The sequence below is a fragment of the Rhinoderma darwinii genome, chromosome 11 (assembly GCF_050947455.1).
Source record: "Rhinoderma darwinii isolate aRhiDar2 chromosome 11, aRhiDar2.hap1, whole genome shotgun sequence".
Classification (NCBI taxonomy): domain Eukaryota; kingdom Metazoa; phylum Chordata; class Amphibia; order Anura; family Rhinodermatidae; genus Rhinoderma; species Rhinoderma darwinii.
In genome coordinates this window covers 26152922-26297100 of record NC_134697.1, presented here as the reverse complement: position 1 = coordinate 26297100, position 144179 = coordinate 26152922, and the positions used below count along the sequence as shown (strand labels likewise).

Sequence of the window (144179 nt, the reverse complement as noted above, 5' to 3'; positions counted from 1 at the left end):
TCCATGTTTTTAGCAGTAAAGGATCTCTGTACCCGTACCTATAAAGTTCTTTAAGATCACATGGGACATAAGACCGCGGTAGCGATCGTTCAAAGAGCATCATTTGTTATACATGGATATAAAGAACTTTTAACAGTTTATATGGTCACAATATTACTTACATTTTGGCCATAGAAACAAATACAATAACCCCATAGGACAAATAAGTGTAAGGGAAGATAACGGAAACAAACCTTTTCCCCGGTCGAGGGCCACAGGAAGAGGGTGGTAGTTGTGTGCTCCATATTTTGATTCTCTTTCAAACACATAATCGGAGGATAAAGCTTCTTCCACAGTGCTCTCTGTAGCAGCTGGTCCAGCAGAACTCAGTGAAGCCCTTAGATTAAGGTACAGTGCACCCAGGGAGCGTCTATGTACTAGCTTGGAAAACATTGTGGAAAATCTGAGATACTAGGAGTCCTGTGAAGCAGAATTGAAAGTCAGAATAGATATGTAAAGGGCAGGTGCATGAAAAAGCAAGCTTAGCTCCAGTATGAGAGCCTATAAAGGTCTGCGAGAATGACCAGAATTAACCCAATCACTATTTGGCTTCACATAGTACTCCCATGACAAATAGCCAGTTTCCAGTAGAGTGCAAAAGTGACCATGAACACACCCAAGACCATGTACTAGTTGGGTCAACAGTCTGGCTCTGGCAGTACAAAGACCTTGCAAAAAGGAATTTTGCTAATTCGTTCTGTTTTGCAATGGGAAAGCAGGATTGTTTGTCCCCAATGAGAAAGTTTCAACAATTTAAGGTAGATTATGCAAAGTTCAGCTCAGTCATTTTGATATATGGCACTGTAAACTGGAAAAAAAAAGTCCCCAGATGTAGCAGAATTGAAGCAGTCAATTTGGCCTAGAGTTGTTCATGAAATATAAAATTTGCATTATATCTACACATAGTGACCGATAACATTATGTTGTCAAAAAGTGGTGTCAAATGCAGTTTGGACTCTAAAAGCAGATACCTTGTAGTTGTGGCAAGATCTCCAATCTGCAGTCAAGACTTCTGCATTCAGCATCAAGGATAGTCCCCACCCGGTTAGTCATTTCCTTTTAAAGGATTAAGAGCATTGTGATAACCTCTGCTCGTCCCACTACATAGTTCAGACTCCTGACAATTATAACAGATGCCAACTAGGAGACCCTGAGCCAGCCTATAAATTACATTACTCTGCCACATGTGATGCCAACTAGGAGACCTTGAGCCAGCCTATAAATTACTTTACTCTGCAACATCTGATAACACGACCCAAGTCTCTGGGGAATAAAAAAAAAAAAAAGTTGCACTTTGAAGTCCGATGCCACCATTTTTCCTGCATTTGCACTGAGAAAGGACACAGATTTCTATTTAAAGCTTTGTACACACAAAACCCGGCTACTGGATCCACATTGTGCAGCTTATTACAATCCTCGGCAAGTAGACAACACAAGCACAACTCTGCTGTTTGGTTCAGAGATGTTATTGGACGAAAACCTCCCCAACCCACACCACACCTAGTAAACACAACGTAAGGTCATGTACAACTTCTACAGAATAATCGCACCGCAAATTCTAATCTAAGCAAGTTTTGTTTCAGTGATGGGCATGTGCTCTAAAGCAAATAGAGTAAACCATTGTATCAAGACCCCAGAGCAACAAAAACACTACATAAAGACGCCAACAGAAATATTACAAGATCATACATAGCCACCTTTTTTTTTTTTTTTAAGGAAATACCACCCAAAGTAATTTCTCAGAATTTGGCCAGATTTAGGAACAGACTGGCAGTGCCATACAGTCCTCAGGTAAGTACCATGAAACCCCCATTTACAAGGTCATGGGCTGTAACTAATCAAGGGGGCAAATGCAGACAGCTGGCATATTTATAAAGTATTCCGGTTTCTTCAACACAAAAACAAAAAAATGTAAAACAATTCTCTTATAACATGAGCCCCAGAGAACCGAGATAGAATAACTTCGAGACAGATTTATGCATTCGCATCGTGTACAGGGCCATGTACCATGTCAGTGCAAAGTAAATAAGTACCTAGAAAACGGCACCTAGAAAACGCCAAGTTATATTTACCTATTGGCAACAATGTGGAAGCAAATATGCAAAAAGATTCTATTTCATAAGCAAATGACGTGCCTACTTAGGTGGTAAGGTAGATAAAGGCCAACCATAGATGATTCCTTGGTCATATTTCCGTCAGCTTCCCTACCAGGAAGCAATGTTAAATGACATTTCCACCAGGTACCAAAACAATCTTCAGGTGGAGTGGAAGAACAAAACGCGTCAACCGTCCACCTACATTAACCCCCAAGCAAAAGAACCCCCCCCCCTCCAAAGACAGATTCCAGTGATAAGCGTCACCAATTGCAGCTGCAAGGGAGAAGGCTGGCAATACATAACCATAATGCATCAATGTGTAATATTGACTTGTAGATTTCTCAGAGTTTTGAAATATATGGTTTATTTTGTGGTCTTGCTTTTTGTGTTATCTGCTCTGTTTATTTGCATTGCTCTTTATTACATATGTGCACTACACATTGCAAAACCAGCCTGAGTGACGGGGAAGCAGGAGTTTCCTACATGTGCCACCTCCTGCCAGGTTATTGGCCAGCGGCAGCCCTCTCCCCCATACACTCCTCTGCACAGTAGCCAGTTATCACACAGACCTCCACACACCCAGTTCACGCCGCTCTACCTTGAACTTCCCAACGAGAACGTCATAATAAAATAATCTCCTGAAGTTCACCGAGTTGCTGCCAAAACTCCCAAAGCTTCAGGCCAGCCAAACAGTTATACAGCACGTGGCAGACGTGGTACAAGAGATTGCATTGTGGACGTCAGCTGGCTGCTGAAACAGCCAGCGTGGCACAGAGAGGTGGCAGTGTCTGTCACAACAGGTTAAGTTTAAACTGCATTAGATTTTAATGAATGTGCAACCTGACACATCCACTCCATTGTATGAAGTATTCCATGACTCAGACAGATGTGCAAACACATCCAGCCCTGGCGTCAGACGCTCAGTAAAAAGTTTTAAAAATGAACAAGGCCACAACATGGCAGTGCCCATGGCATTATAAGTTTTAACTGTTGACCGTAGAGAGTGTTGAGCCATTTTCCATCAGTTTCTGAGAAAGCGGAGCAGCGATCAATAGCCATATTACAACTCACAAAGAAACGGTGACCCAACTTTTCTAAAATCCTGAATGGCATACCTGATTAATTAGAACATAGAGTAGTGGGATTTTTCAATAAAAGGGTATTACCATCTAATAAGGTTATGGCACACCTTAAGAAGTTACCATGACACCATGATTGGTGGGGTTCTGACCTAAGGGACCCCTGCCTCTAAAGAACAAAAGACTGGAGTCCCTTCAGCCCAATTCCTTCAGATCGGCGCCTCCGGCGGCTTGCTGTGCAGGTTCTGTAAAACAGCCACATTAGGCTGTGGCACCGGGGGGTCACATCTCTACAAAGAGATAGCCCATCCTAGCAATACACCGCCACACAGTACAGCAAAAACCCCTTTAAGGAACCTGGGAAAGCTGGGTGACAACCGCTGTAGGAGCTTTAAAAGCAGCCGTGTTGGTGGTCACCAATCCATAATAATTCTGTAGTTCATCTCCGGAAGTAAACTGTAAAAATAAATATTCACCTATGCTTTAGGGTGCAGTCCGAAAGCTGAAATAGTTAAAGCAGTCGGATACTTTTGGCACTTACAGGTTCTGCCGCCAAAGTAAACAACCTCCGTGGGATGCGTGCCGTGCAGTACATGCGTAATACCTTCTTAGGCTGGGTTCACACGACCTATTTTCAGACGTAAACGAGGCGTATTATGCCTCGTTTTACGTCTGAAAATAAGGCTACAATACGTTGGCAAACATCTGCCCATTCATTTGAATGGGTTTGCCGACGTACTGTGCAGACAACCAGTCATTTACGCGTCGTCGTTTGACAGCTGTCAAACGACGACGCGTAAAAATACAGCCTCATCAAAAGAAGTGCGGGACACTTCTATACATTACATGCGGGACACTTCTATACATTACATGCGGGACACTTCTATACATTACATGCGGGACACTTCTATAGAAGTGTCCCGCATGTAATGTATAGAAGTGTCCCGCATATAATGTATAGAAGTGTCCCGCATATAATGTATAGAAGTGTCCCGCATATAATGTATAGAAGTGTCCCGCATATAATGTATAGAAGTGTCCCGCATATAATGTATAGAAGTGTCCCGCATATAATGTATAGAAGTGTCCTGCATATAATGTATATAAGTGTCCTGCATATAATGTATATAATTGTCCTGCATATAATGTATATAAGTGTCCTGCATATAATGTATATAAGTGTCCTGCATATAATGTATATAAGTTTCCTGCATATAATGTATATAAGTGTCCTGCATATAATGTATATAAGTGTCCCGCATATAATGTATAGAAGTGTCCCGCATATAATGTATAGAAGTGTCCCGCATATAATGTATAGAAGTGTCCCGCATATAATGTATAGAAGTGTCCCGCATATAATGTATAGAAGTGTCCCGCATATAATGTATAGAAGTGTCCCGCATATAATGTATAGAAGTGTCCCGCATATAATGTATAGAAGTGTCCCGCATATAATGTATATAAGTGTCCCGCATATAATGTATATAAGTGTCCCGCATATAATGTATATAAGTGTCCCGCATATAATGTATATAAGTGTCCCGCATATAATGTATATAAGTGTCCCGCATATAATGTATATAAGTGTCCTGCACTTCTTTTGAAGAGGCTGTATTTTTACGCGTCGTCGTTTGACAGCTGTCAAACGACGACGCGTAAATGACAGGTCGTCTGCACAGTACGTCGGCAAACCCATTCAAATAAATGGGCAGATGTTTGCCGACGTATTGTAGCCCTATTTTCAGGCGTAAATCGAGGCATAATACGCCTCGTTTACGGCTGAAAATAGGTTGTGTGAACCCAGCCTCAGAGAAAAACACAACCCTCCTATAGCTTCATAAGGTAACAGATTCTGTAGTAGCATCAAGACATCCCAGGTTGTTTACTTTAGCGGCTTCCATCCTTTGGGCTTCACGGAAACATCACAGCCGAAAAATGCACGAGCGGGTTCCGGTTAGATTATAGGAGGTATCGCACTGCGTTCTAATTGAGCCCTGGCCTTACAGGGAGTGTTTGGCTCAGGTGTTCTATGTGCAGGACCCTTCCAGCTCCACCCAAACAAGTTTTGCAGTCCCCACATAGTTAGAAGTGGGCACCACATCTTTATCCCAGCCTCACAAGCGCCATTACAGCACAGAAGCTTCTTACAGTACTATAACGAGCAGTACACCTGTGTATCCATCACACGACCATGTAACGATCCCTCATCTGTGTATCCATCACACGACCATGTAACGATCCCAGCATCTGTGTATCCATCAGATGACCATGGACAAAATGTTAACCACTGGAATAACCCATGAGTGTTCCTACTAAACAGCAACAAGCAGAGATCTTGAAAACCTTGAGGAATATCAAATGTATATTGGAAAACTAACAAATTAATGTTTTTTTTTTGTAGATTTAACTTCTGAGAGTGGACGACCCCTTTACGGCATCCACAACAGTAGCGGTCAGAAGTTGCAGCTGATCAAGCATTAGAGGAGCCAAATCACGTACACCACATTTTGGGACAATTCCTATGGACTCCAAAGAATAGAATCTACATCCCCCCAGTCATAAATAAGGCAACCCACATAATTCAAGACTCTGCCACTGAGTATTATATGCCATCAATTGCAATGAAGCCATACAGTGGTCACTAACCTGTGGCTCTCCAGCTTTTACAGATCTACATCTGATTTTTTACTATGCCCTGAAGTCCCATTGAATACATTGGGTGGCACGCAATCTTACGGACTGCAGCGGTCGCTAAAAAGTTAAAGGGGTTATCCAGGTTCGGAAATTGTTGTCTTGCAATGACTGCAAATAAGTTAAAAAGCAGTATGTACCTATCCAGCGGCATTCCAGGTGATGGTTTACATTCACGTACCATGTGACCGCTACAGCCAATCGGAGGGCTCAGCAGTCATGTGTTGTATTTCCGGCATTATGCCAGAAATAAGAGGTCAGCAATGAGCCCTTTGATTGGCCGCAGCGGTCACATGGTACGTGAATGTAAACAATCACCAGGAGAGCTGCTGAAGCGTCAGCACTGGATCACCCATTGGAAGGATAGGCAAGTGCTGCTTCTATTTATCTTGTTTGCTGACATGGAGATCGAGAGATACATATATAATCAGTAGCATTACAAAAAGTCCCAATACAGCCTTAGCCTGATCTGACAGCCACCAGGGCATGCTGGGGATTGTAGTCTAGCAACAGCTGGAGACAAGCACTATAGGGATCGCCCAAGCATCAATCACAACTGAGCCCCAACACCTCATTTACCCATAGTCCACCCAGCAAGATAGGAAAGCAGGAATATAAAGCAGCCACACGGTGCAGGGACTCATACTGGATGGAGCTATCATTAGACAAGTCTCTTCTGTACATAGATCTTATGCAATATGTCAGTAACTCACTGGATAAGAAGAAGTCATTGCTGCTTAGCTGAAAGACCCCATAGAGATTTCACACTGGGGACCTACAACTCTACAACTAGATCTGGATCTATTTAACCCGTGCCAGACAAGGATTTTGCATGCTCCACATCCATAGAAATACAAGAGAAACCAAAAACCAGCAAGAGTCCTAAGACTAAGCTAAAAGAAGGCCAAAATTAGATTGTGCGACTACATACAACCAAATCGCCCAGCACAAGTCTTACATTAAACCACGAAAAAAAAAGTCTCAGGACCCTTTAAGAAAAAAAAAATGCAATGACACGAAGCCGCCAACTGCACAAACACATTGAGACTTCTGCAGGATGATGTAATACTACGCCAGCAGCCCAGGGGAACATCACCCCTCCCCATCAGTACCACATAGCGCCCCCCGCCCATCATAGGGTCTTCATCTAACAAGATAACATAAAACGACCGCTACAAGGACTTTAAATCCCCCGTCCCCAGCGCCGAGAATCCCAGGTCACCCACCTGCTACAATCACCCAGCTGAGAGCGAGACCGCACCCCCTGCCGGCCCCTATATGTATAATCTCTGCCGTGTGACGTCCGGCCAGATTTTATCTGATTGGTCGCACCGCTTACCTATTGACCAATCGCGTTCTCCTTTTGAGCCATCTCCCTCCACCCGCCCTCCATATGAAGGGAGGGGCGGGGTCAGAATGTGCAGAGTTTGGCGTTCTAGATTCACACCACGTGACTGCCTGCACTGTTACATTTGTATATGGATGGGTTCTGCTGCCCCATCGGTACAGTCCAAATGATGTACGGAAATACAGCCTACATTTCTTACTGTAATGTGGGTGTCTGCCTAGTGCCAACTCACAAATTTTGCACATTTCTCACATATACAGTTTTCAAGATCTGTGCTTGCTGTCAGTGGATGAAGACCTTCTTGTTTGCCCTAATCATATCATTGATTTTCAGAGTAAACATGAACTTAAAGTGACACTGTCAGCTGCATTTCTCACTAAGGCTACATGTACACGTGGAATATGATTGCGGAAAAATGCAGACAAGTGCAGGTTATTCGGCAGCTAAAATCCGCTCTTAATATTGCAGGTTTTTTTATGAATTTTTAAGTGCGGTTTTCACATCTTGATGCAGAAACAAGTGGGTATCAATGCTGCGGATTTTGATGCCCCTGGTAATTGTCTGATACTGCGTCTCCCCCTATCGACTGCGAATATCAGGAGGAGTTGCAGGTAATAGATTGTGACAGCATTACTTTAAGGCCAAATGCACATGATGCGCGTATTATGTGCGGAGTTGCCGCGTGTATTTTCCTGCAGGTATTCCGCAGCGTGATACAGTACCAGCAAAGTAAGGCCTTATTCATAGGAACGTGTCCGTTTTGCGTGCGTAAAAAACGCAGCGTTTTTCCTGCGTTCCGTGTGACATCAGTGTATGGTGCGTGTCTGCGTTTTTTACGCGCGTATGTCATCTGTATGTCACGCGTTTCACGTCAGCAAAATAAACTGAAGGAGATGGTTTTCTTTTTCAAAATAATTTTTTTTAGCAACTGTTACGTGAATCACATCACAGTTTCACGCAGCACTGAATGTCTGAATGGCCCCATTGACTTACATAGGTCCGTGTGACGTGCGTTATTTTCACGCGCATAACACGGACGTGAAATACACTTGTGTGAATTAGGCCTAAATGAGATTTCAAGTAATCATATCTACAGATATCTGATGAAAAAAACACGTGACATACGGATGACATACGCACGTAAAAAACGCAGACGTGCACCGTACACGGATGTCACACGGAACTGCAAAGCAAACAAAACGTTGTTTTTTATGCGCGCAAAACGGACACGCTCGTGTGAATAAGGCCTAAGGGTACGTTCACACGCTGTGTTTTCAGATGTATTTCAGGGCGTAAACCCCCCGAAATACAGCTGAAAAAGTGGTAGCTGAACACCTACCATTGAATTCAATGGGAAGAACGGCGTTTCGTTCAGACGGAGAGTTTTTTTATGAGCTGTATATTTAGAGACAAATCATTACATTTGAGGATCTTATCTCGATCTTTCATCCTTCGTGATAACTTTTGTGTATTTTATATAGTTTATCGGCCGACGTCCCATGCCGGGCTCCAATCCCATTCTGCCTCTGCTCAAAGAAACTGTGATCCTTGATATTTTCAATGGTCCTTGATCCATTACCTGTATCCAATAAAATGATATCACACATATAAGAATGATACTCTTTTTATGTATGAGCCCTCAATTTTATGAATTTTTACAGAAATGTGACCATTGTTACGAATAGTTATTTTATACTGAGCTGTGTCTCATAATCTCTCTGTTACTAGCTCAGGTCACGTTGTCTTACTATATTACCCGGTGGCATCATGGACTCAGCAAATAACATGAGAGATAAGATAAGATTAGGAATATTGCGGATATGTTGGTAAAAATGCTGCCGACATGTCAATTTCAGCATATACTGTGCGCCATATGTACAGTCCCCAAAATAAATCCAGAGACCAGACCCCAAATTATACCAGATCCTAGGTCAGAATCCTTCTCATACAGACCAGATCCCAAAATAAATTTAGACCCCAGAGCGTAGACCATAACCTTTCATTGTACAAATATTAGTATTTATTTTAAAATCGGCCCTACAGCTAGTTAACCTCAAGATATATAAACTCTAATAATTGTAATATGTATACAAATAATAATAATGTTCATAACAGCGATATCGTGAGATTTGGAAATAAAATTATTATCTGGAAGGAGTTTCAATGCTTCTCAATCCCCTCCATAGACAGAAGGTAGAAGCGGGGATAGGTAAAAGGCACCACCATGTCCTGTTATCACAGCATTTCTCCGTTTCTATCACAGCAGGACTTTCACTTTTCAAACTATCCCAAAAACGAAATTCAGATTTTCTCAGATTTTAATATGTATATAATATTTTTTAGCATTTTTGGCTCTTTATATATATATATATAACTACCTACATGTCAATACCAGTGACTCTTTTCTAGTCATTTCATATATAGGATACAGTCTCGGGTTCTGTCGGTAAACGGTTTGTATCCCCATTTACTGTATGTAATGTAATAGATCTCCAGAATTCTCCATTTGGGAAGTAAAGGGGGTGGTGAGACACTCGCCCTTCATTCTGCTCGCTTGGGTAAGGGGCCCGTCTGGACACATTTCAGCTTGAAAGTTTATGGACTTGAAAGGTAATGCGCCGCAATCTGCTGCCGGCAGGTGACATTGTAATCTGTCTGAAGGAGAACTGCTCACATTTCTGTGCTTATTCCAGGCTGAGCAAGGGACAATTTTATTTTGTAATGAGAAGTTTCAAGGCATATTCCAATGTTAACATAAAGGGTTAAAGTGGAGGGGCATTTGGTGTGATTCCACTTTGCGATGTATTCTCTGTTTGGGTATGTGAACACGTAGTGTTTTCAGGCGTATTTTGGGGCGTTTACGCCTCGAAAAACGTCTGAAAAAAACGGAAGCAGAACGCCTACAAACATCTGCCCATTGATTTCAATGGTAAATACGGCACTCTGTTCCGATGGGGCGTTTTTTTACGCCTCATTGTAAAAAGACGTCCGGAAAAAAGAAGTGCATGTCACTCATTGAGCCGTTTTTCATTGACTCTATAGTAAAACTGCTCCAAAAATGACCGTAAAAAACGCAGCGAAAAACGCGAGTGGCTTAAAAAATGTCTAAAAATCAGGAGCTGTTTTCCCTTGCCAACAGCTCTGTATTTTCATACGTTTTTGATTTTGTTTGTGCACATACCATTAAAGATACGCTCCAGTCATTGCACTTATTTACATTGATGAAGCCATGACAGATAGACAGCAAAGCAGTGCATGGGCTCAGCTCAGCTCTAACATGAAGCTGTGTTCACACGTTGTGTTTTTTTTGCCATAATTTTTGAAAAAATATTTTGACCGCAACAAGTGTACCCATCCGTGTGACACCAGTCTGACACCTGTCTAAAGAAAGATACTGAAAGGAGACCTACTAGAGTAAAATTAGGGTAAGGCCCCATGGAGTGGCTTTGATGCAGCCACAATGTGTTTCCAACAGCCGCGTCGGCACCCAAGATGCTGATAGGTGTCACTGCCTCGATGCGGGAAAACTGTCCCGTACTGTAATCATGTTTTTAGTATGGGACAGTTGTCCCACAGCGATGCAGGGACTCCTAGCATAATATATAACTATGACGCTAGGAGCCCGGCTCCCTGCAGTGTGTTCGGTCCGGGAAATGCGGCCGACGTACGGACCGTATATCACGCACCAAACACGCTCATGTGTGGGGCTCCTAACTCGACACTTGTCACTATAGGGCTGCTCAATTTATTGTTCAGGCACTTTCACTTTGATGTAATTACTCATGTATTTTTTTCTATAGGTTTTTAGTATTTATGTGTGGGGATCCTTGTATCATGGGTTTGTCGTTCCATTCTATATTCTGTATCTTATCTTATATCTAATAAAGATGTTGTATTAGTCGACTACGCTATTGCTTCTCTATTGCTGCCGGCAAAACGATGGGTCCGGTGCACAACAGACACAAACGGAAACCACGGGCACCAGCTCCATCACCATCGAAATCAATGGTGATGGAAACGGAAACCTCTGGTTTCCGTCGGTGTCAGTTTGTTTCTGCTCAGGGTCCCGTTCTGATGGAAACCTAAGACGGAACATCAGAACGGGACCCCCAACGCAGATGGGAACGAAGCCTAATACTGCCTGTATTTTGTGATAAGAGTATATGATTTGCTATTCAGGTGGGATCATTTATTGGTGATTTTTTAGTCCTCTTTTGGAGGAATTAGGATATGTTCACACGTCCGTAAACGCCCGAAAAATAGCCAAAAAATCGGAAGCAGAACGCTTTCAAACATCAGCCCATTGATTTCAATGGGAAAAACAGCATTCTGCTCCGACAGTCCGCTTTTTAAGCGGCCGTTTTGAAAAACGGCTGCGTTAAAAAAACGCCTCGAAAAAGAAGTGTAGTCACTTCTTGGGACATTTTTGGAGCCGTTTTTCATAGACTCTATAGAAAACAGCTCCAAAAACGGCCGTAAAAAACGCTGCGAAAATCGTGAGTGGCTTAAAAAACTTCTGAAAATGAGGAGCTGTTTTCCCTTGAAAACAGCTCCGTATTTTCAGACGTTTTTGACTCAGCGTGTGAACATACCCTTACTATCATAGATTTCTATCCAGTGCAGTGTTGTGATGGAGACTATGGGGGAAATGTATCAAGACTGGTGTTTCATACGCGTTAATCTGAAGTACGCTGGAATAAAATGTGCTAAATTTATTACCTTTTTAATAAATTTGGCGCATCTTGGACTGTGCTAAAGCCAGGAAATGAAATTAAACTTGTTCCGCTTTTTGTGTCATTTTCTAGAGGACAACTGTTGTCCATGCTCTCAAAAATAAACCTCGCCGACATTACTTGCCACTTTTCAAAAGCAACAAGAGTAGAGAAAAGTCGCAAATTATAGCGCAAATATGGCGCGCAACATAATTTGCTTTTTATCTGCAACAAACAGGGACATCAGTGGATTTGATGATTTGGATCCACACAGGGTCTTTATGACAACACTGCACCGGACAGGAAACAGAACTAGAAATGTTGTCATCAGAATCTCTCGGTAGTGCAGCCTCATGCTTTGGGCCTGTAACTTCAAGCAATCACATCTAAGAAATATATGTTTTTTTAAGTTTTTTTGGTAGACCTCCTATGGATCCCACAAGTATTTCTAGCCAAGACTATGCGCCAAGTTCTGCAATGCAGGAAAAAAATTGTGTCCTTACATGTACCAGGGCTTCAATGTGTGTGTGTGTGTGTGTGTGTGTGTGTGTGTGTGTGTGTGTGTGTGTGTGTGTGTGTGTGTGTGTGTGTGTGTGTGTGTGTGTGTGTGTGTGTATACTTTCACCTTTTAATGTATAACCTCACTAACAGCATCTAGAGCACTTACACAGGTTTTACACTTTAATATTAAGAAATGGATATTTACAAAGGCCATTCAATATCTACAATTTTAGAATTAAGGCTTCAAAATAAAAATTAGTTCAAAAGAGGTTGTCCGGGAAAATAAAAACATGACTGCTTGCTTCCAGAAACAGCGCCACACCTCTCCATGGATTGTGTCTGGTATTGCAGCTCCATTGAAGTGAATGGGGTAGAGCTGCAATACCACACACAAACAGTAGACAGATGTGGCGCTGTTTTATGAAAAAAACGTAGCCATGTTTTTCTTTACCCTGGACAACCTCTTTAATATGATGCAACTATGGTAACACCATGAAAGTGCAAAAAACGAGTCCTTCTCACATGACAAGGAAGCATATTGCGTATCAACTCTGAAGGAAGATATGGATGGATTGCTTGTCCATCAAACACATATCAGTGTCTATTAGAAGTACGATGGAAACTGTCCTTTCACTCCTATTAACTATAGTTGGCAGCCTCAAATTTTGAAAGTACAACTTCCAACATGATTGATCAGGGAGACAAGATGGTAGTTGTAGTATAAGCCATGGTTTGCCTATTACGCCCCTGTAAGAAGAGGACAACAGGTTGTATGGGCTTATATGGCTGGAGTGATCAGCGGGCAGGGCCATAGAAAGATGCAATGCCAACTGAGTTTACAAGCTGTGGAAATGGGCATGATGACGTAAGTGAGAGATTGTTGGAGGAAGCAGAGAGGAAAAGTCTTGGGAATGGGGATAAATGGTGGTTTGCAGTAGGACTTATGTGAGGAAGTTGTGCAGGATAGGAGTAGGATGGGAATGGTGGAAAGAACTGTTGGCCAGGACTACTGGGACAATTATGAGTGCCACATCCTTTCCCCTCTGAACTTCCCAGTGGTTGCTGCTTCTTCCACTTAGTTCTTCTGTTTTGGAACCAGATCTTGACTTGGGTCTCTGTTAGGTGAAGGGTCAATGCCAGGCTCAACCTCTCACACACCGACAAGTAGCGGCTACTGCGGAACCGGCTCTCCAGTGCCACCAGCTGTTCATAACTGAAAGCAGTACGCGCCCGCCTGGGCTTACAACTGGCCAATGAAGGTGTGACGTCTTCCTGAGCCGCCCCATTTACTGACTTTTCTTCTTCTGACATCTTTATCCTGTGCACAGATGTCCCGGCTTCATCTGCTGGTCCAGGAACAATGTCACCGGAGGAGATCACATCTGTGAATTGGGTAAAAAAAAAAAAGAACAATTTTAGGTAAAGCTATAGAAGCACAAATTGAATTATTTATGTTAATCTATACTATGTAGAATTATAGAAACATATGCATATTTACTTTTAAGTAATGACAATTTGGACCATTATATAGTATTGAAAAAATATATGTATTAAGTAAAAAGAAATCTGTAAGCATAAATCTTTCCGAAATCTCCGCAAAAATAAAATAAAAATTGCTTTATATATACCTACTACTATAAAGCAGTGGTTTACAACCTGTGGCTGAAAGTTTCTGCATATTATGAAAGCAACAGATATGGTGGGCCATACAACAAGTTGAAGACCACTGCCCTAGGCTACAGCCTGCTGATCTTCATTGCATGAGGTTTGATGTTTTGGTGTACACCTACGACCATGCCTTGCACAATTACACCACTAGGTGGCCCTCGTGCACAGTTATGTACATAGCAATGCTGCTCTATATAACACGTGGCATTTAATTTAAGGGGGTTTCCGTTTTTACTTTATATTTCAATTCCTCATCATTTTCAAGATATTTGTTTGCGGTAAGTGAATGAGAAAACTCTGATTTACATTCACAGCCTGCAAACCAGTACATACCTAGTCCAGGATACAATTATACACAGACTAGGCAATGCTCTGTGAGCTAAATACATCAGCAACCGTCTCACAAGTGATAACAAATTGACATCTGTTTCTATGTGTTCTTCTAGACATCACCCATAGAAATTTATGATTAAAAGCGGGTCATGATCATATGACGTAACTCGGCAAGAGAAAAATGATCACAACGCAGCTGGTGAGAACTGTTGCGCTAATTCAAAGGATCCGTCAACAGATCTTAATCATGATCCTTTTAAAAAAAAAATAACAAAAAAAAAACACAGGAGTCAACTTAAAGTGTAGCTAAACGTTTGACAAACTTCTGATATGTCATAGTGACATGTCAGAAGTTTGGATTGGTGGGGGTCCGAGCACTGAGACCCCCACCAATCTCTAGAACCAAGCAGCTGAAGTGTTCGTGTGAGCGCTCAGCCGCTTCGTGTCTGTCATGACACTATGACAACGTTTAGCTACACTTTAAAGGGGTTCTCCACTTCAATCCCTACTTCTTAGAATAGTTCCTTGACAATAAACAACACAAAAAGTGTCACCCTGCCGGGACCCCCAGCGATCTTCTTTAATTTGTGGGAAATCCCGGCAGTAAGTGTAGAATTTCCCAGCAGCGCCACCACATGGGAAATTAAGCATTACACAGTGCTCATTCATATCAATGGGTTGTCTGTATAATACAGGACAGGACTGGTCCTCCAGAGCGAGAGACACTCTTTGTAACTGCTCTCCACCCTGACCAAGAGATGAGGATCCTGTACAGAGGCATTACCATTGTATATGACAATGGGTTTTCTAAACTGGACAAGCCCTTTAACCCCTTAGTGACCACTAATACGCCTTTTTACGTGATTCACTACTGGGCTTTAGGCTAGGCTGACGCCTTTTCACGTCAGCCTAGTCTAAGTCCTGCACGGGTCTCCCGTGCAGGCAGGAGCCCTGGACATATGCCTGTTAGGACGCGCCGGAGGCACGTCCTAACAGATTGCCTGTCAGATTTACACTGACAGGCAATAATGCTCTGGTATACGAAGTATACCAGAGCATTATAGCAGCGATCTGAATATCGCACAGTAAAGTCCCCTAGTGGGACTAATAAAATCAGTCATCAAAGTGAAATAAAGATTATTAATAAAAAGTACAGTAAAAAAATAAATAAAACCATTTTTTTCCATAAAAAGTGGTTTTATTTAGTAAAAGTGTAAAAAAAAAAAAAAAGTACACATATGTGGTATCGCCGCGACCGTAATGACTCCATTAATAAAGTTAATATGTAATTTAAACCGCAAAGTGAACACCGTAAAAAAAAACGCAAAAAACAATGGCGAAATTGCAATTTTTTTCCATTGCCCCCCAAAAAAGTCATAATAAAAATGAATCAATAAGTCCCATGTACCCCAAAACAGTACCATTCAAAACTACGTCTTGTCCCGCAGAAAACAAGCCCAAAAAATCACTACATTGATGGAAAAATAAAAAAATTACGGCTCTTGGAAAGCGACGATGCAAAAACAAATCATTTTAGTTCAAAAGTGTTTTTATTGTGCAAAAGTCGTAAAACATAAAAAAACCTCCACATATGTGGTATCGCCGTAATCGTACCGACCCATAGAATAAAGGTCATGTGTTATTTACATCGCACAGTGAACGGCGTCAATTTAAAAACGCATAGAACAATGGCGGAATTTCAGTTTTTTTTTATAATCCCCCCCAAAAAGGTTAATAAAAGTTAATATAAAAATTATATGTAACCAAAAATGGTGCCATTAAAAAGCACAACTAATCCCGCAAAAAACAAGTCCTCATACAGCTGTGTAGACGAAAAAAAAAAACGTTATAGCTCTTTGAATGCGACTATAGAAAAACGAATAAAATAGCTTGGTCATTAGGGCCTAAAATAGGCTGGTCACTAAGGGGTTAATGCATAATGCAATAATCTTTTCTATCAGAACAAACAACTATACAATGATCCTTTCATAACTACTGAGGGTCGATTTGCTCTTCAGTTGTCTGGGAAAGTGGGGTGACAATGTATTTGGTAGTCATCCATCCAATGAACTGAAATTAAACTGAAGCTCCACCATTAATTTATATACTCTATGCAGTTGGCAAATGTTTCGTCTGGGATCTAAAACATCCTAACACATACATATTGTTCAGATCATTTTTACTAATGCAATGTAGAAAAACTCTGTGGCTATTTGGAAACCATCAATAAGCAGGCTTGTTACTACAGATAGATTTGATTATGTCATTTAAGATACGTTAGACCATATCCATGGTATATGCCATCAATGCCTGAAAGATGTGGGTCATAGAGAGGGCCGGGCACACGCGCAGCCACCGTTCCAGCTGGCCGGGTGACCCCCATTATCGCGATAGATGTAGGTCCCAGAGCTATGGTGTGAATAATCCTTTAATTTAATTTTAGTTCACCACTGTTTTACATACAGCTTGTGCTAACTTATGCCCCCCTCCCGTTCAAGGAGTCAATAAGTGGGTACTAGCACTACGAGGTCTCCTTCTCACAGGGTTTTTTGCCAGGTGTTTTAGACCGGGTTCACATGTCACGCTTAATATGTATTTTTTGCTGTGATTTTGCAAAAATTGTGGCTAAAAAAAACGGGTTTTGACTGTAACGTGTGAACTCACGGAAAACTGCTGGAAAAACTTTTATAAAAACGTCAGTCTTGTTTTTAAATGTAACATGTGCTTCTATAGAAAAGCCTATTAAAAAACTGCAGAAAAAAAAGCCAAACCCAGAGCATTATGTTGGGTTCATGACATTATGTTGGGTTCATGACATTATGTTGGGTTCATGACATTATGTTGGGTTCATGCTGCCACTGAACCCAAGAACGCCACCAATGTGTACGTGTTGTGCATGTAGACATTTCAATATTTTACTATAGACTTTAAAGTAACATCCAACCGCAGCGTTTTTGATCTAATAAAACAAAACAGTAAAAGCGCCAACGATAACGTCACAAAAAATGCAGCAAATCACTGTGTGCATCCAACCTAAGGACATCTCAGATCTTATTCGATTTATGCCTCTTCCATGTCTCCGTAGGAACGCATGCACATTGAATTCCGCTGTTTTTAGTTTTATATATTTTTAGCAAAAGTCAGGGTGTCAAACAAAATAGTTTCTGTTAGGATTTGTTAGGGCAAGGCCCCACGTGGCGGAATTACTCTGGAATTCCGCTGCGGACACTCCGCAGCGTTAATCCGCAGCGTACACGTTTCTCCATTGCCTTCCACTTCTTTTTAGTAGGGTTCGTTTAGATGATGCGGAAAATTCCGCTGCGGAGCATAGGCTGCGGTGCGGAATTTGTTGTCCGCAGCATACAATGGATGTTGCGGACCTGTGGCGGACTGGTTGGGGACTCATTGCGGAAGTTCTCCATTGACTTTAATGGAGATTCAAAATTCCGCAATGAAGTCCGCAGATGTAATGTACATGTTATGTGTGCTGCGGAGCGTATTGGTTTTTTAACATGACATTTCTTCATTCTGGCTGAACCTATGTATTTCTAGGTCTACAGCCATACTGAGGAATTCAATGGGGCTCCCGTAATTACGGGTGACTACGTGTGTGCACCTGTAATTACGGGAGAGTTGCTAGGCGACGTCAGTAAACAGTCACTGTCCAGGGTGCTGAAAGAGTTAAGCGATCGGCAGTAACTGTTTCTGCACCCTGGACAGTGACTACCGATCACAATATACAGCAACCTGTAAAAAAAATAGAAGTTCATACTTACCGAGAACTCCCTGCTTCTTCCTCCAGTCCGGCTTCCCAGGATGACGTTTCAGTCTAAGTGACGGCTGCAGCCAATCACAGGCTGCAGCGGTCACATGGACTGCCGCGTCATCCAGGGAGGTCGGGCTGGATGCCGAAAGAGGGACGCGTCACCAAGACAACGGCCGGTAACTATGAATTTATTTTACTTTCACTAGGGAAAGTGCTGTCCCTTCTCTCTATCCTGCACTGATAATAGAGAGAAGGGAAGCACTTTCACCTCAATACGCAACGGCCAGTCCGCATCAATTTACTGCACATTTGGGCAGAGCCGCAACAGAATCTGCAACGCAGATTCTGTGCGGCATTGATGCAGACAGTGGCGGAAGAAATACGCCACGTGGGGCCATGCCCTTATTCAGCTTTTGCAGGCAGATCCAGTCATGCAGTAATCCCCCTCGCTCTCCAGAGAGGTAGCATTATTAAACAGATTTGCTGTTCCGGATTGTGGAAAAGTTCTTCAATCCACTAAACTTCCGCAGCAGAGTCCTGAACCAGTGCTGTGACACAGGTTAGTAGGTGGGTTTAAAGGCCATGCCAACCTTTGAAAGTGATTTTTAATTTTTTTATAAAAATGTCAGTCAGTGTGTTTGGTGTAACTTTGACATTAGTTTTTATTAAAATTATTTTTACTTTTTGAGATACAGCTATTCTGTATCCTGCATACAGAGCAGCTGTATCGTTCACTGAATCCTGTACCAGTCAGGGCCGCGGGACTTCCGGATTAAGTGAAAGCGGGTCCTGCGTGTTATCCATCACATCTAAGTTCAAAGCACGCAGAGACATGCAGGAGCCGCTGACACTGAACCCGTCAGGTCCGTAGGACTGACGGATTTAGGTCTTAGAGAAAGATACAGCTGCTTTGTATGCAGAATACTAAGCAGCAGTATCTCAAAAAGTTATTTTTTTTTAATAAAAACTTATTTCATAGTTGCACCAAACACACTGACTGACCTTTGTGTGTGTGTGTATATATATATATATATATATATATATATATAAAATCACTTTCAAAGGTTTACATAGCCTTTAAGAGAGTAGATGGGGACCCACTGTGACTGTTGCCTGAGGGCTCCCATTGACCTAGAGGTGACCCCATAAGGGTCTGTGTAAATGTATTTTTTTTTCTTTAGGATTTTTTTTTACAATTTGGCTTTATTACCCCCCTGATTTTTTTTAGACCAGGATCACACACGCATTTTTTTATGCCGTTTTTGTGGTAGTTTTTGGCTTTCATTTTTGAGCCAAACACAGGAGTGGACATAAAATAAAAAGTTGCATCAGTCTTTTTTTAAACCTTTCCTTCCATTTGGATCCACTTCTGGCTTTGGCTAAAAAAACTGAGCCAAAAACTGCATCAAAACAACATGTGTGATCGTGGCCTAAACCACTCGTAGACCATCTCCTTGTACTTAAATGCTGACAGGACATGCTGAGACATAATACCATAGAGCCACATGTGTATCTCCCTATCATAGGTTATGTCCTATTGCACATGTGTTACAACAGTGACCTGTGGCTTTGACATTTTGTAGACATGGCGAGCACAGACTGGCGGGTTTTATTAGCCAGCGTTATTAAGAAGAAATTGCTGGCTTCCGTGCCCTGATGAAGTGACCGGCCAGTGATTAGATCGATAGCTGTCATCTCTCTAATACAGGGTCCGCTCATCATACAGGAAGCCTGTGCTCAGAGATAGGCAGCCACCAGTAATGGGATATTGATCCCTGCCAGGGACAAGCAGTCTTACAACTAAACCTACTTGCCCCTTCTTCCCATAGGAGCCAGAACAATTACTGGGGCCCCGGGCTCTGAGTAATCAGCATGTCTTATTAATCTCCTTTTTACCTTATGCCCAGTGACGTCACCCAGGTGAGGGGTTACATTACAAGTGCTTTGACTATAGGAAATTATATAGGTAACCGAACGGCTGTGCTAATTCTTCTTGTCAAAAGACTACAAATATTAAGTGTAAAATAATGGAAATGTAGACAGTATTTATTATACTAAACAGAAGTAAATAAAGTTATACAGAAAGAGAAAAAGATACATCTATACATTAGTATCTGTCTACTCACACTTGTGCCAACACAGCAAGATATTGAGCCTATGTGGCTATATGGCTATATACTGTATGGATACAAGGAAAGCCCATTAAAGTGTTTCTACATGTTCCTAAAAGTGAGTGCCATAGGTAGCGATTGGGATGAGGTGCAACTTACTTATACGCCTTGTCCAGATTTTGCCTTCCAGTTCGGGCATTTCACTTTTCAATACAGTTCAGGGAAGGTATCCAGATGGGGATGCCTATAGGCATGTTAAACTTATAATTTCCGTAGCCTTATACATTATAACAGGCTAGACTTAGAATTTCTAAACCCCTCTTATGAGTACTCGCTCCTACTGATAGAGTAGAACTAAGTTTGCAGTCCTTATAAGTTCAGGTGCACAAAGACTTGACCACAATCCCACAATGTGATCTATTGCACAGTCCGAATTAAAGAGGTAGTCCAAGTTTTGCAAATTAATGTTATTTTATTTGTACAATTGAAAGTTATACAATTATCCAAAATATGTTCTGTATCAATGTCTTACATTTCAAGATCTCTGCTTGTTGTTGTTTCAAGATCTCTGCTTGTTGTCTCTCTGTCCATGGTCATGTGATGGACACATAGGTGCTGGGATCGTTAGGAGACAACTTTGATACACATACTGTAACTGTAACTGTAACGAGCCGTGCACCTGTGTGTCCATCACATGACCATGGACAGAATTTTATCCACTGGAAGTAAACAATAAATGTTTCTACTAAATAACAACAAGCAGAGATCTTTAAAACTGTGAGGAATAAATACAGAAAGTATATTGGATAATTGTATAACTTTTAATTATACAAAATAAAAATAACATGAATTTGCTGAATCCGGAAAATCCCCTGCGGCTATCTTTAACAATGCGATCATTTTTTAAGATCATTATAAAGCGATCAGCAAAATCAATGTTTGGCATAAGCGATCACTGCTGATCAATGAAATAGTCAAATAGGCAACCCTTGGTTCTGCAGTTTCGGGGAAAGTAAAGACCCGAGCAGTACCAGTTTTTGTCTGGCAAAGGATGCAGGGACTTACAGTCCCACATGTTTTTGAGCCACAGGTTGTCTGATCTTTTTGAAAAGATGTAAACTTTCTGTTATTAATGTAAGAAAGATGTTATCAGATATCACTGTTAAGGTGAAACATGACAATATCATCTTCTCCACATCATCCAACCTCACCTGCAACGTCCTCTCCTGTCTTACTCTCCTCAGAAGTCTCACTTGGTATCTTGCTCTGAGCTTGACTCAAGATGTCCACAATGGAGAAAGGTGTATGGAGATGTTTTGGAGCAGAGTTAATTTTTTCGTCGTCCCCACTGTCACAGTTTAACATCCCCATAATGTTCCAGGATATATCTGACGTGTCCTATAATTCTCCAGCAGTCTCAAGTGCCCAGATCAGATAATGTCCCTTCAGTAGACTGAGGCAATGCTATGGGTTGTAGTCAAGATGATCTGAGCAGCCCCTCAGTGTCTCCGCTGTATGATGACTACTCTTTATGTGAGATATTAGCCTCTGGCTTAGTGGGCTTCCCATAGAGGAGGAGACATAGCAGCCACAAGAAACCGAGGGGAGGAGAAGACACTAAACTGGAATGACAACAAGCAACAAGACAAGGGGAGGAGAAGAGAAGTCTATTTCTCTTTGGTACCCAGTCCATTTATTTGTCCTTGGTGTCCTACTATTGTGCTCTTTCATAGCTACAATTACCGCGCACTTACACTACCCCATCCTGTAATTCTGCTCTTTCATCTCCCATCTGCCCATCATCTCAGTCGCCTATATAATTCCTCATCCATTTGGACTCTCATCAAATTAGTATTGGTTGGTTAGTTATAATGTGAATTTCAAGGTAAAGATTAAAACAGACATTAACTCATCATTGTTCTCCGGTTAGAGATTGATGTGAATTTTAAAGAATTTCCAAAGAAAAGAAAACCCAGGAGTATTCGTGTTCACACCACGTCAAGGTATTCATTAATACTTCATTCATCTTTCCAATGAGTTTCATGGATGGATCAGTGTCATATGCAAATGGGATTTTATGGAAATTTTCATTTTGACGCTTCTTGTATAGAGAAAAATGTGACATTTTCTCTCAATTTTAAAGAACATGTTCACAAAATGTGAAAAGTTCTCCAACTTGCAGCTTGTGAGTTCATTTGTGAATTTTTCAGCCTTTACTAGAGATAGGTGAATTGATTTGACAATTTTAAGGGCTTGTCCACACGTAGCGGAATTGCTGCGTATTTTTCGTCCGGAATTGTGGATGTAAATACGCAACACAATACAGTAGCAGCAAAGTGGGTGAGTTTTAACAAATTCATCCACACGCTGCGTAAAAATTCCAACCACAAATTGATCTGCGGTGCGTATTTTTCATACCGCACCATGTCAATTCCTGCTGCGGACACTGGACTGAATTGCTGCGTTTTTCAGAGGAGATGTCAGCATCTCCCAACATTGAGAAAAACGCAGCAAAGTCTGCACCATTTTCTTCAGTAAAAAAAAGCAGGAAATGGTGCGGTTTTTCAGCAAGGGGATTGTCTGCTAGTCTCAACGAAATTGCTGCAGAAATTTTCTGCAGCAATTCCGTTACGTGTAGACAAGCCCTAAGGCTAAATACACATGGTGCGCAATTTGGTGCAGAAAATCTGCATCAAAAGCGCAGGTAGTTCCACAGGTAAAATCTGCACCTAATAGTGCGTTTGTTTTAATGCGTTTTTAGGTGCGGTTTTTACATTTTGATGCTGTAATAAGTGTGATTTTATACTGCAGATTTTGGTGTATCTTTTTTAAAACTAGTCAAATACAATGTGCAAGCGGAAATGCAAGATAAATTGACATGCTGCGGATATTAAATTACGCACCACAGGTCAATTTACATGCAGAAAAAAAGCAACATGCAGATGAGATTTCTTGTGGTGTCATTACTTTGCTGGTACTGTACTACGCTGCGGATTTGCCGCACGAAAATACACGCAGCAAATTCGCACGTAATACGTATCGTGAGCATTTGGGCTAAGGGTACATCCACACACAGTATAAATACTGCAGAATTTTTGTCCAGGAATTTCAGTGTGGAAATTCTGCAGCGTGTTACAGTAGTAACGTGGATGAGATTTTAAAATATTTCGTCCACACGCTGCGTATAAAAAAAACCTTAGAAAACACGTGCAGAAATTGACAGCGGTGTGGACACTCAATCTGCAGCATGTCAATATCTCTTGCTAAAACGCTATGGTAATTTCACACGACAAATGCGGGTGGAAATTCTGCAGTGTGTGAATGTACCCTAAAGTTGGTAAATCAAATCACAAAATCCGTCATCCACAGTAATGGGGTTGTCCAGTATTAGAAAAAATATATATTTTTTTTTAGAAACAGCGCCACTCTTGTTTATGGGCTGAGTCTGGTATTGCAATTCATCCTCATTCACATAAATGAGGCTGAGCTATGATAGCAGACATAGCCCCTAGCGCTGTTTCTGAGGGGGGGATATATATTTTTTTTATCCTAGACAACCACTTTAAATCTCAATAACTCGGTTTGTGGACTGAAAACTCTAAACTTTGTAGATAGATTTTGTCATCTCTATGAACAATTTATGGTAAAATGACCAGAGGGCTTTCTGTGGATTTATATGAACAGCAATTAGAGGGTTATTCCCATCTAAAATCTTTATGGCATATCCATGGTATATAACAAAAATGTCTGATAGATACAGGTCCCAGCTCGGAGAACCGCACCTGTCTCTAGAACAGAGGTCATCCGACCACTGCACTGTCCTGTCATGTAAGGCGGCTGCGGGCACCGTATGAAGGCGGAGAATTAACCCCTTAATGTTACAGCACATTTTTTTTCTTTTTTCATCCCCCCCCCTGCCTTCTAAAAGCCACAGCTTTTTATTTTATCATTGTCATATCCGTATGAAGGCTTGTTTTTTCTGGGACAGTTTGTAATTTTTCATGGCACCATTTCATGTACCATATAATGTGCTGGCAAACTGAATTTTTATTATTTGCGGGGTGAAATGGGCAAAAAAACAGATTGCACCATTGTTTTTTGGTTTTCGTTTTTACGGCATTTATCGAGCGGTAAAAACGACATGTTCACTTTATTCTAACCTGAGGCAGGGCTTAACAGGAGCAGAAAGAAGGCAGACCTGGGGGCCATCATTATACCCCTAGGCTACCGTGACAACCATCGGCACCCCTCAATCATGATACGGGGGGGACAAGGAGGTGTCGCCTTAGATGCTGCGGTTGAGGTTGACCGCGGCAGCAAAGTGCTCATTGATTCCGTCCGATGCAGTGACGTGTTGGCTGTATTAGCCAAGCAACACCTTCTAGGTATAGAGCGCGCTCAGGCCGTGAGCCTACTCCATGCTATCCCTTAATGGCTACCACGTACATATATGTGGCATGTCGTTAAGGGCTTAATGTAGAGGTGGACATGAATGTGCACAGCTCTCTGCATTCACTTCTATGGGAGTTACGGAAACATTGTTTAACTGTTGGGTGGGGGTCTAACTGCTGGCAGCGCTCTGGCAGGGGATTCCGCTTCTGGGGTAGCCCCTGGCGTCACTGTCTATATATGGACAGTGACATCAGGGGTTCCCTTTAGGAGCAGAATCCCCGGCCAAAGCGTCAGCAACGTTCTGGCAGGGGATTTCATTCCTGTAGGAGCCACTGACTTCACTCACCATATATAGACAGTGACGTCAAGGGCTTCCCTGGGGTCAGCGTTTAAAGTAGCGCTGTGCCCGGGGAGTCCTCTGTACTTATGCTGAAGCAGGGAGCTGATGGTTGCCTGCTTCAGCATGGGTTCAAGTGTATCTGCGTCCCGAGGATGCAGATACAGTTAACACCGGGACATATCACCCGCCGACACAGCCCGGAATCCAAGACTGTCCCGCTGAATCTGGGACGGTTGGGAGGTATGCTGGTTTGTTGTTTTTTTAGGCCAGGTTATAGGCTTGTCAGGAGAGGAAAGTTTTCAGTGACCATTTGAAGGTTTGGAGAGTTGGAATATGCAGGGAAGGTTGTCATTAGCAGAGCAGTGGTTGCAGGTGGAGTGGTATCAGTCAATCAGAGAAGAAATGTAGGACTGGGCAGAATTGGGTACAGCTTTGTGAAAATGTTTAATATTTTTGGTGTGATGAACAGCCAGTGGAGGGACTGACGAAGGAGGGGGGCATTAGAGGAATGGGAGGATTGAAGAGATGTTACAGTAGTGTAAAAGATATCTTAATATCTTATACAAGTGTCTGTACTAAAATTTTGGTCTTTTCCTGTGTGGGCTGGGTGCGGATATGGGAAATATTTTTGAGTTGGAGATGGCAGCAGGTAGTGGGTGTTTGGATGTAAGGCTTAAATATGAGGACTGAGTCAAATGTTACCACCAGCCAACACATTTATGTAGAGGGTGTAAGTGGGGTGTTGTTAACAGATCAGGATATTTTCGTTGTGGGAGGAGATTGTGATGGGGGAAAAAATGACGCGCTCAGTCTTCTCCATGTTACGTTACCGGAAGCAGGAGGACATTATATGTGTTATCCAGCCACATAAAATAGCTGAAAATGATATAAAATAACAAAACAAGTTATAATCACCTTACCAATCCCCTGCCACTTCTGTGCCGACGCTTCCCGGTTCCTCCGCCAGTCTCTGTTCGTCCTGCTCCAGCAACGAAGTGTCGACACAACATGTGAGCCAATCGATGTAACGTGTCGAGGTTACCGTTGCGGCCAGTTTTTGACTGCAGCGGTCACATGTTGTGTCGATACGTCACGCTGGATCAGGAGGAGTAGAGTAGAGAGTGATCGACAGTGTCAAAAGTGGAGGATAGATGTAGGAGGATTAGTGTGGAGTAATAGCCTGTAGATTTAGCAGTTAGACATTAATAACTTTAGAGAGGGTGATTTCTATTAAATGATTTGTCCAGAATCCAGATTGTAGAGATCAAATAAGGAATTATCAGAGAGGCAGGTAGAAAGGTCATAGTGACAGACTGGTTGCTAGGGACATGCTGCCTGACAACCCCATTGAAAAGACCGTGGCTGGCAGGCAGTATATCATATATAATAATTCAATCAGGTACTGTACGTCTCAGCAGACGCATCCCTCATACCGCATGGTGAACGGCGTAAAAAAAAAATAATATTATAAGAAGAAAAGTAAGTAAAATAGAGATTGAAATTGATTTAACTTTTTTTTTTGTATGTTTCTGTGACGTCAGAAGATGTTTTAAGATAAATATTCCCATTTAATCAAATGTCCCAGCCAACTGACAGTTAAACTAATAAGAGATGTAATATATGGCAGATAACATGGATTGGTCCTTATTTATTATGCAGCATTCACCGCAATACAATCTACTCCAACTGTACATTAACCCATACATCTTGTTCAGCCAGTTCTCTGCTAGGTTGTATTTACAGTCATTTTTTTCCTCTGCAATTTTGTTGTGGTGTTTTGCCATGATTTTTGTAATCGCTGCAAAACTGCACATTTCTGTACAAAATCGCCACAATAACGGAGTGTGTCCTGTCCTGACATACACGTGAAATGTGTCGTAATATCCAGAACACGTTCCAGTGATCTCAGAGCTCCAGTAATCTGGTACCATCTCCGTGCTTGACTGTACTAATCATATCTGTAGTAAAGCTTCATATAGGAACTGTGATAAAATACAATATTATTACAGAATTACAACTATTTTTCTCTAGTCCTATTTCCATTTCTTATTTATATTTCCGTCTTTATCATCATTAATATTCTGTCCCCGTTCAGCCTTTAAATTGCTTTGATTCGGGGGGTGTATCACCCCCGACCTGTCCTGATGACTAGAGGAAGCTGAAATCAATACTCTCAGCGTGTGGCTTGGTCTGATAAGGCAGCGCTGTACGGCCTGGCCATCAAAGGTGCGGCTGGTTGGATGCATTATTAGACGTCAGGCCCAGTAACGGGTATTGCGGCGCTTGTACCTACATGAAATAATAAGCAGCTCTCCAAAGCCTGAACTGTGTCAATTCACAGCACAGACAACTATGAAGACGTGCATATATATATATATATATATATATATATATATATATATATATGTATATATATATATATATATATATATATAGTCACCTTCAATATTAGATCCTTCAGCCACTTACATAACAACAAGGTGAAGGTTTCTTATTTTTAAGATATTCTAGTTGGAAAAATACATGAAAAAGTAAAGCGAATCCGTCAGCTCATTTTTGACTACCAAAAGAGTACCAGCATTTGGTAGGCCCTTTAGAACCATGTACCCACATATCTTTGTATGGCTTCCTATCATCTTCTTTGTGGAGATAATTCACTTTATTTTAATATGTAAATGAGGTTGGAAGTGCCACTCGGGTGGTCCGAATCCCGGCAAGTGCTCCTGGTCTCGGCACATAACCCTGCCAATCTCGACCTCCTTGCTCATGATTGACGGCGCCCCGCTATGGCGGCGTCACTGTTCCCTTCAATGAATTCTCGCACATGCGCCGCTTACATTATGCCCAGGGCTTGTGCAGTACACATGCACAGGGAACGCTAGCGATGCCATAGACAGACCGCGAGGACAAACTGCGCATGCTCGACCAGCCAGGTAAAGAATTACTGGAGGACTGACTTTGCATGGGTTATTTAGGGAGGTCAGTACTAAGAAGCGGTACATGACAGAAAATGTACTATATTTGCAAAGATTATATTTTGACATATAGGACACACTGAGCCATCAATGAGATAGTGGGAATACCCCTTTAAGGGCTCATGTACTGTAATAGGGCTTCTATAGTGGTGCATGACCCCCCTACTGTACCCCCATATGCCAACCACATTTACTCATACAGAGTTTCCTTCTGTCAGGTTCCACATGAATCCGACAAAAACAGAATCGTGGCATGCTCCGTCGGACTCTGGATGTACGGAGGTATTCTCCGCTAGATGCATTGCTTCTAGGGTAGGATATCTCTGTACGCTCGGATTCAAATGGAACTGCATGGAGCCTATACAGCTCCATACTACATCAGCGGTACGGGCTCCATGTAATGCCAGACTGGAAGAGCAATGGTTCCTATTCATTCAGTGACATGAAGTTGGTGTTTTTGTATCACTGTGGATTATTATATTAAATGGATATATTATAATTTGGTCACATATTAACACAATATTATACAGCCCGACTGCTTTACATGTAACGGCCAAGGTTTGGGTGTTACACAATCACGCTGCGTTACCTGCAACGAATCTGCGGACATAAGCAAGCATTGAAAAATCCAGCTTATTCACTGTTAAGCCCTGTTCACACAGAGTTTTTTGCAGGCAGAAAATTCTGCCTCAAAATTCAGTTTGGAGTTTTGAGTCAGATTCTGATCTGCCTGCACGCCGTTTGACGCGTGCAAAAACGCATTGAAATACGCTTTCTCTGCCTCCCATTGATGTCAATGGGAGGTCAGAGACGTAAATGCCCGAAGATAGGGCATGTTGCTTCTTTTTCCCGTGAGCGTTTTTTCCGCTCGCAGAAAAAAAACGCCTTTGCCTCCCATTCAAATCAATGGGAGGCATTTTCTGACTTTTTTGGCGCGTTTTCCAAAGTGGTTTCCGCATCAAAAAACGTGTAAAAAAAACAGTGTGAACTGGGCCTTAGGGTAAGTTCACACGTAGCATAAATACTGCAGACTTTCTCCAACAGATTTTTTTTTTACAGAAAATCCGCAGCATAATACAGTAGCAGCAAAGTGAATAGGATTTGAACAAATCTCATCCACACTCTGCATAAATGATGAGCGGAAAAACCGTTCAGAAATTGACCTGCGGTGCGTTTTTTTAATCCGCAGCATGTCAATTGTATTTGCGCAATCGCTGCTTTTGTGTTGCGGGTTCTCCCCATTGAGTTCAATGGGAGGTAAAACCCGCAACAAGTAGCAGATATAAACCTACAAGAAACAGATGCCATCAAGACAGGGGCGGACGTTCGCTGTGTTGCTTCTCCTGCATCCATTTTGGGTAGGGTATATCCCTTTGATATGCATATGCACTATTTTGTGTCATTTTCCTCCTCTATGTCTATATTGACCTGTTATATGTTTTACTATTGCATACCTTATGTGCGTATATAGCGCCTTTTTGCATTTATACACGGTCACTATATTTCGGTCTATATAGATCTTTTTGGAGAGCGTTTCATTGGCACATTTTGTACTTTCTATCATTGGAGATGCACAGCGCATCGTCCTTTTTATCTGTTGGTCTATAGCTTTTTCATTTTATCTACTGTGTTTTTATTATGCAATTCAATAAAGATTTTTCTATTTTTTCGTATATTTTCTGTCTTCATGGCATCTGTTTCTTGTAGGTTTATATATATTTTGGGAAGCTTTTTGGGATCACACCCTAGGATCAGCCCATATATATCACATATATTGATTATTTAATTACATAATTGGGCTATTGGATTCATGCTGAGTTTTCGGTTAGGGTATATTCACACGGGCTATTTTCAGGCCGTTTTTCGGGCCGTAAACGGCCGAAAAATCGGAAGAACGCCTCCAAACATCTGCTCATTGATTGCAATGGGGAAAACGGTGTTCAGTTCCGACGGGCCGTTTTTTTACCCGGCCGTTTTGAACGAACGGCCCTGATATCCCAAAAACGATGGGGGCTAGAAGAAAAAGATAAAAAGCATCATAAACTGTGAGGTGCCTGCAACCTGTGGCCCTGTTCATACTAAGTTTTTTGCCGCGGAAACAGCGTAAAAAAATGTCCGAAAACACCCGAAGAAAGGGCATGTCGCGTCTTTTTCCCGCGAACGTTTTTTTTTCCGCTCATGGGAAAAAGAGGCATCACGCCCTTTCTTCGGGCGTTTCTGTCTCTGACCACCCATTGACATCAATGGGAGGCAGAGAAAGTGTTTTTTGGCCACGGCGCTCAATGGCCGCGGCCGAAAAACGCTGCAAACGGCGTGCAGGCAGGTCAAAATCTGCCTCAAAACTCCAGATGGAATTTTGAGGAAGATTTTTCTGCCTGAAAAAAAACTCAGTGTGAACAGGGGCTAACTGAGATGTTAACGGTAGTTTTTTGGGCAGGTGACAGGTCCTCTTTAAGAGATTGGTATGTGGAGTGTCCAAAAAAAGTTAAATTAGCTCCGCCGTGCGGTGGCAGGGGCATAATCCTGCTGAAAGAGGGCACTGCTAATAGGGAAAACCTGTGCCACAAGGGGTGTACTTGGTCTGCAACAATGTTTAGGTACAAGGTATAGGCAGAGGGTCCTTTGAAGGACCCCAGGGCTGTCTCTTAGTAAAGCCTGTTGCTATAGCAAGCTGATAATGCCCTAGCAACCGCCTGTGTACGTAACATATACTGTGTAATAAATATATATGTTATAATATAACAAAAGTAAAAAAAAAAAAAGATCAATAGAAACATCAATGAAAAGATCCCTTTATGGGATGAAAAATCTTTTTCCAAAATAAATAATTGTTAAAAAAATGAAACGACCACTAATAGAAAACTTTTTTGTTTTTTTTTACAATAAATACATTTTATTAAATATGAATCGAAAGACAACAAATAACAGACATTTCTTTTTTTGTATCCCCATAACCGTAATTACCTGTACAATTAATTAATTAATATTATTAAAGGGGTATTCCACACAGGATAAGGGGTAATTTTCAGATCGCCCCACTGCTGGAAACCCCAGCGATTGTGAGAACGGGGACCTGAACCTCCAGATACTTCTCACTGCTCGACGGAGCTTGAATGGTTCTCGCCATTGGTGGGTTCCAGCGATCAGAAAATGATCACCTTTCCTGTGGGTAGGTGATAATTTATTATTTTGGGAAAACCTCTGAGTTCACACGTTGCGGATTTGTCGCAGATTTTGTTGCGGTTTTGACGCAGATCTGATCCTTTTGCATGGCAAAGTGTAAAATCTGCGCTGAAAATCTGCGTCAAATCCGCGACGTGTGAACTCAGCCTTAGTAACAACACTATTTAAGATGATTGGCAAATAGACAAAATAGTTTTTGTCTACATTTTCCCAGTATTATAAATTCCTAAACATAACACCCTAAAATGGTGACCTAACTAAGAAAAAGAAAAAAGTTAAGACAATCAGAATGTAGGAAGACAAAAATAAAAAAAAACTTTTTGACCTATAGAGGATGTGCATATGTGGCACACACTTATGGGGGAATTTATGAATGAGGCAGTTATGGGGTATCTTTCAGGAACTTTTGAGCCAATAATGGTTGTAAATAACACACGGGGTGGGTTGAACTATTTTTGGAATTCCATTTCTATGTTGTGAATCATTTTATGGTTTCTATGTGTTCTGACCTCAGTAAATATTTGACCTTGTAAAAAAACAAAACATCATTATCAACGAGGTAAAAAAGGAGTTCTGCTCCAGAACTACACGTCCCATCCTGCATCACTCCTGCGTACGTCATCGGTAGGCGTGGTCCGCCCTGCCACTTCTGAAGCTGCTGGTCATGGCGTCCTGGGCTTGTGGGGTCCGGGCGGTGCTGCTGGACGTCAGCGGGGTTCTGTATGACAGCGGCGGCTCAGCTGGAGGCTCCGCCATTGCCGGCTCTATAGAGGCCGTCAGCAGGTAAGGTGCCCGTAATGAGACAAGAGGGCGTGGTTTGTACATGACTAGGCGGGGTCGGAGTTATTAGGAGAGGCGGGGTTTAACTCGTAAACTTTCAGCCCGTTATAGCAAGTGAGACAATCCGGTTGATACAATTTGGTTGTTACAATGTGGTGACTATATAGTCTTGTAATTCCACATCCAGTGAAGCCCTGCCTATTCTTCACCATATTAACTAGAGATTGTCCTCTGATACTAGTAATACATGTAATAGGACAGCCTAGAAGAGAGTTGTTCTTTTTATGTCTGTGTTTCTAATCATGTGGCATAATAATATTCCAGGAGTAATGTATATTAGTGAGAACCGGACCTGCATTTATACAGGACCAATATGCAGCGTGTGACGTATTCCTAAATTTGTCATATGGCATAAGTGGAAATCTTTAGTAGATGAGACGTACAATTTCTACTTGCAGCTTACATCCCCATTTTTCTAACACTTCGGTCGCCTACACACTTTTTTTAATTGTTTTAAAACTTAAACAACGCCATCAATCAAAACTTTTAAGGCACTTTTTCACCAGCGTTTTTTGGTGACTTTTTATTTAATGTCATTTTGTACAGTTGTTTTTCCTGCCATTTTTGAATTTCTATAGAAATGCCTATAGAAAAAGATCCCCACCCATTTATATATGACACGACCCAGACCTAAGGCATTTGATTTACAAGTGCATATGACCCTCTTCTTAGCACCCCAATATTAATAAAGACCCCAGTATGTCTAAACCAATACAGAGCCCAGACTTCCCTCCCCTCATGCCTGCAGTTCTCTGTACTCCTGGCGCCACCGCAGACTGTCTTGGCGCAAATACAACTCCGCTCGCAACAAAACAAGTCATCCTACAGCTACATTAACTAATTAAAATAAAGTTATGGCTGTTGGAATGTGGTGATGAAAAAATATTAAACAGCATGCTTGTAATATAAGGAGAGACCTCCCAAACTCCTGACAGGGCAGTCACGGCTCGTATGAAGCAAAAAAATCTATCAAAAAGAAGAGCAGTAGGCGAGACAGAGGCTACTGAACACCACCTTGGAGGGGTGCACATAGGAGAGACCGTGGCTACTGAACACCAGCTTGAGGCAGGGGGTGCACATAGCAGACACCGTGGCTACTGAACACCAGCAATGGGCAGTGCACATAGCAGACACCGCAGCTACTAAACGTCAGCTTGGGGGGGGGTGCACATAGGAGAGACTGTGGCTACTGAACACCAGCTTGGTGGGGTGCACATAGGAGAGGCCGCGGCTACTGAACACCAGCTTGGGGCGGGGGTGCACATAGGAGACACCGCGGCTATTGAACACCAACTTGGAGGGGTGCACATAGGAGAGACCGTGTCTACTGAACACCAGCTTTGGGCAGTGCACATAGTAGAGACCGCGGCTACTGAACACCAGCTTTGGGGGGGGGTGCATATAGCAGACACTGTGGCCACTAAACGCCAGCTTGGGGGGGGCGTGCAAACAGCAGACACTGCGGCTACTAAATTCCAGCTTGGGGGGGGCACATAGGAGACACCGCGGCTACTGAACACCAACTTGGAGGGGTGCACATAGGAGAGACTGTAGCTATTGAACACCAGCTTGGGGCGGGGGGTGAACATAGGAGAGACTATGGCTACTGAACACCAGCGTGGAGGGTTGCACATTGGAGAGACCGTGGCTACTGAACACCAGCAATGGGCAGTGCACATAGCAGACACCGCGGATACTAAACGCCAGCTTGGGGGGGGGGTGCACATAGCAGACACCGCAGCTACTAAACATCAGCTTGGGGGGTGCACATAGGAGAGACCGTGGCTACTGAACACCAGCTTGGTGGGGTGCACATAGGAGAGGCCGCGGCTACTGAACACCAGCTTGGGGCGGGGGTGCACATAGGAGACACCGCGGCTACTGAACACCAACTTGGAGGGGTGCACATAGGAGAGACCGTGGCTACTGAACACCAGCTTTGGGCAGTGCACATAGTAGAGACCGCGGCTACTGAACACCAGCTTTGGGGGGGGGTGCATATAGCAGACACTGTGGCCACTAAACGCCAGCTTGGGGGGGGCGTGCAAACAGCAGACACTGCGGCTACTAAATTCCAGCTTGGGGGGGGTCACATAGGAGACACCGCGGCTACTGAACACCAACTTGGAGGGGTGCACATAGGAGAGACTGTAGCTATTGAACACCAGCTTGGGGCGGGGGGTGAACATAGGAGAGACTATGGCTACTGAACACCAACGTGGAGGGTTGCACATTGGAGAGACCGTGGCTACTGAACACCAGCAATGGGCAGTGCACATAGCAGACACCGCGGATACTAAACGCCAGCTTGGGGGGGGGGTGCACATAGCAGACACCGCGGCTACTAAACGTCAGCTTGGAGGGGTGCACATTGGGGACACCACGGCTACTGAACGTCAGCTTGGTGGGGTGCACATAGGAGAGGCCGCGGCTACTGAACACCAGCTTGGGGAGGTGCACATAGTAGGGAGATCGGCCAACTTTTGCTAACTTCTTCTTTTACAGAGCGGTTACTGCACTCCGTCCTTGCTGCGCTGAACACCAGCAGAGGGAGCGGTGCTGTATTTTGTGCTTGCCACGTGTTTAGCAGCGACAAACACAATGAAGCACTGCACTCTCTCCTGGTGATCAGGCCCGCCAAGCGCATAATGAAGCACCGCGCTCTCTCCATGTGTTCAGCGCCACCAAGCATACGGGGGTATTGGACACCAGGAGAGGGAAGTGTGCCAGCCCATCATGCCCCACGTGCCGGCTGTGGCATCGGTGCCACAGGTTGCTGACTCCTGGCCTAATACGTAGTATGCATGAGACTTAAATTTGGGGGGTAAATGTCAGGCGGATTTGCCTATTGCAAATCCATGCTGTGTGAATATGGCATTAAGGTGGCACACAGAGTTCCTCCAGCAATGCTTCTACTGGAGAATATCTCTTTAATGCAACATCTGATTGAACAAGCTACAATGTATTTTTTAATCTCAGATTCCATATGGATCTGAGAGAACAAACCTTTGTGCGCTGCGTGAGTGCGTTGCGTAAAACTCACGACATGTTCTATATTCTTGCGTTTTTCACGCAACATGCACCCATTAACTTCAATGGGTGCGTGAAAACAACGCATGCCACACGGACGGTCCTGCGTTGCATGCGCGAAAATCACGCAAGAGCTGTCAAAAGGATGAATGTAAACAGAAAAGCACCACGTGCTTTTCTGGTTACAAACATCCAAACGGAGTGTCAAATTAGAGATGAGCGCACCGAACTTCACCGGGTTCGGCCGAACTCGTTTTGACCGAACCCGGCAAAAAATGTTCGGGTACGCGACGTCAGGAGACAGTCACTGCCCACGGTGCTCAAAGACTTAAACTGTTTCAGCACCATGGACAGTGACTTTCGATCACAATATACATATACGTGTAAAAAAAAACAGAAGTTCTGACTTACCGATAAGTCCCGGCTCCTTCCTCCAGTCCGACCTCCCGGGATGACAATTCAGGCCAAGTGACAGCTGCAGCCAATCACAGGCCAAGCACAGGCTGCAGCCAATCACAGGCTGCAGCGGTCTCATGGCCTGCCGCGTCATCCTGGGAGGTGGGGCCGGATGACAAGAGAGGGACGCGTCACCAAGGCAACGGCCGGGAGACCGGACTGGAGGAAGCAGGCAGTTCATGGTAAGTTTGAACGTCTTTTTTTATTCACAGGTTGGTGTATATTGTGATCGGCATTCACTGTCGAGGGTGCTGAAAGAGTTAATGCTGATCAGTTAGCTCTTTCAGCACCTTGGACAGTGACGGGCGTCGACTACCTCATCTCTATGATGGCGGCTGCGTGAAAATCACGCAGCCGCGCATCATACACGGATGACACACGGAGCTGTCAAATGCCTTTTGCGCGCGCAAAACGCAGCGTTTTTTGCGCGCGCAAAACGCACACGCTCGTGTAAATCCGGCCTCAGGGTTACATGGTGGAGCATCGTTAATAGGCTTTCTTTTACCTTGTTGCGTGTGTTGAATCTGTGTAGTGACAAGTGTATTGAATAAATGTTTTCATTGGGAAGTGTGCCTGATCAATAAAGGGCAGAAGGGGGTGACATTCTTATGTGAGCTCAGCAAGACTCCCTTGCATATGAATAAGCAGGCTGGGTGGACATTTACAGCGTATTCTTCTAGATTTGCACACAACTTCTGTCTGAAGAACTTGCAATAAAATTGTGAAAGTGACAGGAGAAGTGAGCAGCTGCTGGCGGGTGTCAATGAGGTCTCCCACCAGGCAGAACAAGACATTGCTTGTGAGGAGTGCACTCCTAAATATCCCATAACATGATCCTGCTCTATAGGACGCTGTCTGCCTGGGGTGTTACGCTTGGAATTTATAAACCGCGCTATTTGCCTTTAAAATGTAAAACCTTTACAAAAGTTTTTGTTCAATCAGACTTACAATGTAATGATGCCATGTTATATAGAGGTAGAACTACATAGAAGAAGCTATAGACACACAAAAGGTCTTGTAATAAAAGGCTTGAATAACCTGCCAGTTGTAATATACAGTACATGGATTTGTGCGCTTATTAGCTACAAACTTCATTGATCAATGTGCGAAGTTGCTGGATGTGAATTATTGAAATTCCCATTTAGACTTGGCAATTTTTTTTGTCCACTGTTTTTGCAGAAACTTTAGTACTGAGACTCCTCCGATCGCTAAAACGAAGCAGCAGAAGCGCTAGGATGAGCGCAGATACTATTGAATGTGGCGCCGCTACCGTAACGGCTGCTAGTGGCGCCACATGGCATGGGGGGGGGCAATGGTGGGCGGCTCGGGCTCCCACATGCCGCGGGCCCCGTATCAGCCGCTATGGCCGCTGCAGCGGTAGTTATGCTGCCTCCTAGACAGGGGCTGCCTCTAGAAGCAGAATCCCAGGCAAGAGCATTGACAACGCCCTGGCCGGGGATTCCACTCCTGGAGGAGCCATGATGGCAGCGTCAGTACCCGGCGTCAGTACCCCCACTTGCCCGGATTCGCTGGGTGCTGACGCCGGCCCTACTGCAAACCATCTGACCACTAAAGCTACAGGCTGCAGCCGTCGCATTGGATGAAACGTTATCCCAGGAGGCCGGCCAGGAAGAAGAACAGAACATAGCGTTGCTGTGACAACGCTCGGGAGTTTTTTTGTTTTTTTTTCGAGCTGCTATTTTTGGGGCGGAATCGCTGGGTGAAGTTATGAACGTTTTCGCTGCGTTTTTTTTCCGCAGCGTGGGCGTGAGATTTTTTTAAATCTCATTGACTTTGCTGCTACTGTAAATGCTGCGAAATGTCCGCACGGTACTTCATTGCGGAAATTCCTCAGCGTTCACGTGGGAACCCGGCCTTACTATGTACTCTGACGGTGTATATGGTTCCTCTCCTAAGGACATGATCTATTTACAGAAACAATTATCTTGTAGTTATTTTACTGATCGACACATTCATGAAATATTGCGTTTTAGTTACCTGCCAGGAATGTACTCTCAGTCTAACATAGAACTTATTTTTACTTACCCAATAAAAATGATTGTTACTGATGTGTCTATTGTGTCGATTTAATGAGGGAACAGATGCCCTGATCACAATTCAGCAGCCGATTAATGATTAAATAGCGCAGAGGCATCTACGCAGCAGGTAATTGTTTTACCAACACAGATGTTTTGTGGAAGTCGTAAAAGATCAGAAGAGACGATTGTCTGCTGGAATTAGGATGACATTAACCTCCTGCCATTCAGAGCGTTACGCTGCATATGATGATCAGGAAGGCGGCCTGGAGGTAAGAGCCCTCAATCTGAGCTGCCAAAGTCTGCGCCACTTTTTATTGCCCTGCATTTATTCCTGTGTCAGACAATTTTATCTTTACTGGAATTCTCCGAAGTGATTTTTAGATTTTTGAGAGAGAGTTTAGGTTTGCGCCAAAACATCATTCCAAAAGCACATTATATTTTACGTCCTGATAAATGGTTTCTGGTCAGAAGTATTGGTTGTTTTAACTGGGAGAAGTGACACTTTGGTATTATGGCTCCATAGAACCTTCAGTGGTATTTTCTTATAAAGAGCAGGATTGTGATGTAGGATGTGTTAGGGCTGGTCAATTGATCGAAAAAAAAGAAACCCAAATTCAGTGCAATTAAACATCATTTTTTCCCCCAGTTTCAACTGTATGGCTTAAAAGCACGCAGCGTATCCAGCCTGTGCGCCTCAGGGAATTCCGCCTGGAATGTCCACTGCGGAATACCGCCGCACTTAGTCGGCCTGCTAGCAGGCCAGCCTCCTGGGATGACATCTCATCCCATGTGACCGCCGCTACAGCCTGTGATTGGCTGCAGCGGTCACATGGGTTTAAACGTCATCACATTAGTTGTCTTTTTTCCTGAGTTGCTTTTTTTGCAGAAAACCCGCAAGAAATAAGCAGCATTTAAGCAAATACAAATAACATGCTGCAGAATAGAATTCTGCACCGCAAGTCAAATTTTGAGCTTTTTTTCCGCTCAGTATTTAGGCAGCGTGTGGATGAGATTTGTTTTATCTCATCCACTCGCGCCTGTCTGCGCTGAGCCACACAGACCGGAGGAGCAGAAGAATCTCCTCCACTTGTCGTTCGAAGTGGGTTAGGTGGGTATTTATTTTATTAGCCACTATTGGGGCTGTGTGGCGGCAGTTATGGGGGCTTTATACAGTGTGATGGGCAGTTATAGGGGTATTATATTGTGTGGAGGTCAGTTATGGGCGGCGTTGTACTGTGTGGAGGGCAGCTTTAGGAGTATTATGCTGTGTGGAGGGCAGTTATGGGGCATTATATTGTGTGGAGGGCAGTTATGGGCGGCATTATACTGGGTGGAGGACAGTTATGGGCGGCATTATACTGTGTGGATGGCAGGTATGGGCGGCATTATACTGTGTGGAGGGCAGTTATGGGGGCATTATACTGTGTGAGGGCAGCTATAGGGACTTTCTAATGTGTGGGGAGCACTATAGGGCAATATACTGTGTGGCCTAAGGCTATGTTCACACACTAAACTAAAAACGGCTGTAAAATATGGAGCTGTTTTCAAGGGAAAACAGCCTCTGATTTTTAGCCGTTTTTTTTATGCATCAGGCATTTTTTGCTGCATTTTTACGGACGTTTTTGGAGATATTTTTCTATTGACACAATTAAAAACAGCTCAAGAAATGACATGCACTTCTTTTTTACGGGGCGTTTCCTTACGCGCCGTTTTTACAAAAGACCACTTAAAAAAATGCCCCGTGGGAACGAAACACCGTTTTTCCCATTGAAATCAATGGGCAGATGTTTGGAGGCATTCAGCCTCCATATTTTGAGCCGTTTTTCATAGCGTTTACGGCCCGAAAAACGGCTGAAAATGGGCCGTGTAAACATACCCTCAGGGTGGATTCACACAAGGAATTGTTTGGCCAGATGGGAAATGTGAGTTAATAGGAATTTGCTGTTTTTGCTGGATGTAATGATATTTAGTATGTTCCGGTCACGGAATAGCGGCCGAGCTGCAGTACTAAGCGAATGTAATTTGTCATATAAAATCTAGAGGTTACAGTTCAAACAAGCTGGTAATATAGTCAATATATGTTGTAGCATACGAAATACGAGCTAATTCCCAAATTCATGTTTCCAAAAGTAGGAGTGTCAAATCACATATCTCTCCATCTAGCATAGATCCAGTTTTTATAACTCCATACTATATGATAAACATACTATAAACATGAAAATCTACACATATATAATACGTTTAATTAAAAACAACAGCTACTCATTAACAATTATTTCATATTTATCAAAAGATGTTAATATTAAATGATAAATTATAAAAAATAAATGTATATGCACAAAAAATATTTAGACAGTAACATCAATTATAAGAAAGATATGCATTGCAACATAACTATATATAATTGCGCTTACCACTGAATTCTATCTTATATAGTTACGTAAATATGACATAGCAATGTTCTGTATAGAAATCAATTTATATGCATATATAGAGTTTTTTCCACTATCTTACTATGAATACCACGGTGAGGTACTATAGAAATAAAAAATATCAAAATATTTTATATTCTTAGATGTAATATCTATGATATACTCATTTATTTTATTATGTTAATTATCTTCAGATCCCAGCACATTATTTGTTGGTATGTGTAAAGCCCAATTTTATATGTTTTCTTTCTGTCTTATGTTTTGACTTTTCTATTTAGATCGGTTTGTTTTTACATATAATTGTTTAATTTCGAAACAAGATGTAACATCGGTATTGATTCAGCACTCATTCACACACAGGTACTAAGCCCTATTTTTATGCAGTGTGGAAAGCTTGAACCACGGTTTAATACGCGGTTCTGAAGTAAGCCAGTATATTTTCCCCTTTTCTACATCGGGGCTCTTGTAAATAAAAAGATAATGCAGCAAAAGGGAAAACACAGCAACTAAGCCAACGTTGCTCGTATAATAATTCTTCTTTTTTTTTTTTTTTGTAATAACAAAACTACAATAACAGAGTAGTAAGTCAGATTTCTGTGTTTTAATACAAACTGACATATATAATGATTTAAAAGATACGACAAATTTTCCTGTGTTTTAGAAACACACAAGCTGTTCGCAATCATTTAATTCAGCTGGCCTCCTAGCTCCACCTAGTAAAACACAGTATATAAGTTCATATCCTTGGGCCCTAGTGTGTGAATGGATGCCATGATTAAGAGCACCAGCCGTGCTTGAAACGCGTAGGCGCTGAATACCTACAAAATACTGCCTTGATGCCTGAATGCACCTGATATCGAATTTTAATTTTTGATACAAATAAAAGTGGGACCGAGATCCTTTTTAAATCACATACCTGCAGCGCTGGATCAAATTCTTTCCTAATCCACTATTGTTTGCCGCGGACCGTCGCGGAGATCCGGGCGAGGCGAAGGTGTCGGGTGCTGGAACGGTGAGCTGGAGGCTTCCTCCCCTTTACTGCAGTACTATAGCTCTGCTCCTATTCAAGTGAACAGAAGCAGAGCTGCAGTTCGGCAGCACGGCCGCTATGCAATGTACGGAGCCAATTTCTTCCGGCTCCGTACATTGCATACTGTGCTATGACATCCGTTGCCCGCAGGCAGCCGGAGCAGCAGATCGGTGTGGGTCTCCGGGTGTCGGACCCGCACCAATGATATACTGATGACCTATCCGATGGATAGGTCATTAGTTGTCCAGTAGTGGACAACCCCTTTAAGCCTTCTTCACATGGCCGTGTTTCGTCCGTGAGATACAGAACGTATGTCGGCCGTGTTTCCCGGACCGAACACCGTTAAGGGAGCTGGATTCCTAGCATCATAGCTATTAATGCTTCTGTGAGTCACTGTCTCCCCATGGGACTACTATTCGAAACTGTAATCATGTTTTCAGTACAGGACAGTATTCCCGCGGGGAGGCAGTGACGTCACAGTGATGTCACTAGACATGTCATACAAGAAAGTGCTGATGATGTCACTATATTTAAAGAGTCAATATCTTCATATAAGTGTAGCTGAAATAATGAAGACATAAAGGGTCAAAATTTGGCCTTCAAAGGCTGATCTATAAAATTATGGCTGCTAGGGGAAACTGTCAAGTTATCTTCTGTATATTCCAGGGTGGGTGGTCACTTATTGAGAATATTTACCGTAACATGAGAGAACAGATGCTGGCTCGGTCCTTTCCTCCCGTCACCCTCTGCTCACTGTTCTGAGAAGGTCGCATAGTAATTTATTAGGGATAATTGGTCCCTCGTATGCTTTGTTCACCTGCATCATTACCCTCTAAGTGTGCCACGCTTCGCTGGCACATTAGTAACGTACGCTGGGATCTCGTTATCTCTTTATCCAAATAGCCTCATTTAAAAGAGAAAAGCTCATGTTATGAAGGGCAATTACACATTAAGTGTTATGTGTCATTTTCATCTGTTTGATGGCCACTGACAAGTCATAGAGGTGCGTTTAACCTCGAGATATTGAGGCTTGAGGCACCGCAATGGCTATGTCTCTGCACCCCCACCTCCTATTCCAGGTTCTGCACTAGTGCAGTTCATACTTAACCTCACTATTGGCTTTGTCCGCACAACTAACTTTTTCTGTTACATTATCTTGAGAGGAATTTATTATAGTATGTGCAACTTGTGGTGACGTGGGGTAATATAGTAAACTATAACTATGGGCTGATGGGTAAATTAATAGTATTGTATTTGTATATTGCCTCAGGTGCACCCATTATTATTTAGAGTTCCTTCTGTATTTCATTTAGCATTTAGTTGCCCAACATATATGTGGTAAAAAACAACAGATTTAATGGGAAATGCATGTCGGTGTCCACCGATGCTCATATGTATGGAGAAAGCCTGCGAAGTTCAAGAACAGCTGATAAAAGTTTGATAAAGTCGCCCATAAAAAGGTTGAAGCTTCTACAACCATGTTTAGTCCACCTTGATGGCTCTTGTCTTTAGAAAACCTCTTTTATATATATATTGGGTGAATCTAATTCTAGATTGTTAGAAAGGAACTTTTTTAGACATTATTGAACTGGAGATCTTCAGAATGTGTACATTACAGATAATTATTGAAAGACTTATTTCACATTACATTTATATGACAGAGACATATGATGATCCGAAATTATACCAAAATACAGTAAAACCTTGCAGTGAAAAAAGGTATTCTAGAAGGGTGGTCCTCTCAAAGAAAAAGGCCAGTATATATATATATATATATATATATATATATATATATAATCGGTCCTTCTCAATGAATTAGAATACCATCAAAAAGTTAATTTATTTCAGTAATTCAATTCACATAGTTGAACTCCTATATTGTATAGATTCATTACACACAGAGTGATCTATTTCCAGCATTTTTTCTTTTAATGTTGATGATTATGGCGAACAGTTAATGAAAACCCAAAATTAAGTCTCTCAGAAAATTAGACTATTGGGTAAAAGTTGAAGATGGTGTCACACTCTAATCAGCTAATCAACACAAAACACCTGTAAAGGTTTCCTAAGCCTTTAAATGGTCCAAAAGTCTGGTTCAGTAGACTACACAATCATGGAGAAGATGCTGACTTGACAGCTGTCCAGAAGACAGTCATTGACATCCTCCACAAGGAGAGTAAAGCACAAAAAGACTTTGCTAAAGAAGCCGGCTGTTCACAGGGTACCGTATCCAAGCATATTAATGGAAAATTGAGAGGAAGGAAAAAGTGTGGTAGAAAAAGGTGCACAAGCAACAGGGATAACCGCAGCTTTGAAAAGATTGTCAAGAAAAGGCCATTCAAGAATCTGGGGGAGATTCACATGGAGTGGACTGCTGCTGGAGTCAGTGCTTCAAGAGCCACCACACACAGATGTATCCAGGACACGGGCTACAACTGTCGCATTCCTTGAGACAACGTCAGAAGCGTCTTACCTGAGCTAAGGAGAAAAAGGACTGGCCTGTTGCTCAGTGGTCCAAAGTCCCGTTTTCAGATGAAAGTAAATTTTGCATTTCATTTGGAAATCTCGGTTCCAGAGTCTGGAGGAAGCGTGGAGTTGCACTAAATCCAAATTGCTTGCGGTCCAGTGTGAAGTTTCCACAGTCAGTGATGGTTTGGGGGGCCATGTCATCTGCTGGTGTTGGTCCACTGTGTTATATCAAGTCCAGAGTCAGCGCAGCGTCTACCAGGTAATTTTAGGGAACTTCATGCTTCCCTCTTCTAACAAGCTTTATGGAGATGCCGATTTCATTTTCCAGCAGGACTTGGCACCTGCCCACACTGCCAGAAGTACCAATACCTGGTTTAATAACCACAGTATCACTGAGAGACACCAGACCCAACAATGCAGATGAGTTGAAGGCCGCTATCAAAGCAACCTGGGCTTCCATAACACCTCAGCCACAGGCTGATCGCCTCCATGCCACGCCGCATTGATAACACCTCAGCAGTGCCACAGGCTGATCGCCTCCATGCCACGCCACATTGATGCAGTAATTCATGCAAAAGGAGCCCCGACCAAGTATTGAGGGTATATACTGTACATACTTTTCAGTAGGCCAACATTTCGGTATTAAAAATCATTTTTGAAATTGGGCTTATATAATATTCTAATTTTCTGAGAGCCTAAATTTTGGGTTTTCATTAACTGTTACCATAATCATCAACATTAAAAGAAAAAAATGCTGGAAATAGATCACTCTGTGTGTAATGAATCTACAGTATATAATATGAGTTTCACTTTGTGAAATTAATTACTGAAACAAATTAACTTTTTGATGACATCCTAATTCATTTATTTATTATTTTTTATATATATACTCACACCGTGGATATAAAAAGTCTACACACCCCTGTTAAAATGACAGGTTTTTCTCATGTCAAAAAATCAGTACCAGATGAATCAATTCAGAACTTTTTCCACCTTTAATGTGACCCATAAGCTGTACAATTCCATTGAAAAACAAACTGAAATATAAAAATAACAAAACTACAATAATGTGGTTGCATAAGTGTGAACACCCTCTTATAATTGGGGATGTGCTTGTGTTCAGAATTAGCCAATCACGTTTAAACTCATGTTAAATAGTACTCAGTACACAGATGCCATTATTTAAAGTGATTCTGAAATACCCCATATAAAGTTCAGCTCTTTCTATTAGGATTTTTCTGACGTTCTCTTTGTTGCATGTGACAGCAAAAGCCATGGTCTGTAAAGAGTTTACAACACATCAAAGGGATCTGATTGTTAAAAGGCATCAGTCAGGAGAAGGGTACCAAAGAATTTCCAAGGCATTAGATATAGCATGTAACACAGGGAAGACGGTCATCAAGAAGTGGGTTACATTTGGCACAACAGTGACATTACCAAGAACTGGACGTCCCTCAAAACTTGATGAAAAGACAAGACGAAAATTGGTCTGAGAGGCCTAGAGCAACATTAAAGAAGCTGCTGGACTTTCTCGCATGTGCTGGTTGTGTATGTGTAGTGCATGTGACAACAATCTCCCGTATTCTTCATATGTCTGGGCTGTGGGGTAGGGTGGCATGACAGAAGTCTTTTCTAACAAAGAAAAACATTCAAGCCCGGCTATGTTTTGCAAAGACCTACATAAAGTCTGCCAAAAGCATGTGGGAAATCGTGTTATGGTCTGATGAGACCAAGGCTGTACTTTTTGGCCATATTTCCAAAAGGTATGCTTGGCGCAAAGCCAACACTGCACAACACCAAGAGAACACCATACCCAAAGTGAAGAATGTTGGAGGCAGCATTATGCTTTGGGGCTGTTTTTCTGCAGCTGGAACTGGGTCTTTAGTCGGGGTGAAGGGAATTATGAACAGTTCCAAATATCAGTCAAGATGAAGAGGAATTTCACCTTTCAGCATGACAACGACCCAAAGCAACAAAAGAACGGCTTCACCAGAAGAAGATCAAACTTTTGGAATGGCCCAGCCAGAGCCCAGACCTGAATCTTATTGAAGATCTGTGGGATGACCTGAAGAGGGCTGTACACATGAGATGCCCTCGCAATCTGATAGATTTGGAGAGCTTTTGCAAGGAAGAGTGGGCAACAATTGCCAAGTCAAGATGTGCCATGCTGATAGACTTCTACCCAAAAAGACTGAATGCTATCATAAAGTCAAAGGGTAATTCAACAAAGTATTAGTTTAAGGGTGTGCAGATTTATGCAACCACATTATTTTTGTTCTGTATTTTTATTTTTCCACCCTAAAATATTACAGTTTGTTTTTCAATACAACTATACAGATTATAGGTGACATTAAAGGTGGAAAAAGTTCTGAAATAATAATAGTGTACTGATTTTTTGACATTTAGGAGGGAAATCAAAAATCATCACAGACAAAATCTAGTCTAAATCAGGGTCGGTCATCTCAAAGAGAATATGCTCACTGTATGTACTTGAATGTATTAAATTTGGTACTATCAATAAAGTTCCTGGTTTTCTTTATTAGGATCCGGGAAGCTGGTTTGAAGTTGCGATTCTGCACGAATGAGTCTCAGGCCACAAGGGCTCAGTTTGTACGTAAGCTGCAGAAGTTTGGTTTCAACATATCAGAAGAAGAAGTCACGGCTCCCGGCCCCGCTGCAAGAAAACTGATGCTGGAACAGGGATTGCGCCCTCACTTACTGGTCCATGATGGTGAGTGGTAAATGCTTTACACTAGACTAAAGACTGGTAGTAACTATACAGGACTGGATAATGACAAATAATAGATCTGAGAATGGTTTGCACAGATATATACTATTCCATACTGTTCTAGTATTTATATTGCACATGACACTTTTTTATTATTTGGTCATTGAACCCATTATATTTTGGAAACCAATGACTAAACCTGGCACATCCCTTCTAATAGAATTGTTTACCTGTACAGATTACTGAATGATATCGACATGTCTATTACTTTACTCGTTTTAGATCTCCTCCCTGAATTTGACTCCATTGATAAATCCGAACCCAACTGTGTGGTGGTTGGAGACGCTGCCGAAAATTTCTCCTATCAAAATGTCAACCGAGCATTTCAAGTGTTACTTAGTCTGCAGAAACCAGTGCTAATGGCTCTAGGGAAAGGGTAAGTGGTTGAGTTTCTTATGCGTTCCTGTTATTATCTACAGTAAGCCTTATTTTGCCTTGTTTTCTGCATTAAAGGGGATTTCTCATAAAATAATTTTTCACCTATCCACATGATAGGTGATAAATGTCTGATTGGTGGGGGTCCAACCCTGTAACCCCCAACGATACAGAGAACAGAAGCTTCATAGTGCCCTAAGTGAATGGAGCGGGACTGCGCATGCTCGGCCGCTGCTCCATTCACTTTCTATGTGGCTGCCGGTGATGGCTAAGCTATCTATCTAGTGTTAGTGGTAATTCTCTAGGCACTATGCACTTTATTACATAATGGCAATACAGGGGTTATCTTGCACTAATATAATTTTTTTATTGTGATAGTTGGCTCTGCAAAGAGCACCTACAAATCTGCATTTCTGGTTTGTGGGTCCTAAGGCTGGCCATAGACTTAAAAATTCTATTGGACGAACGGTCATTCAGTAGACAGCCATCATGCCCAGCTCATTTTGGGGGATCATCCTGTCCAGCTCACTTTGGGGGATCATCCTGTCCAGCTCACTTTGGAGGATCATCCTGCTTAGCTCATTTGGGGAGCCATCCAGCAGTGACATTAGACCTCAAATAAAACAACAAAAAATCCAATAAGTACAGCTCAGATTGACTTCTGTAGGTCAGACATGATATTCAGATACCTTTTTTGTGAGCTCTTTTTCAGAAATATCATTGATTCTGTTGGGGGTTGTAGTTTTTTTGAGACCAAGAACACGCTCTTTAAAACTGAAATGTATTTCTCACCTGGAAATAATCTAATCTCATCAAATGGGTCATTAGAGTAGTGGTTAAAGGAAAATTCCACCTTTTAGTTACCTTCCAATATAAAAATCAATGGTCTAGAGAAATCATTTGAATAGCTCAGGATCAAACCAAAACCCAAATTTCATAGTATTGTGCCAAAAGATAATCTTGGTAACAATCCATTAGCTGGAACCCCCAATGATCTCCAGAAAAAAAAGACCCTGTAACACCCCCCCCCCCCCCCCAACAGCAAGTGAGAAGTGATACTTCTTTTGCAATGGCACTTACAACAAGTCTTTCCAGAGATTCTAGCCATAAGGTACTGCGCACCGCTTCCTTCTCACAGACCCTCACTTATGTTATCTTATATCTTATGACATTATGACGTCGTTCCCCTTTTTTCCATTATCTTGCAACATTCAACGTTCCATGGACTCAGATTGGATCTGGACCACAACCTACATTGGTTCCTGTGTTTTTCTGTTTTAACTTGATGGACGTGTCTCTTTATTATTTATTTTTTATTTTTTGTCTCAGTAACTTTGTAAAAATAGCTTTTCTACTATGGTATGCAAACATATTACAGGATTAGTTGTCTTTTTTTTTTAGGTATACAGTCGTACGAGTTCTATGAACACATTTACCATCTTATGTTGGGAAAAAAACTAATAGTATTAAATGAAAAACATTTACAAATAAACTAAAGGATTAGCATTTTTGTTATGGCTTTTCGGCTGATTTGGTCCTTGTGTTTTTCACCTGGTGACGGGTTTACATTACACGCTTTGAATATATATATTTTTCAGACGTTATTATAAGGAAACTGACGGTTTGAAGTTGGACGTGGGAGCCTACATGAAAGCTCTGGAGGTAAGCGTGCCCTTTATGTTGTATGCACACATTGGGCATTGAGTCACTGCAACTTGGTAACTCCCCTTCTTTCTTGATCAGTACGCCTGCGATATCACAGCGGAGGTTGTGGGAAAGCCATCCAAGAACTTCTTCATGTCTGCACTGGCAGAAATGGGAGTGCAACCACATGAGGTAGTATACGCAAAAAGAATGTTGCCATCCTACATCTATACATATACATCTGTACATTAGTAATGTCTACCGCTTTCAAGTGGAGAAATCGCCTATAACCAGTTTGCTGTTTTTATTTTCCAAAGGACCCCTGAAAAATGATAGCAGGAATCTCATTAGACACTATGAGCAACTGCACCACTTTTTTCTCGCGCTACTTTTGACCAATGTTCCCCAGAGAGTCCAGGGGTGCAATAGTAATGTATGATCACATACATATTTTAGTTGAGAAAATACATATAGTGCACATCAAAGATATGTGATACAGTAGGAACTGATTACCCAGTGGTAAATTATAACCAGCATTGCTGATATCTTTCAGAGTAGGCCCAATTAAAGAGGCTCTGTCACCAGATTCTCTAACCCCCATCACCTATTGCATGTGATCGGCGCTGCAATGTAGATAACAGTAAAGTTTTTTTTATTTTTTAAAAACATTAATTTTTGGCCAAGTTATGAGCTATTTTATATATATGCAAATGAGCTTTGAAATGGACAACTGGGCGTTTTTATTTTGTTATGTCCAACTGGGCGTGTATTGTGTTTTTAACTGGGCGTGTTTATGTGTATGACGCTGACCAATCCGTGACCAGTCAGCGTCATACACTCATCTCCATTCATTTACACAACAGCGATGTGCAGCCGCATACACAGAGATTAACATTACTGCAGTGTCCTGATAATGAATACACATGAAATCCAGCCTGGACGTGATGTGTATTCAGAATCCTGACACTTCTGACTCGCAAGAGAAACGAAATCTCGTTTAGCTCCGTAATCTCGCGAGATTTAGTTTCTCTTGCTGCAATCTCACAGAAAAGATTCAGAAGTGTCAGGATTCTGAATACACATGACGTCCAGGCTGGAGGTCATGTGTATTTATTATCAGGACACTTGTGTATGTGGCTGCACATCGTTCTAGTAAGAACGCTGTGCTGCTTGTAAATGAATGGAGATGAGTGTATGATGCAGACTGGTCACTGATTGGTCAGCGTCCTACACGTAAACACGCCCAGTTAAAAACACAATACACGCCCAGTTGGACATAACGAAATAAACACGCCCAGTTGTCCATTTCAAAGCTCATTTGCATATATATAAAATAGCTCATAACTTGGCCAAAAATGAACGTTTTAAAAAAAAACTTTACTGTTATCTGCATTGCAGCGCCGATCACATGCAATAGGAGATAGGGATTAGAGAATCTGGTGACAGAGCCTCTTTAAATGAGTTGTCTCTGATATGGAGAATCCCTTGTCTAAGTGATGACCTGCTTGTCATGAGATGATCTCCACTGGTCCAGCTCCTAAAAACTCCCGTTCTGAGCTGAGCTTTTGCTGTGTGTAGTGGCACTTAAAAATAATTCAGATAAACATGGCATCTATTTAAATGAATCAAATGAGTCCTCCATAGTGGGAGTCTCTAGCTGGATTATTTTTCATTCCTCAAAATGGTTCATGGTATATAGATTCAACGCAGCCATAGGTACCTGAGATACAGCGATGTGGTGGTTATGAGGTCTCTGGAAAAGGTGAACCCAACTTCTTCAAGCGGTGGTGTGAACCTGAGCATGGTGACTTCGACAACACATAAGCAAACGAGTCACATCATTCTCTCTACAAGGGAAGGACGGTTGAGTGAGTGCCAGCTACACCCTGAAAGGTGGGGTCATTTCAAAGAGGACCTGTCCTCTCTCCTGACATGTCTGTTTTAGTCAATACTTGTATTCACCATAAAATCACAATTCTGGACCATCTAATCTTAGAGCTCTTTTTTAAGAACATTGCGTTGTACTGTTTCTCTGTTGTTCCTCCTAGAAATGTATGAATAAATTTACAACTGGGTATTACCATTCCCCTTATCAAAGGGGCGTGTCCATACACCGTTTGATACTGTGAACACCGGTTGGACAAAGTCTCAGAATGTAAGGACACGCCCCCAACTGGTAACACCCAGTTGTCAATTTATTTAGAAATTTGTAGGAGTAATAACAGAGGAACAGTACAACACAGAGTTTTAAAAAAAAGATGCTCCAGAATTTTTATTTTATGGGAAATACAGATATGTCAGGAAAAATTACAGGTGTTTTTTAAGATTTTCCAGGTAAGAGGAGGTTATTATACAGATTATTAGCACTACCCCTTTAGTGGTCTCGAACCTGTGGCTCTCCAGCTGTTATTGTGAAACTACAACTCCTAGTATGCCTTGACAACCACAGGTCCGAGGTCACTGTCTTATACTGTATATTAACTTGAATTGCAGGCTATAATGGTTGGAGACGATGTGGTTAATGATATCGGTGGGGCACAAAGCTGCGGTATTCGAGGAGTACTCGTCAGAACAGGAAAATACAGGTTAGACCAATGAGAACCATGTCTTCGCATGTGTATATAACACAATATATCATAAATGTCTTCTCTTCCAGGCCGAGTGATGAAAGCCATCCTCAAGTGACTGCTGATGGATATGTGGATAATTTATCACAAGCAGTGGATATCCTCCTCACTTCTAGGATAACTGGGCAATGACCTCATTCTTCATGGTCTCTTACTCACGGGCTAATAGGAGCAAGATAAATTTTTGTTTAGCAAGATTTTTTTTTTGTTATATGATTAGAAAAAACAATGGAGCAGCAATGCAAGTAAAAACTACACATGTGATTTGTATGTAGCTTTACTGTTTGCTTTTTTTTTTTTTTAGCACTTTAGAATATACTGCGGTTTAAAAGTAAAAAAAAAATAACATAAAAAATGCCACAAAATAGCAGCGAGGAAACACTGCACTGTGTGGATGTAAAATTCTAGTGCAGTAAAAAATTGTGGTATTATTTTGCAGGGAAGATCAGCACCTCTGTCTTTCCTACTGTCAACAAAATAATCTTCAGGCCAGTCTCACATGTCCGTATTACAGGCGTCACACCACTTTCTTCTCTACTTGCTTTATTTTTGCTTTATATACAGTATGTCAGTTTAGTAACAGCAGCGCCATTTGTTGGAGTAACTTCAACCGCCACGGTACTGCCATCTGGTCCGGCAATGGTGAGCACACAAGAAACAAGCGGCCCAACCGTACTTTGTGCGTCTGTGGTTCTTCAAAGAACTTCCCTCTAGTTGGCAGAGCACTTTGGAGGAAGGCGAGGCCAGTTGCCCCCTATGAGTGATCTTTCTTAATAAGCATTTTTTCTGCCAATTTAAACTCCATCAAAAAAACTTTCTAAAAATGCTACCGTTATTAAAATGTGTTTTTGGTGGCGGTTTTCTTTTAGTGTTATTTTTGCAGTCCTGTAAAGAAGCCCATGGGAAAAACGCTTGAAAAAACTTTTCCTAACCAGAGCATGCTGCGCCACTGACCACAGAATTGCCTCAAAAACTCCACAAACCCAAAAAACACAGTTGCATGTAGTGCATTTTATATTTCACTATAGACTTAATAAATGTAACATCTGGCTGCAGGCAAAAATGCTACAAATATGCACAAAAACACAGCAAAAAAAACTGGGTGGACCATGCTCCAGCAGGTCACATTTCAAGTATGAGGTGCACCAAATATCATCTTGTGGATCAGTATTTCTTCGTGCCATCCGCCAGTGGGAGGAAGTAGGCAAATATTTCAGCTTTTACTTTCTACTCAGACCCAACCTAATTCTCAGTATAGGGTACCATTTTTTTTTTACCCAATCCCCTTCTTTTTCGTTTTTTTGCCATTTTTGTTTGTCGCATCTTTTACAAAAAGCAGCGTACTGAAGGTGTGCCGCCTTTTTTCTATAGACTTTTCATTGTAACGAAAAGACACAACTTAAAATACATCATAAAACACATTTTTAAAAACGACAGGCAGGAGATGCTTTCTGAAAAAAAAAAAACTTTCTGAGCCCGGCCTTACAGAACATTTTATAACATTAAAAGGATCCATTGACTAAAGGTTATGTTCACTCTGATTATTTCATTGGGTAAAAAGTGCTGACAGATCCTTCAGAGCGTTCGTAGGCAAATGTTTCATTTTTTTTTTTTTTTTTTTACATTTTGTTTTTTTTTCCAAAATACCACTGGATTTCATCACCTGATGTACTAAATGGTTGGCTCTGATGTTTAATTGGAAAGCACAAGTTCCGTATACCGAGGCCGTAAATCAATGCTGGAAGCTTTTGACCATGAGCAACCTAGTCAGAGAAAAGTTTTTTACGGGAACTTTATCAAAACTGGGTCAAAGGAAAAGTTAAGCAGTTACCCAAATCTGTTTTGATAAATTTCCCCCAACGCGTTTTGGACAATGTAACTTTCTAATTAAAAGGAGTCTAGTTATAATTAAACAAGATAATTACGTCTCTTTCTGAACTGGAATTAATGTTTTGGATTTTGTAATATGTAAGTAAAATTGTTTCCAATGAAGATAAACTGGTTTCGTGTGTTTATTGATGAAATGGGTAATCTCATGAAGACAACCTTTTTTTAAAAAAATAGGCCCTCTCCATATTCCAGCAGCTTTGCGTTCACCTTGTGATACACACGGCATGATAACTTTATTATGCAGGCTAGTTCAATTAAGACCATACCAAATTTATATATATATATTTATATTTTTATTTTTTTTATGTAATCTGTACAATATAAACTGTTTTTTTTCTCGCCACATTCAAAGATCCATAACATTTGTATTTTTATGTTGATGGGGCTGTATGAAGTCTTGTTTATTTGTGGGACGACTTGTACTTTTCATTGGTAATATTTCGGAGTACTGAAGACTTTTTTTAATCACTTTTTATCCAGTCTTTTCTGAGGCTGAAAGATAACACCAACATTGCTTTTTCTTCCTGTTCTTTTTACGGCATTCATTGTACGGGAAAAATAACGTGATCATATAGTACGGGTTGTTACAGACTCAGCGACTCCAGTTTTGTGCTATTTTTTTAATTTTATTTTTTATTATTGGTTTCTTATTTTTCCCTACAATAAAGCATGTTTTACTGGAAAAGAAAAGTGTTTTGTTTGTTTTTTTACTAGGGTTGAGTTTATTAATACTTTGAATCACTTTTGCTTTTACTTTACAAAATGTATTCGTCCCACAAGGGGACTCGAACATGCAATCCTTTAGGCCTAATTCACACGGACGTGTCCGTTTTGCGCGTGAGGTGCTTTTCTGTTTTCATTCATTTATTTTACTACTGTAGCTCGGATAACACGCAGCACCCGGAAGTGCTTCCTTGTGCCGTGCGCGATTTTCACGCACCCATTGTCTTCAATGGGTGCGTGCTGCGCGAAACACGGGCAAGTATAGGACATATCGTGAGTTTCACGCAGCGCACATACGCTGCGTGAAATTCACTGACAGTCTGAACGACCCCATTCACTAACATAGGTCTGTGCGACGCGCGTGATTTTCAACGTAGCACGGACATATAACACGTTCGTGTGAATAAGGCCTTAACCACTTAATTAATACACTGCACTTATTATGTAGGTCAGTTTGTATACCTGTTAGAATTATTCTGACAGGACGATTATTAGGCTTTGCCTTTGTTAGGCCCCCTGCTGCCATGGCAACACATCAGCACCGATGGACTGACAGACGGAGCGCCTTCTCTCTCAAACTCCTTATATGCCACGGTTGCTATTAAACACAACATCTAGGGCTTAAACAGCCAGGATCAGAAATAGCTCTGATCCAGGCTGTTGCAGCAGGGTGTCCACTGTATGTTACAGCTGACACCGGCTGCAGATGGAGCAGGCTCAGCTGCTGAGCCCACACCATCACAGCGCTGTACATTCCGCTGTGCATTAGGTCTCTTCCCGCTGCCGGAAGGAGTTAAAGGAACCATAGCCGGCCTTAGCTATGTTCGACCAGTGCGGTCGCACAGGGCGCCAGCCGCCACACAGCAAGAGGGGCGCCAGCGGGTGTGTGTATCCCCGTGCCGTTGCAACTACCAGCGAGGATACACACACTAACTGCAGTCGCACCCGGGCGCTTCTTCACTTAGTAGCCATCGCTACCGCTGTAGCAGCCATAGCGGCTGCTAGCAGTGACACCGGGCATGAGGGCGGTGGCGCCGCTAGCAGCTGCTGTGGCTGCTATAGCGGTAGCGACGGCACTATAGCAGAGCAGGGAGATATCTCCCTGCTCTGCTGTCTACTAGCGCCACTGTAGCTCCCTTCAGCTACAGCGGCGCTAGTAGACAGCAGAGCAGGGAGATACCTCCCTTGCTCTGCTATAGTGCCCCCCTGTAGATATCAAAACCCCCCCCCCTTCCAGGATAGCGCCACTGTAGCTCCCTGAAGGAGCGGAATCCCCGTGTGGCCGGGGATTCCGGTCCTGGAGCGCTGTTTGATGCCTCTCTCCATATATGGACAGTGACATCAGGGAAAACTCCTGAAGCGGAATCCCCGGTCACAGCATTGCAGACTCTATGATCGGGGATTCCACTCCAGGAGAAGCCAATGACGTCATGGATACAGACGTCAGGAGCTTCTCCTGGAGTGGAATCGACGGTCATAGCGTCTGCAATGCTGTGACCGGGGATTCCGCTTCAGGAGTTTTCCCTGATGTCACTGTCCATATATGGACAGAGGCATCAAGCAGCGCTCCAGGACTGGAATCCCCGGCCACACGGGGATTCCGCTCCTTCAGGGAGCTACGGTGGCGCTATCTACATGGGGGCTGTGGGCTGTGTGGCACTACCTACAAAGGACAACTGTGCAGGAGCACACAAAATACCCAGCTTTCCCGGATATCAAAAAAAAAGTGTGGAAATAAACTAAGATATAACTTTTATTTAATCTAGATAAAAGGATTAATCCTTTACTCAGACTAAATAAAAGTTATAACTTAGTTTATTTCCACACATTTATTTGATAGCTGGGAAAGCTGGGTATTCTGTGTGCTCCTGCACAGTTGTCCTTTTTTGAATGTCTATTGCCCGCCAGCTATCGGTCATTTCGTAATCCTTGCACTACCTACAAGGGGGCTGTGGGCTGTGTGGTACTACCAACCAGGGGGCTGTGTGGCACTACCAACTAGGGGGCTGTGTGGCACTACCAACCAGTGGGCTGTGTGGCACTACCTACCAGGGGGCTGTGTGGCACTACCAACCAGGGGGCTGTGTGGCACTACCAACTAGGGGGCTGTGTGGCACTACCAACCAGTGGGCTGTGTGGCACTACCTACCAGGCGGCTGTGTGGCACTACCAACCAGGGGGCTGTGGGCTGTGTGGCACTACCAACCAGGGAGCTGTGGGACACTACCAACCAGGGGGCTGTGGGGCACTACCAACCAGGGGGCTGTGGGGCACTACCAACCAGGGGGCTGTGCGGCACTCCCTACCAGGGGTATTTGCGACACTTCCTACCAGGGGTCTTTGCGACACTTCCTACAAGGGAGCTGTGCGGCGCTACCCACAAGGGGGCTGTGCGGCGCTACCCAGAAGGGGGCTGTGCGGCGCTACCCAGAAGGGGGCTGTGCGGCGCTACCCACAAGGCGGCTGTGCGGTGCTACCCACAAGGGGGCTGTGTGGCGCTACCTACAGGGGGAATCTGTGAGTGGGGGTCTGATGGTCATTTTACTGAGTGGTGGGCTTATGGTCATTTTGCAGTGAGTGGGGGGAAGATGGTCATTTTACTGTGAGTGGGGGGCTGACGGTCATTTATCTGTGAGTGGGGGGCTGATGGTCTTCAAGTGGTTTCCACCTCTGACCTCCAATTGAAATTAATAGGAGGCAGAAGATACCTGCGGCGCTCGTTTGGAGCTTTTTTTCCTGCATCTTTTGCATTCGCTTCAACAGCTTAAGAAAAAACACAAAAAAAGGTCAGTTGCTGATGGAATTTTGCGGCAGATGTTTTTTGCCTTACAAAAAACGTGTGTGAACATGCCCTACGAGTGGAGTGCTTGTTCTTAGCCGTTTTCTGTCTTTCTAAAAACAATTTTTGGTAGGGGGGCCCTGAGGAAATTTTGTTTTTCCAGTGCTGCCTCCGAAAAGGTTGGGAAACTCTGTACTAGGGTCCCGTCATGGAGCAGCTCAGTTCGTCATGGGAACTGGGTCTAGGTGAGTACAATTTTTGTTTTTGTTTGGGGGCACTGTCTACAAGGGGGAGGTGCGGGGACTGTATGGCACGATCTACAAGGGGGAGGTTGAGGGGACTGTATGGCACTGTCTACAAGGGGGAGGTGCGGGGACTGTATGGCACTGTCTACAAGGGGGAGGTGCGGGGACTGTATGGCACTGTCTACAAGGGGGAGGTGCGGGGACTGTATGGCACTGTCTACAAGGGGGAGGTGCGGGGACTGTATGGCACTGTCTACAAGGGGGAGGTGTGGGGGGCTGTATGGCACTGTCTACAAGGGGGAGGTGGCGGACTGTATGGCACTTTCTACAAGGGGGAGGTGGGGGCTGTATGGCACGATCTACAAAAAGGAGGTGGGGGATTATGGTACTGTCTACAGGGAGGCTATATGGCACTATACTGGGGGGCATTATACTGTGTGGGGGCCACTAAGCGGACATTATACTGTGTAGGGGTACTACAGGGGGCATAATACTGTGGGCACAATTAGAGGACAAAATACCTTGAAGGGGTTGTAATATATTATATTATTATTATACTGTATGGGGGCACTAAAGGGGCATTATAATTTTTTTATGGGGCTTTTTTTTTTAATGATGGGGTGGGGCGCCGAAAGATCATTTCGCACAGGGCGCCATCTATCCTAGGGCCAGCCCTGAAAGGAACACTCCGCTCAAAGATGAAAAATCCGCCAGGACATGGTTTTTTACATTGTATAGTCTTTGTGCTTCCTGTTATTTGCTGTTACTACATATTTTCTACATTGCAGCATCAAGTGGCGGCTATCTCCATGACATGAGTCAGCTGAATGTTAATTACCTCTCCTTACATAGATATCAGTGGGCGGGTGCATACAACTAAGCCCCTCCCAGGCTGGGAAAATGAAGCTGCCTGTTACGCAGTGTTTTCAGGCGTTTTTCAGGGCGTAAACACCTAAAAAAAACGGAAACTGAACGCTTCCAAACATTCAGACGTAAAAAGAAGTGCATGTCACTTCTTGAGCCGTTTTTCTCAATAGAAAAACAGCTCCAAAAACGGCTCAAAAAAATGTATCAGAAAACGTTTGATGCTTTAAAAACGGCTGAAAATCAGAGGATGTTTTCCCTTGAGAACAGCTCCGTATTTTACAGCCGTTTTTACTTTAATGTGTGAACATACCCTAAGAAACAATGCATCATGAAGCCTGACCGACAGAAAGAAGAGGGACTTAAACATTAATATTGTCCAAGCTCCATCATCACCGGTGTCCTATTAGTATCCTGCAGGGGAGTAGTCATCATTGTAAAATTATGCGATTCTGTCATTTCCTATACTGACTCCGAAGTGGCTCAGGACAGCACTGCTATGTTGTTATTGCGGCACAGACTACAACTGCGGACTAGTAGGGGACATTAGGAGATCTCTGTTACAGCACCATTCAGGTAAATGACACTTTGGAGACTTCTAGAGCGCCATGACTCCGACCAAAAGCAGCATTTTCAGTTTTTTACTTTTGTGACCCTTTAATGAGGAATTGTTTGGCTAACAAAAAGCTTAAGGGGGCCCCGTTCTAGAGATAGGTGCGGGTCTCAGAGGTGGAACCCACATCTATCGGACATTTATGACATATCCTGTGTATATGTCTTAAATGTCCTTCATTGGAAAACCCCTTTAACCCTATGAGAACCAAGACTTAGGCCCTATTCAGACAATCGTCATTCATGTCCGTGTGCTCTCGGAGTGTAGAACGGATAGCACACGGACTGAACACTGACACATTAAAGTCATAGGGTCAATTCATATGTGCGATTTTCCGCACGGACCGTTTGGCTCTGCAGAGGAAATCGTAGCTTGCAATTCTTTGGTCGGCTTCTCGCACCAGACTCACTCATTCAAGTCTATCTGACACTATTAGGGTATGTTCACACGTACACGTCTGTAACGGCTGAAATCACGGAGCTGTTTTCAGGAGAAAACAGCTCCACAATTTCAGACGTAATGGCATATGCAGGCGCTTTTCGCTGCGTCCATTACAGACGTAATTGGAGCTGTTTTTCCATGGAGTCAATGGAAAACGGCTCCAATTACGTCTCAAGAAGTGACAGGCACTTCTTTGACGCGGGCACTTTTTTACGTGCCGTCTTTTGAAAGTGGCGCGTAAAAAAAATGACCGTCGGCAGAGAACATCGTAAAGCCCATTCAAATGAATGGGCAGATTTTTTCCGACGCTTTGGAGCCGTATTTTCGGACGTAATTCGGGGCTAAAATGCCCGAATTACGTCCGTAAATAGGGTGTGTGAACCCAGCCTCAGAGTGTGATCTATTTTTCACGGATGGGTTGCTAGAAGATGCTAAAAAGTAAGCAGGAATGGATGTGAAAAACTGATGATCGCTGATGCAATGCAGACGGTAAGAAACTGACAAACGGAATGCACGTGGACACGATACTGATTCAACCTCGATGGAAAATCGGCAATTTTTCCCTGATGAAACACGAGTTCTACAACGCTCCTTGAAAGGGTTTGTCCACTTCAGGCTGTTTATATCTGCGTCAGAAGTTCCGTAAGAAGCCTGCGTCGCAGATCCGATCAACAATGCCGGACAAAATAGCGCAGCGGTAAAACGACGGACACATGAAGGAAACCATTAAGTCAACGGGTTCCGTCCGGTGTGGTTGGTGTCCGTCATGCAACAGATCCGATGCTTTCAGTATTTTTGTTGTTCTGCTTCTATGATGGATAACAGCAGTGGGAAAACTGAATGCAGATGTGAACAAAGCCTTATCGTCATGGCTTCCAATATTAGAGCCACGATGGCATTGACAGATCTTGTTTAAAACGGATCCTAACAAATCCTGATGAATCCCATTGACTTACAATGGATCTGTCAGGTTTCCTCCACTGTACAAACGTTACATGCACACAATACTACACACCTCTTATGCATACAGCTCTGCTGCACCCACATTGCACATACAGCTCTGCTGCACCCACATTGCACACACACACATACAGCTATGCTGCACCCACATTGCACACACACACACACACACACAGCTCTGCTGCACCCACATTGCACATACAGCTCTGCTGCACCCACATTGCACACACACACACACATACAGCTCTGCTGCACCCACATTGCACACACGCACATACAGCTCTGCTGCACCAACATTAAACACACAGAGCTCTGCTACACAACATTACACATTCAGCACCACAGTTCACACAACCAAGCACTGGAGAACAGCAACTACTACGCCTGACTCCTCCCATACATGGGACTGATCACATGGTCATGATGTCATCAAAGGTCCTGTAGGATGTAGCATGTCCCCTCATTATTTCATGCACACAATATGAGTGAGGATGAGTTTTCGCCTTCAGTTCTAGGAACTAAAGAGCAGTGAGTACAGACTGAGCCACAGGGGGCGCCATACTGGTACACCCACAGACAGCACTTGTAGCAGATCCGCAGATCAGTGATCTTCAACCAGCCCTTGCAAAACTACAACTCCCAGCATGCCTGGTGGCTGTCAGATCATCCTGGGAGTTGTAGGTTCACATTAGGTTGGAGATTACTAATAAAGACTGCAATTATTTTGCTGTAGTGTAAATACAGCGTGTGCTACATGTAGACTGAATACTTGCTTCTTTAATTCTCCAGCTGGGACGCGGTTTACAGTCGTGAACTGAGGACCTTCCAAGAATACGGTGATGAGGGCGAGATCTGGTGAGTGACGAAATATTGTGGAATAGTCCTCGATTTAGAGAACACTTTAGTCCTTATGCACACTGGCCATATTACAGATCCATGTTGTACAGATGTGTAATATAGCGCCTAATAGAAATGTATGAGCCCAATACTGTAGCCGTATGTAATCTGCGGGGAAAAAAAATGGGGCATGGTCCTTCAGATGCCGTGTTACAAAAATATTCTCCTCTACACCACGCTGCAACCCAACGGACCACATTATACGTCACCAATAATACCTCCGCTGCCCAACGGATCCGGCAGTGATTTGTGGCTTCCGTACAGGACCGACAACGCAAACGTGAACATAGCCGGAAACCTGTTTGCTGAAATACTCTACGTTTTCAGGAAACAATCCATTATAGATTAGACATGCTGCAGATTTACACGTCCACAGCGCCTCCTCCTGGATTATGTACTCAATATGTAAATGGGAATTTTTTAAATAAATCAAATTCAATGACACCTAAAATACAAAATCGTACCGGCACATGTACACATTGTCGCATTCTGTTGCCTTTTTCATGATGTAACCGAAAAGCGTATGTAATATATTACCCCATAGATTTGTGGAGTGGATGTATACATGAGTGTGTGAATGTAAGTCAAATCTGCCTTCTTCTCAACAGGTTTGGCGAAGGTAGTATGACCCGCGTAGTTCGATGGTTGAATACACAAAAGATACCGCTGACAACCTCAATAGTGGACATTGGCACCGGGAATGGCATGCTACTGGTGGAATTGGTAAGTGAATCACGTTATCTGTCATCCCAGAATGAAAATACGGAGTGGGATGGATTCAGGAGGTTAAAGGGGTTTCCCCATTAATCCCTGGTTGTGGGGGTCTGATTGCTGTGACCCTTACTGATCGCTGGAATTAACACTTACAATTGTTTTCCACCACAGTGACGTTGCTCACTTGGCGCTGTGCGGGTACTGTAGCTAAGCCCTATAGACCTGAGTTGTAGTCCACTGGACCGCGCCTGGTTGAGAGTGGCACTGTGTAGACATGTTTGGTGGGGGTCCGTCCCTGCGGACTGCGGTCAGAGTCCCACTATGTACGAATGATATTACTAGTCATATGCCATCACTTGATTAGGTGGGAAATCCACCTTTAAACTCTGGTGTTATATATAAAATAGTAAAATATACATTTGTTCGTCATTGCAGTATAATGATTCTTATGCTTGCATTACAGGCAAAGTTGGGGTACAGCAATCTCATGGGTATTGACTACTGTTCAGATGCTATAGCACTTGCAAGAAACATATGTGAAAAGGAAGGAGTGTCTCAAAGTGTAAATCTCCAGGTAAGGGGTCTGGTCGGTATCTGTTTCGTGACTTTAAAAAGAATTGCGTAAAGAGAAGTCATAACCAATCCTTGAAACATGACGTATTAGTACGTCCTAGTTCCTTCTTGTCAGAGGTGAGCTCAGGAATATGTCAAAGGGGATTCAGAATCCTACAGAAGATCACACATACATACATTTACGTGTCACCGTTAGTGCCCTTATAACTAATCCCCATAAATGTGTCAGCCGCAGCTCCCCCATATTAATGCCAGGCACTTCCCCTATACCGTAAATAAAAATGTCCCCTTAGCTGTGCTTGTACATGGTTCTGGCAGTGCTGCTCTCCTCCTCAGGTCTTGGGGACATCTATGTGTATGAACTACTGTGTAGGTATGAGACCTCAAACACACTGTGCTGTATAAGGGGGAGGGGAGGATGTCTAACCCCATAATATTCCGCTTGTATACGCTTATTCTTTTTAGTCCCATTTAGTCGAATTTTGCTTACTTATTCAGAAACTAAATTTATAGATGTTCCCTAACATACGAGTAGCTGAGGGGAATGCTACTTTTTATGTGTACATTGCAGTCCTCATTTGTCAGCAGTCTTGACTTGACTGTTGACTCGTCTGTAAGCATTCCTCTCAAGCGGTGAAATAAGGATTTGGTTGCATTTCTGAACGAAAATTTCTCCGTATTCCTGAATCATCATGTGCAGCACCTGTGTTTAACGCTCAGACGTTTTCTATAAAACTTGCCTCCTAATTCAAAAACAAGAAGAGTATGGTCATAACCTCGATGAAGGGACTGCTTGGTCCCTCAAACCTCTAGAATGGACCCACCGCCCCTCTCTCTGGTAGTCGCAGAGTTGCTTCTTATTGTTACACCTGCAGAGCCAATGGCTAGACTGACATCACTGTGTGAAAGGTCCTGGAGGGACTGTAGTGAAGCCACAGTGTCTGCAGATCTCAGGTCCTAGAGCAGCTTCACTCAGGGTCTCCTTTTTTAGTACCACACTTGTCTTTGGACTGTGTCTGGTATTGCTGCTAAGCCCCAGCTGACACTTGTTACAATCCATTTTTTTTATTTTTATTTTTACAAGCTTTCCCTGAAAAAAGGCTGATCACAGGTTGTCCCATTACTGGAACCTTTACCCATTACTGCTTTAAAGCGTACCTAACTTTTCAGGTGACTTTTCAGAAAAGACTATCATATGTGTGTACATGAGGAATATCCCCTCTGCAGGCTCGATCTCTCATTCTCAGTGATCTAGTGAACGGAGCCTAACTGCTATCACGTCTTCTATAAAATGCACACATAGAAAAGAATAGAATCCTGCTCTCCTATCTCGATCACGCTCACGCATGACTTGTATGGTTAGTGTCTATATCTCTCCCTCATCCTGCTCCCCCTCCTCTCTTCATAGTCTTCTATAGGCAGGCAGTGAAGGGACACACACCCAGTTTCTGCCAATTCTGCTTTGTAACTAGGAACGGATTCCGCTTGACATCAGGGGTTGAACAGCAGATCACTTAGTGGCAGTGACTTCACACAGAATTTGCATGGATAAAACTACAACATTTTAACACCTAAGTAAATTGCAAAGTTGATCTATATCAGGTATACTATTAGATTAGCAGAAATTGTTTGAAAAGTTAGTGTCCATTCTAACCAGCACCACCACACGGGAAATGAAGCATTACGCAATGCCCATTGAAGTCAAAAAGTCAACCCTGTAATGCACAAATTTGCGGGGTCCTCCAGAGAGTAAGATGCCCTTTGTAGCTGCTTTCTACTGCAGCTCTATTAACTTATAGTGGCCTACCCAATAGGATATTTGAAAATGGATTTTCTAAACCGGACAACCCCTTTTTTCCGTTTTTATCACCTATTTGAAGCATACTGTTTCATTGTCCAATGGTTCGGTTCTGAAATGTTACCTGGTGTCCTGTTTTAGGTAGCAGATTTCCTAGGCTCCTTCAGTCCTTCAGAACAGTATGACATAGGTTTGGATAAAGGCACCTTCGATGCAGTGAGCCTGGACCCCAATGGTTCCGAAGAAAAACGCAGGCAATATATACAGTCACTTTGTCAGGTTTTAAAACCGAATGGTATTTTTATCATTACATCCTGCAACTGGACCAAAGATGAGCTGCTTGGACAGTTTGGAAAAGGTAAGAACTGTGCATCCGATTCCACATAATCTTCTCTTACTGCAATGTCTAATGAGAGGTGCCACGTGTACATGTGCCACGTGTACATGGCAAACTGCACTTCATTTCATTGAAAATGGTCTATTTGTGCTCGGAGACTGATTTTTATTGTGCCACCTGGTTGGATTATTTGCCACACTAGATCCTCTTCATCCAGTCAAAATGATCTTCCTAGGAGATCACATTAGAGAAGTCTGCGATCTATAACCACCACTGATTTCCGCAGCAGAGCCTATAAAAGACACTACTCAAAGATTTCCTTTACAGGAAATTTGACAACAAGCATAAGACTATTAAAATCCATGACGTTTACTTTGCTGAATGTTGTATTAGTATCCAGCAATAGAAATTTGAGCAGTGTCCATGTTTACAGGAACATGATCACACATTCATTACAGCAATAGTAGTGTGATCCTGTAGGGGGACACTAGGGGGCAGTCTCTTTCACGTTTACGTATTTATACTTACTTACTGACTACTGACATTTTTTTCATCAATATGAACGTTTCAAATCAAAGTCCTGAATAGGGTATAATATACCGCTGTAAGGTGGCCAAGGTTGGGGTATGATGCTGGTGACCCTGGTGTGTCATGGAAAGAAAGAAAACGAAATAGGAAGTTAGTGTCAACTTTAACTTTTACTTTGCATTTAAAAATATATGCAGTTCTGTTGTCAGTACTCATGGTACACACGGCCAAAGACCTAGTTATGATTCAGGCAGGCAAGATGTCTGGCTTGTTCTGGTGTGACCAGCAAAAGTTGGGACAAGGGCACCCGTCCCTGAGAAAAGGGCTATTTTTCCTTAAGACCAGTAGAACTCAAAATGGTGGCTGCTACTGCGTTATTTAGGACTACTGCCCCCCTTGTGTCGATGATTGCTGCTTGATTTGTAATTCAGAAAAGAGAAATACCACAGCACTGGACCACAGATGGCTGCACACCTCAATAAGGACCTGGTCCACGGTCCCCGGTACCAAATAGACAAGAACAGACGAGGAGACAGCACTTCCAATATATGTCAGCTTTTTAATCACCCGTGCGACGTTTCAGTCCAACAGGACCTTTCTCAAGCATAGTGAACACAGCAGTACAAGAGTATTTAAGGAGTCAGAGTCAATAGTAATAAAAATTTGATTAGTACAAAAACAGTTTAAAAATATCTGTATACCTTACAATTATATTATCTTACAATTGGACTGCTTATTGATGTACCAGTCCCTTACTGGTTTTATAAATTTATACATAAGCACCTATGTTGGTTAGTTGTGATTTCAGATTTCACTGTTATATGGTATACAGATATTTTTAAACTGTTTTTGTACTAATCACTTTTTTATTACTGTTGACTCCTTAAATACTCTTGTATTGCTGTGTTCACTATGCTTGAGAAAGGTCCTGTTGGACTGAAACGTCGCACGGGTGATTAAAAAGCTGACATATATTGGAAGTGCTGTCTCCTCGTCTGTTTTTGCTTTGTAATTCAGGCCTTATAGGCCTCCACTCCTGATCGTTGTTTTATTGCAGTATCCAGGGCTGCATCTTAGTAATGAAAGTGAATGTGGCTTTGTGACCCGCAGGTTGCCGTTGCAAGAAATCCATCAAGTTTGGAATTCTTGGGACTGTCGTGTCGCAGTCACTGCAACCTGGAGTTCTCAACGTGGCCACATTTACAGTTAGGTCCAGAATTATTTAGACAGTGCCACAAGTTTTGGCATTTTAGCTGTTTAGCAAAACATATTGAATATACAGTTATATAATCAATATGGGCTTAAAGTGCAGATGCTCCGCTTTAATTTGAGGGTATTCACATCCTAATTTGAGGAAGGGTTTAGGAATTACAGCTTTTTAATATGAAGCTGCCTCTATTTCAAGGGACCAAAGGTAATTGGACAATTATCTCAAAAGTTATTTAATGGGCTGCATGGGCTATTTCCTCATTAATCCATCATCAATTAAGCAGGTAAAAGGTCTGGAGTTGATTCCAGGTGTGGCATTTGCATTTGGAAGCTGTTGCTGTGAACCCGCAACATGAGGTCAAAGGAGCTCTCAATGCAAGTGAAACAGACCATCGTTAGGCTGAAAAAAATGAAGAAATCCATTAGAGAGATAGCACAAATGTTAGGAGTGGCCAAATCAACAGTTTGGTACATTCTTGAAAAAAAAGTGCGTACTGGTGATCTCGTGAACTCCAAAAGGCCTGGATGTCCACGGAAGACAACAGTGGTGGATGATCACAGAATCCTTTCCATGGTGAAGAAAAACCCCATCACAACATCTACCCAAGTGAAGAACACTCTCCTGCAAGTAGGTGTATCAGTATCTAAGTCTACCATAAAGAGAAGACTTCATGAGAGCAAATTACAGAGGGTTCACCACAAGGTGCAAACCATTAATCAGCCTCAAAAATAGAAAGGCCAGATTAGACTTTGCCAAACAACATGTAAAGAAGCCGCCCAGTTCTGGAACAGCATGAAACTAAGATCAACCTGTACCGGAATGATGGGAGGAAGAAAGTATGGAGAAGGCTTGGAACAGCTCATGATCCAAAACACACCACATCCTCTGTAAAACATGGTGGAGGCAGTGTGATGGCATGGTGGAGGCAGTGTGATGGCATGGTGGAGGCAGTGTGATGGCATGGTGGAGGCAGGGTGATGGCATGGTGGGGGCAGTGTGATGGCATGGTGGAGGCAGTGTGATGGCATGGGCATGCATGGCTGCCAAAGGCACTGGGTCACTAGTGTTTATTGATGATGTGACTGAAGACAGAAGCAGCCGGATGAATTCTGAAGTGTTCAGGGATTTACTTTCTGCTCAGATTCAACCAAATGCAGCAAGGTTGATTGGACGTCGCTTCACAGGACAGATGGACAATGACCCAAAACATACTGCGAAAGCAACCCAGGAGTTTAAGGCAAAGAAGTGGAATATTCTGCAATGGCCGAGTCATCACCAGATCTCAACCCGATCGAGCTGCATTTCACTTGCCTAAGACAAAACTTAAGGCAGAAAGACCCACAAACAAGCAACAACTGAAGACGCTGCAGTAAAGGCCGGGCAAAGCATCACAAAGGAGGAAACCCAGCGTGTGGTGATGTCCATGGGTTCCAGACTTCAGGCCGTCATTGCCTGCAAAGGATTCTCTACAAAGTATTAAAAAAAAAAACATTTTATTTATGGTAATGTTAATTTGTCCAATTACTTTTGAGCCCCTGAAATGAGGAGGTTGTGTAGAAAAATGGTGGCAATTCCTAAACGTTTCACAGGATATTTTTGTTTAACCCCTTGAATTAAACCTGAAAGTCTACACTTCAATTGCATCTCCGTTGTTTCATTTCAAATCCAATGTGGTGGCAGCAGAGCCCAAATCATGAAGATTGTGTCACTGTCCAAATAATTCTGGACCTAACTGTACTTTCACTACTAAGATGCAGCCATGGAACCTCCAATTAAACAGCGATCTTTGTTCCTGCGACCTGTGTCGCGGTGAAAGTCACTGTGTAGCCTTAAAGTGGATCTGCACACAGTAATAGTAATTACTATTGGCTGAATTGCTCCAGGTACCAGCGGAAGCAGTCCAAAAATAGGTCAGGATATGGGGCCATTATCCGATTTCCAGCAGCTGCTCCCAGTAAACAGTGTTTACAGTTCCCTAAAATAGAACAGGCTATGTTAGTGCTAATGTACGACAGGGTGTTTTATGTCTACTACCGGGGACAATGTAGAAAAATACTGAAACTGCTAGGGTCTGGTATTCTAAAAGGGAGGATTAGCGCGAGATGTGAGATGGTGGCTACAGTACTTCTCACATTGGAATGCATGAAGTGATCGATAAAATACATAATGTATGTCATACAATATAAAACATAGATGAGTTTACTAATTCCAGCCTGACTCTTTCAGCCACTAATGGCCCCCAGAGTACAGACCCTTTTACACTGGGCGATTATCGGGCAGACAAGTGTACATAGAACACTCGTTCACGATAATTGCTCTGTGTAAACAGGGGAACGCTCAGCAGATGAACGAGCAAACGCTTGTTCATCCGCTGATCGTATAGTTTTAAAAAAGTTAAATATTATCATTGTCTGCAGCACATCTCCCTGTGTGAACAAGGAGACACGCTGCCGACATGATAATAACGTATGGGGACGAGCGATTGGAGTTACGATCGCTTGTCCCCATACATAGCTCCATGTGGCAGAAGCAAACGAGCGCCGATCATACGATGTCTCATTGATCGGCGCTCATTGCATCGGCTGAATATCGGCAGGTGCAAAAGGCCCTTAAGGCTGGCTACACTTTAGACGGCTGTCAGACAAACGATCTCTCCGCCAACAGCAATTCATAACAACTCCCCCATACTCATGCATGTTGAAATTCAATAGCCAGATCCTGCCGCCGGCGGAGAGTCAGGACGCCGCCATACACATTAGATGTGATATGAAAGTGTTGAGATGCTAAAACCATAGAAAATTGTGATGAATTATGTTGGTGCTATTAAAATAAAGGTTTTGCGGAAATTTCAGGAAAATCCACAATACAGCCACGACATGTGGACAGCCTCAAAGTCAGACTAAATGGCCTGTATAAATGTACTCCAAACACATTGAATAATCTACAATGTAGAATCAGATTAGGTTTGGGTTTTCCGGGACTATACCTGTTTGTATAGTTAAAAATTAACCTTTTACTAATATTTTATCTCAGACAGGTGCAAACCCGCAGATGTCACCAATGCAACTGCAACAAAGTGTCATCCAACCTGATGTCATTTCCACGTTCCACGTGATGCATCATCACATGACATCACATGACATCACATGACTGTAGCGCTGTATGTGATCACCGGACGCCATGAGCGTACATTGCTACAGCCGCTGGAAGATTTGGTCATGTGACGTGTGTGTTTGGACATAATAATATGACTGTCCGTATGTCTACAATACAGCTGTAGCAATGTGTCGTCCATACTGATGCCATTTTTAGTGCTCCCATGAAGTATTCCTCATCTAATGGATGTAGCGCTGTATGTAAACACCAGGTGCCATGACGATACAGCGCTACAGCCATTGGTGGTCACGGTTAGTATATCAACAATACAGATGTGGATTTTGTCTGATGTTTTGCTTGTACTTTTAGAGTTGATTTATGTTTTTTTAATATTATAGAGTTTGAAGTAACCAATGAACTGCCCACACCGACCTTCAGTTTTGGAGGACACTCGGGTCGCAGCGTCACATCTCTTGTGTTCAGAAGGAGGACTTGTACTTAAAATATATTGCCATGGAAAGATCATTACCTGGATATGACAGTTTATCCTACTGACCCCTAATACAATGGACGATGTTGGAATATGAGGAAGACAACTGGGAATGAGACCAGCCTAGTTTTAGTCTGGATTTTTGTGGCTATTGAGCTGTTACTTTTTCCTGCTAGAATAAAAAAAAAATATTCAGAATGCAAAATAAATCATTTTCGTTTTATAACCGTAAACATTAAGATTCTTGCTCTTAGCCAATCAGATTTGCTGTGAGCCGTAGCAGTGATGGGATTGGCTGTGAGCCCTGGCATGCACAGCAAGTGTAAAGCCCCCATAATCGTCGCTATCACACACCCAACTGCAGGAAATGATTCTCCGGTGATTTAAGGCTCTGTTCACAAATGTGTCTGCGATTCCGTAATATTTGACAGCAAAAATAGCGCAGCATATGAAAATTTCTGACACGTCTGCACGCAAATGCGGATTTCAATTGAAATCAATGGGATACGGATTTCATGTGTTTTCCGGCATGAAATAAATCCTGGACGTGTGAAGAGGGGTCTAATACGGCCGTGTGAAGACTAACCAATTGCAAAATGAAATGAAGCTCAAAAAATAAGTAACAAATCACGCACAGTTTTAATATAAGTTAATATGAAGAATAACTTTCACAGTGAGATTATAATGGTTGGAGTTAGAAGAACAATTCCTTGCTGCAGTTTCTGTTTCTCTACTCCTAGTAGCACCACAAGTCCCAGAACTATAGGCTATCATAGAATAATCAGGGTGATTAGTAAATAACGCTACAGACTACAACTCCCAGAGTTCCCCAGGGTGTCGTGCGTGTGACGTCATGCCAGGGCGGCGGCGCGCTGCGTTGTGGGAGGGAGCGGGTTCACCATCATGGCGGCTTCCATTTCGGGTTATACGTTTAGTTCCTTGTGTTATCACAGCGCTAACAGCAGTTCCGATCACGTAAGTGGCGGAGGATCCGGGGGGACGTGTTCCGGGGTCTAAGGTGTGGAGGGAGCGGTGGGAACAAAGAGGAATTGGTGGCCGGCGCCGGGGAAGAAGTGGCTGGGAAGAGAGCTGACTGCTCGGGTAGATGACAGTGAGCTGGGCGGCCCTGGTTCTGGGAGTAAGGTTGTCGGAGGGGTCGAGCTGTCATTATTTACTCCTGTCGTAACAACGCGGTGATAACTGCACGGACAGGGGCAGAGGGAGCCCGGTGTCTGCCTGCAGGGGACCCTGTGTAATAGATGACAGGTGTATCTCATGTATCCCATCCGTATAGAATTACATGTATCACATCCGTATAGAATTACATGTATCCCATCCGTATATAATTGCATGTATCCCATCCGTATATAACATGTACACTATATAGACAAAGTATTGGGTCACCTATACATTACACCTACAAGAGCTTTCATGACATCCCATGGTAAATCCATAGGCATTAGGGGTTTTCCAGCCACTAAAAGTTGATGTCCTGTCCCCAGGATAGGCTATTAATAACTGATGGGTCGGGGTCTGACTTTTGGGACCCCCCGCCGATCAGCTGTATTGAAAGGGCCGCAGCGCTCGTACGTGCGCTGCTTCCCCTTCATTTCTTCTTGCTCACTCTGAATCGTTGACACGCATTTAGCTGCGATTCACCGGTAATGCAGCCTTTTCTTTCATTGAAGTGAATGGGAGAAAAAGGCTGCAATACCGGTGAATCGCCGCTAAACGCGTGTCAACGATTCAGAGTGAGCAAGAAGAAATGAAGGGGAAGCAGCGCACGTACGAGCGCTGCGGCCCTTTCAATACAGCTGATCGGCGGGGGGTCCCAGAAGTCAGACCCCAACCCATCAGTTATTAATAGCCTATCCTGGGGACAGGACATCAACTTTTAGTGGCTGGAAAACCCCTAATATGGAATTCGTTCCCCCCCTTCCCCCAAATTTGCAGAGAAAACAGCTTCCACTTTTCTGGGAAGACTTTCTACAAGATCTTGGGGTGTCTGTGGGAATTTTTGCCCATTCATCCAGAAGAGCATTTGTGAGGCCAGACACTGATGTTGGAGGAGGGGGCCGGGCTCACAATCTCCGTTCTAGTTTATCCCAAAGGTGTTGAATGGGGTTGAGGTCAGGGCACTGTGTGGCCAGTCAAGTTCTTCTACACCAAATTCACCCAACCAACCATGTCTGTATGGACCTTGTGCACTGGGCGCAGTCATGCTGGAACAGAAAAGACCCGAACCCTAAACTGTTCCCACAAAGTTGGAAGCTACAATTGTCCAATATGTCTTGTTATGCTGATACATTAAGATTTCCCTTCACCGGAACTAAAGAGCCTAGGCCAAGCCCTGAAAAACATCCCCATAGCATTATCCCTCCTCCACCAAACTTTACAGCTGGCACAATGCAGTCAGGCAGGTAACGTTCTCCTGGCATTCACCAAACCCAGACTCGTCCATCAGACTGCCAGATAGAGAAGCGTGATCCATCACTCCACAGAACACATTTCCCCTGCTCCAGAGTCCAGCGGCGGCGTGAATTACACCACTCCACCTGACGCTTGGCATTGTACTTGGTGATGTAAGGCTGGCATGCAGCTTCTCGGCCATGAAAACCCATGTCATGGAGCTCCCGGGCACTGTTTTTGTGCTGATGTTAATGACAGAGGAGGTTTCGTACTCTGCAGTTATTGAGTCAGCAGAGCGTTGACGACTTTTATGCACTATACGACTCGGCGACCCCGCTCTGTAACTTTACATGGTTTGACACTTCGTGGATGAGTTTCTGTGGTTCCTAAATGCTTCCACTTTACAATAATATCACTCACAGTTGATGGTGGAATATCTAGGAGGGAAGACATTTCATGAACTGACTTGTTACAAAGGTGGTGTCCTTTTACAGGACCACGCTGGAATTCAGTGAGATCTTTTCAACGACCCATTCTATCACTAATGTTTGTAAAGACGACTACATGGCTAGTGCTGGATTTCATACACCTGTGGCAACGGGACTCCATCTCAATGAAACATCCGAATTCAATGATCAAGGCCTAATGCACACGACCATAGTGATTTTGCAGATTGCAAAACGGCGGACCCGTTGCCGTCTAACCTTCTGTAGTGCATCCGTGTGTTATCAGTATTCATGGATCCGGCAAAAAAAAAAAAGAAGGCTGGAATTGGTTCCAACCCCCTGAGTAGATCACGCGATCCACAAATACGGACAGTAAAATGATGCGTTTTGAGCTCTTGCGGCCTCTACACGGGTCCGTGAACATCACGATCGTGTGCATGAGGCATTACAAAAAAAAAATGAATGGGTCCATGTGCTAGCCGTAAAGGTGCAGATCGCACACGCACATAAAACTTTTGTGTGTTTGGCCTCAGAAGGCTGTCCCAATACTTTTGTCCATATAGTGTATGTCATGTATCACATCGCTATAAGGACATGTATGTTTGAAAGGTGAAGTTCTGATTTCCTCTTACGTATACATCAGCAGACACCGCACATCCGTCAGCGGATACTCGGGGCGGTGACCGGCAATGTTACCCTCATCTGCGGCCATTCTGGTCATAACATCATTTTAGGGGGTTCCCAGCATATTCTGTAAAGTACTGGTCACATGTTACTGAAGACAAGGGATGATCAGTGGCCGGTCAGTGGTGTTTATAGCCGGATTCGGGGTGTGCCACTTGTCTGTGTAAATCTATAAACTAGCGTGTATCCTGCAGAGTCATTGCACTAAAACCCCCTTAACAGGTGCCACATTACTCAATATTCCAGACCTATATTGGACCTTCGTGGAAAAGTTAAAATTCAGCCACTGTTCACACCAGCGTCATGGTTTCAGATAGAGACGAATCTTCACAGATGCCGTTGACTTACCTGTAAGACTACAAACCCTCCAAGCAGACCGCAAGAAACGAAATGCTATGAAGCTAAACCACCGTCACCGGGTCTCATGAGTCGTCTGCTCTAGTCATTTCACAGATTATTTTTCATAATTTCTGGACAGTCCGATGCCGGATTAAAGGAATTTTATTATCGCTTTTCTTTTTTCAATTGGATGTTAGTCATTTTGACTGTTCTTCACCTTATATATTTGAAGTCTAATTTAAGGGAGTTGTCGCACTATTAAATATCATACATTGTATAGATCATTAAAAAAAATGAACAACGTTTTCCATTGACATGCTGTTAACACCCCCCTCCAAAAAAAAAATTATCCAGTGAAGAGGTATGACATTTACTTACATAGTTAACGTCACATCCGCCTAATGAGATGAGTGCTGGAGGACACGCATAGTGATCCTCTGTTCACCGCAGAGCAGCCTTTAGAAATAACTTTCTGCCCTGCTTGTCAGGAAAGGAGCAGAGCTTCTGCAGTAGCATGGCAGTATAGCGGAGGAGAATCCTCCTTCGCTTATTATGACTGTAAAGCTCTGCATCCTGACAGCTGATATGAACCCTGCAGGCGACCACTCAGCCTTTGTTTTATTTCATTATATTTTCATTGGTTTGTTAGGGAGAGTATACGGTGGATGTCATACAGTATATTTCTTCACTATGTATCCCATGTTACCTATCTGCAGGGGAAGTAAGAAGGGATTATATTGTCAGCTGCCAGAGGGGTGAGAGGAGTGATTCTGCTCCGCGCCTCTCCCCAGCAGCACGAGGGAGACACAGGGAAGCTATTTTTATATGCTGGAAACATAGAAAATTATTCTAAAATGGCTATAAATTAGCATTTCTGGGCTTTGGGTATGAAAATAATTCTTGGGATAACCCTTTTAATATAGTATTATAGAATTCACCCATCTGAGCTGTGTCCTTGGACTGACCACCTGTCTCATGTGCGATCTGTCCTTGGTCGTTCTAAGGTGCTATTTTTTGATTTCCATTTGACTATTGTCATTCTAATACAATGTCCTCTGTCCTTCCCGGCTCCACGCTGGTGACCACATTGAGCGGTTTCCATTTTTAGTCCAGACATAAATAGTTTATATGCCCGACGTTCTATTTAATCATTTCTTCATTTTGCAGGAGGGATTCCTGCTGGGTGAAGTGAGGCAGGAAGAGTCGTTCTCTATAAGTGATTCTCAGATTAGTAATACGGAACTATTACAAGTTATAGGTGAGTTGTCCTGTGCGTCTCCTCTTGTGTGTCCGTTTCTATGTCCTTTATGCCTTGTGTACACTTTATTTTAGCTGGTATTTTTGCTTTTCAGAGATCCATAGACATGAACCATCTACAAAACTATTCAGGTAGGCATCCCCCATGTGCTGCTTCTATTTGCTATGGATTGCAGGGTGTCTGGCGCAGACTGAGGTTTTTACATAGTAGGTGATCTCTGAGCTTTTTTTATATTTGAATTGTGCTTCGTTTCTATGGGTGGCACCACGTGGGTGACAAGGATGTGAGTATTCCATGTATCCTGTTAGCAGGTTCTGTGCCGGTAAATCCGTGTCAGAGGCTTTAAGGTTAGAGTTCCAACTCCACAGAACCGAAAGGGTCACAATGACCTGATGTGAAGTATTCCTCTACATTATAGGCAGGACTCCCATCCTGATTATAGCCCTAATTCCATTGTGGAACGCAGTCCCATATGGTGTATAATGTATTCCTATGTGGTCGCATGAAATGACGTGTTCACGCTGCAATAATCGCAAATTGCATGACGTTTTTTGGTTTTATTGCAATCAAAATTGGGAGTTTTACACTATCAATGCTATTTAATGTTTTTTACTTTTCATGTAAATCTAATCTTAAACCGCATGTGAATTTCTGTGATATCGCATAAAATATCGATGTACTTATCGCATTTGATAAGCCCTGGAGTCCGACCCTAAGTTTACTTAAAGGGGTGTTCCCAACTAAGAAATCTATGGCATATCCAAGGAATGTCTGACAGAGGAGGGTCCCAGCTCTAGGATCCTCACCGATCTCCAGTATGGAGGTCACCCGACCCCCGTCCGGTCTCCCTATGGAGATTCAATGAAGAGGTGGCTGCGCATGTGCACTGCTTTCTCCATTGATTTCTGTGGCAGTTATAGAAACAGCTGATCCCGCTTTCTCAGCTGTTTCTGTAACTCCCATAAGATTATGGAGAAAGCAGTGCACGTCAGCAGCCACCTCTCCATTGATTCTCTGCCTGGAATGTGACCAGCTCACCAGGCAGAACGGGAATCGGGTGTCTCCCCCTCCTCCCAGTTCTCAAGATAGGTGCAGGTCACAGAGCTGGGATTTGAATCTGTTTGACATTTATGGCATCTCCCCTGGATATGCCGCAAACGTCTTTTTATATCTTTTTCAAATCTGCGGTGGTTCAAGCGCGTGGGTGGATTTCCCCTTTGTCAGTTTAAGGAGCGACAGACCGCAGTATATTATGGTCACACTGATTTATATCACTTGTGTATAACTTACGTTCTTATCCTCACAGCTTTTATGATTACGCGGGCACGGTCAACGAAGAAAGCCTGGATCGAATTCTCAAGGACAGACGGAAAGTAGGAGTCATTTTCGTTTTTTCCATCAAAGTTTTATATTATAGCACTTATACACAAAACAGCCATACAACCTGTCCCCACCCTCCACCAAGAGCACTATGCACTTTAATTAACTACAGGACTGTAAAGGATCTGCCAGGCACAGCTTCTGTGTCTACGCCCATAGGTAATCAGTCTGCACCTGCTTCTATGTCTGTGAGACTGACTCCATCTTCCACCACTCAGGATGGCAGGCTTAGGAGTGGGAGAGCCTATCACAGCCTGGCCAGACGGAGCTAGCTCCCGCCCTCTGTCTATTTATACCTGCCTTTCCTGTTCCTCCTTTGCTTGTGATTCTTCTCGTTTGGTTTCCTGGCCCTGCTGCAGCTTCTTGTAATATTTGTCCCTGCTTCATATTGACCTTGGCTTTCTGACTACTCTCCTGCTCTGCGTTTGGTACCTCGTACACTCCTGGTTTGACTCGGCTCGTTTACTACTCTTGTTGCTCACGGTGTTGCCGTGGACAACTGTCCCATTTCCCTTAGCTTCTGTGTACCCTTGTCTGTTTGTCCGTCGTGCACTTATTGAGCGTAGGGACTGTCGCCCAGTTGTACCCCGTCGCCTAGGGCGGGTCGTTGCAAGTAGGCAGGGACTGAGTGGTGGGTAGATTAGGGCTCACTTGTCTGTCTCCCCACCCCCATCATTACAAGGACATTATGGTGTTATATCAGCCAGTCATTTTAGGTTTTTTTATAACATATTTATCTGTTGAATGTATGCGGCGGGCTGTATTGAATATCAAAACGTGTTACACTGAGATCACTTCATATACATTGCATTTCTATACATGATCCATTGTTTTTCTCTGTAACTTGCCTGGGATTGATGTTTGGAATAGTCTTACTACATCATGTAACTCCTAATCAACATTCTTTTCTTCTTTGTGATTCTCAGAACGTGATTGGTTGGTACAAGTTTCGGAGAAACACCCAACAGCAGATGTCCTACAGAGAACAGATATTGCACAAGCAGCTGACGCGCCTCCTGGGTGTTCCTGACCTCGTCTTCCTGCTCATCAGCTTCATTTCTACTGCCAACACTTCCACTCATGCCTTGGAATATGTGCTCTTTAGGCCTAATCGCAGGTGGGTGTAAATTATATTTTAAATTGATTGTTTAAGGACCAGTTTAAGGCTGGATTCACACGAACGTGTATTGCGTCCGTGCAGGCCGCGTGGTTTTCACGCGCCATGCACAGACCAATACAAGTCTATGGGGCAGTACAGACAGTCCGTGCTTTTTGCGCAGCGTTTGTCCGCTGCGCAAAAAGCGCGACATGGTCAATATCTCCGCGTATTTCACGCATCACGCACCCATTGAAGTCAATGGGTGCGTGAAAACCACGCAGATCGCACGGAAGCACTTCCGTGCGAACTACCTGTTTCGCGCACCAGCTGTCAAAAGGATGAATGTAAACAGAAAAGCACCACGTGCTTTTCTGTTTACAAACATCCAAATGGCGTGTCATAATGATGGCGGCTGCGCGAAAATCACGCAGCCGCGCATCATATGATGCTGCCTCACGGAGCAGGCAAGTGGCTTTTGCGCAGGCAAAACGCCGCGTGTTTTGCGTGCGTAAAAACGCCACGCACGTCTGAATCAGCCCTAAAGGGAATGTGTCGCTAGAAAAAAAAAATGTTTTTTTTTTTTTTTTTAGTTAAACAGTTAGTGTATAAGTGATTAAACATTGTTTTAATTTTTTCACGAGTCAGGAAATATTATAAATTAGATTCTAATTTATAATATTTCCCAGCGCTGGTCACTAGATGGAGCAATTCCCAAAATTGCAGCATTGCATGTGGTAAAGCAACCTCATTGCTTTATGCTGCAAAATTTGAGAAAACTCACTCGCTCTAGTGAGCTCTCAGAACCCCCCCTCCTTTATCCTGGCTAGTGCCGGGAGAAACGAGGGGATTGAACGGTCAAACCTCCTACACTGTGTGTCGCCATTTTTTGAGCTAACACACAGTGTAGTAGGTTAACATACAGTAGTAAACGCACAGTAAAACACGAACATACACAGACCTAACATACCTGCTCCTGCCGCCGCCGCTCTCTCCGGTCCGTCTGCTACCGCCGCTCCAAGTGCACAAGTCCGGAAGCCGCGACCGGAAATAGTAATCTTACTGTCCGGCCGCGGCTTCCGGTCCACAAGAATATGCCCCCATAGGGAAGAAAAAGTGAAAAAATAAAAAAAAGTAAAACACAAACACACAAATAAATAAAAAATGTTTTAATAAAACACTAAAAGCAAATTGATATAAAAAAAAATTTTTTCGCGACACTCGTCCTTTAATGTAGGTAGGAACTATATTGTGATCAGTTACCTAATAAACTTCTATTACCAGAATCGCTTCCTTTAAAGAGGACCTGACCACTCTCCTGAAATTTCTGTTGTACTAAATACTTGCATTCCCTATAAAATCACAATTCCGGAGCATCTTTTCTTAAAACTCTGCATTGGGCCATTCTCTGTTGTTCCATTTGAAAATATATGAATAAATTGACTACTGTGTATTACCATAACCCTTGTTAATGGGATGTGTCCCTATATGCTGACTGTCCAATCCATGCTGACCGTGTTAAAGACACCATGAAAATACCAAGTTGTCAGTTTATTCATACATTTCCAGGAGGAATAACAGGAACGGCACAATGCAGAAAAAAAGATGCCCCAGAATTGTTCTTTTATAGGAAATGAAAGTATTTGCTAAAACAGACATGTCAGTTGAGCTGACGGGTGTTCTTTAAGAGATTTGATCTGATGACTAGGACATTTCCCAAAATGTGAATCCCTAATATAGCAATGTGGCTTTACAGGTGAGGCTTCACTATAATTGACATGGCAGTGTAAGATGAAGATAGTGGTGTAGTATTTCATTATTATTTATGCATAGTGCTGTGGCGTAGGTTTTATAGGCCGCATCTGACTAGGTTAGAGGGTTGATCGCTTTGGATAAGACTGTTTGAGAAGTCCTTTGACGCCAGGGTGTCCTACGCTGGGACCCGGCAATCCGCTATAATCTGTGGTGGATCCGAGCAGCGAGTGCGTCATTGCAAGGGAATTCAAGCATTACACAGCTCCCATTTAACTCAATGGGCTCTTCATGTAGTTTGTGGTTGTGTTGTGTCCTCCAGAGAGAGAGACTCCTCTATTAACTCACAATTCCCTAATAAAGCTATCGCTTTGGCTTTCCAATGTGTAGTTGGATGTTCTTTATAACCATTAGTCAAATCATCCGGGGCCCACGAGTCGGTGATGATCACCAGGAGGGGTCCCCACCAAACTACAAGTCAGAGGGTACAGTGATGGGGAGTTTAGTCAAATGACACATTCACTGAAAAATTTGTGCTGCTTATATTTATCGAACATTTCAAGCATAATTTTCTTGCTAGCGATATATAGCAAAGCGTTGCCGTAGCGGAGGACGGTATAGATTGTTTTGCCATTTTGGCAGCTTCAATGTAAACAAGATATTATAATAAGCGTATAATAATATATTTGGCATTAAAGCCATCGCGCCATTTAATGTTACCTCCTTGTTTTCTGATTAATTTTTATTTTTTTTCAAGGTATAATCAAAGAGTTTCTCTAACAATTCCAAACCTGGGCACGACCAGTCAGCAGGAATATAAAGTGACATCGGTGCCAAACACCTCACAGAATTATGCCAAAGTGATCAAAGAACACGGGTAAATATGCGCATTGTTGAACCATCGGGAATAAACTCCATGTCTTACTGCAGTCGGCACCAATGAGGACGTGAGCTGCGGCTGGACTGAGGCTTAGCTCACAACGTGTTTTTTCCTTCCATCGGAGGTAGACGTCGGGAGGATTCCAACATACAGTATACCTCCGACGACGGAAAACTGCAACGTATCCCACTGTATAGGCGTGAGTGGCATACGTCGCCCGAACCCTCTGGGCTGAATACCACCTGAAGCGCTGTGCCCAGAGAAGCGCCTGACGTCACGGTCTAGATATGGACAGTGATGTCAGAAGGTTTACGCTGCTGGAATACCCGGCCAGAGTGCTTCCGGGTCAGGAACTCCGGCGTGCTAAAGCTCCTGACATCACTGTGGCCAGAATCCCTGGGCCGAGCGCTACCTGGTGCTCTCCCATGACCGATATGTTTAATGTATACCTCCGACGGATGCCATACAATATATATATACCACGTGGTATACGCTATCTTGGGGTGATTTTTGGATGAAATAGCATAGTCTACTACAAAAAAAAAGTTATACTGATGTATGCCAGCCGTCAGAGGTTAAAAGGACACTCTTTTGACCTTCTTTGGGCTAATGGAGCCTTATGGACACGTAAGCATGTATGTCGGGAGCTTTCCGATGTACATGCTAAACATTTTGCCAAAACGTAATGTGAACAGGGCTTTATAGGCAGTAATGCCTATCTGCAGCATGTGACAACAAGAGTGCCACCTAGTGGCAAAGTAAAGGTGACAAAATGCTTATGGCACCTTTGCTGATAGGCCTGACACAGAACAGTTTTGTGTGGTCCATGCATTTGGATACGAAAGAGGTTAAATATTAGTCTTTTAAAAATACTCTATCCCTTTATACGTTTCCTCTCAAGGCTTCACTCCTGGTTTTGGTCTTTTTAAAGGGTTTTTCCATGGATATGGAAAATGTGCAAATGACTCCTTAATGTTTAAAGGATTTTTTTTTTTATTAAATAAGGGAGTCTGTTTTTTTTTTTTCTTTCCGGAAACAGCACCACTCTTGTTCATGGGTTGTGTCCGGCACTGATCTGCAATACCACACACAGCCCAAGGACCAGAGTGAGGTCCTGTTCACACACAGTTTTTTTACGCGGAAAACGCACGAAAAATGGCCAAAACCGCCTCCCATTGATTTCAATGGAAGGTGGAGGCGGTTTTTCCCCGCGAGCGGAAAAACAGTCTCTCGGGAAAAAGAAGCGAGATGCCCTATATTCGGGTATTTACGTCTCTGACCTCCCTTTTACATCAATGGGAGGCAGAGAAAGCGTTTTTCACAGCGTTTCATCAGCGTGCAGCCAGATCAAAATCTATGTCCTTTTTAGAGCAGGGAAGGGGTTTCTGGAACACGGGTGTTAAGTTCAGTATATTTTGCTAAGCATCAGTTTTTATAAATTACTTACATTCCTTTTTTTTTTTTTTTCTCTCATTGTAGTATACATTTTTTTGACAAAGATGGTGTAATGAAGGACATCCGACTAATTTATCAGGTCTATAATGCGTTACAGGAGAAGGTTCAGGTAAGGAGTGATGACTATGCAAAATGACGGTGACGGACAGAGTTTGTTAAAATATAAACGCTCGCCCTATTTTGTTATTTTAGGCGGTCTGTGAAGAGGTAGAAAAGAGTGAAAGGATCGTAGAAGCTCGCCAGACCGAAGTAAATGAACTCAGAGCCCAGATCTGCAATAGGAAGGCAGAAAAGGAACGTAAGGAGAGTAAGTCTCGTGTGACGTTCTACCAAAAGGAGAAAATAGTTATAAAACAAGCATTAATTGCATAAATGAAAAATATATTGGAGTGCATATAATGTATTATTGTACTTAAAGCCTTTGTCCAGGTTTGGGGCTGTTTTTTAACTGATGACTTATCCTCAGGATAGGTCATCGGTATATGATTGGTGGGGATTCGACACCCGGACCGCGCACTGATCAGCTGTTCCGGCCGGCGCTGGAAGGTGCGTCGGTGCCGGATCAGAAGGCTCCGTGCACTGTATAGTGGCTGTGCCGGGTTACTGCAGCTCTGCTCCTATTCACTATACAGGGGTTGCAGACTTTTGCTTCAGGTGCCCGGAGGCAGCTAGAACAGCCGATTGGCGCGGGGTCTGGGTGCTCGACTCCCACCAAACATAATTGTGACCTATAGGCTGGGTTCACACACCCTATTTACGGACGTAATTAGAGCGTTTTAACCTCTAATTACGTCCGAAAATACGGCTCCAATGCGCTGGCAAACATCATTTGAATGGGCTTTACGATTTTCTGTGCCGTCCCGCGTCAAAGAAGTGCCTGTCACTTCTTGGGACGTAATTGGAGCCGTTTTCCATTGGCACCATAGAAAAACAGCTCCAATTACGTCCGTATTGGACGCTGCGAAAAATGCCGGCTACATGCCATTACGTCTGAAATTCAGGTGCTGTTTTCTCCTGAAAACAGCTTCGTGATTTCAGCTGTAATGGACGCTGCCGTGTGAACATGCCCATACTGTGGATAGGTCACCAGTATAAAAAACGGCCCTCAACCTGGACAACCAGCTCTACCCTTGTTAAAGGGGTGTGTTCCTACAGCCTCACTCTCAGCACTGATTGGACAGTGTCAGTCTGTGTAGGGACACACCCCCAACTGGTAGCACCCAGTTTTTAATTTTATTTATAAATTTTCAGGAGGAATAACAGGAACGGCATTTATTTACTCAAAGCAGGCGTGTCAGAAGAGGGGACGGGTCCCCTTTAAGTTCTTGAATTTTTCTCTCCTGTCAAGTTGTTTGATCAGTTTACAATACGGGTTCTCACCCCCCGTTTGTAGACTGAACAGCAAATCTGGCAAAATTGTAAAGCACTTTGGAGACTGGAAAAAAAAAATCTGTGTGTGGGTCTCCCTCTCATCAGCCATTCTGCTTAGGAGGAGCTAAAGGTTCAAAGCCAGAGACCCCTACCCCTTAGGGTATGTTCACATGGAGGAATTGTGCAGGCGCAATGCGCCGCAAAATTCTGCCTCTTATTCATTTTAATGGGAGTCGGATGCTTCTTTTTTCTGCTAGCTGAAATAATCCGCTAGCAGGAAAAAGAAGCGTCCCGCTCGTTCTTCAGGCGGATTCCCCCCAAACCTCCTGATGATATACAATGGGAGGGAGGAACCTTCCTGCCGCCGGCAGGAATAGTTCCGCGGTAGATTTTGCGGAGGGACCCGCAATGCAAAATCCGCCGTGTGAACTAGCCCTTAATTAGATAGGTATTTATGGTTAATAAAGTTTTTTTTAAAAGAGGGGGCTGTCAAAAACTAAACCTAAATGTACAGTACGTGTGAGAGACCTGCGATATATAAGTGAGTTCATACTTCTTCTGTTACATGCAGCACGGCCTAATGTGATCATTGCAAATGTGCTTGTTTTTCTTTGCACCGGAGTTCAGTATTTTATCCACAATTAATTTTTTTTCCATCACCAGATCTGCGTCAGTCCATGTTAATCCAGACACAAGTGCCTGCAGAGAGCATGGTAATATTTGCGGACTGTTTAGGTGCCACTTCTAGACCACAAGAACTCCTACCTCCTCCATACTCAGAAGAGAGTATAAATGCAGATGAAGGAGTAGACGGCACACCCGACATGCCCAGGCCACAGGCTGTGGGATCCTCCTGTCACCTTCCCCAAGATGTTAAAGATATCGGCAAAATAACCTCCAAGACCGCCGTGAATGAAGACGCAGACGAACCACAGAGTCATTATAGAAAGTCACAGCACCGTTCAGAGTCCCCTGACAGTGAGATGATCGAGGAGCAGCCTTACCACGCTACCACACAGCCAGATGGAGAACTGGCACAGCAATGACTGACCCCCTCGTGCCCGAGACCAGTATAAGGATTCTGGCATTCAAAGATGGAATGTAGACAATTGAATCCGCCAGTCCTTTTATTGGGAGTCTCTTCGCTGCCTATGTGTGGGCGCCTTATACTCCCATCAGCTTCCCGTACTCGCTGATCTCTGAATCGCCAGTACTTGGGTGGAGCTGAGGAGTACACTGAGCTGCTTGTTGTATGTCTCATGTATATTTTGAGCCAGTACTGTCGACCTCAAGGGGGTGTTCTGTAGATTAAAGGGATTATTAGGTAATAAGGGAGGCGGGACAGTAAACGGGCAAAAAAGTAGGGTGCGAGCTGAAGTCCCCGGTAATTTAACCTCTCATCTCCCAAACTGGTATCCGGCGTAGCCAAGGGTGGAGTTGTCCTTTTCAATGCTCCTTCACTGTATACTTCTCCATTCTCCCTGTCCCTCACTTCCCCATAATCCCTTGAAATTCTATAATGATTGATTCATGCACCTTTTGAAATTATGTTCAGTTCACTAAATTGCACAATATTACTCCTTTTGTATAGATTGGGGGTTTCGCCCTCTCTCATTATTCCCCCCCTCCCCTAAATAAGCAATCGTTCTATATAAACGTCTCACCGATATCTGACTGTGGATGCAGATCGAGACCCGACGTTCCTCCGCAGAGCACATGGGGCCGTTTATAAAAACCTCAACGTAAAGTGAAACCAAAGTGTCCATACGTGACCTGGTGAGTAAGCAGAAGTGCTGGACATGGGGGGAGTAATATGGAAGAGAGCCTGGCCCTGCACAAGCTATAGGACACGGCACCCCACCTCTGACTCGGGGGTTACCTACAATATGGTTTTTGCCTAATCTATTCCGTTGATGAGCGAAGTTGCAGATAAGTCCCCTCTGTAACACCTCCTGTCATCATATTGACAACCTCTTGCTCTTTAATGAACTGCTGCAATGTGAAAGTACAGCGGTATCAACATTTTATAAGTAGCTGCACTTTTTTTTTTGTTTTAAATTAATTTACTAAGTAGGTTTATATTTTCCCCTGTACGTCTGAATTCAGCAACTAATACTTAGGACTGAGGTGCCTGATCCTTCACTTGGACGTTACGTGTAAAGAAGTGCACACGGGTCGCTGCCGACTAGTTGGCTGGACTATATTCTGTTTGATGCTGGCCTTCAAACGCCGGCAACGGGAAGTCACGTTTACTGCCGATTAAAACCTCTGCCTGGAAAATAGTAACAGAGAGCCTGTCTCATTCTTGGAATGGTGCACATATTTTCAGCCTTAAGACTGGTACAAATCAAACACAATAAACGTGCTTTAGTTTATCGAACCCTGGTCCCCGGATTGTGTGTGAACAATATTTGATTTCTCTTTCAGTGGAGACATGTCAGATTTGGGCTTCGACGTAATCACCTCTGGCTTCGTATTATTAGTCCTAAATTCTTGTGTAGCGTTTACTTTGCAGAAAGTGGAATATTCGGCCTCAGGGAGATGCTTCACCGGCAACTCGTATCTCTCCAGCAGCAAATCTCATCCTTCTATCGTAAAGAGCAGGGATTGGCTTCAGTTCAAGAAAATATTTCTATATGATTGAATGCAAGGATGACGCGTGTAAAGAAAAGATTATACTTTCTTTGGAATCTTTACCCGGTTTTTCTTTAAAAAAAATAAATAAAAAATAGCGTGCCCATACACCTAGCTCTGCGTGCCCGTACACCTAGCTCTGCGTGCCCGTACACCTAGCTCTGCGTGCCCGTACACCTAGCTCTGCGTGCCCGTACACCTAGCTCTGCGTGCCCGTACACCTAGCTCTGCGTGCCCGTACACCTAGCTCTGCGTGCCCGTACACCTAGCTCTGCGTGCCCGTACACCTAGCTCTGCGTGCCCATACACCTAGCTCTGCGTGCCCATACACATAGCTCTGCGTGCCCATACACATAGCGGCTGTGCTGCACGGCAAAACCGCATTCAGCTTTACTACAGGTTGCCTCAGTTTTGCAATGCACTTTTCACCTGCATGGCTTGCACAAGTGAATTTCAATGTGCTTCACCTCTGCAAGCTGCGTGGCCGAAAACCGCATTGCCTAATTGCAACAAATGGCACACTACCGTGGCATGCCCACTGTGTGTATGGGGTCGCCCTCCTGTGGTTGTCGAGTGCCATTATTGCTTACATGTCATTGAATATTTTATGACGCTGAAAGTTGCAGGTTTAGTAGTTAGTCAGGGAAACAAGCAGTGATCATATAATACATATAGACTGTCTGCTGCAGGCTAGGATTGTGGGAAAGGTGAAATGCAGTGTGAAAAAATACTTAGGCCGTGTTCACATGGCGTATATTTTTGCCACTCATTTTGGCACATTAGTGCCGAAATCCGCATTAAAAAAAAAACCTGCACGTTTAAAGCTTCCAGTTGACTTCAATAGGAATACATGGCCTTCGTACATACAGTGCGTTTTCTTAAGTGGGCATACTTAAATTACACGTGGCATAATAAAAAACAAAGTGTCATGTTAGTGCTCGTGCGTTTTCTATTGTAGTTAGCGGGAGGATTTAAAACTGGCAAAAATGGTTGCTTGCTATTTTGAGCGCTTTAGCATGCGTAAACGTGCGTGAAATAGGTGGCTCATACTTTTCGTCCGGTGAATTTTGAAACACACTCCAAAAGGTACAAGTACTTAATTACAGTATTTTAAAAAATCTGCATACAAAAATTTGGGTAAAAGGACAAAATTTGAGTGTTTATTAAAAAATAGCCTAAAAAAATAAAAAAAAAACTTTTGTGCAGATTTCACATTTTTATTCTGCCTGAACATCCACCTAGGATCACAGCGTACCGTGCGCCGCAAACCAAACGTAAACTTCCTTGTTTTGATGAGTGTTGTGTCATCCTTATAACGTCAGGAACCAAAGGATCTTATTTGCATAAACACAGTTTAGGTATCCTAACTGAGGCCTCATGCACACGACCGTAGATTTTGTCCGTAATTACGGATCCACTCATGTCTGGCCCATATATTTACGGGAAGGTGTCCGTGCCGTAGAAATGCTCCGAATAGATAGGACATGTCCTATTTATTTTTTTCTTTTTACCAACTGTGCTCCTATATTTTTATATGGCCGTGATTACGAACGTGGTCGTGTGCAGGGGGCCTAATTATCCTACGTCTTGGTTTTCCTCATCCATCCTTAGGCCTTATTCAGACGAGTGTAAATTCCGTCCGTGTGCTGTCCGCTGAAATGATGCGAATCATTGAGGCTATTCACACATCTGTGGATTTTCACGCAGCGTGTGTACGTTGCGTGAAACTCACTGTGTCCTATTTTAGTCCATTTTTGGAGACCACGTCACCCATTGAAGTCTATGGGTGCGAGACAAACACGGACGAGTTGCTAAAGAAATGAAAAAAAAAACAACAAACACTGAAGCAAGACGGAACTGAAAATCATGAAATACGGTAAGTTTTTTTTACGTATGCAAAACGGACAAGCTCTTCCGAAATAAGGCCTTAGGGTAAGGCCCCATGAGCGGCATCGACTCGGGTGCAGCCAAAAAACGTGCCATATTTTGTATTTCCCCAGTGTAAATGTGTGCTGCGGAAATGTATGCCTATACTTGAGAAATCTGATGCGAAATATTTTTCCCACGGGCGCACATTGTAGTTTTCCGCAGTATACTTTTACGCTGTGGAAATACAAAGCAAATACGCCACGTGTGAACGCACCCTTGATCTACATTGCTTGATGCGCTGAGACCTGCTCAATTCGACCTATTCCTGTACAGTGTGACCCCCTGATCTGGTATAATATTTACTATGACGCTCAGGGATATGTCAGACCGATAAACTTTTTTTTTCTTATTTTTTCTTTTTTTTTTTACAAGACGAAGAGCAATGAATGCTGGGAATCCATTTTACTGTAAACTCTGAGGGACAGATTCTGGACAGCTTATTAAAATTTCTAGAAATACTTTCTAACATCTGAACTGCAATGAAATCAAGTTTTACTTTTTATTAGGCCACCTCCATACACACTTTTTGTGTGGTTGTTTTTTTTACCCCAAAAAACGCATTACAAAACCTCTCAAATTTTTATTAAAAATGTTACCTACATTTTTAGAGGACCTGTTACCTGCCCAAATACCTGCCGCTGACATGTCTGTTAGATTACCTGCGAAACACGGGTTCTGCCCCTTTTTTCTTCTTCTAGCCCCACCGTTCCTGCAATATTGGTACCATGGGTTTTGGTGCCTGCTATGCAAATGAGGCCTTTGACTGTCAAGTGGGCAGTTAATACCGCTCACTTGCCATGGGGTAGCCGCCCACTTGGCAATGTTTTATTTTGGCTTGCAGTAGTGTAAGGGTAGGTTCTACCCTTTCACTACTACATGACAAAATAAAACATTTCCCTGAGCTTTAGGCCTCCTGCACACGACTATATTACAATTATGGAGGTGCACGCGGCCTTATTATACCTCTGTATGCCTCTGATTTCATATGGAGGCATAAGGAGTTTTTTCTGTCCAGATTGTGAATGAATCTGGTAGAAAAAAATACTAATTATGGAGGCATTTCGTCCAGGGGAGAATATCACCAACAAAAAGCACACAGAGTCCCAGCATCTCTGTAGTACGAAACCGTAGGGGACTTCTTGTCCCGCCATACGGCCCTTGTGGTTAGAGTAGGGTGGGCTTTACCCTGACCGTAGCAAACAGAGTACAGTAACCATTAATCTTCAGGGAAACCTCTTTGAGATGACCACCCAAAATTGCAGTGATAAAGGGTCTTGTATGGGGATGTTCTTTTTAAGTCAGAAGCCAATACACATGGAAGATAGAGGAATTGAAAATCTGGCAAAGAAAAATCTGTTCTAGATGGTGGGGGAGGTCTTCTTAAATATGGATTTTACCATCTCAGAAACATTGCCATTGTCCCAGTGCTTTTACTGTGGAGATGGACCAACCCCATAATTATAAGTGGTTGGGGCCTCCTGCACACGGGAAAGAAATCAGCAGATTAGGGTATGTTCACACGAGGTCATTACGTCCGTAATTGACGGACGTATTTCGGCCGCAAGTACCGGACCGAACACACTGTAGGGAGCCGGGCTCCTAGAATCATAGTTATGTACGACGCTAGGAGTCCCTGCCTCTCTGCCGGACAACTGTCCCGTACTGAAATCATGTTTTTAGTACGGGACAGTTGTCCGGCAGCGAGGCAGGGACTCCTAGCGTCGTACATAACTATGATGCTAGGAGCCCGGCTCCCTGCAGTGTGTTCGGTCCGGGACTTGCGGCCGAAATACGTCCGTCAAATACGGACGTAATGACCTCGTGTGAACATACCCTAACAGTCCGGTCCTGTGAATTTGAACAAATCTCCACATGCTGCAGAACACTTTCTGCACGAATATTAGAGCGTGCTGCACATTTTCAATTCCACGACATTCGCATTCTGTTCTGGATGTTTACAGCAGGTTTTACCTTTTTCGATGTAAAAGGGGTGAAATCCGAATGTAACATGTGCAGTTTTCACTGCAGAAACGCTTTGGAAAATCCCCCAAAAAATCTGCGGATTTCAATACCTCTGTAATATGGTGGCAGTTGAAGACTGAAAGGAAGCACAAAAGGGATATATACGATTTAAGCCTGTTCTCGATTAACAGTTTTCTGTCCTTTTTTTTATTCAGGAAAAATTTTTACAAAAATGTGCAGCAAAGTCTGCAAATACAGAAATTCCCCTCCCACTATTTTGAAAGCTTAAAATAGAAAACCACTATATTTACCTCCCCTGCCACTCCAATAGCAAAACTTCTGCCCTGCTGGTCTTTTTACACCTGGCCTACAGCGATGTGTGATCCAGATACAGTGTCGCATTGACAGCTGCAGCCAATCACAGGGACTTGTTGCTACAGGAGCGCCAGAGGAGGTGAGTATAGCGCGGGGAATGTTTCCTCAGAGGAAAATCCGCTTCAGAATCTGCACCCAAATCAGCATGATTTGGTGTGGATTTTCTTGCGGATTTCCCTGCGAATTCTGGGCCGGATTTGTTCTGGTATTTTACTACACAAAAACCCTGTGTATAAGAGAACTTTGGGCTCGATACACACACAGCCTTTTTGAAACATTTTCAGTGACGTTTCTTTTACACTTTTGGAGACAAAAATGCTGTGGCCAGACGTTGCTTTAAAGTAAAGGGTATGTTCACACACACTAATTACGGACGTAATTCGGGCGTTTTTGCCCCGAATTACGTCCGAAAAATGCGGCTTGAAAGCGTTGACAAACATCTGCCCATTGAAAGCAATGGGCTGACATTTGTCTGTTCACACGAGGTGTATATTTACGCGCCACTGTCAAAAGACGGCACGTAAATAGACGCCCGCGTCAAAGAAGTGACCTGTCACTTCTTGGGGCGTAATTGGAGCCGTTATTCATTGACTCCAATAAAAAGCAGCGCCAATTACCTCCGTAAAGGACGCGGCGTTCAAGCGCCTGCACATGCCGTTACGGCTGAAATTACGGGGATGTTTTCTCCTGAAAACATCCCCGTAATTTCAGCCATTACGGACGCTGCCGTGTGAACATACCCTTAGGCTGGGTTCACACAACCTATTTTCAGACGTAAACGAGGCGTATTATGCCTCGTTTTACGTCTGAAAATAAGGCTACAATACGTCGGCAAACATCTGCCCATTCATTTGAATGGGTTTGCCGACGTACTGTGCAGACGACCTGTCATTTACGCGTCGTCGTTTGACAGCTGTCAAACGACCGCGTAAAAATATAGCCCCGTGAAAAGAAGTGCAGGACACTTCTATACATTATATGCAGGACACTTATATACATTATATGCGGGACACTTCTATACATTATATGCAGGACACTTATATACATTATATGCAGGACACTTCTATACATTATATGCAGGACACTTATATACATTATATGCGGGACACTTATATACATTATATGCAGGACACTTCTATACATTATATGCGGGACACTTATATACATTATATGCGGGACACTTATATACATTATATGCAGGACACTTCTATACATTATATGCAGGACACTTATATACATTATATGCGGGACACTTATATACATTATATGCAGGACACTTCTATACATTATATGCAGGACACTTCTATACATTATATGCGGGACACTTCTATACATTATATGCGGGACACTTCTATACATTATATGCGGGACACTTATATACATTATATGCAGGACACTTCTATACATTATATGCAGGACACTTCTATACATTATATGCAGGACACTTCTATACATTATATGCGGGACACTTATATACATTATATGCGGGACACTTATATACATTATATGCAGGACACTTCTATACATTATATGCGGGACACTTATATACATTATATGCGGGACACTTATATACATTATATGCGGGACACTTATATACATTATATGCAGGACACTTATATACATTATATGCGGGACACTTATATACATTATATGCGGGACACTTATATACATTATATGCGGGACACTTATATACATTATATGCGGGACACTTATATACATTATATGCAGGACACTTATATACATTATATGCGGGACACTTATATACATTATATGCAGGACACTTATATACATTATATGCGGGACACTTATATACATTATATGCAGGACACTTATATACATTATATGCAGGACACTTCTATACATTATATGCAGGACACATATACATTATATGCAGGACACTTCTATACATTATATGCAGGACACTTCTATACATTATATGCGGGACACTTCTATACATTATATGCGGGACACTTCTATACATTATATGCGGGACACTTATATACATTATATGCGGGACACTTATATACATTATATGCGGGACACTTATATACATTATATGCGGGACACTTATATACATTATATGCGGGACACTTATATACATTATATGCGGGACACTTATATACATTATATGCGGGACACTTATATACATTATATGCGGGACACTTATATACATTATATGCTGGACACTTATATACATTATATGCGGGACACTTATATACATTATATGCGGGACACTTCTATACATTATATGCGGGACACTTATATACATTATATGCGGGACACTTATATACATTATATGCGGGACACTTATATACATTATATGCGGGAAACTTATATACATTATATGCGGGACACTTATATACATTATATGCGGGACACTTATATACATTATATGCGGGACACTTATATACATTATATGCAGGGCACTTATATACATTATATGCAGGGCACTTATATACATTATATGCAGGACACTTATATACATTATATGCAGGACACTTATATACATTATATGCAGGACACTTATATACATTATATGCAGGACACTTATATACATTATATGCAGGACACTTATATACATTATATGCAGGACACTTCTTTCAGACGTAATTTGAGCTGTTCTTCATTGAACTCAATGAAGAGCAGCTCAAAATTTACGGCTGTCAGAGAAGCCTCGCAAAATGCGAGGAGGAGCATTTACGTCTGAAACGAGGCAGCTGTTTTCTCCTGGAAACAGTGTCATTTCAGACGTAAAAGCCTCTCAGGCTGGGTTCACACGACCTATTTTCAGACGTAAACGAGGCGTATTATGCCTCGTTTTACGTCTGAAAATAGGGCTACAATACGTCGGCAAACATCTGCCCATTCATTTGAATGGGTTTGCCGATGTACTGTGCAGACGACCTGTTATTTACGCGTCGTCGTTTGACAGCTGTCAAACGACGACGCGTAAAAATACAGCCTCGTCAAAAGAAGTGCAGGACACTTCTTTGGACGTTTTTGGAGCTGTTTTCTCATAGACTCCAATGAAAACAGCTACAAAAACGGACATAAAAAACGCCGCGAAAAACGGCGCGAAAAACGGCGCGAAAAATGCGAGTTGGTCAAAAAACTTCTGAAAAGCAGGGTCTGTTTTCACTTGAAAACAGCTCTGGATTTTCAGACGTTTTTGGTCACTACGTGTGCACATAGTATCCTGCACTTCTTTTGACGAGGCTGTATTTTTACGCGTTGTCGTTTGACAGCTGTCAAACGACGACGCGTAAATGACAGGTCGTCGGCACAGTACGTCGGCAAACCCATTCAAATGAATGGGCAGATGTTTGCCGACGTATTGTAGCCCTATTTTCAGACGTAAAACGAGGCATAATACGCCTCGTTTACGTCTGAAAATAGGTCGTGTGAACCCAGCCTTAGGGTATGTTCACACGGCAGCGTCTGTAACGGCTGAAATTACGGGGATGTTTTCAGGAGTCCATGGAAAACGGCTCCATTTACGTCTGAAGAAGTGACATGACACTTCTTTGACGCGGGCGTCTTTTTTACGCCCCGCCTTTTGACAGCGGGGCGTAAAAAAAATGGCCGTCTGAACAGAACATCGTAAGACCCATTCAAATGAATGGGCAGATGTTTGCCGACGCTATTGAGGCGCATTTTCGGACGTCATTCGGGGCTGAAACTCCCGAATTACGTCCGTAAATAGTGTGTGTGAACATACCCTTAGGGTATGTTCACACGGCAGCGTCCATAACGGCTGAAATTACGGGGATGTTTTCAGGAGAAAACATCCCCGTAATTTCAGCCGTAACGGCATGTGCAGGCGCTTGAACGCCGCGTCCGTTACGGACGTAATTGCCACTGCTTTTCATTGGAGTCAATGAATAACGGCTCCAATTACGCCCCAAGAAGTGACAGGTCACTTCTTTGACGCGGGCGTCTATTTACGCGCCATCTTTTGACAGCGGCGCGTAAATATACACCTCGTGTGAACAGACAAACGTCTGCCCATTGCTCTCAATGGGCAGATGTTTGTCAACGCTATCGAGGCGCATTTTTCGGACGGAATTCGGGGCAAAAACGCCCGAATTACGTCCGTAATTAGTGTGTGTGAACATACCCTTATAGTGAAATACTGAAAAGTCTACGTACACAGCGTTTTGGTATGTGGCATTTTGGTGATGTTTTTGGGTTCAGTGGTGTTTTCTTCAAAATTCAGCATGTTCTGGGTATGACGCCCAAAAACACCAGAAAAAAACACAAGTTTAAAATGTTTCAAAATAAATAAGCCGCCAAAAGCGCTTGTAAAAAAAACTCCATGATAACACTTTAAATTCATGGTGTTTTTTTACAAGCGTTTAAAAAAAGCTGAAAAAATAATGGGGCAGGTTTACTAATGGTGTCTAATATGTAGACAGTCAGAAGATGCGCCAAACATATCAAAGTGGTGCGTGCTGTAAGATAAATCCTGCATCTTGCTTAAATGTCTTGGACTTTTCTCTTCCTTATAGCATCTCCTGGTTGGCTTAGTTTACGCCGGTGTTTTCTGTGCCAAAATGTCTGTAAATGTTGACATTGCATTCTGGCGTAGCCTTACATTTCACTGTTCCTGCTATATCTATATCCAGGCTTGTGATCAGCTATTGGGGCAGCAGCCATTCTTCTGCCTGATATTGCTGTATGGCCCGATGTATACAGCCTGGAATATGTCATGGGGGATTAACAGGATTTCATATACGCAGTATCTTTATTATACAGACACTTGACTTCAAAAATATCCCTTGATCCGATTCTATCCATAAACAGCAATTGCATTTCTCTCATCCAAAGGCTCCATAGACAGCACTTGCTAATTGTTACAAGTGCAAACTCGGATGTGAAAAATAGCAGTTTTTCATGTCTGAGATGCACCCATCGTGCGGCACCCGTTTTCACGTATCCCCATAAACTTGAGTCTATCGAGGGATCCGTGAAAATGGACGAAAATAGAACATGTTCTATTTTTTAACTGACCCGTCACACGGTTCGTTAAAACAACGGCCGTGTGAATGGCCCCATTGAAATACATGCGTCTGTGTGACATCGGTTGTTTTAACAGCCGTCACATGGACGTATACTACGGTCGTCTGAGTTTAGCCTAATGCTGCAGTTTCTTGGTGAGGAAGCCATAGTAATCAAAGGCCCCATGCACACGAATGTATTTTTGCGGGTGAATTGCGGCCCCATTAATTTCAAAGGGCCCATGCACACGACCGTGGTTTCCACGGCCCGTGCATGGACCAGGAGCCTGGACCGCAAAAAGAACAGACATGTCTTATTACGGCCGTGTTTTGCGGTCCAGGCTCATAGAAATTAATGCACGCGGCCATGTGCACGACCCGCGATTTACAAGTGGCTCGCGGATGACACTCCGCGGCCGTCTGAGCCGCAAATCACGGCCGTGCACACCACTACGGTCGTGTGCATGAGAGCTAACTTGTCTGTCTGATCCTGATAAATCCTTTGAGTAGACCGTCAGCGTTGACTTACATTGACTTTAGACTTCATTCTGTTGCTATAGAAATTGTAAACAGTCCAGTGTGACAAACCAGTGACCACGCAGGTGCCTACTCAGGGGTATACATTTTTTATTTTATTTATTAAGGCAGCCTGATAAATGAAACATGGCTGAATAGATTTACCGAGGATCTGTCACTTCCCCTGACATGTCTATTTTAGTAAATACTTGTATTCCCTATGAAATGACAATTCTGGAATATATTTTCTTTGAACTCTGCTTTGTGCCATTCCTCTGTTATTCCTCCTAGAAATGTATGAATAAATTGACAACTGGGAGTTACCATTGTCCTTGTCAATGGGCGCGTCCCTACACAGGATGAGACTGTGTTCACTGATTGGACAGTGTCAGACAGTGTATAGACACACCCCTTCCACTTGTAACACCCAGTTGTCAATTCATTCATACATTTTTAGGAGGAAAAACAGAGGCACAACGTAGGGTTCTAAGAATATGTGCTTCATAATTGTTATTTAATTGAGGACACAATTATTTACTAAGACAGACATGTCGGGAGAGGTGACCGGTCCTCTTTTAGAGCTCATGCATGCAAGTCCACACTTGTCCACACTGATTTTTTTACAGGCGGAAAAATCTGCCTCAAATTCCTTCAGGTATTTTGAGGCAGATTTTGACGTGCCTGCACTCTTTGCCGTGTTTTTCGGCTGCGGACATTTTTAAGCGCTGTGGGCAAAAAATGCAGTGAAGACCGCTTTCTCTGCCTTCCATTGATATCAATGGGAGGTCAGAGAGGGAAACACCTAAAGAAAGGGCATGACGCTTCTTTTTCCCCACAAGCGTTTTTTCCGCTCGTGGGAAAAAAACGCCTCTGCCTCCCATTGAAATCAATGGGAGGCGTTTATTGGCACAGTTTCTGACGCGGTTTCCGCACAAAAAAAACCTCTGTGTCAAAAGGCCCTAAGGCTGGATTCACACGACCATGTTACGTCCGTAATGTACGGAACGTATTTCGGCCGGAAGACCCGGACCGAACACAGTGCAGGGAGCCGGACTCCTAACATCATAGTTATGTACGACGCTAGGAGTCCCTGCCTCTCCGTGGAACTACTGTCCCGTACTGAAAACATGATTACAGTACGGGACAGTAGTTCCACGCAGAGGCAGGGACTTCTAGCATCGTACATCACTATGATGCTAGGAGCCCGGCTCCCTGCACTGTGTTCGGTCCGGGTCTTCCGGCCGAAATACGTTCCGTACATTACGTACGTAACATGGTCGTGTGAACCCAGCCTGAGAGTACAGTCGTATGCGGCAGACATTTTCTGTGACTAAAATTCAGTTCCATTCATCTGAATTGGGTTGTTTCTGCAGCAGGTTCATGGATATAAATATATATATAGGGGGTCTAAATATATATAGACATGCCCTTTTATATAAGTCACGCCTCTCTAAATGGCCCGTCCCATTTTTCTTGTGACCCATGTTCAAGTACCACCCTGTGAAAGGCTCTCCCAGGTTGACATCTCTGTATTATAGGAACCTCTCATGTGGCTCCATCAGATCTGATCAACACTAACTCATTGGTATATTGAATACGTATGCCGTATATATTTCATCCAAGAACAGCGCCACTCTAGTCCATAGGCTGTCTCATATTTGCAGCTCAGACCTATTCATGTGAGTAGTCCTTTATATAAGTAAAAAAAAATACCAATAAGTCCAAGACTCCCATGGTCGCCAGGTGAGATAGTAGGCGCTCCATAGGAACTTTTTTTTATCGCAATTTTTTAATTAAAAACTGCATTGAATAATTGTTGCGCTCCCAATGGCTAGTGGACAAGCACCAAAGACCAATCAGTCTTAAGCCTGAAGCAGTCATTGTTCTTTTTGCAGAATTGTTTTCTTGAGAAATATGTAAACGTCACGCGTTACTATTCACTGTTTGGTAAGCTGTTGAGTTTTTTGATTTTTTTTTTGTCATGGGGCAAATTCCAGGCATTCTCCAGACAGCAATATGTTGCTTTTGGCGAGCTATCTTGTTTAAATTGTATATGTAATGGCACCAAAGGCCTATTGATTTGATAGGAGCCATTAATAGCATTGAGTGCCTCCTTGAAGATCTTGGTAACTAGAATATTTTTGACTACATTGCCAAAAATTACTTTGAGTTACCACCGACTAAAAAACAATTGTGACAGATGTAGAATCTTACAGAAATTGGTAAATGATTCGCCCTTGGAAAGAACAGTAATAATGATGTTGGGTCATCATAGTTTGCATTTACTCAGGGCTTCTCGGTAGTGGGTGGAATATAACATAACATGCAAAATGTACTGTACCTTTTAAGTAGACAATATTTTGTATGTAATTGGGATGTATATCTAGCGAAAAGTATATTAGGTGGGGAGGCTCTTTAGAGGTAGGAGCCAATGTCGCAATCAGCCTATCTGACTACCCTCGCAAACTGCTTATTTTTCCGGGGGGAAGCCGATAGAGGCCGCTGAAGGTAAAATATAGTATTACATGGCGAACAATCAGATGGTCGAGTCTGCCAAAACAGTAGCCGCTCTTATGACGTCCATATGCCCTAACAGGATGTATGCACATGGATAATCTTCATGAGATAATCCCTCCCTACACTGTGCCATACATTTATGGCATACGGTGGTGGGATGGTGTAAGCACAGCAATACACAGCTGACATCCAGCTGCAATTGCCGGGATTGCAGATAACTCAGATCCCACTATTTAATCCCTTAGATGCCGCAGTAGATAGTGACTGCGGCATCTAAGTGGTTAGACAGAGGGAGGGGACGATCGTGAGGTGCTGATGGGTTGTCGCAACCGGGTCCTTGTGCCTGAGGGGGCCCAGAGGCCCCTCTGCAACATTAGAAGACACCAGTTTTATAAATGGTGCTTTAAAGGTGCAGGGCCCTGTTAGGGATTTTGCATTGGGGCCCAGAAGATTCAAGTAACACCGCTGATAAAACATTACAATACAGGATATGTATTGTAATGTATTATGGTGGGGAAAATGTAAAGTTGAGTTCCTCTAGTGGGACTTTAAAAACTATTTTCCCCCCCATAAAAGTGTTTTTATTGGGCACAAGTATAAAATAATAAGAATCTACACATATCACCGCAATCCTTAGGGTATGTGTAGGAGGAACAACCGCGGTTGGAACACAATAAACAGGACACACCTTCTTTTGGGCAACCTCTTTACTTCAAAAATAACAATAAATTCTTCTTTATGGAGCAGACAGGAATCCTGAGGTTGAGGACTTCGATCCCGCTGGAAGTCCTCCGGAGAGAGGTTGTGCCTAACCCCACGTTGCCGGCTTGGCTAAGGACACGCCGCTGTCAATCACGGCGGGAGCTACCCGCTACTGACAGCCTATCCTAGGGTAAGAGTCACACTCTCGGCCCACGGATCGCGTCGTGGGAATCAGCGACTAACGTACCTACTAGCACTGTCACGGGTCCTTGCGGAGCTATCCGCTACCTTTCATGACAACCCTCTCTCTCCTCAGTCGGTAGTCCGCACGGTGGACCCCCTAGGACGCAACTGAACTGGCGGGTTGACGCTAAGGTTTACACGAAATCCAGCTAATAGTCCAACAAGGTCCCGTCAACCCGACCGTTCCTTCTGTCTACTCCTGTCCCAACAAGATTCATAAACAACAGTTCCATGCAAGGGTTACATGCGGTGCTTTACTTATAACAGTTCCATGCAAGGGTTACATGCGGTGCTTTACTCATAACAGTTCCATGCAAGGGTTACATGCGGTGCTTTACTCATAACAGTTCCATGCAAGGGTTACATGCGGTGCTTTACTCTAAGGACGCACAGAAGCACTGGCGCGGTAAATTAGATTGCAAGTCCTCCTGCCTTTGGGCCTATCTCAGGATGAGTTGTCGTCCCTTCTGGGAGTAGTCTTTTGGGCTTAACGGTGGCGGTAGTTAGAGAGGGAAATCACAGACTAGGACAAGGGCCTGTTCTTTCTGGCGGGACTCTAGCTCTGGGTCAGGGGTCTTACACTCTGAGCACGGTACCTGTGGCTGTTGGCACACTCCTTGTGCTCCGGCCGGTCCTCTGTCGCCTCTCCAGGATTGCACAGGACAAGGCTGCAGAGGGGAGCCACTTGCTGTCAGGCTCCTGCTTCTTCTGTCTCCCGGCGGCCTTTCTGTCTCTTCACACTTTCCCTGCTCTTTTTCTTCTTCTCACTCCGGTCCCCTACAGTCCTGTTCCTCTTTCTCCCCCTTCTCTTTCGCGCCACACTCCTGCTCCGCCCCTCTTCCTTGCCGCGCTTTTCCTCCTCCTTCTGGGTCTCGCCGCGCGAGAGTTCGCCCTGCTTGCCGTTGTCCGCAGGCGTCATGGCTGTCGGCAGTGCGGCCGTTGCCATGACGCCCAAGACGCTACTTCGCCGTCGCTGCAGCCACTTCAGCCGCCCGACAGCCCGTGTCCCTGCGCTGTCCTCCAGAGGGGTAAGCAGGGACGCACCCTTACACTTCCCCCCTTGTTAACAAGTGCAGTCCTCTGCACTAAACTTCATAGTCTTGTAAATAGCCCGGTTGTCGGTTACGAGTGCACCTCTGTGGATAGCGCAGTACACGATTCAATTCCGTTGCAGGTGTCTCCACACCCTCCGTTTGGTTCTCCGTCCTGGTCGGTCGTGACGCCCAGGACACACTCGGGTCGTCTGATGGAACCACCAACCACCAATCTCCGTCAATATTTGTCGGTGGAGTCCTTTGCGGTTCTTCTTGCCTTGATGACGTGACTGGTTCTGGTGTCAGGAAGGTACATGGTCGTAACAGGTTGCGATGCAGCCTTCTGCTCGGTCCCTGGTCACCCTCTGGTTTCACTTCATACACAGGAAGCCCGGGATCAACGCGTTTTACCACCACATATGGGTTCCTCTCCCATCGGGACTCCAGCTTACGGCCACGTGCTGCTCTGCGATTTCGCACCAGCACCCGATCCCCCATATGAAATGTTTGCTGTCGTTCTGCTACGAAGGGTAGGCTCTCGGTGGGCCGAACTCTCTCCATTTCGTCCTTCGCTGCGCTCAACCGTCGTTGATGTTCCTGGATCCATTGTGACGGGGATCGATTGCCCCCCACCTCTGGCGTCTCTAACAGAAGATCCAACGGAACTCGGCTTGGTCGGCCGAACATCAATTGATATGGGGTATACCCGTTAGCTCGATGCACAGTGTTGTTATAGGCCCACACCAGGTCGTCCACATACTCGGGCCACCGTTCTTGTCGTTCGTCCCCTATGGTTTTCAATAGGCCGAGTAAGGTGCGATTGAATCGTTCACAAGCCCCATTCCCTTGAGGGTGATAGGGGGTCGTCCTGGATTTCCGCATTCCGTGTAAGATACACAGTTCTTGGAAGAGATCCGACTCAAAATTCGGTCCTTGATCTGACAAGATGCGTCGGGGGCACCCGTACGGACGGATGACATGCTTCCACAATGCAGCCGCGGTAGTCGTCGCAGTCTGGTCCCTCGTAGGAATCACCACGGCAAATTTCGAAAAATGGTCCAAGCATACTAGCGCATATCGGTGCCCCGAGGTGACTTCTTGGACTGTTAAGAAGTCTACCATCAGTAGTTCTAGTGGTTCACCCGTCACGATGGTCATGGGCCTCTCTGCCTGTTCTGTCGCCTTGTGTAAGACACACTCTGGGCATTCCTGGTAGACACCCCTCATTATTTCTTCCAGGTTTGAAGCATAGAAGTGATTCCTGATGTTCTGTACTGTCTTTTCCACTGCAAAATGACCTCGGTTCTCGTGCATCCACTTGCACACGGGCTTGACGTCGGCGATGGGCAATACCAACTGCCATATCTCGCGAGATTCCCGTGGTGCCCACACTCTTCTGTACAATACTCCATCACAGTGTTCCAGTCGTTCCAACTGCCGAACCAACGCTTTAGCTGGTGCCGACAACCTGTTTCGCTCCGCTGCCGTGGGTCTTTCATGTCGCCGCACCCACTTGTTGATGGTTTGTATGTCTTGGTCTTCCTGCTGCCGCTTCTTCCACTCCGCCCTATCATACATCTCAGTAAGATCCTCAATCCCTTGTATTGCGGTCACTACCCGCTGTTGCGGCATCGGGGGATGAACCACACGCAGTGGGGGTATCTCTATTTCTTCTTGCTCCTCGTCCACATCTCCGACCGGGGTCTCACACGGCTGTCGTGAGAGTGCATCGGCGTTGGTATGGTTCTTACCGGGCTTGTAACGAATGGTATAGTTGAATCGAGCCAGTCGGGCTATCCATCGTTGTTCCATCGCCCCCAATTTTGCCGTTCCAAGGTAAACCAGGGGATTGTTATCCGTGTAAATTTCCACTCGACTTCCGACCAGGTATTCGGCAAACCGTTCGGTAACAGCCCACACGATAGCCAATAACTCGAGCCTGAACGAGCTATAATTGGTTGGATTGCGTTCTGACGGTCGCAGACTACGACTACCATAGGCGATGACGCGTTCCACGTCCCCTTGCTGCTGGGCCAGTACCGCTCCGAGTCCCTTCAGGCTGGCGTCCGTGTACAGCCGGAATGGCTGGGCGAAGTCTGCGAAAGCGAGTATGGGTGCGGTCACCAGTCGTGCCTTCAATGCTTCGAATGCCACTTGTTGTGGCTCTTGCCATTGTTCCACTACACTGGGGCTTCGGCTCCCCTTCTTTTGGGTGGGTTGTCCACAGAGGAGCTGATTCAGAGGACTTGCAATTTTGGAGAAGTGTCGGATGTACCTCCGATAGTAACCGACCAACCCCAGGTAGGCTCGTACTTCCGTGGTGTTCTGCGGAGTGGCCCACTCCTGTATGGCTTTAATCTTCTCTGGGTCGGGTGCAATTCCCGTTGCACTCACGACATGGCCCAAGTATTTGATCTGCTGGCGGCCCAGTTGGCATTTGCTGGGTTTTAGTTTGAGTCCATACCTTCCTAATCGTTCCAACACGACCTGTAGATGCTGCAGGTGTTCTGGGAAGGTCTTTGAAAAAATTACAATATCGTCCAAATAGATCAAGACTGACTCATAATTTAGATCTCCCAGACAATGCTCCATTAGCCGTTGGAAAGTACTGGGCGCATTGGTTAGCCCGAACGGCATCCGGTTGAATTCGAACAAGCCTGAGGGAGTGATGAACGCCGTCTTCTCCTTATCCGCTTCTTTCATGGGTACCTGCCAGTACCCACTCGCTAAATCGAGCGTCGTGTAATACCGAGCCTCCTGCATGGCGGTTAATGATTCCTCCACTCGGGGCAATGGGTAGGCATCCCTCTGCGTACAGGCGTTCAACTTGCGGTAATCCGCGCAAAACCGGAGCGACCCATCCTTCTTCCTTACCAGCACAATCGGGGCGACCCATGGGCTCTGACTCTCACGAATCACCTGTCCGTCTAACATCTTCTGGAGAAGCTCTTTTACCTCTCGGTACAGCGCGGGGGGTATATTGCGATATCGCTCTCTGATGGGCAGTGCTGCCCCCGTGTGAATCCCATGTTCGATGGTAGTGGTGCACCCAAAGTCCTCTTCGTGCTGAGCGAAAACCCAGCCGAAGCGTTGCAGAAGCGTCCTCAGTTGCTCCTCGGACTTGGTATCCGGGGCTATTCCGTCCAGTTCGAGTTGGCGCCACAGTCGATCAGTCTGTTCGTTCACGTCGGTCTCACTCCCTTCATCTCTTGATGATGTCTCTTTTAACGTTTCGGCCATGGCCGGGTCCGTCACGTCCTCGGGCCTCACTATCTCCACACTAGCTAGTACCGTGCCGGCCGGTATCTCGATCACCCCTTGGGTCGGATTCAACACTCTGACGGTCGCCATTCCTTTGGTTATCCGACACACCGTTCTTCCTATAACCCAGGGTGACGTACTCTTGAGACTTCGCATGGGTTCCATCATGACCATGGCATCCTTTAAGCGTTGATGAGTCCCTACGGAGAGGGGAATGGTGACTTCCTGTAGAGGTGGTACTTGCAGCACCGCCTTACCTGGGGCCCTCACCGACCCCACTCGGCCCTGTAGCGTCTTCAAGTCAGCCTGTCGTTGACAGATTTGATGCACCTGAAACAAAGCTTGCCGGGCGGTCCGGTCGGTTGCCAGCTCCTCCCACCGGGCACCGCTCGTCTCGTTAAACATCATACCATGTATTTCCTGCAACACATTCATGCCAATTATAACAAGTATACCTGGTCTTGCACAATTATGTACTACCACAATACCAGCACGGGGAAAATTACGATTAAATACTTCTACTTCTAACCACGTAACACCGGCAATGGGGATTGGCAGGCTATTAGCCGCCGTAAGTTCAATCCAAGGGGCTTCTAGAGTCTGGTCACCTTGGAACTGTTCATGGAACAACTGATAAGTCATGGTGGTTACTTCCGACCCAGTGTCAATAAGGCAAGGAACGTTAACCCCCCCGATCTTGGCTGTCACTACGGGGCATTTTCCTGTCAAAAGTTCCACCCTTCCTTTTGGGCCCGTCAATGGAATGCCCGCAGCTTGGCCCTCAGCGGCGGGGTACCTTAGTTTAAAGGTGGCTGCTCTCGCCTTGGATAGCGTCTCATCCTGCAATCTCTGGCGAAATGACCCGGCTGGTCACATTGCCAACAGCGTCAAGGCCCTCCCTGGGTCGATCGGGGTGGGCGAGGAAGATGTTCCGGTCGATCGGCCATTACTCTTAGTTGAGCAACCTCGGTCTTCAATTCCCGAATAGCCTCCTTGACATCCCGGGCGAATTCTGTGAACACCGCTTCTGGCCGTCCGGTCTCCCTTGAAGATGGCTCGGGTGTACCCACGTTTTGCAGGGCCATACTCGCCTCTCCCAGCTCCTCTCGGTGAACTTCAAGTGCTTCTCGTAACACCTCACTCATCGTGCTGGCGGGGTTGACCCGGACGAGGTCTCTCGCGGCGCGCCTCAGGGTCCGGCTGTCCAGCCCGGATACAAACTGGTCTCGCACTATTCGGTCCGGCTCTGTTAAGGCCGCGCACCCAGCGGGATCCTTCCGTACTAGTCGACTCCACATTCCTTGTAATCCTACCGCGAATTGCTGGAGCGATTCCCCGTTCCTCTGTGCCCTGGTATAAAATTTCTTACGGAGGTCAGCGGCTGAAGCGACATCTCCATATAGAGACTCTAATCGGCTGATGATTGCCTCTAGCGTGTCGCGGTGTTCTAGCGGTAAAACCAAGACAGCTTGTCTCGCGTCCCCTTCGAGTGAGTTGAAGGCCAGGTCGGCTTGGTGGGTCACCGGTACCTGGAATAACCGGGCCGCAGTACGAACTCGTTCTGTCCAGTCCGCGATCGATACACTCTTGCCGTCAAACTTGGGAATGTTCATTAGGGCGGCCCCCATGGGTATCATGACGGTCGGGGTCGGCGGTAAGGTCCCGCTGCTGGATGGTTCCATCGCGGCGAGGTTCCGGATCCTGCCGACTACGCCAATTTATGTAGGAGGGACAACCGCGGTTGGAACACAATAAACAGGACACACCTTCTTTTGGGCAACCTCTTTACTTCAGAAATAACAATAAATTCTTCTTTATGGAGCAGACAGGAATCCTGAGGTTGACGACTTCGATCCCGCTGGAAGTCCTCCGGAGAGAGGTTGTGCCTGACCCCACGTTGCCGGCTTGGCTAAGGACACGCCGCTGTCAATCACGGCGGGAGCTACCCGCTACTGACAGCCTATCCTAGGGTAAGAGTCACACTCTCGGCCCACGGATCGCGTCGTGGGAATCAGCGACTAACGTACCTACTAGCACCGTCACGGGTCCTTGCGGAGCTATCCGCTACCTTTCATGACAACCCTCTCTCTCCTCAGTCGGTAGTCCGCACGGTGGACCCCCTAGGACGCAACTGAACTGGCGGGTTGACGCTAAGGTTTACACGAAATCCAGCTAATAGTCCAACAAGGTCCCGTCAACCCGATCGTTCCTTCTGTCTGCTCCTGTCCCAACAAGATTCATAAACAACAGTTCCATGCAAGTATTAGGGTATGTTCACACGGCGGGGGTCCGTAACGGCTGAAATTACGGGGATGTTTCAGCCTGAAAACATCCCCGTAATTTCAGCCGTTCCGGCATGTGCAGGCGCTTGAACGCCGCGTCAATTACGCCCGTAATTAGCGCTGCTATTCATTGGAGTCAATGAATAACGGCTCCAATTACGGCCAAAGAAGTGACAGGTCACTTCTTCTACGCGGGCGTCTATTTACGCGCCGTCATTTGACAGCGGCGCGTAAATATACGCCTCGTGTGAACAGACAAACGTCTGCCCATTGCTTTCAATGGGCAGATGTTTGTCAGCGCTATTGAGGCGCTATTTTCGGGCGTAATTCGGGGCAAAAACGCCCGATTTACGTCCGTAAATAGGCCGTGTGAACATACCCTTACATGCGGTGCTTTACTTATAACAGTTCCATGCAAGTATTACATGCGGTGCTTTACTCATAACAGTTCCATGCAAGGGTTACATGCGGTGCTTTACTCATAACAGTTCCATGCAAGGGTTACATGCGGTGCTTTACTCATAACAGTTCCATGCAAGGGTTACATGCGGTACTTTACTCTAAGGACGCACAGAAGCACTGGCGCAGTAAATGAGATTGCAAGTCCACCTGGCCTTGGGCCTATCTCAGGATGAGTTGTCGTCCCTTCTGGGAGTAGTGTTTTGGGCTTAACGGTGGCGGTAGTTAGAGAGGGACGTCACAGACTAGGACAAGGGCCTGTTCTTTCTGGCGGGACTCTAGCTCTGGGTCAGGGGTCTTACACTCTGAGCACGGTACCTGTGGCTGTTGGCACACTCCTTGTGCTCCGGCCGGTCCTCTGTCGCCTCTCCAGGATTGCACAGGACAAGGCTGCAGAGGGGAGCCACTTGCTGTCAGGCTCCTGCTTCTTCTGTCTCCCGGCGGCCTTTCTGTCTCTTCACACTTTCCCTGCTCTTTTTCTTCTTCTCACTCCGGTCCCCTACAGTCCTGTTCCTCTTTCTTCCCCTCTCTCTCCGCACTCCTCCCCCTTCTCGTTCGCGCCACACTCCTGCTCCGCCCCTCTTCCTTGCCGCGCTTTTCCTCCTCCTTCTGGGTCTCGCCGCGCAAGAGTTCGCCCTGCTTGCCGTTGTCCGCAGGCGTCATGGCTGTCGGCAGTGCGGCCGTTGCCATGACGCCCAAGACGCTACTTCGCCGTCGCTGCAGCCACTTCAGCCGCCCGACAGCCCGTGTCCCTGCGCTGTCCTCCAGAGGGGTAAGCAGGGACGCACCCTTACATATGTTCACACGGTCTATTTTCGGCTGTTTTCCAGGTCGTAAATGCTGAAAAACGGCCAAAAAATCGGAAGCAGAACGCCTCCAAACATCTCCCCATTGATTGCAATGGAAAAAACGGCGTTCTGTTCCGATGGGAGAAGTGCAGGACACTTCTTGGGCCATTTTTGGAGTCGTTTTTCATAGACTCTATTGAACACAGCTTAAAAAACGGCCGTTAAAAAATGCTGAGAAAATAGCGAGTGGCTTAAAAAAACGTCTGAAAATCAGGAGCTGATTTCAATTGAAAACAGCTCCGTATTTTCAGACGTTTTTGAGTTTGTGTGCGAACATACCCTTACAAGCCGTAGAATAAAATGAAAAAAAAAACAACAAAAAACAACTAAAAAAACAATGGTAGAAGTGCTGTTTTGATTTTCGTTTACCCCCCCCCAAATTTGTTATAAAAGTTAAGAATTTCTATGTACACAAAATGGTGCCAATGAAAACTTGTCATGTAAAAAACAAGCCCTTATACAGCTACTTCGACAGAAAAATTAAAAAAGTTATGTCTCGGTATGAACTGATGAAAAAAAACCACTGCGTCCTTAGGCCACATTCACACGAACGTGGGGAAACTTGGACGTGAAAAACGTGACGGTTTTCACGTCCGAGGTGCCCACGTGAGGATTCCGTTTTCACAGATACCCATAGACTTGAGTCTATCGAGGGATCCGTGAGACCTTTACATGGTCTGTTGAAACAACGGCCGTCTGACGGCCGTTGTTTTAATGGTCCTCACCCGGACTTAATTACGGTCGTGTGAATCAGGCCTTAGACTGAGTTTGCAATTTTTCAACGCAAATTTTACCCTTTGAGGGTGAGAACCACTTCCAATTTGCAAAAAAATTTGTGACGTGTGAACTTCACAGGATGGGTGATAAATGTATGATCACCGACCCTCAATTCAATGTCTTTGGGACAGAGGGAGACATCCAAATACAGCGTTTAGGGTTGTTTATGTCAGTCCTATAGACTTTGCGCAACTTCCGCTCCATTCACCGCAGTCATGTGATGTTTTTTGGAAAAAGATTTTCCAAAACCAGTGCAAAGTAAGAGCAGTTACCCATAGCAACCAATCAGGTTTCAGCGTTCATTCTCCAAAGAGTCTCTGAAAAATGAGAGCTGACATCTGATTGGTTGCTATAGACAAGTGGTCCACTTTTCACTGCTGTGTCACTATCCAGGTCACCAGGGAAAGCTGGGTGAAGATCTGTTATGGCAGCCATATTTGTAGTCCCTCAGATTTCCCAGAAACACATAAGACGCAGTATGTGATGTTGATTTTTTCTATATTAGGAGCGACTGCTCTTTATTACATTTTTGGGTAAATATATGCGACTGTTTGGCCGAGTGTGTTGAGCTGCGCCTCCTCGCACCCGTCACCCCACACCCGGCCAAACAGAACCAACAACCTTGTTGTTATTGTTTTTATTTTGCTCTAATGCCGCTGTCATGACGTCACCTTTCAGCCGCTTAAGACACGGCTTCTTATTGGCCGCCAGCGCCACGTAGCTCAGCCAATCCTAAGGTTCTCCGGCCTCGGGTGCAGGGTGACGTCACGTAGTTCCCGTCTGCTTTATTTTGCTTCTTCGCTCTCCGGAGCCGCCATTACAGGAAGAAAAGAACCGAACCGAGTCGAACTGGAGAACTCCGGAGCGGGACAGAGCAGGGGGGACCGGACACGCGCAAACGAGGGGGAGTCCGGTCCCGGGAGAGATGAACGGGGGAGGGAAGGCGGCAACGGGATAAAGCCAGGTGAGCGCCCTTTAGCTACGGTATACACCATCGGACACTGATATCCGCACTTTATCAGTCACTTCCATAGACTAGGATTGTCGGCTGTGTGGTCAGCGGCTGCTATAGGTACCCGCAGACGTACCTCGCGTGTCAGCCATTAGAGTGTAAGCTCTTCGGTCAAGGACCTGTCCCGGTGACAGGAAGCAGGTAAGCGGGTAACTCCTCCTGGTATATACTGAGGTATTATTGCCAGGTGACCTTATCTGTAATAAATACAACTCCAGCAAATAGAAGTCCTTGACTTGTCCTCTCCTGTCTGCTGACGATTTGTATTCAGCCCTTGCTTAGTTTCTGGGAAAGCTGGGTGACCACTCTTATGGTTGCCATGTCCGCTCCTACAGTGGTAGTCACCCATCTAATGCCAAGTTTGCCTAGATACAGAGGCAAATCGACACGCCCCTTCATTCTCAGGATCGGTGGGGGTCCCAGAGGTCAGACCACCCACCAATCATCAAGTGATGGGAATACCCCTTTAAGCTGGGTGACCACCTCATGTGGGTGTTATGGTTGCTGTTTTGGTCGTCGCCCCCAGAGACCGTTCAGACTAAAACGGCTTAATAAGATTTCCGCACTAGACAGTCAGATAGATATATATATACTCATACTGATTGTATCTTACAGGGCTATGTACTTGTGCACAGTTATATTTGTGATATTATAGCAATGCTCTTATTATGTGTAGTTCGTTGTGTGTTCCTCAGGTCGCCTATGTTTACTTTGCGTCCCATTAATGTCAATGGAAAACTAGTGTCCCTGTCATAACGCACAAAACGAGTCTGTCTATAAAATGCCGAAAAACCTGGTTGTCAACTATTCTGACAACTGATGACCATTACAATTCGGGTATGTTCACGCGCTTAGCAAACAACGTCTGAAAAAACGGCGCTGTTCTCAAGGGAAAACCGCTCATTTTCAGCCGTTTTTTTTTTTTTTTTGTTTTTTTTAGCAACTCGTGTTTTTGCTGAGTTTTTTTTTACGGCTGTTTTTCTCTAGTCAATGAAAAACGGCTGTGTAAAAAAACGCCCCTTAGGAACAGAACGCAGTTTTTCCCATTGAAATCAATGGGCAGATGTTTGGAGGCGTTCTGCTACCGATCTTTCAGCCGTTTACGGCCCGTAAATCTGACGAAAATAAGCCGTGTGAACATACCCTTACTGTCAGATGGATTTGATGGTGGGTGGTAGTATATTCTTCCAGGCATCCTGGTGGGAAGGACATGGACTAGAGTTGACTGATCCGTGGCTCTGCTCACAATGTCCTTTTCAGCTGGATGTCGGGCACCATGGAGATCTCTGGTTCTGCGCGGTCTATAGCGATCGCTCTTTACAACCACTAGTCTAATCCGTAACCATCTAAATAGGTGATTTACGTTAACTTATTGGGGTGCTAATGTCACTTGAGTGTTGGATCACTTGCTGTTTGGTTTCTGCTTTGTGACGCATGCATGGAGTAGCGTCTCCTGTAACCCAGCTCAAGACAGAAGTTTTCTTAGCCTGGCACGGCCGCGAAAAAGCGTCCATGTAAAAAAACGGCTGCGAAAAAGAAGTGCATGTCACTACTTCAGCAGTTTTTCATACTCTATAGAAAAAACGCTCCAAAAACTGCTGGAAATCAGGAGCTTGTGTCCCTTGAAAACAGCTCTGTGTATTTTCAGACGTTTTTGAGTTGGTGTGTGCGCGTACCCTTATAGTTGACGCCAGCTTACCTGTAATTTATACCCGGGACCGCTCCAATTAATAACGGGTCTTGCCATAAGCAATGCTGTATGTGTTACATCTGGACATGTATCATACCCCTTGTAGAAGACTTACTTATGTTTATCATCTTATTAAAGAGGCTTTACTAAAGAGTTTTTTTTTTTTGGTGCGGATTTTGCAGCGTTTTTTTCCGATGCTGACATCTCCTCTGAAAAACGCAGCAATTTAGTTCACTTTCCGCAGCATGAATTGACATGCTGCAGTACAAATATACGCACCACCGTTGAATTTCGGTTCTGAAGTTTTACGCAGCGCATGGATGAGATTTGTTGAAGCTCACCCACTTTGCTGCTACTGTACACTGCTCCGTATCTTCCGTCAGCATCAATACGCAGCAATTCCGTTACTTGTGGACAAGCCCTAAATCCTTCCGATCTTAAATGGGTTTTATATTGGTGTTATATTCACATAGCTGCTTTCAATGGAGGTTAAAGGGGTTGTCAGTATTAGGAAAATATGGCTGCTTTGTTTCAATAACAGTGCCACACCTGTCCATGGGTTGTGTGTGGTATTGCAGCCCAACCCCGTTTTAAGGCAGCCGAGCTGCAATATCTCATATGAGCCACGGACAGGTGTGGCGCTGTTTCTAGAGTAAGAAAGCCGCCGTGTTTTTCTAATGCAGGACAACCCCTTTAATTGCTATAACAGAAGTGATAACAACCAGAAACTATTTCCAGCAAGTGTCTAGAGTTCATACTTCTCTGCTTATTACCGTAGACAGACATGACCTGTTATTGCTACTCATAATGATGTGTCCATGGACATTTTATAGTCTTCTTTATGAGGGTACTACACCTCACCCACCCCCCTCCCTTATGTTCTTTCTAGTTTACGTCCTGACTAGTGAGGTTCTTCATGCTCCTATTTAGTTGTTGGCATGAGATGTCCCCTTTAAAACTATCATCTATCGTATGATGCAACTCCTGCTAAATAACAGCTTGTACTGTGAAGTGAGTGTTACACGCTATAACGTGGAGCGATAGGACTGTCACCTTGGACTAAAGCAGAAGTTACATTTACTACAGTCCCTTCCAGTTATAACATTGTTTAGTATGGCAAGACGTCCAGCCAAGTGTAAAACTGGAGAACAATGCTGCGCTGTGACCTAGGAGCTGCTCTGCTGTCACCGTGCCCTGTGTTGACGGCTCATTTGCATGGGGGATGGGCAGCTTGTCAACAGTGTTTTCTGCAGTTTTCACCCAGTCTGACCATTGTACAAGTGAATAAGAGAATTCGCTGCCCATTGTGACCTCTGCATCTGATAATGGTCTGTGAACTGCTGGGGTTATATTGGTGTCATCCGGCAGAGTTTTGACCGTTGCTTTTGACTATTTGTGATATATAATAACTAGTTTGCTTTCCTATTTTTGCTACCATTGGATACACCCTGTTGCGCTACTAAAGTTTCTGCCTGTTTGATGTGTTTATGTTGTGACTGTCTTGTGACTTTTTCTGCAGTGAAATATTTACATTCTGCTGTGATCTCATCCTGGTGCATACATTATTATAAGTGACACATCTTTACAGTGCGGAGAAGTGGCAGCTGATTACTGCGTTGTCTGAATAAACCTTTAGTAGGTGGTTGTTTATGACTATTAGTGTGACGCTTCCCCATTATAGGGAATTTTTCCCAATTTCAGCCGTTTCTCAATTAAATAGAATTTGTCATCAAGTCTAATAATCCCTGACTAACATATTTACTATATAGGCGCAAAGAGTTTGGCGAGCCCCTGATGTAATCCTGCAATTGGTCAGTGCGCTGCGGCACCTAGGAGTCTTCAATGATCTCGCCAAGTTTAGGAGCACTCCATGTGTAACTTGGTTTACCCGATCCCTTATCCTCTGTAGCTGTGACGAGCTGAGCGGCGTGTGGGGTGGGCGCACAGGACAAATATGTGAATGTTCAAGAATCGGGGCAGAGAAGAGTGGCAGAGGGATTGTGCTAAATTAGCATAAATTGCTTGCACACATTATTGCGGTGGAATACCGGTGAGTTGCAATGTAGACCTTTTTATATCTGGATTACGTGTCTTTTTACCAATTCTACCATTACTATGGTTTGTGGGGTAAAACATGGTGATAGATTCCCTTTAAGCAGCTTCTGGGGAACCTAGGTGACCGCAAATTATGACCACTTTTCCTAGACTCCTAAATGGGAAATCTGCCAGGTGGATTAGATGAGGATGGATTTATCTGTATATAACTAGATTTGAGAGCTGCATTGATTGTCATCCAGTTTCACTACAAACCGGAATAACCAGGAAATGACTGATTAGCAGTTACATTAACATGAACCTCCTAAATAAAATCATAAAAAGGAAGAAATTCCGCAGCGTCCTTCATTTGAGCCTATGTCACAAGTGAACTTCAGGCAACGACATCATCATGGTGGCTCATTCATACTGACGTAGGAAAACCTGAGCCAAATAGCGTACAAGTTTGTATAACACAAGTTAGAGGGGTTTTCTGAGACCATAATATTGATGTCTTATTCTAAGGCCCCATGCACACGACCGTGTTCGGTCCGTTCTATACGGACTGCATGTCGACCAAACACTGTTCATGTAGCCGTGCTTCTAGCGTCATAGTTATGTATTGCGCTGTGAGTCACTGTCTCCCCGCGGGAATACTGTTCTGTGCTGAAAACATGTTTCAGTACGGAACCGTATTCCCGCAGGGGAGGCAGGGACAGGATACCGAGCGTCATTCATGTAGCTGTTCTCCTAGCATCGTAGTTAAGAATGGTGTTCGGTCCGGGAATTGCGGACGGCCTGCAGTCCGTATATATAATGGTCCGAACACGGTCGTGTACATGAGGCTTTAGAGTTTTTTTTTTTTTTGTTTTTTTTTGCAGAGCGGCTGAAACCGTAGCAATAAAACGCATGTGTTTTTTCGTTTAAGAGTTTCGGCCCCGTGGCAAAAAATGTTGCAGAACTGCACCGTGTGAATAAACCTTTTACGGTCAATGCCCGAGAATGCGTATAACTTTTTTTTTTTTACGCTCGTATTTGTGTGCGGCAAAACCGCAGCGTAATTCTGTACCAGTGTAGACCATGGGATTCCAGGTAATCATGTCCAGGCTATGGATTTTTCAGGATGTAAATTGACCCGCGGTGCGTATTTTTTGTAACCACTTCATGTCGATTTTTGTCTTGCTATTCCACTTGCGAATAATATATCCCTATATTTCTACAGAAATACGCAACAAAACCCGCAGCATGAAAAATGGTGCGATTTACGCAGCAAAGCTTAAAAAGCGCACAGAAAAACACCAAAAACCGCCATTTCAGGTGCTATTTTATTTATTTTCTCTCTGTGAATTTATTGCGGTTTTGCTGCGTATTTTCCGCAGCGCAATGTGGGCATGTAGCCTAAGGCCTCATTCACACGGCAGGGTTTCCCGTCCGGGTGCCGGCCGTTCATAAATCGGCCGGCACTCGGCTGCATTAGGAATGATAGACCCCTAATGGGGCTATTCACACGACCGATTTTTTGACGGCCGGAAAATCCGGCCGTCAAAAAATAGGACATGCTCTATCTTTGCCCGGGCACCCGGCCGCCCGGCTCCCATAGAAGTCTATGGGGCCGGGTATTACACGGCCATCACCGGAATGTGTTCCGAGTGATGGCCGGGTTTCCCGGCGCTTGCGCTCTATCTCCTCCTCCTCACAGCGCAGAGTGCATGTGAGGAGGAGGAGTTGATGCCATTCTGACGAATGGCATCGCTGCACACTGTGTTGCAGGGCCGGGGTGTACAGCAGGTGGAGGGAGCGCTGCGCTGGCTCCCTTCCCCTGCTTGTTAAAAGCACCCTGGCTCGGCGACACCTTAGATGGCGCCGCTAGTAGCAGCAGCTGCTGCTGCTACTACTGTAGCGACGCCACTATAGCAGAGCGGGGAGGTATCTCCCCGCTCTGCTATGTGCTAGCCGCACTTTAGCTCCTTGAAGGAGCGGAATCCCCGTGTGTTCGGGGATTCCGCTCCTGGACAGAGCGCTTGATGTCTCTGTCCATATCTGGGCAGTGACATCAGGGGAAACTCCTGAAGCGGAATCCCCGAACACATGGGGATTCCCCTTCAGGAGCTGCCGCTGATGTCACTGTCCGGATCTGCCCGGCCCGGCACGGATGCATAACTTTATGCAAACCGGCCGGGCAGAATGGCCGATTTTACCGGCCGGCACTCGGGCTCGGACCCGACCCGGTCGTGTGAATCCCGCCTAAGGATAGGCCATCAATATCTGATCGGCAGGGGTTCTTTTCCCGGCATCCCCTGCCGATCTGCTGAATGAAGGGGTTCTTGCAATCAAGCGAGCGCTGCGTCTCCTTTGTTTACCCAGACACGCTGCTGTACATTTAGGGGGGGATTTACACTAGCGTGTGCGTTTTGCGCACGCAAAAAACGTGGCTTTTTGCGTGAGCAAAAGGCACTTAACAGCTCCGTATGTCAGCCCCGTATGATGCGCGGCTGTGTGATTTTCGCGCAGCCGCAATCTATGACACTCCATTTGGGTATTTGTAAACAGAAAAGCACGTGATGCTTTTCTGTTTACATTCATAGTTTGACAGTTGTTGCGCGAATCAAGCTGTGGCATGCATGATTTTCACGCACCCATTGACTTCAATGGGTGCATGATGCGCGAACAACGCAGAAATATAGGACATGTCGTGAGTTTTACGCAACGGACTCACGTTGCACAAAAAGCACGGACTGTCTGCACGGCCCCAGAGACTAACATAGGTCCGTACGACACGCGTGAAAATCACGCGCGTTGCACGGACGTATATCACGTTCGTGTAAATAAGCCCTAAGTTTAGTGGCTGCGTTTAGTACAGCAGATTGGCCTCATTCAAGTGGGACTGTGCTGCAATACCAGGCACGGCCACAACTATGTATGGCACTGTGGTCAGTCAGATCCCCACCAATCCTATACAGATGGCCTATACTAAAGATAAGCCATCAATATTCGTTTCATCTTCCCATAGGGTGAAATTCACATGTAACGCTGCAGAAAGTCTGCTATGTGTGGACCTATCAGTTTCTGCATTGTATAATAAGTTACACAAAGTATATTAGATAATTTTCGATTCCTCCTTTTTTCATGAGTTCTCCCCACAACGGCTACTTGGTCAAAAAGTAAAACACGCCCGGTTGTCCATTGAAAAACTCATTAGAATAAAGCTAATATAGGTCATAACTCCGTCAAAACTGATCATTTTTCTAAATAAAAAACACTGCTGTGATCTACATTATAGCGCCGATCATATGTACAAGATAGGCCACTTATAATGTGGTGACAGAGCCTCTTTAAGTGACACTACAATGACCACTCTGACCTGGTTTTTTTAATCTACATATAGGAAACAAGTATATTACTCTGTTAATGTGACGATAAAGAGTCATAATCCAGGGCTTGAAGCCATAAAGAGACTTACAGATGTGCAAAGGTTTCTTATGATATCCATTACCAGTCTAACAAGAGGTCAGGCTTGTTGGAGGGAAATATCGCTCAAAGGGTGGATTCACACCATTCCATTTACCTAAATGGAATTTGCAGCAGTCCATACACATGCAGAATTCACCCCATTCAGATAAATGGAACTGGATTTCAATTGAAAAAACAATTTTATAAAATTTGCCGCTTGTGCCTCTATAGCTTTGTTCACACATTGCAGATTTTGCATATATTTAAAGGGGTTTTCCCATCAGACATTTTGACGTGTCCACAGGATATGCCTTAAATGTCAGATCCGGGTCCCACCTCTGAAGCGTGAGTCCCGACCATGAATTACGCATTATGGTTTTCATTAGTCCCATAGAACTGAATGGTAGTTACGGAAACAGTGTAGCTTGCAGACCCCCTGAACTACAATGATGTTGTTGGCCATGTGACCGCTGCAGCCTGTGATTGTCTGCAGCGGTCACATGGGATGAAACATCGGGACTGCAGGAAGGAGAGGGTTCTGGTTAAGTATGACTTAATTTTTCTTTCCGGAGTTGTGATTTTTTTGCTGAGATTATGCTGCAAAAGTCGCAACACTTTGGCTTTCTCTTGCGGGTTTTGCATCTCCATTGAATTCAGTGGGGAAAATTCGCAACCGGAAAGCAACACAAATTGACATGCTGCAGAGTTCAATTCCGCTCCGCAAGCCAATTTAACTTTTACGCTGCATTATTTTTTTCCCGCATTATGGGCATGATTTCTCCTAAACCTCATTCACTTTGCTGCTATAAATGCTGCGGAATTCCTGCACAGAATTTAGTTGCGCTACGAGGGATCCCGGCCTAAGTGTATGTTCCCACAGACCGGGTACGCTGCAGATTTTCCACAAAGGAAAATTTGCAGCGGAATCTCCTACTCCACAGCTAAATCAGTCCCATAAATCTGCAGCAAATAGTGTTTTTGCTGTACAAGGCTGTGGAAACCCAATGTAGCTGCGGAGTCATTGCAGAGTGTCCACTGCAGTTTTACCTGCGGATTTATTGTAAAGCAGAGTGTGAAGCGTTCATTGTAGTAAACTTTTATTTGCAGCAGCGGATTTACTTAGATGTTCACTGCAGAATCGCTGTCAAAACTCAGATTGTGTATTTGTTTTTTTTTGTTTTTTTTAAAATAATACGGATTTTATGCTTCCCAAACAAGTCTATGGGGGAAAAAAAGCAGCATCTCCACATAGAATCCGCAGCGTAAATTGACATGCTGCAGATTATAAAGCCGCACCAAAGCAGAATTTCTGCACAAATTATGTGCAGATTTTAGCTGCAGCGTGGGGGGAGATTTGTTGAAATCTCATCCACTTTTCTGCTACTGCAAACTCTGCAGATTTTCTGTACGTTAATCCGTTGTGGAAACTTCACAGCTTATCTGGCCTGTGGGAACCTACCCTAAGGCCTCATGTACGGATGTGCAATACGTCGCTTATAGGTTGTTTTGGGTTCATACTTTGCTCCCCAACGCCTTCAAGAAAAAAATAAAATTGTGATGTGTTCAATTACATGCTGTATTACAAATACAATGCCGCACATGGAGCTCGTAATACAGAGCCGTAGGGACCCTGTGCTCCATTTCCGTGTGCGTGATGCCGATAATAAATTGCATTTTCTAGCGGCGCCTTTGTTGCTCTTGGTCTCCAAGTTCAGACTATTAACCGTAAACCGTCCTTTTGTGTGCGGTTGTGACGAGCCGCACTTGAGGATCAGCGTTTATTTCTTTCAGTCCCTCCTTTTTGCCTCTATTCTGTAGAGTTGCTGTTTACAAGACTATTCTTGGAAGCCGAGGTCAGTCGTGTTAGTTGACATCTGCTTTAAGGGTTAAAGAGTGGATGTTTTGAGCCCCTCTGGTCAGTAGGAGCGTGGGTTTATATTGCTTTGTAACATGGTAACTGAATTCCACCGAGCACATCGTCCCTTCACACTTCTATTGCTGTCTGTGGAATGTATTTTGCATGCTTCTAAATTGCAACGTGATCACAAATTTCTCCCTTGGACGTCCTTCAGTTTCTGGTGGAATTATACTTCTGCACATTCTCGTATTATGAGAGGAAGTGAAGTCAGGTGTATCTGATGCCAAATATTATAAAATGTGATCTTTCAAAGTTTGTTTGCGTGTATGTAACTATACTAGCGACCGTGTATCAGACCAATGGCAGCTAAGGCTCAATTCATATCCCTTTTTATGGCCTTCATTTAATGTATATGAAAAGAAAGGCTCTCGACGTGTATATTACACAGATGCCTCTGAATTCTGCCCGGTGTTATTTGTAACCCAAAGGGTCCCATTTAAAAAAACAAAAACGAAAAAACTTAAACCATGCAATATGTCAGGAGTATTCTTGGCACAAATGTACAGTGTATATTTGATGTGAACAGGGACTAGGGCGGTTTGGTGACTAAATTATTCTTTCCCTTTAATGATGTTGTATGCTGAAGTCTGTCTCTCTGATAAAGCTTCGATCACATCTGCTACAACTTATCCATTAAAAGCCTTTGTCGCAGACCCAGTAAATGTCAAATAAAATAGCGCAGCATTTTGTCTTGTAAGACGATGGACGCCATGGCGGAACCCGTTAAAATCAATTGGCTCCTTTGTGCAATGGATCTGGCATAGCCGCCTCAACACAGATCAGCCATGAGAACAGCGACCCGTGTAATGTTCATTCTACAGCATACAAATAAGTTTTGGACAATTAGAGCTTCCAACTTAGTGGGAACAGTTTGGGGTTCGGCTCTTTTCTGTTTCAGCATGACTGCGCCCAGTGCACAAGGTCCATAAAGACATGGTTGTTTGGGGGGAGTTTGGTGTGGAGGAACTAGTGTGGCTGCACAGAGCCCTGACCTCAACCCCATCCAAAACCTTTGGGATAAATTAGCCGATTGAGAGCCAAACCTTCTCATCCAACCTCACAAATGCTCTTTTGGCTAAATGTAAACAATTTCTGACACCCCCTCCCAAAATCTTGTGGAAGTTGTTATAGCTGCGAAGGGGGGCCAACTCCATATTAATATACATGGTTTTGGAATGGGATGTCAAATTATCTTCTATGTGTGATGGTCGGGTGTCTACATATTTTGGCTTTATAGTGCATTATTGAATAGAAAACACTGAATCATACAGTATGTTACCCATGTATTTTATAACTATGCCCCTTCAGTTTATGAACACTTATTATGTTGGTGAGGCTGCACATGTTTGTAGCACCTAATTATTTAGCAGCATAGATTTACCATGTTCTATATCTTGCGTTGGGCTGATGAAGTGTGTAAATGCATTTTATGTGGTAGGATCAAAGAATCTACGCCTTACATTGACATATTGGGGGATGGGACTGCAGACGTTACCTAATCATGTGAAGGAGCCTGTGCGTTGATATGTTGTGTTTTATGGACATCTCTGATTAGGAGCAGCTACAAAGCATAGATGACCGACACATTAATCTTCTCATGCAGCGTCATAGAGGAAATTCTTTATCCTGCTTGTGGAGGCTGCGAGGCTTATACTCGGCCGTCCAATAGACTGCAACACTTTGATTTTACTTCTCTAAGACACTGATGATAAATTACACTTTGAATGACTTTTAGAAGTTAAGATCAGGATTGCATTTCCCGCACATGTGATCACCAGGTGACAACTGCAGAGATGTCAGTCGCCAGTCTAGGAATTCTAAGAAATGAACATGATCTTGGAAGGACTTGTCGCCGTCCGCTTGTGTTTCACTGCTCCAGAGCCACGTTGGTCTGTCAGTGGTGCCCGTTACAGAGTGTTAATAATTAAGCGTGTGCCACTTTTTTCTCTATTCTGGATTACGTCCAGATCGACATGGAAGTATTAATCGTTATTCAATATTCTTACTATGAGAGCACATCCCCCTAGGATACCAAATAACTGTATATCCTTGATGTACGTCTGATAAAATTTGTGCCATTTTTGCAGACTAAAAAAATTATGCCCAAATGACATCTGTTCAAAATTCTCTATCATTTACCACAAACTGAAATAGTGTGCAAAGTGCTTTTCCTCTATTTTCAGTCTTCAAAATAATGCGTCACTATCTTTAATCAGAGTAAACGACGTGGTTGTTCAACTGCTAAAATGCCAGTATATTTGTCCTCTATGTCACATGATGCTTAGAAAATGTAGACTTTTTTTACTTTCATGGGATTTACAACTAGGTTTACAAATGTAGATTTACGTTTTGCAGGGAAGGGTTTGTGTGTTTAGATGGTTGAAACAGAAACCTTCAGAGACTTTTTTTTATTTATTTTTTTTTCAAAAAAACCCAAAACATTTCATTCATATTTTTTCCATTTCCAAACATTCCTTTTTTTAAACCTAAATTAAAAGGAAGTTGGTTTGGTCTAAGTGCATGGACAGAACTACAAGGGTAGACTTCCGGTTCCGGCGCTGGGATGTGAGGACGGCGTGAGGTGAGCTCCCGAGACCCGATCCCCTGAACCTCCGCCGCCACACACACCCGCAAAATAAACCTACCTCGGCAGTTAGCTGGAGGCACGGTGAGAGGGCACAGATAGTGCATGGAGCGGTACCTCCTCAGGAGCGGCAGCCGCGAGAACACCCGTCCGTCCGGACACACGAGGCAGGGAGAGGAGATATCCAAGATGGCGACGTTGCAGCATGTCTCTCCGCCGGGCAGCAGGCCACAGAGTCCAGAGCCCCCTGTAGAGCAAATATCACAGCCGGAGGTGGCAAAACTGGATTATAGGAGATTGGCGATAGAAGTTGCCACACATCTAGCTCCCGACATCAAAGATTCGCTGGTGGCTACGGTAACAACGACATTGCAGAAACTGCAAAATGAGGTTACGTCACATGGTACACGGCTGGATGAACTGGAGCAACGAGTCGGCCTTATGGAGGATGAATCAGCGGGGGCACACACACACATCCAAGGCCTATTGCAAGACAACTCCAGGCTCAGAGACCGCCTGGAGGACTTGGAAAACCGCTCCAGGAGGAACAACCTCAGAATTGTCGGCCTGCCTGAGCACATTAAACCCCAGCACTTACAGGGGATATGCGAAATGGAGCTTCCAGAAGCCCTAGGCCTGAACAGGTCTTGCAGAGTGGAGAGAGCGCATCGGGTCGGCCCACCGGGTGCAGTAAAGGCCAACACAGGAGAACCGCACAACAGGCCACGTCAAGTGATTATGCGATACCTAGACTACAATGACAAAGAGGAACTCTTGCGAACCTTTAGGAATCGAAATACACCATTACAGCTTCGAGGAGCTAAAATAATTTTATTTGCCGACTACTCTGCAGATGTCACGCGGAGACGGAGATCATTTGGAGGAGTATGCACTACTTTATACAAGAGCAAAGTTAAATTCCAGCTGCAATACCCGGCAACATTGAGGGTTACAAGACCAGACGGTTCAGTCAAGGTTTTTCATACGCCGGAGGAGGCGACGCTCTTCGTGGACAAGATGGTGAGACATGAGAACTCCGACGCAACAATAGCGAACACCCGGCAGAGCTCAACGACAAAGAAAAAGACCTTGATGGACTCAGCATTAGCACGGGACAGTTCCTGGTCCTCCATTGCCCGGGTTCCATCACCCAAGCAACAACGCACAGAGTCCTCCAAATCCTTGCAAGGATCCCGCATTGATAGGATGATGGAGGCGCTACCGGACTGATGAGTATAACTTGCAATATGGAGGGTGTATACATGTCTCATGTCACGCACAAATGTGGTTTTACTGTGGGGTACGAAGGCTAGACATATAAGGCATTATAATTGTATCTAAAGGGTAGGATATTGTACATTAATGACACCCTGGCAAAAGGAATGGTCCAGAAACACCCGAGGGTCATTAAAATCACAAAAATAAGGAGGGGGGGGGAGGGGGAAGGGCCTTCACCCAGAAAAAAGTGAAGTCAGGCATACCAATATGACGCGAGACACACAAGAGAGAGTGTGGACTTTGCTGGTCGGGTATTATGTTGATACTGGTTATAATACTGTTTTTTTACTGTTTGCACATGAAAATGTTATGGGTTTAGGAGCAACGTGGAGCAGGAACCTCCGAGCAGCCACCATAGGAACGGGGCGCACATGCCCGGAAATAGATATACAAAATAACTCAAATTTGATCCTTATAGAGAAATTTAGAATATGCAAGTGACCTCATGGAATGTTAAGGGGCTCCGTTCCCCCAATAAACGGATGATGGTTCTTCGTCACCTAAAAAAATTACACACTGACATCGCTCTCCTACAGGAGACCCATTTGGAGGAGAGCGACTTCCACCGCATGAAAAAAATGTGGGTGGGTGCAGTTTACGGCTCTTCAGCTTGTGGTCGTAAAGCAGGTGTACTCATTTTGATCAATAGAAATATGATACACAAGGTACTACGCACAAATTCCGACTCGGCAGGTCGCTTGCTCCATGTCGTTCTTGACACTCCGTGTGGGGTCCTAAGCATATACAACATCTACGGACCCAATGATGATAACGTTAAATTTTATAATGAATTGGAAAGGGCGTTGCTAACAGATGATATCCCACATAAATTGGTAGGGGGTGATTTCAATTCTGTCTTAGACCACAGAGAGGATAGGAGGTCACACAAAATTCAAGAGTCGGGATCCATCTTTGCAGGGACCCCCAGAAAGCACGATAGGGTATTGGGACCTTTATTAGAGAGCACTCATCTAATAGACGCATGGCGGGAGGGCAACCCGGACGCAAGGGAATTCACACACTATTCGCATTCTCAGCAGTCATGGTCAAGGATAGATTACATTTTCATATCGGCACCCTTGAGGCAACGAATAGGAGTTTCTACTGTGGGGGACTTGGTGACATCGGATCACGCACCTATAATGATATCCCTTCAAGAGGTGTACCCGAGAGGGACAGATTTTATTTGGCGCTTTCCGGCTCATCTAGCGCTAGATGATACATTCAAAAGACAGTTGCAGGGATGGTGGTTGGAATACGCATCCGAGAATGACGGGCACAGGGATAATACCTCCCTCTTTTGGGACACAGCGAAGGCAGTATTGAGGGGTAGGATTCTCGCTTACTCTGTAAGCAAAAAAAGGGAAATAGCAAGACAATTTAAAGCAGCAAGCAGTGCGTTGAGGTCAGCATACACAACATATCTCTCCCAACCAACGGAGGGCAATAGACAAACCTGGGTACAGGCCAAACACAACTTTGATGAGTGGACTTCTCAGAAAGAAATAACCCGCAATTACGAGTTTGAGGCAACAATACACAGATTTGGAAATAAGGCGGGAAGATTGCTAGCAAATGTAGCTAGGGGACAACGCCCGGCACAACACATAGCCAAACTTAGGGATCACACGGGACAAATCACGGGAGATCCTTCACATATAAATTCCATTCTGGCCAGATTCTACGAGGAGCTGTATTCCGATGAATCAGTCTCACCGTTAGAGGCTACACTCCTGGACAGCACCACTCTTCCTGTCATCTCAGAGGATCAACTGCAAATACTGAATGCGCAGGTTACTAGGGAGGAGGTAGATAGGGCTATCAGAAACCTGAAAAACTCCAAAGCCCCAGGCCCAGATGGCTTCTCAGGAGAATTTTACAAAGCGATGAGAGAACAGGTGACCGAAACCCTGGTTTCGCTCTTTAACAATGCCCTGGGTAGTGAAGGTCTGCCACCATCGGCAAACACGTCCTATATCAAACTTCTGTTGAAACCAGGAAAAGATCCCCTGCTACCAGGGTCTTACCGACCCATATCCCTGATAAACGTCGATGCGAAACTTCTCTCTAAAATCATAGCAAATAGATTAGCGGATATAATGCCGCACCTCATAGCTCCTGAGCAGGTGGGGTTCATTAAGGGGAGATCGGCGGTCACCAATATTAGAACGGTATTGGCGGTGCTAGACAGGGTGCAGCACAGTCCAGGACAGGGGGAACACCCAGCACTGCTTTTGCTGGATGCTGAAAAAGCATTCGACAACGTTAGATGGAAGTGGCTGGATGCGGTTTTGGACAGAGTAGGGATTACCGGGGCTTTTCGAAACCTACTGCGACACATTTATAAGTCCCCTAATGCTAGGATCTGCACCACAGGGTTTCTATCTCAGCCGTTTCGCTTATATAAAGGCACAAGACAAGGCTGCCCGCTGTCTCCATTGCTGTTTAATCTGGCATTGGAGCCACTGGCAAGACATTTGAAATCTTCAGAGGTATTCAGAGGCATCTCGGTGGGGGAAATGGAGGTTAAGGAAACACTGTTCGCAGATGACATACTTTTATTCCTAGCAAACCCCTCACGGGACGTTCCACGGGTATTTCAGACGCTAAGTGACTTTGGGGAATATTCAGGATATAAAATTAATTATTCAAAGTGCCAACTGCTAGATTTGGGACCGAAGGAGGGTAGTCATGGTCGACTATTGGATGCTCTAGATGTGGAGATAGTGCGGTCACAGATCACGTATTTGGGCATCAAGGTGGGGCGAGCACCTAGCTCCCTATATGATCTAAATTATCCCCCTTTGATACGGGACATACAGGCGGATCTTCTGAGGTGGCACGGACTGCCCCTTTCACTCCTGGGAAGGTGTGCCTTGGTCAAAATGTCGGGATTTGCAAAACTACTATACCCCTTACAAACCATTCCATTACTAATCAAACACGGGGATATCAATACACTAAATTCGTCCTTCACTAAATTCATATGGGGGGGAAGAAAACCGAGAATAGCACTGGCAAAACTTATGTTAAGAAAAGAAGAGGGGGGCATTAACTTCCCTAACATACGGGGATACAACCTGGCATGCTTGAGCAGACACTTGCTGGATTGGCAACATGGCACCGGATGCCATTCCAACATCAACCTAGAAAGGCAGCTAGCAAAACCATGGGATCTTATGGCTTTAGTGCATACAGCATTTGCGTCCCTGCCCACTAACATTAAGAGATCGGCCCTACTACGGGATACCATTATCACATGGAAAGTATTGCGTAAGCATTATGGTCTTCCATATCGCATTTCAAAACACATGCCTATATGGAGACATCCAGATTTGTGGGCGGGAAGGCATAGTCAGCTACTCCAGAGATGGAGAGAGAGAGGGATAGCGACTCTGGGTGACATGTTCCAGGAACAGGAAGGGAGATGGCTGACCCTGCAGGAAATACAGACAAAGTACAATTTTGACCATCCCCAACATCTACAATATTATCAAATATTATCTTCATGCAAAGCAAAACTGGCGGACATATCCGACGAGACCCACCCCAACCTGTTTGACTCATGGTTCCTAAGCACACACCACAGGTCCATATCGCAACTGTATAACACCCTAAAGCCAGTGCTATTAAAGGTGACACCAGCTCAGGCATTTATGAAATGGGAAAAGCTATTTGGCTTGCCTAATATTGCCAAACATGTGGAAATGGGGTTGGTGGATCTCAGAAAACATATAACAAGCGAGAAATGGAGAGAAACCCACTTAAAAATCCTCCATCATGCCATATATGCGTTCACCTTGCCCCCTTCCATAACTAAACCAGATAGAAAGACTTCATGCCCGAGGTGTGGATCACCTCGCACAGACATGTACCATGGGTTTTGGGCATGCACCAAAATACAGCCATTTTGGAAAGAAATGACATCTTTAGTGCAACAAATAAGCAAATTTAAGGGGCTCCTGGGGCCAATGGAAGTTCTTTTACATGTCCAGCATGATGGAGGGTCAGATGACACAGAAGTAACCCACTTGCCCCCCATTACACATGCGGCATTGATGGTGGCAAAACGATGCATACTCCAGAAATGGTTGGTACCAGATATCCCGCAATCAAGTGAGGTTGTACAGGGGATGAAAAGCCTATTCTATTTAGATAGAATGGATGTTCTAAAACACAAAGATGCACAAGGGGGGAGATTTTTTGGGAAATGGAAACTATTCATAACAGAGCATTTCTCGGGGGAGGAGATATGCAAAATGATCGATCCATTCACGGGATCACCTTGGTACCTGATAGAGGATCTTAAGGGCACCTTAGGAGTGTTGAGAACACGTAGAACATAATATCTATAACTTTGAAATGATATCTAGGCCAACTCGGTTAGGAATGTAGCTTCATGTGGCTCCAGTTTAGGTTATTCATGTTTATACGTATATTAAATAAGTTTTGTATGCATTGTTTCTCAGGGATATTCATTGTTAACGCTGTTCACCAAATGTTATGGAAATTTCTGTAATGACCTTCAATAACTGTCACATAATGATGTAAACAACTATGAGCTTAGTGTCATTGTAGGAATGTGTTTTTCATACCATCAACAATAGGTGACTATATTCCTGTAACAGTTTATTGCATATCATGTTATGTGAAAAATTTTCAGAAAATCAATAAAAATATGTTTTAAAAAAAAAGAACTACAAGGGTATTAAAATAAAATTCCCTGCGAGTAAAATGGACATACTAGGGTTGGGTAAAATACTAGGGGTTGTTAATTCTTTCACTCACTATGTGCTCTACACGATCATGGCTGCTTTCTCTTAAAGGGAATGTGTTGCCAGCAAAACATGTTTTTTTTTTAAAAAACAATTAGTGTATAGGTGATTAAACATTGTTCTAATTTTTTTTTTTTTTTTTTTTTCACGAGTCAGGAAATATTATAAATTGGATTCAATTTATAATATTTCCCAGCACTGGTCACTAGATGGCGCAATTCCCAAAATTGCAGCATTGCATGTGGTAAAGCAACCACATTGCTTTATGCTGCAAAATTGGGAAAAAATCCCTCGCTCTAGTGAGCTCTCAGCTAGTGGCGGGAGAAACGAGGGGATTGAACGGTCTAACCTCCTACACTGTGTGTTGCCATTTTTTGAGCTAACACACAGTGTAGTAGGTTTACATACACTAGTAAAACACACTGAAACACGAACATTGTGTCTGGTATTGCAGGTCAGTTCCTTTGAACATTAATGAAGCTGACCTGTAATACCACACACAAACTGTAGACAGGAGTGGTGCTGTTTTTAAGCTACTGGGATTGTATAAAATGATGACCCCTTTTTGACGGTGCCCTGCAGCTAATGGCTAAAGCTGCATCTCCGACATCCTGCAGCCCGGCCTCCTGGGATGACGTTACAGGCTGCAGCGGTCCCATAGGGAGCAGAGAGATCTTGGTAATTATAATCTTTTTATTTTTGTGGCACAGATGGGGCTTTAACGTAGTAACAAGACAGAAGCAATATATTTTTCTAAGTTTTATGTAGGGGATTAATGAAAATTTCCTCTTGTCATTTATTACAATTTGTTAAATCGTACAAATTCATGTCATAAAATTCCTGCTGCCTCCTGTATACAACAAAGCCAAATATGTGCGCTCCGCCCCACCGACATCACTATAATGTCCACGAAGCAAAGTCACCATTTTTTTTTTTTTCTTTCCATCCCGTTCCTCCTGCCTTTAGGTGCTGTGTGTACACGGGTGGTTTGCACCCACTTAGGTGTGCCAGACATTTTTATTGAAGGCAGGGCGAAAAAGACTAGTAATTTGTGTATTTGATATAATCTATTTTGTCACATGAACGCTTTAATATGCCTCAATGTCAAAGAATATTTTACAAGGGTGTTTTTTCTTTATCTCCTTTGTCTGGAGGAAGTTGGGATAACATGATCTTTGTCCTCCCAGCATTCTTCTGTATGGAGATCACAGGTAATGGTAATTTGGGGCCTGCTAGTCATTAGATCACGATTAGCAGTGATCTGCATACAGGGGAGTGCTGGGAGGACACAGCTCATGTCCTCCCAGCATTCTCCTCGCCACTATTAATACTGTTGGAAGCTCATGACGCCATGGCGCTGTCATAGGTTTCCATGGCAACGGCCAAATGCAGGAAGTAAACTTCCTGCCTTTAGGTCTCATTGCAGAACATAGCGCTCACTTTGGGTACTGTGCTTGGCATGTTTTGTGACGGGGAGCTGATCATTTCAGGTCCTTATCCCTTCAGGAATATCTGACACTGTTTCAGCCCAATATTTTTAAAGTCTGAGCTATGCAGCTCGATCAGCCATTAAACCAGGTCACGTCAATTCACGTCGCAGCAGCATGAGTTATAAACTGCAGCTATGTAGATAGCAGGATTGGTGATGTGAGGGGGTTAAACTTCTCACAATTAATACAAAAGGGGAGGAAAAAAAAGTACGCTTGCATTTTTCCCTATTTCTGGCCATTTTATTTTTATTTTCTTATGTAAAAAATTAAGATATTGGTTTTGTGTTGATCTCATTTTTACACCCCATCTATACCGCAAAAAAAGAAAAATATTGTCTGTATGAAATAAATTCACATCAAAATGTCATCATATGGGACATTCAGGCATTGAAGGCCTTTGTCATAAAAGGGTTACTAGTCTTCTCATTGAAGATGGCAGCAGAGGGAACATGTGTATAAATGAATACATCCCGCCAGAATTGCTGTATTACATTCGTTTTTCATTTTCCTCACACTCCTTTTAGCCCTCGGCTTCATGATGTATGGGTTAACAATCCATAGACTCTCTGATAAGCTGCATAGAGGTGACTGGAGCTGATCTTCTTGATGCCAGCTGTGCCGCAGATGACAGGCTGGGTACAGCCGTCATAGATAACTAGCATTGGGTGGCTGGACTCCCGCAGTGGTTGCAGTTTCTTTTTTCTACAAGATGTGACCGAAACTGCTCAGTGACAACGCGTGTTGTAGTATCAAAATGTCTGTGTGAGGATGTCAACCAAGAGTTCACAGAAATGTTTGTATCCTGGAACGTAAGAGAAAACGCTCTTGTTAGAAGGTAAAGTGTCGTTCTGGGTCAAAAAACAACAAACATAGAATATCCGCACTACTTGCTTCCTCCTTGGGTTCCCTGTGAGGGTGATTTAAAGACTGAACTGACAGCAGTTTGTTCTAGTATCTGACTATCCATGTGTTCACTTATTAAAGGGGTTTCCAATGATTCCATTTTACGCCATAGCCACTGCATACAGCCTACATTGCTCTGATCCAGGAAACCACGTAGACTTCAAGGCCGGGCCCGGACTACACTGATTTGCGTGATCTAAAGCTGCAGCAATTTACAGTAAAATACAAGTGGACAGATTTTTATTTTGTTATTTTTTTTAAACCCCATCCACATGTACCAGATAAATGTAGCATGCCAACCCAAGCTCATTCTGTTATGAAAATGTCGCAGATTTTCACAGCAAATCTCACCCTTTGCAATGCATTGGTGTGAAATCTGCGACTAAATTTGCGTGTGTTCGTTTGCTGCAGATTAGTGGCGGAGTTTATCCACCACATCTGGACCTGACCTTATGAAGTGTAAGGGCAAACACATGTGTGTCCACTTGTCTGCTTGGAATTGGAACCAGAACCAAGGACTTGAGTTTGCTAGGGGTCCCAGCGGTTACTAATGAAGGGCGGTTTTCCAATTCGTGCTAGAGTCCATGCTTCGACTGTCCGCAAACTGCTGATTTTGCCAGGGGAAGCCATAGACTGAGTCCACCAGCGTGACCGCTGAGGCTTTCTGCATTGGCACATAGGGGGACATAGCAAGCAGGGTAATATGACCTCTGGGTGTATGGACAAGGGTTGTGTGTGGCTGACCCTATTAGAGACACTTGCACTCAAGAGGAACCTGACCAGGATGTCACAGGGGCGCTTGTTTTTCTTTGTATATTTTATATAATGTCCTGTATACAAATCAATGTATGGTAAGCGACCTGCTGAATGGCAGCCTTTAAGTTACATTAAAGCCTCATGCACCCATCCGTTGCCAGTCGTACGGCTGCTAATCACAGATCCGTGAAACACGGACCGCACACGTGTGCAGTCCGTTTCAATGGACCAAATTAATGAAATGGCTGAGACTGTTCCGTCAAAAACTGACAGGAGTAGGACCTGTCCTGTTTTTGTCGGAACGGCCACATGGTTCCGATAAAACAACGTGCATGGCCCCACAGCAATGAATGTGTCCGTGTGCTATCCGTTAAAAAAACGGATAGCACACTGGAGAAAATAACTGAAGTGGGCATGGGGCCGCCGTCAGAACCGTGCCACAAAACATCTGAAAGCGCCTACCATTGCTTTTTAATGGGAAAAGGTGTAATATCCGCCCTTCTGGCGTTTCCGCCTCAGACCTCCCATTGACATCAATGAGAGGCAGAGAAAGCGGTTTTCTCCCGCGGTGCTCAATGGCCAAAACGCAGCAGAGACCGTGCAGGCAGGTCAAAATCTGCTTCAAAATTCCTGAAGGAACTTTGAAGCAGATATTTCCGCCTGCAAAAGACTCCGTGTGAACAGGGATTTAGGGTGTTTTTTTATTCCTGTTTTGTCTGATCCCTTCCTTGACTACTTCTGCATATCATTGCCCTGTTCAATAATCCTTCTCTTCACTTCTGGTCTAATTATACTTGTCACATATTTAGGGCACCCCAAACTAAGTAGTCACTGGCCTAGGAGAGTGAATGACCTAAAGAAACTATGACTAAGACTGTATGTGGATTATGGTTGGAGAGTGAAAACTGGATTAAGGGACGCTCCATCTTCTCTCCATACCTTCTCCATTACATTGAACTTCATACAATCTTGGGGTCCTTTTTTAATTGACGTCTGTATATGGCTTCTGTCTGGTCTGATGCATTATTGTGACATTACTGTACAGTTTTATTAATGCGATCGGTTATTTGGCAGGGATCGCTTCCTAACATGGCAAATAAAGAAGTGGTTTAATTGGATTTTACATGCTGTGACTGTTTGCTTTTAAGGGTATGTTCACACGCTGAGCCAAAAAGGTCTGAAAATACGGAGCTGTTTTAAAGGGAAAACAGCACCTGATTTTCAGAAGTTTTTTGAGCAACTCACGTTTTTCGCGCCGTTTTTTCGGCCGTTTTTGGAGCTGTTTTCAATAGACTCTGTGAGAAAACGGCTCCAAAAACGTCCCAAGAAGTGTCCTGCACTTCTTTGATGAGGCTGTAATTTTACGCGTCGTCTTTTGACAGCTGTCAAACGACGACGCGTAAATTACAGGTCGTCGGCACAATACGTCGGCAAACCCATTCAAATGAATGGGCAGATGTTTGCCGACGTATTGGAGCCGTATTTTCAGGCGTAATCGAGGCATAATACGCCTCGTTTACGCCTGAAAATAGGTCGTGTGAACCCGGCCTTAAGAGTTTGAGTTCGTCTTGTTGGGTTGTCTTAGGGTAAGTTCACATGGAGTGCTTTGACGGGGAAAACGCGGCAAAAACAGCCGAAAATGCCTCCCATTGATTTCAATGGGAGGTGGAGGCGTTTTTTTTTGTTTTTTTTTCCCGCGATCGGAAAAACTCTTGCGTGAGAAAGGGCATGTCGCTTCTGGCGTCTACGTCTCCTACCTCCCATTGACATCAATGGGAGGCAGAGAGCTTATTTCGCGGTGTTTTTGCCCGCGGTGCTCAATGGCCGCTAGCGAAAAACGTCGTGCAGGCAGAGCAAAATCTTCCAAACTGAATTTTGAGGCAGATTTTCTGCCTACAATAAACTCTGTGTGAACCCAGCCTTAAATGTTTTCAGTTTTTTTTTCTGTTCCAGAAAAACCCACATGTTCTATTGCACATAAGTGGCTACAATTTATCTTCTATTGTAATTTTGAACAAGGCTACACCTTTTGAAGGTGCAAAATACTTTTTACTGGAGCACAAACCATAATTCGGACAAAAAACAGGAGAATTGCACATAAGTCAGTACTCTGTAGAGTCGCCTTTTTCTGCAGTTACAGATACAAGTCTCTTGGCGTATGACTCTATTAGGTTAGTGCATCTAGACGCTGGGATTTTTGCCCATTCTTCCCGGCAAAACTGCTCCAACTCTGTCCACTTGGGTGAGTTGCGTTGGTGTACAACAGCCTTCAAGTCAGCCACAGATTCTCAATTGGATTGAGGTTTGGACTTTGACTTTAGCCATTCCAAGACTTAAATATTTTCTTACTGCTTGATGACTTAAAACATGTTTTCTTATAATATTTTTCTTTTAAGCAATTCCTTTTTTCCTGGCCATTCTCCCATAAAGCCCCACTGTGGAGTGTACGGCTTAGGCCTCATTCACACGACAGGGTTTCCCGGCCGGGTGCCGGCCGTTCATAAATCGGCCGGCACCCGGCTGCATTAGGAATAATAGACCCCTAATGGGGCTATTCACACAACCGATTTTTTGACGGCCGGGAAAACCGGCCGTCAAAAAATAGGACATGCTCTATTTTCGGCCGGGTACCCGGCCGCCCGGCTCCCATAGAAGTCTATGGGGCCGGGTAATACACGGCCATCACCGGAATGTGTCCCGAGTGATGGCCGGGTTTTCCGTCGCTTGCGCTCTATCTCCTCCTCCTCACAGCACAGAGTTCATGTGAGGAGGAGGAGTTGATGCCATTCGGACGAATGGCTACGCTGTACACTGTGTGGCAGGGCCGTGGAGTACAGCAGGTGGAAGGGAGCGCTGCGCTGGCTCCCTTCCCCCTGCTTGTTTTAAAAGCGCCCTGGCCCGGCGACACCTTCCATGGCGCCGCTAGCAGCTGCTGCGGCTGCTGCTACTGTAGCAATGCCACTATAGCAGAGCAGGGCGGTATCTCCCCGCTCTGCTATGTGCTAGCCCCACTTTAGCTCCTTGAAGGAGCGGAATCCCCGTGTTTTCGGGGATTCCGCTCCTGGACAGAGCGCTTGATGTCTGTCCATATCTGGGCAGTGACATCAGGGGAAACTCCTGAAGCGGAATCCCCGAACATCCCCTTCAGGAGTTGCCGCTGATGTCACTGTCCAGATCTGCTCGGCCCGGAACGGATGCAAAACTTTATGCAAACCGACACTCGGGCTCGGGCGGGACCCTGTCGTGTGAATCCCGCCTTAGGCTGGGTTCACAGTGTTTTGCAGGCAGAAAATCTGCCTCAAAATTCAGTTTGGAATTCTGAGGCAGATTTTGCTCTGCCTGCATGCCGATTTTTGCTGCGTTTTTTGCCCACGGATATTGAGCGCCACGGGCAAAAAGCGCAGCGACATATGCTTCTTCTGCCTCCCATTGATGTCAATGGGAGATCAGAAGCGTAAACGCCCTAAGATTGGGCATGTCCCTTTTTCCTGCGGGACTGTTTTCCTGCTCGTGGGGAAAAAGTCTCCGCCTCCCATTGAAATCAATAGGAGGCATTTTTGGCGCGTTATCCGACGCGGTTTCCGCATCAAAAAACTCTGTGTGAACGGGCCCTTATAGTGGTCCAATAGACAGATACTTCCATCTCCGCTGTGGATCTTTGGAGCTCCTTCAGTGTTAGGCTGGATTCACATGACCATGTTACGTCCGTAATGGACGGAATGTATTTCGGCCGCAAGTACCGGATCGAACACCGTGCAGGGAGCCGGGCTCCTAGCATCATAGTTATGTACGACACTAGGAGTCCCTGCCTCTGCGTGGAACTACTGTCCCGTACTGAAAACATGATTACAGTACGAGACAGTTGTCCTGCAGCGAGGCAGGGACTCCTAGCATCGTACATAACTATGATGCTAGGAGCCCGGCTCCCTGCAGTGCGTTCGGTTCGGGACTTGCGGCCGAAATATGTTCTGTCCATTATGGACGTAATGTGCTCGTGTGAATCCAGCCTTAGGGTATGTTCACACACGGAGTCAAAAACATCTCAAAATACGGAGCGGTTTTCAAGAGAAAACAGCTCCTGATTTTCAGACTATTTTTTTGTGCCACTCGCGTTTTTTACGGCCGTTTTTGGAGCTTTTTTTCTATAGAGCCTATGGAAAACTGCTCCAAAAAACGTCCCAAGAAGTGTCCTGCACTTCTTTTTCGTGGCTTTTTTTTTTTTTTTTTTACGCCTAAAAAAAAAAACGCTGCGAAAAAAGCTCAGTTGGAACAGAATGCCATTTTCCCATTGAAATCAATGGGCAGATGTTTAGAGGTGTACCGCTTCCGATTTTTTATTTTATTTTTTACGGGCCGAAAATAGGCCGTGTGAACATACCCTTATTGTTGTCTTTGTTGAATCTCTGATTAATGCCCACCTCGCCCGGTCTGAGTTTTGGTGGGTGGCTTTCTCTTGTGAGGTTTGTAACTGTGCCATATTCTTTCCCTTTCGTGTTAGTGGTCTTAATGGTGCTCTGTGGTATGTCCAAAGTTTTAGGATATATATTTTTTTAAATAACTTGCCCCTGATCTATACTTCACAACTTTTGTCTCTGACCTGTTTGGGGAGCTCCTTGGTGGCTTCTTGCTTAGTGGCGCTGCAGACTCAGGTGCCTTTTAGAACAGTTGTATTTATATTGGCATGTGACACTAGTTGCGTACAGGGGGCTTTATTCAACTAATGATGTGACTTCTGAATTGGCTTGACCAGACCTTATTTAGGGGCTGAAGACATATGCACTCACTTTTTCAGTTTTTCTATTTCTGTTCGTTTTTGTATTTGTTTATTTAAGCATGTGGTGTGTGTTTTTTTTTTTTTTTTTCCTTCATTCTACTGTAACAGTTTTGGACTATTTTTTGCCAGGTCTGTTACATAAAAATCTAATTTCAAATCCATTTGAACTCCAGGTTATAATGTAACAAATAGGAAAAACATCTAGGCACTGTTCATGTAATATTGAAATGCCTACTTCCCTTGAAATATCCCTTTGACTGACTGGGACGATAGGGACGAGACATTGATGCAGTAATAAGCATTGGAGCCCTCTGCTCCGTGGACCTTCTGCACTGCTGCAGGGGTAAGAGGTTTTCCTCAATCATTTCATCTTGGAGCATGTGATGAGCCGTGGGTAATAAGCACAGATGAACCAGAACGGTGGTCTCTCATTCTAACGTTCCAAATCAGTGTCGCTCCACTTACGATGTATTACAGAGGCCGCACATGTACGAAGTGTGGGATTCATTGTATAACCGTGGAGAGATCACTGAATGAGATCCTGCAGATTCTTGCTGAGCCACAAGGGAGACTGTAGCTGTCTGGTGTCACTTCTGAACATGCTATTTATTGGGGGGAAAAAATACATGCGCATAAAAAAACTTTAAGAAATGGATTAGGTGAATAAAACCACCTAAATATATTGGCTCTGATTTCTAGAAGTGTGAATGAGCCCTCAGAAGAGCTGCACACAACACCGTGTGAACGCAGCCTGTGTGAACAGGTTTTCAGGCAACACCCCATGGAGGTCCCCTGTTTCTTCTTGGATGTGTCTAACCCTTCTTGTGATGGTCATGATATCCTCATGGTATGCAAATCACAAGTTGTTGTAATAAGCGTCAAAGTAAGGTCTGGCTACATGAGATTTTGTGAAATCCTGCATTTTATCGCTGAAGCAAGGCCTCACCCCATATATTCTTATTTCTCTTGGTTCCTCTGCCTACCCTATAGGGTTTTTCTATATTCTAGGCATTTTATTTTATTTTTCACTCTTCAAGATGAGCATAGACCCAGTACGGAGTGTTTTATGTTTTTGTTTTCAGTAACTCTTTGCTTGGTCCTACATTCATAGAAAGCGACGAATCCGTGTTTATTTCAACAATACAATCGTGATTTAGTATTCTTCATTGGCGGAGGTTTGCTTAGTCACCAATGTTTATAAATTGCTCCAATCAGGACCGTTCTACCAAGTAAATTATTATTCCGCTTCGGTGTCTAGTATAAACCTGTTCTGTTATGGTAGTGTTGTCTTTGGAAAGGATGGTGTATAGCATGTGTCTCTGGGTGTAAGATGGTGGTAGGGGGATCTCCTCCATCGGTCCAAATGAGTCGGGACCTTTTTCCATTCTTTTCTGGTTTTATGCTTTTGGAGACTTCTCCACCACTTTTCCATATTGATCATATACTGTCATAATAAAAAAAAAATATTTTATAATTCTAAACTCTAGTCTACCTAGTGTATATGTTCCCCAAATTGTCGTGACAAGCTGCCATAGTAACTCTCGGTGAGTGATGTGTTTCAGCAGTCATACTTCTGGGGCTGAAAACCGTCACCGTACAGATGCATAAAATATAGATGTTTGCCCTAAAAAGAAAACCAGATCCCTAGGCGCTCTATGGCGAAGTGCAAAAACATTCTTAAAAGCAGAGTTTAAAGATTCTGCAAACCTCAGTAGAAAGACTCTCAAAGTGAAGACTGAGCAGCCTGCCCTCATGTAGCGTCCTCATTATTAGGATACTGGTGGAATCGGGTTTTAGTGGTTGTAGTCAAAAGGTTCACATGTTATGTTGGATTTACATGTGGAGACTTTCGCTACACACCCAAAACAGTGTCTGGTTTTACCGATTTGTTTGTGTAAATTGTAAAAATTCCCCAGAAATTTTCATCTTCTCCTACAAATAAGTCCCTGTTGCACACGACTAGTGGTTTTTTTTCAGGCCGGTCAGTATTCACGGATCCGCAAAAAAAGGAAGGCAGAGGGTTGGGACCAGTTCCAGAGTAGGTCACATGATCCGAAAATACAGTCCTTAAAGTGACAAGTCCTAAGATTTTGCGGATCCGTGAGAATCATGGTCGTGTGCATGGGGCCATATAAATGAATGGGTCTGTGTGCGATCTGCGACATTGTGGATGGCACCTGGACAAGAAAAACTATGGTCGTGTGCATTAGGCCTCTTTTGCTTACATCGAAGGGGTTAGTGTCCTAAAGAGAACACTTCTTCAGGTTAAGCCGGCTCGGCTATTACACCCTTTTCCCCAATGTAGAAAAACTGCTGACCAGGTCATTAGAATGATCAACCCTGAGGTTTTATTTATGCACTCTGAAGCAGTTCTATAAAATATTCCTATAAAACTCTTCTGTATAATCCATATTGCCTCTTGCAGCAAGGTGGATGTCTGGACTTTTCAGTACATATAGGAGGATGTGTTCTAAATATCGCTGAAACTTTAGTGCCCCCTGTTGACTGAAAGCTGCAGCGTATGCCATTGTATAGCCATATGACCCCATAGTAAGAAACGCTGTAAGCTCTTTTCTACTGTATTCCTCTACATGGAATAGCGTAGTTACTATGCTATTCCATATATCAAAAACAAGCTATGCCTATGCGTGCCGCCCCATCTTATGCCAAAAGGACACACTTTTGCATACAGCGGGTTAATAGGGGCCTGTGGATGTTTGGCGTGTGTGCCGGGAGCTTTCCTGCTGCCTGCGTGAAACCTATGGCTCGAGCCTGATGTGAACAGAGGCGAAGTACGGTAGTTACATATTCCCTCTATGCATTGCTACATATAATTACTTCTGTACCAACAGACATTTCTTGGTGTGTCATTGTATCAGCTGTCTGTCGGTTTTATGTTCTTAAGCCAACTATTATTAGCAGAGCTATGCAAATGACTCACATTTTAGATACACATTAAATGTATTAATATCCATGAAGAATGATACCATTGGGCTAATCATGCCATACATTACCACAATGTTACGTAAGTTCAGCCGTCCGGTTCACTGAATATATTCATATAAACTAGGACTTGCCACAAGTCTCTGTAGTCAGGATTGGCAACATTATACCATTTTAAGTGCCAAATCTAGAAGCCCAATGTTTGATAAGACTTTCTGGCTTCTTGGACTGGTTTGTAAAAACTTTTTTTTTTTTTTTTTTTTTTTTTTTCTTTTTTTTCTTCCTCTAGTCAGAATGGCTCTATTGCTTCTGCGTATTAGAAATCACAATGTATGTTCAGCATTACCGGTCTACCAGTGTAGATATGTTGGTCAGGCCTGGACAAATTCGACCAGATCTAGGAGCACGCTACAAGACGCTGCGGGCCAGTTCCACACAACCCCATTGAAGAGCGATTGATGCCCATTTTACAAAGAAAGTACAGCAAATGTGCTGCAACTGGGTATGTGTGAGGCACCCCCTCTAGTAGTAAAAATTGTCATCCCCACTCTCCTCTCACTTCTCCACCAGTCAGAGCAAGAACGCATGCAAGTGTAAGGAGAGAAATCCAGTCACCAAGGCCGATATTTCTAGTGGCCATAACAGACTAGGTTTTGTCCATTCAGCCCTTCTACACATATAGATCTGGTTAAATATCGAGAACTCTATATATTTCCTACTATTTCTATAGTGCCCTCATTTTCTGCAGTGCTGTATATAGAATAAATCCTTTCGCACTTGTCCTTTCCCTTCTAATACTAATTTCATAGCAAACCAAACCAAACGAAACTCTGTTTTTAGGGCTGTGGGAGGAAATTTGTGGAACACTCGTTTTACTGGGAGAACATACGTGCTCCATGCTGATGGTTGCCTTGGTCAGGTTTCGAACTCTGGACTCCAGTGTTGCAACAGAGTTAACCCCTGAGGTCCCATTTATGGGAGCAGTAGTAGTGACCGTCAGTAGGTCTTGTTGTATCATACTGCTACAAGTACAAAATTGACATTTTTTTATAGTTTTCTAACCGCTTTCCTTTACCGCATTGTGTAAGGAAATTATTCCTGCTGATTTTCCGTCTCTATTACGTGATCAGCTATTACAATCACTTGTAAATCATTTAGCACAAGCCGTTGTCTGGCAACCAGGATGTCGGAGCAAGAAGCAGAGTTGGGTGTTTCTCGAAAGGGCTATTTTAGAGATTTTCATGTTCTGTGTACAAGAGATGTAGATACTTTTATGCCGGATTAGACCCTCTTCATCATGTTTAGCCGATCTATGAACTTTAATAAGGCTAATGTAGTCCACAAAAGTATACTTTTGACTACATTTGAACCATTACGTCGGCATACGCTTTTTTGGAGGACAGAATTGCGTAGTCTATGGCGCTATTCTGTCCTCCATCGAAAATGGATATTTGACTTGTATTTCTTTTTTTTGTTCAATGTGATGTATGCAAACATAATACATTGCATACTTTAAACGTACGCTTATCTAAGTCTTAACATATGCGTTCAATTGATACGTGTGCACCAACTTGTGTATGCCTGTACGTTTAACATATGAAAAAACTTAAGCTGCATGCACTAGACAAAAAGGGTGACTAGTCTTATTAGTAAGGCAGATCTTCTTTAATGAATGAGGGACGAGTATTGATTTAGCGAGTCGTTTGCGTTTATTACACGTGACCATAAATGCTAAAGATTTTTGCTGTCCAGTCGTTACGGCGATCGTTGCGCGTTCCGCCACACTTAATCCCTGAACCGCTCACACCTGAAAGATTATCATTCATCAAATACGAAATCTGCCAATCGGGCACATGTGGCCGATTCATGGAAACCCAACGACTTATCGTGTATAGTTAGATCGTTGCTCGCTATTAGGGCTTGGCAACACGTAAAGGAATTGCTGCATATTTTGGAAAATACACAGCGGAGTACAGTTAGCAAAGTGGGTGTGATTGAACAAATGTGATCCAGACGCTGCATAAAACTCAGTCCAGAAATTCACCAACATGCAGTGTCTAATTTTTTTGTTCTGCAGCATGTCCATTATTGCTGCAGAAAGTGGAATGATTTCCTAAGTTTTTCTGAAGAAATCCCCATCACACGGCCTTGAGAAAAGCACAGCAAAATATTGCGGATTGTCTGCTAGTTTATGCGAAAATGCGGCAGAAATTTTATGCAGCAAATCCGTTACATGTGGCGATTTATCCCTTCCATTCAGATGATTATACAAATATTTCTAGCCTAATAACTTCGTCTTATGGGGCCTTTAGCCACACACCACTATAAATCCATGTCCCGTCTATCTGAAAGACGGATCAATTACTGCATTGGTAAATATTTGTTGCATAATCTAGATGACCTTCCCTGACCTTGGTTTTCTTGCCTGATTAAATTTGTTTTTATAGGGGGGGGGGGGGGATCAGGTCTATTAAACAGCTGCCAAAATATGTTTTTGTTTTTTTTTTGTTTTTTTCTCGAGTTGTGATGGGGTTATTTTTATTTTGTGACTCTAAGGCCTCATTCACACGGCAGGGTTTCCCGGCCGGGTGCCGGCCGTTCATAAATCGGCCGGCACCCGGCTGCATTAGGAATAATAGACCCCTAATGGGGCTATTCACACGACCGATTTTTTTGACGGCCGGGAAAACCGCCCGTCAAAAAATAGGACATGCTCTATTTTCGCCCGGGTACCCGGCCGCCCGGCTCCCATAGAAGTCTATGGGGCCGGGTAATACCCGGCCATCACCGGGATGTGTCCCGAGTGACGGCCGGGTTTTCCGGCTCTTGCGCTCTATCTCCTCCTCCTCACAGCGCAGAGTGCATGTGAGGAGGAGGAGGAGTTGATGCCATTCTAACGAATGGCATCGCTGTACACGGTGTGGCAGGGCCGGGGTGTACAGCAGGTGGAAGGGAGCGCTGCGCTGGCTCCCTTCTCCTGCTGGTTTTAAAAGCACCCTGGCTCGGCGACACCTTTGATGGCGCCGCTAGCAGCTGCAGCAGCAGCTGCTGCGGCTGCTACTACTGTAGCAACGCCACTATAGCAGAGCAGGGAGGTATCTCCCCGCTCTGCTATGTGCTAGCCGCACTTTAGCTCCTTGAAGGAGCGGAATCCCCGTGTGTTCGGGGATTCCGCTCCTGGACAGAGCGCTTGATGTCTCTGTCCATATCTGGGCAGTGACATCAGGGGAAACTCCTGAAGCGGAATCCCCGAACACATGGGGATTCCCCTTCAGGAGTTGCCGCTGATGTCACTGTCCGGATCTGCCCGGCCCGGCACGGATGCATAACTTTATGCAAACCGGCCGGGCAGAATGGCCGATTTTACCGGCCGGCACTCGGGCTCGGACGCGACCCGGTCGTGTGAATCCCGCCTTAGTGTACATTTACACAGAGTGGATACGCTGCGTAAAATAACACCGCGTGGGCGCCGCATGGAAGTTCTGCCCAAAAAGTATGGTTTATTTTTTGGGCCGGAATGTCCACTGTGGAAAACTGCACGTGTTTTAAAAAAAAACACCAAAAAAACCAAAACACAGAAAACCTAAAACTATACTTACCCCTTGCCGTGGCGACGCATCCCTTTGATGATCTGCATCCTGGGGTGACATATTTGATCCGATATGTCTGCCACAGCCTGTGATTGGCTGCCACAGTCACTTGGGATGAAACGTCATCCCTGGAGGCCTGGCTTGATACAGAAGCCTAAAAACCTTGGTAAGTATAGGTTGTGTTTTTTTTCGCAGTGTTTACGCTTAATGTGGATTTACCCTTATGCTGAGAGAAGGCTAAATTTAAGGCCTTATTTACACGAGCGTAATTCACGTCCGTGATCCGCGCGTGAAAATCACGCATGTTGCACGGACCCATGCTGGTCAATGGGGCCGTTCAGACCTTCCGTGTTTTTCACGCAGTGTGTCCGCTGCGTGAAACTCGCAGCATGTCCTATACTTTAGCGTTTTTCGCGCATCACGCACCCTTTGAAGTCAATAGGTGCGTGAAAACCGCGCACGGACGCACTTCCATGTGCCGCGCGGAATTCGCTCTACAGTTGAAGAAATGAAGGGAATAATAAAATCACCTCCTTCATTTCTGTTTATAAACCACATGTCATAACGATGCCATACGCTCAAAAAACATGCAGCCACGCACCAAACACTGATGCCACACGGAACTGCAACGCGCAAAAAAACGCAGCGTTTTTGCGCGCGCAAAACGCAGCGTTTTTGCGCGCGCAAAACGCACACGTTCGTGTGAATTTCGCCTAAAGCAAATGTGAGTTTGAACTAGGGACTTTGTCACAAATATAAGCAGTATGTAAGTGCCCCCTCCTACCCCCCCTCTTTTTAAAGAAGTTGCTCAAACTTTTATTAGTGTCCTGAGGTCCACTTTTCCAGATGGAACTCTGATTCCCCTACATGTAAAGGGGTCAACCAGTTTGTGCTAAATAGTCTCAAAGTTTTAATTTATAGTATATTTCATCTAAGTGCATCTCAATACGTCTGTGCACGCACAAGTGGAGATGCTATGGACACGGCAGATACGGCGTATGATTGCCACCCCTCCCATTACGACGCTGCTATTGCTTGTGCACTTCTCAGTACGTTTCCCATATGGCCGACCCTTATGATGTTTAGTTTTATAAGTGAACCCTTTTGTTTTGGAATTAAAGCCAAATATATTTCACGCCTTTTTAATCTAATTTTGATCTGTAATAGCCTGATGGTCCAGAGATTTAATGTTTTGATACATCATCCAAACGTGAGGTGCAAGGAGTATTGGCATGAGACGAGTGTGAGTTGTACCTGTAGGTGACTTGAAGAAAGAACATCGTGAGATTAACATCGTGCTTTAAAGGAGTTTTCTCACGAGGGACATTTATGACGTATCCACAGGATATGTAATTAATGTCAGATGCGGGACCCGCACCGACCTCCAGAACGGGGCCCCTAAACCCCATTCTACCTCTGTGTGTGCCGGCTGGTCCCTCTCAGGAAAACCCCTTTCAGGTTGTGTTCACATCCGGGTTGCCCTTCTGTTGAGGGGTTCCGTCGGGTTTCCATTTGCCTCTCTGCAGAGGGGGTTTACCCGATGGATGCCTCAGACTGAACCCCTTAACGGAACTGCAATGCTGATGTGAATAGGCCCTTAATTACATGTATATTGGTCTGATCTGCCCGGAGCAGAACAACGAAGATACTGGAGGTGCCGGTTCAGTTGCATGAGGGACTTAGGGGTCCCGTCGGGTTTCCGTCATGTCTGTGATGTTTCCGGAAACAGTGGCGCATTCACAAGAGTGGCGCTGTTTGTTCTAATCTCATTTAGGGAATTCCATATCATTAGATATTAGATCTACCACACTGTGCTAAATGTTGCTTCAGTGACACACTTTCTGCCCTTGAGGCCGAATTCACACGAGCTGTTTTTTCACGTCCGAGGTGCATCAGTGCTCTGTATGATGCGTTTTCACACATCACGCATTAGACTAGTCTATGGAGGAATGCGTGAAGCGTGAAAAAATAGGACATGTCCTATTTTCTCATGGACCCTTCACCCAGTCCATTGAAACAATTAAATTGAATTACACAGGTCCGTGTGACGATAAGGCCTAGATAAAGAAGCAGCACCGTTTTCCAAATACGTACAGTCAGGGTGCAATGTTCCCGTTTGGACACGTGACCAGTGTCCCCAGATACTTGGTCAAATCCTCCAAAACACGAGACCGCACTCCTCAATAAGTGAAAGTGGATTTATTCACCACATGTGACGTTTCAGCCCTACTCTATGGGGCCTTTCTCAAGCGGTGAATATGTGCCGGGACCTTTAGGCCCCCCATTCAGAGTGTCTTTCACCCTGAAGGTCCTAGCACATGTTCACAGCTTGTTCATGTGATGTCAACAGCGAAATTTACTTACAAGTAGGCCAGATTTTTGACAATCGGGGGTGGGAGTTCTGTTTTGTTTCCACAGGAAGTTAACTTAAAAGTGAATGTGTGACAGCGGCACTTCCTTTTTTCTAAAATGAGATCTATCTAGGCACAAGGAAATAAATGAAGCAAAGGTTAACCTTTGGTGACCCTTCACTAACCGTTCATGTGTTTAATGGATTTATTTACTATGCTTTACTTGCATGTGACGGGCTGACTCCACGCTGTATATCCTTCCTCTGGAATTTGTGCTCTGCTTCCCGAACACTGTAACCGGAGAACCAGAAGCTTTTTATAGGAGCCTAGTTTCTCTGCGAGGTCCACCTTTCTTTCTCGGGCCGCTTTACAACATAATGAAAACGTGACGGTTGTTTGAAAAACTTTCTTTGTATATTTGGTCAGAGAAGTTTTGGTTTGTAGTAATTGCCTTTTGTCACCCATAAATAATACATTTTGCAACCAGACACTGCACTTTAACTTTTTTTTCTTCTAAATCCAGTTTATATGCGAATCTTATACTATTTGGCTAGACAGGGCGGCAGCTTTAGTGGCACAGTTTATTTTAGGGTTTGTAAAGCACCAACATATTCCGCAACACAGTATTCATTTCCAGCACAGCCAACTTCATAGTTGTGACCCAATAAAACTGCAACACTGCGATGATTGACAGACGGCTCTATATGTGCACACATAGCAGATTGTAAGTCACTGTGGAGAGAGGGTAAGCACTCCCTTCATGAAAACGGCGGACTATTGACTAAGTCAGGAGTCTCAAGCACGCGGGCCGCATGCGGCCCCTGAGGCTGTCCTCTGCGGCCCGCGGGACACAGCCGCTAGTATCGGCTCTGCTCCGGGACTCTGTGGAATTCCCTGACATCGCTGTCCATATATGGACAGCGATGTCTAGGGCTTCCCCAGAGCGGAGTCTTGGGCAGAGTGCTAGTATCGGCTCTGTTCTGGGACTCTGTGGAATCCCTGACATTGCTGTCCACATATGGACAGCGATGTCAAGGGCTTCCCCAGGGCTGAACAGTGATGTCTGGAGCACAGCTGGAGTCCCAGCAGGAGTGCTACTAGCGCTTTGCCCGGGACTCGAGCTCTGGGATTGCTCCTGACATCTGTCCATATATGAACAGTGACGTCAGGAGCAGAGCTGGAATCCTAGGCAGAGTTCTGTGTATGGACAGTGAAATCGGGCTCCTCCAGCAGAGGAATCCCTGGCCAAAGCATCGGCAACGCTCTGGCTGGGTATTCCACTCCTAGAGGGAGCTCCAATGGAGCCATCTACTGGGGGTGTGTGTGGCGGCATCTACAGAGGGCACTGTGTGGCGGCATCTACAGAGGGCCAATCTTGACACTTGTGTATCTGCCAAACGCTGCCAACTGAGCCGCCGGACTGCATTTAGCAACACTTAAGCTAGAAAACTGGATTGTTGAAATAAGCACATGGAGAAAACTCACAAATTTCCGTTAAGTTTAAACCTAGCGCTATGTAGTATTATAGTAATAGAGTATTATTATAGTAGTTCAAATAACTAATTGATTAACAATAAGTTTGTATTGTATCAAATTTGAGTAATTCGGGAACTTCACATTTTTTCTATATTTGGCCCACTTACCTGGCCGAGTTTGAGACTAAGTCCACTGTATTTTTATTGCTCCTATTATCCAAATGGTACAACAGCTTTGTTTTTTTTTGGTGCCATTTGGATAATGGGAGTACAGCCCTGTAGCTGTAATATACTTACTTGGATCAGATCTGTCAGCTGAATGTGCTGCCCGATGTGTGACTGATGCAGTACCAGACACCGCCGCAAACTCATGGAGTGCTATGTCAGGTACTTGTGCGCTTCCGCCACTTTGTCCTGAGGGCAGG

General features: G+C 44.1%; 5 protein-coding genes across 7 annotated transcripts in view; 4 read left to right on the top strand and 1 right to left on the bottom strand.

Annotated features, from left to right (window-relative positions):
- The window catches only part of OAT (ornithine aminotransferase), a 14730-nt gene extending 7534 nt beyond the window's left edge, over window positions 1-7196 (bottom strand). The window contains exons 1-2 of one of the 2 annotated variants that reach the window (XM_075843190.1): window positions 7135-7196; window positions 234-459 (exon numbers count right to left, since the gene is read on the bottom strand). In XM_075843190.1, the coding sequence (XP_075699305.1) occupies window positions 234-432 (199 nt within the window). In that variant the 5' untranslated portion in view covers window positions 433-459; window positions 7135-7196. Of the gene's footprint in view, window positions 1-233; window positions 460-1010; window positions 1091-7134 lie in introns of those variants that run through there. The other variant, XM_075843191.1, reaches the window with a different exon arrangement.
- Window positions 7197-31862: 24666 nt separating this feature from the next.
- On the top strand, window positions 31863-52965 carry LHPP (phospholysine phosphohistidine inorganic pyrophosphate phosphatase). The gene is made up of 7 exons (XM_075843189.1): window positions 31863-32020; window positions 46077-46264; window positions 46544-46697; window positions 48295-48358; window positions 48440-48532; window positions 50834-50925; window positions 50997-52965. The coding sequence occupies exons 1-7, from the start codon at window positions 31902-31904 to the stop codon at window positions 51097-51099; spliced, it is 813 nt and encodes a 270-aa protein (XP_075699304.1). The 5' UTR covers window positions 31863-31901; the 3' UTR covers window positions 51100-52965.
- Window positions 52966-59696: 6731 nt separating this feature from the next.
- On the top strand, window positions 59697-69323 carry EEF1AKMT2 (EEF1A lysine methyltransferase 2). The gene is made up of 6 exons (XM_075843188.1): window positions 59697-60010; window positions 60272-60337; window positions 60988-61102; window positions 61557-61667; window positions 63606-63822; window positions 69034-69323. The coding sequence occupies exons 1-6, from the start codon at window positions 59964-59966 to the stop codon at window positions 69135-69137; spliced, it is 660 nt and encodes a 219-aa protein (XP_075699303.1). The 5' UTR covers window positions 59697-59963; the 3' UTR covers window positions 69138-69323.
- Window positions 69324-70002: 679 nt separating this feature from the next.
- Window positions 70003-84575, top strand: ABRAXAS2 (abraxas 2, BRISC complex subunit). Its single transcript, XM_075843187.1, has 9 exons — window positions 70003-70100; window positions 74171-74261; window positions 74356-74392; window positions 75568-75634; window positions 76568-76758; window positions 79247-79366; window positions 80849-80933; window positions 81017-81131; window positions 82859-84575. The coding sequence occupies exons 1-9, from the start codon at window positions 70029-70031 to the stop codon at window positions 83239-83241; spliced, it is 1161 nt and encodes a 386-aa protein (XP_075699302.1). The 5' UTR covers window positions 70003-70028; the 3' UTR covers window positions 83242-84575.
- Window positions 84576-107468: 22893 nt separating this feature from the next.
- The window catches only part of ZRANB1 (zinc finger RANBP2-type containing 1), a 71158-nt gene continuing 34447 nt past the window's right edge, over window positions 107469-144179 (top strand). The window contains exon 1 of one of the 2 annotated variants that reach the window (XM_075843185.1): window positions 107469-107695. The gene's annotated coding sequence lies outside the window, so the exon portion shown is untranslated. Of the gene's footprint in view, window positions 107696-107728; window positions 107885-144179 lie in introns of those variants that run through there. The other variant, XM_075843186.1, reaches the window with a different exon arrangement.

Excerpts from the sequence above, each read along its gene's own strand:
- LHPP (XM_075843189.1), top strand. The coding sequence starts at position 31,902 with ATGGCGTCCTGGGCTTGTGGGGTCCGGGCGGTGCTGCTGGACGTCAGC. Across the intron at positions 46,265-46,543 it reads TCACTTACTGGTCCATGATG|ATCTCCTCCCTGAATTTGAC; the intron begins GTGAGTGGTAAA and ends TACTCGTTTTAG. Across the intron at positions 48,533-50,833 it reads TGGGAGTGCAACCACATGAG|GCTATAATGGTTGGAGACGA; the intron begins GTAGTATACGCA and ends CTTGAATTGCAG.
- EEF1AKMT2 (XM_075843188.1), top strand. The coding sequence starts at position 59,964 with ATGAGTGAGGATGAGTTTTCGCCTTCAGTTCTAGGAACTAAAGAGCA. Across the intron at positions 60,011-60,271 it reads GTTCTAGGAACTAAAGAGCA|CTGGGACGCGGTTTACAGTC; the intron begins GTGAGTACAGAC and ends TTAATTCTCCAG. Across the intron at positions 61,668-63,605 it reads CTCAAAGTGTAAATCTCCAG|GTAGCAGATTTCCTAGGCTC; the intron begins GTAAGGGGTCTG and ends GTCCTGTTTTAG.
- ABRAXAS2 (XM_075843187.1), top strand. The coding sequence starts at position 70,029 with ATGGCGGCTTCCATTTCGGGTTATACGTTTAGTTCCTTGTGTTATCAC. Across the intron at positions 80,934-81,016 it reads CGTTACAGGAGAAGGTTCAG|GCGGTCTGTGAAGAGGTAGA; the intron begins GTAAGGAGTGAT and ends TTGTTATTTTAG. Across the intron at positions 81,132-82,858 it reads AGAAAAGGAACGTAAGGAGA|ATCTGCGTCAGTCCATGTTA; the intron begins GTAAGTCTCGTG and ends TTCCATCACCAG.